This window comes from Dipodomys spectabilis, unplaced genomic scaffold (genome assembly GCF_019054845.1).
Source record: "Dipodomys spectabilis isolate Male_0828 unplaced genomic scaffold, ASM1905484v1 ptg000138l, whole genome shotgun sequence".
NCBI lineage: Eukaryota > Metazoa > Chordata > Mammalia > Rodentia > Heteromyidae > Dipodomys > Dipodomys spectabilis.
The window spans coordinates 7,440,451-7,542,698 of NW_024870815.1; the positions used below are offsets into that span (position 1 = coordinate 7,440,451).

Consider the following 102,248-nt stretch of genomic DNA (forward strand, 5'->3'; position numbering starts at 1 on the left):
TTTATTATGGCCTCTCCATATACGCATACAATATATTGTGATCATCTTCTGCCCTATCACCTTTGCTCCCCACCTCCCTCTGGTTTTCTTCACAAGTCTTCCACGTATGATCACATCCACTTTAAAGTCCAGTTGCCACATATAAGAGAGAATACTGCAGTATTAGTTTGAGTCTGGCTTATTTTGCTGCATACATTTTCCTTCAAATAAAATTTCGTTTTTGCTCATGGCTGCATAACTCACTTGTGTATATGACAATGTAGATATATTTGATTAAATTGTGAACAAGAGCACCACCAGTTTAGAAATTTTAAGTACATTTTATTAACAATGTATCCCTTTGATAAGATTATGTTTCAGGAGGCTTTTAATGCCCTTGACATAAACTGTACACATTATACAAAAACAAGAAAACCACAACAAAAAAATCAGGGTGAGCAAAAACATTTGGGGACAAATCTTATTTAAATTATACACAACTCAATGAAATATTCTTACGGAAAATATATAAATACTTTTTGTTTCTATGTTACAGTTATACAATATAAATCAGATTTCAATGTCTGTTCAGTGACCTACAAACACCAGAACCTCCAAATATGTAGCAGCGTATTACTAAATAAAAAGAGAAATCATGTGGTTACAGAACATTAAAGTCTGAGATTTTTTTCACAACCTCTTACTATTTTTCAAAACTAATTTACACCCATTTTTTTTACAATGCATTCTAAGGGTTTCTGACAGGTCAGTAAATGGAACATATTTCAACAATCATCCATCAACTTTTCTTCACTCCCCGCCTCTTGCCCCAAGATTTTGCATTTTGTGCTAAATCAACCTGGTTAAGTGGCAAAAAAGTAAGATTTTTTTTGGCATTAATTATAATTTTCAAATTAAGTATTTTATAAAGAACATCAAACAATATGTGCAATTTATGCATGCCGTGGAATAGTTATAAACTTAATTGTAAAAAATATTCCAATGGGGGAAAATTCCATATTCTATGAATTATCTAAACCTACTATGAATGAAACAGGGAACCTAGAACTAAAAGAAAAAAGAACTTTTCTGGAAAGATTCTGAAATCTTAGAGATTCCACTGTTCTTCGATAAGCACTGCTATTAATTTCACTGTTGTTTTCTGATAAAATTCTCATTGTAGTGACATTCTTGAAATTAAGATGGCAACAAGGTATTTTACAAATAAAAAGACATAAGGACCTTTACCAACTATATTTTAGAAAATCTGAAATGGTCATTCATTTCTAATACTTCTTCTTAAAGGTCTCTGTAGTAATTCTCCTCTTTGATTTCCCATTTAGTTGACTGCTAATCTGAGAGAAAAATGGAAGCACAGACAAAGTTTGGGGGAAAAACCAAAATAACACAAAACCCTTACTTCCAAAGAACATTTCCCAAATCAATTTACAAGTTCTTTTCACACAAAATTAGCACCTCACTCTTACCACGCAAAAATAATTGCAGTTTTAATGTGAATGACATACAGTTTTTTTTATTGCTTGTGATCTGTGCTTTCATATGGGGACAAAAGGCATCCTCTAAATGGAATGAAACAAAAATTTGTTTAAATAGCAGCAGACAAATCTAAATAAGCACTGACATCTCACTGTTGAAAACTCTGCCACTGAGCCATGCCTTGAAAAACTCACCTTTAATCATCTCAAGCTCTAGGCAGAAGAGCTGGAAACTATTAAAGCCACGATTTCTGAAGGAGTTTTCTATGCATTATTATACCAATAATGTATAGATTTCTAAATAACCTCTTTTAACATTATTGTCTTACAAAATGTCCTTATGCTACTAATCTTTATCAGAAAAATGTTAATTAGGGAGAACACACTTCCTACTTTCTACTCCCCAACTTACCTAAGCACAAATGGGATAAACATGTGAGAAATTTTAAGAGTATATTCAATTATGAATACTAAATTTCTAATTTCATTATCAGTATTTTCTTAGTATGTGAAATTGAAATCTATTTTTGAAAAAAGTTCAATTAGAAATGATAATTCACTTTACAATTAGAAATTCAGTTTACAACTAGTATAACTGTTCCAATTCCTCCAAATTATTCAGTAATTATCAAGTGATAGAAATTTATATGGACTAAGATTAATCCTAAAATCTTTAAAAAACATACAGTATTGACATTATTTTGGTGTTCTATAGTGTGGGAATATCTATTATTTATAGATAACTTTCTTGATTATTTCTATTATTACTGACACCATTCTTAAGACTTTTCTGCTATAATTTAATATTCTTAAACACCTAAGTTAATCACTTGGCACTGCGTGTAGTTTTCATCATAAACATCTACTTTTGTACAAGCAAATACTTAAAGAAAACATATTAGACCTGTCAGTAAAAATATAGATAAACCAAATAGCACTATAAATTTAAACACAGATTTCTGAGTATATTGACAAGGCTGAGTATCTTCCAATAGTAAGTGCTACAGGCAGGTATGATGACATACATGTCTTTCAAAGTAACAGTCAAACAACAACAGCAACAATAACAAAACCTGTTCAGGCTAATAGTAACAGCCTTCTTTAGGATGAATGACAGGTGGGGTACAAGGATGGAGGGCTGTCTGTGACAAGAAAAGAATTATTGACTTTTGAGAGATTAAACCACAGAATTTTATATTCTATATTAACTGAGGTAGTGTTTAAAGTGAATGTCTAAAATATGCTAATCCCATTATGAGTAATACTACTACATTACTTCCTTTGGAATTTTAACCACTATTTGGTTTAGTATCTCTGATGTTTGGTTCTCTGGAAAGGCAGTTTTATTTGTCCAAGACCAAAGACCAAGGTGACAGGCAACGTTCTTAGAAGTACTGTTGACATTTAAATAAACACTTGGGTTCAGTGGTAAAGTTATTTGTTTTACTTTCACTGAATTTTATGAGAGAGAAGACCACTTTTTAACGTAAGCAGCAGCTTAGAGCCCTTATCTGCCTTGTTTTAATGTAAATTGCTACACAGTGCACACGAGAACAACTGAAGTGCAGTCCACAAGGTGTTAGGAAGCGAGATGAAATGCTTCATCCCAACGGGAGCTTTCAGTGCTAGGAATTAAAAATGAAAACAAGCATCTCTGTGAGTTACGTTTTCTAGTTCACAGGGTCCTTTACAGAGATCTCAAAAGAACAAGACCATTACAAAAAGGATCTGCAACATAGGAAAATAGTAATCAATGTTCTATGACTGTGTCAAAGCTGATGTGTAATTATAAAAATGTTCTACAGAAATGAATTAAAAAAGGGTCCTAATCAGTCCAGCTGGATTTTTTCTATTTATATGCAGATTTCAAAAAAAGACAATCCTTTCACTTACAAGCAATATAAGGATGGTGGTCATGCTATCTTTATATACAAATTTGCATATATGTTTGACTCTTGTAAAGGTTTCCAAATATCTTTATACGTACACAAGTCAGACAAACAAAACCTTGCCCCCCATAACTTAAGAACTTCACAAATGTGATAAAGGCAGTAAGTGTATTCTTAAACTCACCTATCACTACCTTTATTTAGTTTGTGCAAAATATGAACACTGATAAAAATTAAATTACTGAAGCTTTAAAATTTAGTAATTAAGGCTTTTCACTACAATTTGATTAATGAGTTTCAATAATGATTTTAAGGATATATGGCTCTTCTTTTCCCATGGAATGTGTAAATTGCAGGCACACACAGCTCTTGCTCCAGATTCCAAGTATTCTTTAATGCGTTCCGTTGCTCTAGGCTAAACTAACAGTGCTTATTCAAGTCCCTACTTAAAATGATGATATGGGAAGTAGACGAAAATGGAAGTCTACCAGAAATGTATGTATTTTTTCAAGTGGGAAATATTTTCAATTAAACTACAAAATGTTTTGTAAATTTTAATAACAAACTGTAGTGAAAAACCTTACTTGGCTTAAACAGCCTATAATAATACATTGAAACATAACTGGAAAGATGGAAAACAACTTAGAATTTTTATGCAGTCTAATAACATAAAAAAATAACTTAAAGAGTCCTAGATTGCTGAGGCTCTTCTTTCACTTTGAGGTTATAAACCTCTGAAGTAGTGTTACAAACCTTAAGAAAAGGTGGAAGGGCCGAGGTTCACTCTCTAACACCAGCAGTTACAACATACCCCGTCCCGTGCCTCACAGATACTGACTCCTGGCTTCCACAAATCAGTTAACAAACAAGGCATCTTTATATTTACCCCAAAAAGAAAAAAAAAAGAATTCAGTAATAACTGTGTGATGGTGCTTTTATATTTCCTATTATTGATCCACTGTCATTAGGCCTTTAAAAATGAAAAAATAGAAAACCTACATAGGTATTCAGTGCTTTGCTCTTGTATATGATGGTACTGAAATTCTTAAACTTGGTAAGAATCAGGAACCCTTCAAAGGGCTCAATAGGGGAGAGAAAGAAGTTGATTTGGTTAGGAAGTCAGCAGTTCCAACTGTTCAGGTAGCAGTACTTGCTGGAACGGTGCGCAGAAGAGACTTTGGTCTTCGCTGCGCAGCCAGTCCTTTCTGAGGCTTTTAGGGTATCCACAAATATGAATATATATAGCATGTATCTATATTCATCATAAATAAGAGGTCAGGATTCAGCAGATGTATCAATTATAGGTTGCTTTGGTGGTATTGCCAACACAGCCTCTGCTTCTTCATGCATCTAGGAAAAACATGGTAAATTATTAAGACCTTTTACAGAAACAGCACAAGGTGTAGATATAATCTTTCTTTTAATTCAAACATGGAATGATTCTGGAAAGTCTTCAGACATACAAATCCTTACTTGTAAAAACTGTACATCTTGAAATAATTCTTGTATGAACCTCCGACACTGAAGTCTAAATGTGCAGTGTGACAGCAAGTGGGAAACTTCAGAATAAAGGCATATGTCATCAAACGTTTGGGGGTACTTCTCCTTAATTCTAAAATGAAAGAAAAGTCCATGGGATGATACAAATTGTAATCATGATTCATCCAGTTTCCTTCTAATGTATCACTTTTATTTTTTTAAGGTTACCAAAACCTTAATGCTTCTGATAAAGTTAAAAATATTCTCATTAGTATAAGAAATCACATTTACATAAGCTTAGGACAACTCAAGTATTGTCAAAATCAGATTTTACAACAAAATTGTCAGACTAAAGTTATAATGTCTTTAACTATCTGAACTTGTCTTTTAATATTTCAAACTGTGACTTTTGCTGGAGAGCAGCTTAAAATTATCCATTGTGGGAGATAAGAACTCTACCCAGAAATCTGCAGAGGGGTGCTGGCATCTGCATGACCTTTAAAAGCCCTACAGGAGACCTTACAGTGCATTTCTTTTGAGAACCACTACTTTAAATAGTGCAAATACAGATGTTGACAATAATGTCAAAATTTCCTTTTGTCATGTTGCTGTAAGTTAGGAAAAAAAGTATAACACTAAAGAGAAATTGGAAACAAAAATCAATAAAAAAATCACCTTTTTAAAAATTGAAGCCTGCATTTTTTTTAGACATTTGGTCTTTGGATTAAATCTCTTAAAAAGTCAAGAGTTATAGCCATCAATAATTATTGTGTCATAAACAAATTGAGAATGTAAAGGCTGTGCTTTTAAATAAGGTATTTTGAAATTGTCTTAAATTCTTCATTCACATGGCCACATAAATGTGTTTTAATAACAAAAACTAATTTTTTTCAACACGTAAAAACACTAACACAGTGGCATTGTTCTAGACAGCTTTTCTCTGTGTGTATGCTGGTCCTGGGGCTTGAACTCAGACACTGTCCCTAAGCTTTTCACTCAAGTCTAGTGCTTGCCATTTACGGCACAGCTCTATTTCCAGCTTTTTGGTGACTAGAAAGAAGAGTCTCACAAGCTTTCTTTCCAGAGTTGGCTTTGAGACTCAGCTCTCAGCCTCCTGAATAGGATTTATAGGTTTGAACTACCAGCCCGGTTCTGTTTAGGAGATAACTTATATTTTAATGTCTGGCTTAATGGATAAGAAACAGATTCTCATTCTTGCTTTTGTATTCCATCTGTTGAAGTACACACAAAGTGTAACAAAATTCAACCTCATACAGATGTGTTTGAGGTGCTGGTAAGCTAACTTCTGAAGTATTTCAAGAATCTTACAAATAACATTCACGCACAGTTTACTCACGTTAGAAGCCCAGTTTCATGACACTTGGTGGAAACTGAACTACTCAGATTGACAACTAATCTTAGAACTTCTTTGCGAAGGAGTATACGGCACATTGGTGTATCATCTGGAATTGTTTTAACACCTGAAAAGAAGATTTTGAGTGTAAAGTTACTTTAAAAACTGAAACCAACTGCATTTGGTCTGCCACTAACCAAACTTTCTAATAAAAGCAGATGGCTGCCATACAAGTGAATGCAGGTACAGATGCAATATTTAAGAACCTGCTACTGCTAAAGAGTAGACGAATAAAGAGAAGAGGGGAAAAAAAAAAATCAAACAAGAATCCAATGTGATATACATAAATAAAATTAAGAAAAGGGAAGGGGTGGGTAGGAGAGGGGTGGGTGAGAATGCCAAAAGGGATGAAACTGATCAAGATATATTGTATTTGTTAAATGGCAACTCCTTTGTAGCACAACTACGTAAAGATAATAATGATAAAGGTATAAAGACAAAAAAAAAGTCTGCTAAACTACTTCACTAAAACAAAACTTGCCAGTTTTTGTTTAAGCTTATTATAATTTCTTTGTACTGATCCTGGGACTTTTTCTGTTCACAGCTGGCATTCTACCACTTAACACCTTCTGTCTGGCCTTTTGCTGGGTAGTTGAAGGTAAGAGCCTCTAGGATTTGTCTACCCCAACTGGCTTCTAAGTACAATGATCAGATCTCAGTCTCCTGAGTAGCTGGTATTATAAACATGAACCCACTTGTGCCCTGGCTTGCTGAATTTTTGAAATGACTTTAATTTTCAGTATTTATGAAAAACAATGACAAAAAACCAAAAACCCAACCAGCTAAATACCAGCTAAAAACAAGCTAACGTTCATGATGAGAATTAAATCTAAAAGCTCACCTAGTAACAATTCTGTGCTCTTAGTGCTGCTTGCCGAGCCTTCTTGAGACACTCCATCACTGCATCCAGAAATCCCCGAAAACTTAGACGGAACTACTTCTAAGGGATTGTGGAGAGGTTGTTCACACCAATCAGAATATGGAATATCTTGAAGATCTGAAACAAATTTATTTAAAGAATTATAAACACTTTATTCTTGTTTACTCTAACTCTAATAAAAGAGTACTTATAACAATTCTCTCAAAATAATATTTACAAAATAATTGAGATTACTTAGATATTGAGTGCTAACACAGGGTAATCTTAAACTTTGAAGACATTCTTTATTTTCCTAAATAACAAAACTACTATAGCAATGTGATTAAAAATTCAAGTGAATATAGAGAGAGAGCTAAAAGTGAAAACATCTGTTCTCTTTCTTTTCATCCTTCCTTCCCCATTTAAATACCTCTCCATAGTAAAATGCTATTAAAACTTAAGTGTGTGTACATGTGCATAAATCAATACATGCCCCCCCCCCCATATGCATACTTCTTCAGGTCTTTGGCTTAATTTTCTTTCTTGATCTTGTGTTATATTAGCAGCATTGAAGTGTATTATTTCCTGAGTTTTCCCTTTTCCACTGAACAGAATCAATATAAGAACAATGCTTTTCCTACGTAAAGCTCAGTTCATTCCCTACAATTTTATTTACTATATCACCTACATATTGCTAAGAGGATTTTGAAGTACACTAACATTTAACTTCAAATGTTTGGGGGTTTAATTTTTTTTTCCTGGGAACCTACTTACATGGAGCAAATGGAAATCAGAAAATCACTGGTTTTCCTTTCTAGGAACTAACACTGGACAACCTATAAAAATCACACAACCCAAGGCTGGGAAGGCGGCTCAGTGATACAGTGCTTGCCTTGCATGCATAAGGACCTGGGTTCGATTCCTCAGCACCACATAAGCAGAAAAAGCCAGAAGTGGTGCTATGGCTCAAGTAGTAGAGTGCTAGCCTTGAGCTGAAGAGTGGAAGGATAGCATCCAGGCCGAGTTTAGGCCTCACAACAGACAAAAAAATAAAAATAAAAAAAATAAATAAATCACACAACCCTGATACTTTAAAAAATGTTGAAAATTGATTTTTACAATTTTGACAGAGCACACACACACAATCAGCTAGAGGAGAAAACCTTTTAAAGGCAGGTCCAGTTTTCTTTAGCCTACAATATGAGAAGTATTTATTACCTCCTCCTACTCTGGTTTCCACAAAATAAGACTTATCATTCATCTACCTGTACTTGCTAAGATTACTGTCTATATCACACTAAGTGGAAAATACTTTAGTTCCTTGGAAAATAAGATTTCTAAATTTAATGCAGTTTAATATTTTGGTTATTAAAGAATTGTGTTTGCCAAACATGTAAAAGTAACATATGTTAGTATGCACTGCTTTTTAAAATAAAACCACTGGGAAAGGTTCTTAAACTAAAGATATACTTTAACACTACTTTTCCTAAGTAACAATGAATAATCATGTTATTTTAGACTCAGCTTATGAACTACCAAGGGGAAATGGTAAAACATTCCTGGTTCGAGGAAGAGTACAATTACCTTTTCTCAGTTCTAGCTTTTCATTATAAAACAAACAAACCTCATTTCTCTAAGTAAGCAAGGTTCAATTATAATTTTCTCCTCTGATGATGCTCTTTGTATGAAGGGCATTAGTTATGAAACATATTAAATCACGCCAATAACATCTTTCTTTTTTCTTTTTGCTTATGTGGTGCTAAGGAATCGAACCCAGGGCCTCAGGCATGCAAGGCAAGCGCTCTACCACTGAGCCACCTTCCCAGTCCCCTCCAATAACATCTTAAATGAGATAAATATGTGTTACATGAAAACTCCAGAGATTTGATCAAAATAGGGGTATTATTTATACCAGCAGGATAAAGAGAACCAAAAAACTCCTGGGATGGGGAAAAGAACAGCTAACTGACCTACTGTTCTTACTGATAGAGGATATGCATCTTATTCAGCTGAAGGCAAATTGTACACACCAGATTCCGAAGATTGACCTTCAGGGACTTAAATTCCATTCTCAATTAAGAAGAATTCCATGTAATGAACTTTAAACACATTTTTACTGGAGATGCTTTATTTCAAAATTACTTTTAATTTGGATAAAACATTTAGTCCATAAACTAAGTGGATTTACTTAAAAAGGATGATGCTTAGTTTAAGCCTGTTTGCTTTGACTGCTTCCTCTCTTTTAAATTTATAGCACTCTAGAGCTTATTCTTATTTTATATCTAAAAATGAAGGTAAGCAATTTAGCATAGCTTATATCCTAAACAAAATACACTGGAGCTGCATGCTTTACTCCCTGTAGTGCAAGATAAGGCTGACTGCAGTTGAATGCCACTATGAGAGAAAGTACAAAAAGCTGTAAGCAAAACAAAATGCTGTAAGCAAAACATCCATTTGCCTTAACTCAGAAAAATAAATCATAAGGTTTTTATTTTTGGTTGTTGTTTAACCAGAAATCCATGTTATATACTTTGAGGAGACGCCAGGAAATAATCTAACAGGCAGAGTAATGAACTTTGGGAGCAAAGAGACTTAGTTTATGGGAAATGTTAAGTTATTTCTAGAAAAAATTACGCATTTCTATAGGGAAATCTATTGCTGATATTATAATTTCCAGCATTAAGGCCTGGATTAGTTATTTTGCTTATGCTGCTAATCTACCACTTGATTCACAGCTGTTTCTGGCCTTTTCCTAGTTAATTGAAGCAAGAACCTCATGGATTTTTCTGCCTAGGCTAGCTCTGAAGTACAATCCTCAGATCTCTGCCTCCTGAGCAGCTACAATCACAGGCCTAAGCCAACAAAGCCTGTCTATTTCTGAATTTATAAACCCAGTTATCAACTAACTGTAGAGTAGCAGAAGATGTAAAAGGAAGAGAACAAGGCTATTTTATTTAGGAATATGAAAGTGTAGTTATATAATTATTTACAATGTAAACTACTATTTACTGAGGGCTTAATACTAGGAAGGGGTCATTGTTTCCAGAGTTAAGCTGAAAATAAAACTATAGCTTGGTGAGATTAACTAGACGATACAAGATGAAATACCTTAGCAAGAGTGTGTTGGCTTTGAACCTAAGTTTCTTTGCTCCCAAAGTTCACTACTCTGCTATTAGATTATTTCTTGGGGCCTCCTCAAAGTATATAAATTGGGCAAGAAAGCCAGATGGACAGGGTTCCACTTCATCTTTCCCCAACACCATCATCTGTATAGGTTTTATATAAACTTGTTTTTCACATAGATTTTTAAGTGAAACATTTAATCCCATAGTCAACCAAATGTGAAATCCATCACTGTCTCTTTGGATCCTCCTCTCCCTATGTAGTTTTTATTTACCTCTCAGCTTATCATCTTAATAATCTTGACCTTCAAAATGATGCTCTTACTGTTCCTTTTCATTTGTCTGTTGTGGAGGCTATTACTTTTTATATTTGGCAATATTTTTTTGTAGTCACCTCTCACACTGGTTAGCCTAATATACTTGTAAGATTTCCTGCTGTAAGTTGGTTAAGTATATAATATAGCAAATGTGGCGGTATATATATTGGACCCAACAGAAACATATAATACTGAATTTTGAAAGGCTATCATTTTCCTTGTGCATGATTATTTAAAGGTTCAAATAGAATCCCTGCTACAAAATGCTTATCAATGGGCACATTATACTGTCCAAATTAAAAGATGTTCTGAATGTGCTGTTCCTCAATCTAACAGTTGGCATCACTAGAAAAAACTTTGGGGTGAAAGGTGGCTGTATCAAGACCAGGGCCTCTCAGACTGCAGCAAGTGTTTCACTAGTCCCCAACCTTGTAATACTTGGCTTGATCACTCCCTGCTGCAGATAACAAATAGGTTAAAACTAGCTGTGACTGCTCTATGGCTGGGTCAATTCAGGGCTAATCCCATATATATTTCATAACTAAGTAAAAGACAGTATAGCAAAGCTTACTAAAAAGTACTTCATATATACCTATTGAGCAAGTAAATGAAAAAGAACTTATAGGAGCTAGAGAATAAATAATGTAACCAAATGTTCAAAAGCGTATCTTTTCTACTATGTGAAATATATCTTAACACTTTCCCAAATTCACAGAAAAAAATTATAAATAAGTGAAAATAATTATATCATGTCAATATGTGAGAGGCCTACTTACAAAGGATCTACCAAACTCAGGCCTCACTGGGATACGGAATCAAAGAGAAGATTGCTATCCTACTGCTTAATTTTATGCTATTTGTAGCATGCTTACATGCCACAATCCAATGATTTGGGAAGCACTGAATTATGAAGAAGCAATCTGGAAGAGCCAGAGAAATCTAATCACTACGAGGTTTTCCTGAGGTATCTATATAATATTTATTAAGAAAAAGTATACACTCAATAACACTTGAAACACATTTATACTAATTTGAAACTGCTTATGTGTAACTTTTGTTGATTCATATTAAAAAGAAAGGCCAATCTTGGTGTATGTATGAATACCCATATATGCACACATGCTCTCAAATATAAACTGAGAGCCTACTACATAGGTAGTTATTAGAAATACACAATATAAAAAGTGCTTGACACTTAGGATGAGGAGGACTTCTCAGACAGACCATAGGCATCTGTGTGATGAACTTGCTTCTGTGTGGAGAGGGGAAGGGGTAAGAAAAGAACAGTGGGGAAAACATATTTCTCAAGAATAGTGGGGAAAGCACATTTTTCATGCCTAACAGTAATGCAGTCAGTCAGTAGTGGTATGGCAATTGTAAAAGAGAAAAAAAAGGGCTAGGAAGGTGGCTCAGTGGTAGAGCGCTTGCCTTGCATGCCTGAGGCCCTGGGTTCGATTCCTCAGCACCACATAAGCAAAAGGAAAAAAGCCGGAAGTGGCGCTGTGGCTCAAGTTTTAGAGCGCTAGCCTTGAGCTGAAGAGCTGAGGGATAGCCCCCAGGCCCAGAGTTCAGGTTCCCCCAGCCCAAAAAAGAGAAAAATGATGAAAAACATCACTAGGTAAACCACAAAGAGTCTTGTGTATCATACATGAATTATGATGGATGTTAGTCAAGAGTATTAAGGGTGGATTGGAGGAAATCACAATTAAAGGCTAAAACACGTATTCTACAGTAGAGACATACTGAGTAAGTATGAACTAGCAAGAATGGAGTAAGAAGGAATAATCAAGAGGGCTGACAGCTGACTTGTGACTGACTGGAACAGATTCAAATGCAGGTGGATTCATCTCAAAGGAGAAAAATCACTGACCTGAATGACTACATATTGCACTTAGTTGGTTACTGGGCTGGAAACCCAGAATTTCAATACAGACACAATAGAGACAGTTATCATCTGTATGTTCCTGTAGCCCAGTATCTTCTGTACTGTCTAAAAACAGAGAAGCATCTGAATGGATTGAATTCATTATTTCCGTAAGACTCATCTGCTGTCGTAGCAAGTGAAAAGAGTTTTTTACAAGACCTCCAGTTCCAGATGGGAGACCTATATGTAAGAAAATATAAAATAGTCAGATGAGATAGTACCAACCATACCTTCTATAAATTACTTAAACTGTATGGAAATTTAGAGAAGATCAGAATTTTTTTTATGATTTAACATCTAATTTTAACTGGGAAAAATAATTTGTTCTAAGTTATGAAATAATTATAATCAGCATTTATTTATATTACTTTAGTATGAGTTTTAAATATAAAATAGAAAAGACAGTGTATCAGTTCAATTTTCCCCAGAATTTGCCTAAAGACAAGAAATAATCTAAGTTTAAAGGCTTAAAAATCAAGATTATGAAGCTGTAAAATCTTTGGCTTGTATTCATATGTATAAAATATAAAATTTTATAAAAGATAGATTGTATACTTTACAGAAACATTTTTTTTTTTTTGCCAGTTGTGGGGCCTGAACTCTGGGCCTGGGCGCTGTCCCTCAGCTCTTCAGCTCAAGGCTAGCACTCTACCACTTGAGCTATAGCGCCATTTCCAGCTTTTTCTGCTTATGTGGTGCTGAGGAATCGAACCCAGGGCCTCATGCATGCAAGGCAAGCACTCTACCACTGAGCCACCTTCCCAGCCCTACAGAAACATTTTTTATCTTTCCTCATCCTAAACAGATGTTTCTTGAACCTATGAAGATTACTGTTAAGCATTTTCCATGAACTTAAAAAAAAAAAGTATCATTTAGAAGGCAGGCACTTGTTGGAATAACACTTTTAAGTCCTTATTAAAAAAAAAACAAAAACATGAGGGGCTGGGAAGGTGGTTCAGTAGCAGAGTGCTTGCCTTGCATACATGAGGCCCTGAGTTCAATTCCTCAGTACCACATAAGCAGAAAAAAAAAGCTGGAAGTGGCTCAAGTGGTAGAGCGCTAGCCTTGAGCTGAAGAGCTGAGGAACAGTACACAGGCCCAAAGCTCAGGCTCCACGACCGACCAAAACAGAAACAAAAACAAAAGCAAAACTAAACAAAAAAAAGAACATCCTCACCAAAAAAAAAAAAAAAGAAAGAAACAAAAAATTAAACTTGTGCCAGACTTGTTGGTAGAAGCCTAATCACTGGGAGGCTGAGGAGAGGATTATGAGTTACAGACAAGCATATAGTGCAGCCTGTACTTACAGACCTACAGATTGAGAACGTGTCTAATAAAGGCTTCATTTTAAGTGTCTCAGTTATTTTGTCTAATTTTTTTTTTTTGGTCAATATCAAAGTTGGAACTCAAGGCCTTGTGCTCTGCCACTAGAGCTACAACCCAGCCTTGGTATAATTTTTTTAACTGACCCAAAAGTGTATTTACCTGAATTTTTAGTGTCATTCTATAAAGAACTTTTCGTTTTTAACTTAATAAGTAGTCTCATGAAAACAAAGAATATGCATTCATTACCTCCTGAATCATGGGCAAACACTCTTGCACCTCGATCATCATGTGGAGGTATGTTTTTTGTTTGAAAATAAGGAATATCCTTTACCTAAAACAGATATGAATCATAAATCTTGGTACAAAAAGTCCACCTTATGAATATGAAGAAAATTAAGTGAAATATAATTAAAACAGACTTGCTATGTATTTACATTATGAATGTACAATGGAAAGTTTATTAGCAAAGGAGAGATTGCCCAAAAAGACAAAGGACCAACTCTAAAACCCTTTTAGCATATTTTCAATGAGCTAAATATATGTTAAAAACTGGTAATTTACGTTATTTAAGGTATTTAATTTGAGATGGTGGCACATGCCTGAAATCTCAGCTACTCAGGAGGTAGAGGAAGACTAGAGCTCACAGCCAGGCAAAGGCAGTAAGCGAGGTCCTCTCTCAAAATCAAAGTAAAAGGGTAGGGACATAGTTCAAGTGGTACAGTGCTTATCAATAAACCTGAGGTCCCAAGTTCAATCTCTAGTACTAGGGGGGGAAAATGTAGTCCTTTGAGCAAATGTGTATTCATCAGTACTATAATACCATGTAGACATCTGTGGGTATCTCCTAGAATTAGTACCAGTTTATATAACTGGGCATCAGATATGTTTACTCTAGGTGGAAAAAGAGGAACAAGTATGGAAAAACAAAGTCAGAAATACTAGTTTTTCACTGATAATACATAAATAAATCAAACATGGTGCTAATTTAGTATGAGAGAAAGGATGAAATTCTAGAGACTTTGCGGTACTAAATACAAGAGTCTACAAGAGTTGACTAAAGAGTATAATTGAAAAGGTGAATTTTCATCTTAAAATTTCCTTAGACAAAATTGCCTTAAAATTATCTTCCCCATAATTTACAATTTGCTCTAAGTTATAATTTCCAATAAACATTTAAGAGAAAACAAACAATCAGGTAATAAGAAAACAATAAGATTTGTAATATATACCTGAAATATATCATTGATATCTACTGGAAGGGCAAGACCGATGTAGTCATCTGAGCCACCATATGTAGCACTGGACACCATGGACCTAACCGAGGAGGATCGCTGGAGGGTACTTTGATTAATGGGACTTAATAAATCTTCTTTATCTAACGATGCATAACTTAAAGCTTTCATAAACCTACAATGCCACAAAAAATTACGTTAAGTATCTTGATGTGTATTATATTTAAAAGGTGATTTCTATTTCTAACTTTTTAAAAGTAGCTAACCAAATACTAAACAGTCTGTTTACTGGGATCACATACACACTTTAAAAAATTAGCTGCTTTCTTTCATGCGATTGTTTCTAACACATTTATAAGATTATTTCTCTGTTGCTTTGTATGTCCTTCCCCCACGGTATAACCCCTGCTTTCACTGTATTTGATGTCGGTATAATTTGTGGAGGGGAAGGGGAAAAAAAAATCGTTTAAATAGGGATACAGGTGGACCAATTCCAACAATGAGATGTACAAGTCGTTATGTCGAAAACGAACTTTACAACTTTGGTGGGGGGGAGGAGTTTTGGGTGGGGAGACAGGGGTAGGATAGGAAGGGGAACAAAGGAGGAGGCTACAATGCTTGATAAGAAATGTACTCATTATCTTGCTCATGTAATTGTAACCCCTCTGTACAGTATTTTCACAATTAAAAAAAAATTAGCTGCTATAGCAACATACAAAAAAATCAGAAGTAGCTGGGCACTGGTTGCTTACTCCTAAAACCCTAGCTACTCAGGAGGCTGAGATCTGAGAATTGTGGTTCAAAGCCATCCAGGGCAGTAGAGTCTGTGAGACTCTTATCTCCAATTAACCACCACTGGGAGTGGCACTGTGGCTCAAGTGGTAGAGAACTTGCCTTGAGCTAAAGAACACAGGGTCTGTGCCCAGGCTCAGAGTTCAAGCCCCACAGCCACTCCCCCTCCCGCCCCCCACAAAAAATCAGAAGTAGTGTTGAATGTCAACAAAGACTATTGTTAAGATATCCCAGGTAGAAATGTACCTTACTCATGTAACTGCATCTTTACAATTAGAAAAAAAAAAGATAGCCCATGTAAAGGAGAAAAGTCAAGGAATTAGAAAACTTCAACATCTATGAGTAGAAAAAGAACTAACCTAGAAATAGAGGTACAATTCAAGGACTATCTTTTCAGTCACTTAAGACTACTGGATTTGCTATCACACAGCTCAAGACACATCTATTAATACCATTCACTATTATACTTAAGAAAAATAAGAGCAATTACTTATTAACATTCTAATTTTCAACAGATTTTATGTAACGGAATAAAATGGTGTCATTTATAAATATTACAAGAGATAGCCTTTCGTGAGGCACTGGTCTTTACACAACCACTTGTCACTAACAATTCCACAACGAATACTACAAATTGGTATTTCCATAAAATACACAACTGCCATATAGATTCATGTAACAGATACGGCTAAACCATTCACTTGGCATCTGCTTTATGTGTACAACACTATTCAAATTTCTACATTGCTATGAATACTACTATTTTGAAAAGCAAGTGTGTTAAAATTGCCTCAATTAGCTTGATACTAAATCAATGAATTATTTCACACAACATATAACAAAGGCATCAGTAGTAGCTATTACAATTATGATAGCAAAGTCATTCCTAATCTCCATCTAAACCCTACTCAACAGAAATTTCTGAATTTCCTAAGAGGTCAGTGATTATTCTTACTATTACGTGTCCTTGACTTCATAAATCTCTTCAAGAGTTATGGAAGTAGGGGGGAAAACACTGGATTGTCTTCCTTTCCAATTTCTACTTCAATCAATATAGTTCTCATTTACATCTACTCTATGTACTATTTTTCTGTTGTAAAAAGGGATGCTTTTCTACTAAAAATGCACTATTATAAGCACTGATCTATCTAATTTCTGTTATATGAAGTATCTGTATGTATGTATTATATGAGGTATTTGCCCAAATGGCAAATTCATGAATTACACTGCATAGATGTCAGGATGTTGGCTTTGCTCTGGATTGGTGAAGGAGTTAAAGCCAGATTCTTCTAGGTAGGTCATGCATTACATCATAATTTATTAAACTCTACAACAGGAGATAAAATTCAGTATCTGATATTAGTACCTCCCCTCAATTAAATGTAACACTATTCAAATTAGACTTTCATGTAAGAGAAAGATGAGTTTCATAAAACTACCAATGATAACAAGGGTAATACTTCAGTGTGTGCATGCATGTGTGCCAGCAATGGGGCGCGAACTCAGGGCCTGGGCGTTGTACCTTAGCTTTTTCTGCTCAAAACTGGTGTTCCATCACTTGAGTCACAGCTCTACTTCTTACTTGGAGATAAGAATCTCAGACTTTCCTGCCTGAGCTGGCTTTGGAGTGCAATACACACATCTCAGCCTCCTGAGTAGCTAGAATTACAGGTGTGAGGCACCAATACCCAGCTATTATTAATTTTTATAGAGTACTCCCTATGTGTCAGACATTATTATAAATATCTAACATGTAATAATATATTCAAACAAATACAAGTAATTTAAAAACTAAGGGAAGTTTGTCCTAACAAACAACAAGAGATGTGTGTGTGTGTGTATCCTAGGGCTTGCACTCAGAGTTTGAGCTACACCTCCACATTTGGCATTTCAGTGGTTAATTGGAAGTTAAGAGTTTCACAGACTTTCCTGCCGGCTTCAAACCACTATCCTAATCTCAGCCTCCCAAATAGCTAGGATTACATGCGTGAGTCACTGATGCTGGGCCTTATAGTGTATCTCTTTTCAAGGTAAAACAAACTGTTCTCTCTGAACAGTTTGATAAAAATTAAAGTGTTCTTCAGAAGTCTCTGCTGAGTCCTGAGGACCAAACAGTTAATTCATTTAGTGTTTATAGGTCCCTAGTTAATAATCTGAGGTACTGAAAGCTAAAATAATTTAACTGAAAATTTCAGTTATTTAAAAAGAAAAAAAAGAGGTCAACTTTTGGAGCCTTAAATTGACCTACCTGAAAAGGTTGTTTGTTATTGTAGGTCTTAAGCTCCTGATTCCCCCGACATGCTTCTTTTTAAAATCGATCCTTGCAGAAGCGAGAAATAAATAAAAAAAAGCTCTGTGACTTTTTGTGTCCTTGAAAAGCAAGTGTTTATTTTTAAGGTCTAATGGAGTTTTATTTTCCCCCCTCGCAGCTGCAAGAATCCATTTCAAATCATATCGGGTAACAAGGAGCTAACAGCCTACCATAGTAACCAATCATAATAGGTCAGTTTTTATTTTATTGTTTTGGCAGTACTGGAGTGTGACCTTAGGACCTAACAGGTTTAATAGGCAGATGCTCTATTCCAAGCTATACCCCCCAGTTCTAGGTCAGTTCTTTTGCAGTGTTAAACCTGACTCATGTTTTACATTTAAGTCTGTTAAAATACAATGATTACTGTTCATTTTAAAGCGTTTTTGCTCACCTGTTTGGTGTTAATCTGGACTCAAAACTGTTGGCCTTCATGGTGATAGTATCAGTAAACAGCACATCTTTTGCTGGAGATGCCAAAGCTTCAGAGTGAGATAAAGATGGGTGCATTCTCTGCTGCTGTAATCTTTTCAACGTAGCATAGCCAAAGGCATCTCTAGAACTTGTATAACTAAAGTTACAATCAGCTAGACTTTTAATCGTTGCAATAGAGGGTGCTTTAAGGGACTGTGCTCTTCTAGGAAGTGTATGTGAAGAACCTGGAGGCACCAGGGACACTGAGTTTGATTTGGAGAGAGACAGATGGTTAGACTGTGGTGTCAAGTAGTGGCTTGTCTTAACAGTTTTAGTACTTACCACAGTACTCATACTTCCACAGTCTGTATCCATAGTTGTTCCATCTACACCTACTGTCTCTCGAGAAGGACTTGAACTCATTGAACTTATGCCACTTGTTGTAGTATCTGTATTAAAACTTTGGCTACGTATCTTCATGTGTGAGCTTGTTGAACTTTCTACAACTAACCTTTCTCGGCTTGTGTTTTCTCTGTGATTCTCTGCACCAAAACTCTTGGTGAATTTTAAGTCATTCTCTCCAATGCTTGGAGTACTACCAGTGTCTTCAGTGTGCTTATTTCCAACAAATGAAGTTTCTAATTGCAATGTTTTCTGTACTGTGGAGATAGGTGTGAAATCATCACTGTGATTGAAGTCAACACTGGGCTCTGTAAGTGTTCTAATCCGCCTGTTGCTTGTCTTATTTTCAGATGACAGTTTTCCTCCTTTTGGATCACTGCTACTACGATGTTTTTTATTAGGCAAAGTAAGTGAATTTAAGATCCGATTCTTCACAAGCTTACTAGAAGCGAAGAAAGGAAATGAATTTTTATCCTTTAGGGGTCCAGGTCTGTCAAAAAATGCTGGCTCTGCATCTTCATTGATGTCAAGGAAAAATGTACTAGTAGAGCTGCTGCCGAATCGGTCATCTTCCATTATGAACATACCTATGACAGATGGGTTTATTAGTTAAAGCATATAAAGAAATTCATGACAACTATTAATGACATCCATTTCAGTAAAAATGTTTTTAAAAAATGTGTTTCAAAGAGTCATCTGGGAGAAAAATTAAAAGCTAAAGGGTTAAATTATGGAACCACATAAAAGTGTTCCCTGGTAAGAGTGTGACACTAGAAAATCTCATCTTACTTCCAAAGTATAGTTTATATAAAATTACCTTTAATTTTCCAAATATTCAAGATGAATTTACAGGGAAAACGGAGACTCAAGTATATATGCTTACTTGGTTGATACAAACTCTTGGTAGTTTATATCACAAAAGCAGTAACAACTGAATTCCAGCTAGAAATTTGTACTAAGCTGAGATCTTGTCTACTCAGGAGGCAGAGACTGGGAAGATTAATAGCTGAGACCAACTCTGGACAAAAACAAGACTCTATCTAAAAAATTAACTTAAGCAAACAAGGACTAAGAGTGTGACTTAGGTGATACAGCATCTAGTTTTCAAGCATGAGGCCTTGAATTCAAATTCCAGTACTCAAAAAAAGTTAACAAATTTTAAAAAAGAGAACGATTTCTCAATCTTTTAACTTTTCCTTATTCCTTAAGCAATCAAGTATAACTCTAACTGCAAATATGATGTCACTTTAAAGAACATCTGTGGATGTTCGTATGGAGTTGAGTCTTGGGTTCCCCAGGGATTAGAGGAACAAGGAAAACTAATTCACAACATTAAAAAATTATTTTTCGACTACTTATGTCCATTCTCCATTCTGTCACAGATACTAAGTGCCCAACTTTAATAGGACATTCAGCATGTATAGGATTTTATGTACTTTTATCTTTTATGGTAAATACTTATACACTACTTCATGTATTTCAAACGAAAGCAAAGAAAAATTCTAAATGAATTTGCATATTGTAATGTGTTCATCAGTTCTGAAATGTACTTTGTTATGGTCACTCTGAATCTCTCTAAAGACTAAAGTCAAGGTATATTTTGTCAGAGGTATGCAGAATTTTAATAGGCAGCACTTTATAATTCAAAGCTTCTTAGATATGCTGAGATTTGTTGACATATTAGATATATTGGTACAATCTACTTTTTTTTGAAATGGTGTCTCATTATGTAGTCCAGGCTAACACTGAACTCCAGATTCTCATGCAAGTAGTATAGAAGTGTTCCACTCAGTTTGCATTATGTTCTTAACAGAAGAATCAGGTCTTAAATTTAGTACATCTGATAATAACTTAGCAAAGGCTTATGATCACAAACTATTTTACATATAATTTGTTTCAAAATTCCAGTATTTTACTTCTCTGATTTTAGAAATTGAGCCCATAGTCTTACACATGACAGGTAAGTGCTCTACCACCAACCTATACCTTTGACTCCTCCACTGTTCTAAAATCTATTGCTAGCAATGTGCCTGTGCCTCACACTCATAATACTGGATACTCAGGAGATCTGAGGACCACTATTCATAGCCAGCCTGGGCAGGAAAGTTTGTTTAAGACTCTTATCCCCAATTAACCACCAAAAGAAGTGGAGCTGTGGCTTAAGTGGTAGAGAGAGCAGTGTCTTGAGTAAAGAAAGTTCAGTGACAGAGCCTAGGCCCTCAGCCCAGGCCCTCAGTTCAAGCCCCATTGGGGGGGGAGGGGGAGGAACCTATTGCTATACTCAAAACTAAAGATATAAAAAAATCTCGTAGCAAATATATTTTTGTTAAACAATTTCCACATCTGAAAAATGAGTAAAAATATTATGTAAATTAAGAAAGTAGACAAGTAAGTACTTGTTAGATCTCTTTTAGAAAGCATGGGGTGAGAACACTAACTATATGCTGGTGGCTATACTTGGTATTGTGAAGATATGCTTCCTCCAAGAAGCTATTACTGCCAAATAAGTACTTTAGATTTATAACCAATAATGGAATATATCATGAATTACAAACATACATGAGTAAAACAGAACAAATAATTAGGTTCTGAAGTCAAAATAAACCTGCCTACAATGGCTAACTGTATGTGAACCTATCCCAATACTCACTTGATGGTGCCGATTCACTTTCACTATTATGTCTAGAGCTGGTTGACTCTGAGTTCAAACTCAGAGTGCTGGGGATGGATGAGAGTTCATTACAGAGTTGGTCCACATCATCTGGAACCACTGGCCACAGATGTTTGCGACTATGTCTCACAGCATCCCAGTTGTGACATTTTAAAATATCACAACCTTGTTTGGTTTTAGCTATGAGTCCAAGTACATATACACAGGTCCTGTATATAAACAATGTAAAATTACATGACATTTCTTAAAGCAACCATAAAATAACTAACTGCTATATGTACACTTGGTTATTTTTAAAGCCATTAAAAGTATTTACTTTGTAAAAAGCAATTCCATTTAGAAATAAATTAGGAACAATAAAAATCATGCCAATTGTTCTAATAAAATAATAATTACCACAAAATGAATACAATATGACCTCAGCAAATCTTAGCCTTTGGCTGGGCTCTGGTGGCTCATGCCTGTAATCCTAGACACTTAGGATGCTGAGATCTGAGGATCATAGTTCAAAGCAAGCCCAGGAAAATCCATGAGACTCTTATTTCCAGTTAATCACAGAAAAAGCGGGAAGTGGCGCTGTGGCTCAAGTGGAAGGGTGCTAGCCTTGAGCAAAAGAGCTCAGGAACAGCGCATAGGCCCAGAGTCCAAGACCCACAACTGGCCAAAAAAAAAAAAAAGATAGTAAAAAGCTACAATACATGGATTAAATTACTAAACTATTATCTAAAAATTACTGAACTAATCTAAAAGATTAATTTCTACATAATAACAGAATTATGGCTGGATGCTGTGGCTCACAGTTGCAATCCTAGCTACTTGAAAGGCTGAAAAATAGAATTATAGATTGAAGTCAGCCAAGGTGAAAAGCGTGAAACCCTCCTCAAGCCGTAGCTGGGTGCAGTGGCATGCATCTATTATGCCAAGCTTGGGAGGATTTTGGTTGCAGTCCAGCTTGGAGCAGAAAATGTCCACAAGACTCTACCTCCACAGAAGGCAAGCTGGACATGCTGGCAAGTGCCTGTGACCCTAGAGATGACAGGAAGCCTAAAAGTAGGTGGATGCCAACTCAGGCCCTGAGATACTATTCTAAAAATAACCAGTAAAAAACATGGCTTGGAGGCATAGGTATCACGCTAGACTACAAAGGTTCAGGTCCTGAGTTCAAGACCTAGTACCCCCATAAAACACAGGACAGAATAATGTAAAAATATTATACAAAGAGTTCATTAACATACTTAATACATTTTAAATTCTTATATACTTAGAATTTATACTTAATTAAGAGTTATGAATCACATAATACTTTTGCCTTAAAGCTACTTGTGAATAACATATGCATTAGAAGTACTTCTGGGGTAAATGACATACCCTCTGATGGAAAGAACTTCACATTGTTTTGCAAGTTTTAGTATATCTGGAATCACATTTTCTTCCTGTAGCAAATTGAGACCCCAATTTGATGAACCAATGTTTCCCTGAAAGAAGAACATATATAAAAATTACAAGAGGGGCTCTTAAGAGATCTGAAAAGCTACCAAGAATGAAATTTAAAAACATCTAGGAAAGAAAAAAAATATCTTAAGGCCAGGTAACTAGTGGGTCATGTAGATAACCCTAACTACTCAGGAGGCTGAGATCTTAGGGTTGAGGTTTAAAGCCAACCTGTGCATGTGAATGAAGACTGAGACTCTTAGCTCCAACTACTTACCAAAAATGGCAGAAGTGGAGCTGTGGCTCAACTGGTAAAGTACTAGTCTTGAACAAAAAAGTGCAGGTACAGGACCAGGCCCTTAGTTCAAGACCCAGGACCAGCACCAAAAAAAAAAAAAAAAAATCTCAAAAATGTTAGAAGTTAATGTTCTTACTTGTTTCAGCAAGAAAACAAAAGCCGTAAAACCAACAGTAATGCTGGGTGCCAGTGGCTCATGCCTGGAATCATAGCTACTCAGGAGGCTGAGATTTGAGGATCATGGCTCAAAGTCAGCCCGGGCAGGAATGCCTGTGAGACTCTTACATCCAATTCACCAGAAAATTGGAAGTGATGCTGTGGCTCAAGTGGTAGAGCGCTAGCCTTGAGCTGAAGAGCTGAGGGACAGCACCCAAGCCCAGAGTTCAAGCCCCATGACCAACCAAAAAAAAAAAAAGGGAAAAAAAACCCCTCAACAGTAACAATATTTCTTTAGCATAAAAACATTTGAGGGGGGCTGGGAAGGTGGCTCAGTGGTAGAGCTCTTGCCTTGCATGCATGAGCCCTGGGTTCGATTCCTCAGTAGCACATAAGAAAAAAGCGGGAAGTGGTGCTATGGCTCAAGTGGTAGAGCACTAGCCTTGGGCTAAAGAGCTGAGGGACATCGCCCAGGCCCAGAGTTCAGGCTCCATGCCCAGACCAAAAAAAAAAAAAAAACATTTGAGGGGCTGGGAAGGTGGCTCAGTGGTAGAGCGCTTGCCTTGCATGCATGAGGCCCTGGGTTCGATTCCTTAGCACCACATAAGCAAAAAGAAAAAACCCAGAAAGTGGCGCTGTGGCTCAAGTATAGAGCGCTAGCCATGAGCTGAAGAGCTGAGGGACAGCGTCCAGGCCCAGAGTTCAGGGCCCATGACTGGACCCCCCAAAAAAAAAAAATTGAGGTGGCAGGAACAATCTTGGGTCTTAGAATATTACTCTAACAACTTCCAAAAATATTAGTATTTAATATTTACAGATAAACATGAAAAAAATCTAAAAATTGTGAAGATATTACAGAAGTGTTTATTACAAACCAAGGCCCAAAGAGAAGCTTTCAGTTTTTTAATTTCTTCCCATTTATCCAAATCTGGTGTACGGACGTTGTAACAGAGTTCTGTAACAATATTCTGGCAAAAGAAAAAAAATTATGTAAGTAACAATATATTATGCTTTTAATGTATTGTCTTACTGTATCATTAAACCTGTTTAAGATTTACTTTTAGGCATTTTTACATATTTAAACTTCTACAGAAAATATGTAAAATTTCTTAGAAGCCCATATTGTTCGTGTATAGGTTCAAGCTCATGTTACAGATTTATCATTAATACTAAGTCTGGTCTTGAAAAAGCTATTTAACTTTCCCCAAAGGTAGCTAACCTAATTTCCCTAGTAGGGATAATAATAGCACCAGACTCATAAAGTTTGCATCATTTAATAATTAACCATAAAGTGCTAGACAAGGTACTTAGTGTTCAAAGTAAATAGAAAATAATACTTGGATTTAGCACTATGCTCTAACCAACTGAGCTAAATGGCCAGGATTTTGGACTTCAACACAGTACAACAGTATGACTGAATTGCTCAGTAGTGACACTGAGAAATTCATTTAAATTTGGATTCATTTTATGTCCTTGACAGTCTTCACAGACGTAACGAAAGAACACGTTACATGAAGCTACAAAGAATATTTATGCAAAACTCTGGGCTCCTGGGCTGAGAAGGTGGCTTAGTGGTAGAGTGCTTGCCTTGCATGCATAAAGCCCTAGGTTCAATTCCTCAGCACCACATAAGCAGAAGTGGCGTCGTGGCTCTAGTGGTAGATCTAAGGGACGGCACCCAGGCCCAGAGTTCTGGCCCTATAACCAACCCCCCCCCCCCCCAAAAAAAAAACCAAAATTCTGGGCTCCTGTGATTAATTGTGACGTAAATAGAGACAGGCCATGTCAGGGCAGTTAGGGGTAGGTAAGCTGTTACACAGAAAGACCTGTCAGTCTCAAACAAACAGAAACCAAAACAGGACTAAATTGCTAGATAAATATTATACACACACATCATTTCTATAATTATTTTTATGTTTTGCTTCTGGCAGTATTGAGGGGGCTAAACTCAGACCTTCAATTACTAAGTAGGTGCTTGGATACTTGACCCATACCCTAAATATTTATTTCTTGAATTAGACATAGGTTATATTTACTAAAACACCGACCTAAAAGAAAAACTGAGCTGGGCACTGATGGCTCACGCCTGTAATACTAGCTACTCAGGAGGCTAAGATCTGAGGATTATGGTTCAAAGCCAGCCTGGGCAGGAAAGTCCGTGAGACTCTTATCTCCAATAAAACACAAGAAAAGTGGCACTGAAGAGCTAAGTGACAGCTCCCAGGCCAAGTTCAAGCCCCACAACTGACCAAAAAAAAAATAAAGAAAGAAAACCTGAGTCAGAATTTAAATGTACCTATTTTATGTGCATATTTTATTCAATGAACAACTGCATGTCTATGTCCTTTACATTTCATAAAGTATATGAGAGCTAGGGGCATAGCTTAAGTGGTATAGCACTACTGCTTTGCAGGGGGAAGGAAGCGGGGGCAGAGGTAATCTATGAAATTCAGAATAGCATACAAGTTTCATTTTGTTGTTTCCTGGGGATGACAAAAGCTATACTAGGTTTAGTTTAATTATCCAATGAAAGAAGGAAACAAATTAAGTTTCTCAGTATGTATGGAGATTTTAATTTTTACAACAAACTGTAAAGGAAAGAACTCAGATTTTTACTGGGTTGCTTACTCTACAAAAAAATCTAATTATTCAAAAAGGTCTCACACAAGTCAGGAAAATACAATAAACAAGTAATAATGTCTGAAGATTACAAACAGAATACTTAAGTCAACTATATGATAGCTGAATTTAAAGTAATTATGGAAGGTGGAAGCCAGAAGGATCATGGATCAAGGCCAGTTATAGTAAAAAAGTTAATGAGACCCCATCTCAACAAAAAAGCTAAGCATGGTAGGACACATTATAATCTTAGCTGTGGGAAAGTATAAGTCAAAGGATCATAGTCAAAGGCCAACTTCAGGCAAAAATGAGAGGCCCTATTTGAAAACTAATGAAAAGCATCAAAATGGGCTAGGGGTGTGTCTTAAGTGGTAGATAAGCCTCACTGGCAAGTATAGGAATCTGAGCTCAAAATCATCAATGCTGTCAAACGAAAAAAAACAAACTATGCCACTGAGTTTATAGTGTATGATAAGTTTCTGCAAATATATATTTAACAACATTAACGTTGTGAATTACCATCAGGATTTAAAATAAGAGAACGATGATTACCTGTACTTCCAATAAATGGCAGCCAGTTTTGTGGTGTACCAGTTGTCCATAAAGATGTACAGGAAGGTAAACATGAGGACGCTGTAATCTGGTATAATAAAGTAACAAAGATCTAATTAAATAAACGTACTAATTTAAACAAATAGCTATTAATGTATTAAATAAATGAAATTATACATTTCCCAACATTAAAAAAAAATGGAGGTAAGAAGGCATGCAGACTTTTCTGGAAAGATGATAGTTTATCAAGTTTCAAAGTACTAGTAGAAAAGCTGAGGCTAGAATAGTAAGCCAAGGTGAGAAAACACAGATACACCTAAATTCTGTTTTAGTAAGTGTATTCAGCATGTATGTATGCCAATGAAATTTCTGAGCAATCAATGCTATGTAAAGATTTTTGCTGTGTTAGTAGATAAAAGAGAATATAGAAGATTATTAAATATTTCTTCCATTAACTGGACTATACCTTTGGTTACTGCGACGGACATAGTTATCACCATCAATAGGCTTCCGATAAGTAGTAAGTGCTTCATTAAGTTGTTCCTCAATTAAGTCAACATATTTGGAATTATATTCCTAGAAAATAATATTTCTTTGGTTATACAGTGTCATGCATTCATCAAATTTATGCCAAGACTTCCCAACCCTTAGAAGTATAAATATGGAAAAAATGAAGAGAACATGTTCAGAAATAAATTTTGGAAAATATAAAGAAATTTTATGAATGCAAATATTCCACTATATTCAGAAGCAATGATATGATAGTCTGGATATATCTCCCTTTTATTAACATTTTAGGCCCAATTAATTAAGTAAAAATTTTTATTTCATCTTCTTCAAAGTCTTTCACCCCCTTCCCTAGGAGTAAGAATGTTGAAAGGGGTGACACTGATTCAGGATACACTGTAGTTATACTGCTTTGTTATGTGGTACCTCCTCTGTACAACTACTTAAAGATAATAAAAAAATTAATTTCTTTATATGAGACTCTTATAAAAAGGAAATTAACTGAATCTTTTAGCATCATACTATGGGTCTTACAAATCCTCTACAAAGTAGGTCTATTATACATTATTTGCTTTGTCATCCATTTTTATTCTAGTCTTAGCTATACTGGAATATAGCTTTCTTCACAGGCCTAAAGTTTCAATGATCTACACAGATGTATGCCTTCAAGTGTTAACTTTCAGGTTTATGTAAAGTAGCATCCTTAGATAAAGCTTAACTGCAGGAATATATCTGTTTAAATAGAACTGCTTTGATCTTTGTTCTTGCATCAAAAGACCTGTGTGAAATTATAATCTTATAAAGGATCAGTAATTATGGTTAAGAGTGTCAACAAAACATATAATTAAAATATTAAAATCAATTGGGGTTAAAGTAAAATTTCAATAGAATTTACACAAAATCAAGTTCACTGTAAAATAAATACTGCAGCTTTAAAATGGACCAAGTATTAATATGTAGGGAATTACATAGAATTTAAGATTTTATTTCATATTGATAGATACATATTTAAATTCAGTAGTTTTAAAACATAGGTGACACACACACACAAAAAAAAAAACACTGTAACTATGTTTCCCCATGAAGACATTATAAATTAAAACTTATTCAATTAGAATTTACCTTGTGCCACTTTTCCAGTTGTTTTGCTACATAACCCCTTTCATTCAGGTAGGAAAACCCTTTTGGAATGGAGAGAAATCTGCAAATTAAAACACCTACAATTTAATATTAAGAATGACAAGAAATGTATGAAGAGATAAAATAACTCAAAATACATGGGTGACATATGTAAAAGTGAAGACTTTAGGAACAGTTTCCCTCCAAAACAAAACATTCAACTATCACTAAAATTTCAACTGAAGATACATTTTCACAAAAACATATGAACCTAACTAGTTGAAGTAAAGAATATAGCGTAAAACAAAGAAATGTTAATCAGACATACACACATGCACCTATTAAGGAAACCAGTGAACAGAAGATTATTAAATTTTGTACAATAGATTTGTACCTGAAGTTACATGGTAAAATTCTTTCAGAATGCTTCCAGTTTGCATTGTAATCTAGCTTTAATGTTATACTATCAGAAAAAATGTAACAGAAAATACAATCACAGGAGAATTTACTTAAAGTTTACCTCAAGAGGAGAAGTAAACCCTTATCTCCAAGGTGGGACAAAGCTGGCTTCATCTGAATAAGAGCATGAAGATTGGCCTAAAATAGGTGAATATTAAACAAATTAATAACTGCATCTAGTACCTTTTCCAAAACATTGATGTTATATAATTATACTTTCCTGTCAATTTAATATCTTAACAGAAATGTAGTGTAAGTATTTCACTATAAAAAAAAACTAAAAAACTTGAAACTTTACCTTGTCTTCACAAGCTTCATCAAGGATATCCAAAGCTTCAGAGGAAATTGTTTTGTTCTTATCATGTAGCTGAGTCACGAGTAACTCAATTCCCCAATTATTGAAGAACTCAACATTAGCTCTCAATAATACTCTTAAATGTTTTGTTGCATACAGCCTACAAGCCTATAAACGTAAATGAACATTAGAAAAAAGTAACTTCACTATGATTAGCCTATTTAATTTTTTTTTGGCAAGTCTTTGGAAAAAACAGAAAGGGTAAAAGTGATAGTTTAGTACTTAATATAAATATCCCTTTTTATGAAGCCGTTTCATTCTGTTCCTAAAAAAATTTGCGCACTGGATGGGCACAGTAGCTTTTTCCTATGATTTCAGCTACGTGGGAGGCAGAGATTAGGGTACTCTAGTTCATAGTCCAGACAAAAGATAGACAAACTCCATCTGAATAAACAAGCAGGGTACAGTGGCACATGCCTGAAATTCCAGCTATGTGGGAGGCGCTGTGAGAAAGGCTGTGGTCCAAGGCTGGCTCAGACAAAAAGCAGATAAAAAAGTCTTATCTGAGAAATAACTGAAGCTAAAAAGGATGAGGTTGTGGTTCAAATAGTAAAATAGGACCTGCTTGGCAAGTATAAGGCCATGAGTTTAAAACTCAGTAAGACCAATATATACATATATATGGGTACAATGAAGTCATAATTTCTCCTAACATTTTATAATATTCCCAATTTCTACCTTTACCAATGGAGGTTTTAGTTTTATTTAGGCCCAAATCTATACAGTATTAAGCTAAATAGTTATTTAAAATATAGTTTTATTGTCTGTGTTTTACTCACATCAGTAGCTGCTGTCAGGATTTTCGAAAGTATGACTCTAGCTAATCCATCTCTGCTATAGTCTAAACTTGAAACAGTCAGTTTTAGTAAATGGTCTTGGTTTTTCAAGGAGCAAAGATTAAGAAGACTAAAATGTAAAGATAAAAAGAAAGATTAAGCTTATTAAAACATTAATTCAACAAATATTTTTCCAGCTTTATTGAGATATACCACAAATTAAAGAATAAATATATCTAAGGTAAACAACCTGATTCACTCTCTTTCTCTCTCTCTCTCTCTCACACACACATACACACATATTAATATATATAAAGAGACAGAAAAGGATACAGACAGACATAGAGAAGGGGGGGGAATACAGATACATCTACATATGTATATAGAGAGGGAGAGAGCAATCTCAAAAAAATGATCACAATTAGCATATTCATCACTACACAGTTATCATTTTGTGTGTTGTTTGTGCCAACAACAGACTTTAAACACCTAATATAAAAACACATTTCTGAAATAAAGTAATGAAAAATACGTAATGTCAAAGCATCAAAGACAATAGTGATCTTCTGAAAAGTAAAACTTTCCAAACTCATGTATAACAAGTAAAAAAAAAAATACTAGTTATTTCACTGAATTAAAAATAAAAGAGGTCAGCCTGCCAAGACAAACAATAAAGTTTAGGGTCATACTGCACAGAAACTAGAGATGCTCACCACTGAAATACACTGCATTTTTCCAGCATTTTGACTCCATGAGGGTGGCAAGAAAGTGTTCCAATAAATAAAAAGTAGTGTTGACTGAGGGTGGTCAATAAACCATTATTTTGAAGACTCCTTTCAGGTTTCATTCCAGATGAGGCATTGAGCCACTGAACAATATCTTTCACTAGATCTTCTAAGTACCCTTGCCCGTCCTATAATTAGAAAAATCAACTTTATAATCAGATAGAAAATAATTAATGCTGATGAATTACTAATAATATATATTACTCTCCGAGTATCTGTTATTTACAATCCCATTTAACACAATACTATCTTACAGAAGAGCAGACCATAGCACATAGGTTCTTATAATTAGCTAAATTGATATCTAAGTCTCAACTCACTTCTTATGTTTCTAAATAAAGGTTATGCCTATTTAGATATAAAAGTAAAACAGAGGTAGTGAAAGACGAAAGGAGGTAGGTAGTAAATTCTATTAAAAAATTTTTGCTGTGAAATGAGGGCTTACCTCTTCAGACTCAAGAAGAAATTCTGTAAACTGGCAACCAACAACTGTGAGCTGCTTGGACTTGGCAAAATCGAGATCCAGATTGGCATATAATTTACTGCTAGGTTTGTAAAAATAAAGAAGCCTTCGTACAAACCTAAGACCAAATAAAATTGTCAACCAAGTGAGAAGCTAAACAATTATTAAAGAACTCTGACTACTGTGTTAGGACATAACAAGTTTTTGAAAAATATATTTTGGATCTCATCCATTGGGGGTAAATGGCAAGAGACATAATAAACACATTCATTTGTACCATTAAAGAAAACTTTAGGAACATTTCACGGAATAAGAATTTTTCAGTAAGATGTTTAAAAGAAATAGCAGAGAAGAAAATTACTGGTCGATAAAAAAAGATATCTAGACTATAGAGGTGAGCAAATGTGAAGAAAGCCCTTATAAATGAATTTATGAACGTAATTTATATTATTTCAGCAACTTTCAATGTTGTGTGCCAATCATCAATTTAACTTAGTTCAATTTAACTTCATGTACTACAATCTAATCTAATACAGGAGGAGTTAGGACATCATCTCTGTTCTTAAGGAACATAAAGAACTAGTACCTAAAAGCATCTTTATTTCAGTGTAATATTTTATGTTACATATATTCCTCAAAATTTAATACGTATGTTATGCTGAATATCATGAAAGATGAACAAAAATAATGCTAATGGGATCAACATAAAATAAGGCTGTCTTGCCTCTTCAACAAATGGTGCTGGAAAAATTGGTTATCCACATGCAGAAAACTGAAGTTAGATCCTCATGCATCACCCTGCACCAGAATCAATTCTAAATGAATCAAAGAACTCAATGTAAAAGGCCAGATAGTATGAAAATATTACAGCAAGGGTTAGCGAAAACACTAGGGCACAGGTAGAAATTTCCTAAGAAAGATTCAGAATCACAACAAATCAAAGAAAGAATGGATTAATGGAATTGCATCAAACTGAAGCACTTCTGCACGGCAAAAGACATGACTAACAGGTAAATAGACAAAACACAGAATGGTAAAAGATTTTTACCTGATATACATCAGACAAGGGCCTCATCTCTAAAATATACTTAGAGCTCAAAAAACTAACCCCCACCTTAAAATTAACCTTCAAAAACTCAACAACCCAATTAATAAATGGGCTACAAACTTATAGACTTCTAAGAAGAAATAAAGAAATGCCAATGGACACATGAGGAAATGTTCACAATCTCTGCCCATAAAGAAAATGCAAATCAAAACAGCACTGAGATTCCACCTTACCCAGTTAGAATGGCCATTATCAAGAAAACTAATAACAGATGTTGGCAGGGATGACGCTATACTGCTGGTGGAAATGTAAACTTGTTTAACCAATCTGGAAAGCAGTATGGAGATGCTTCAAATGACTAAATATAGAGCTTCTAAGTATGACCCAGCAACTTGGGCATTTATCCAATAGAACACAAACACTACCACACTAAAGCCATCAGCACAGCCATGTTCACTGTAGCACTGTTTACCATAGCCAAGATGTAGAATCAACCTAGATGCCCCTCGCCCCTCGGTGGATGAATGGATCAAGAAAATGTGCTATATATACACAATGAAATTCTACACTTCCATCAGAAAAAAAATGATATTGCCCCATTTGTAAAAAAATGGAAAGACATGGGCTGGGAAGGTGGCTCAATGGTAGAGCACTTGCCTTGCATGCTCGAGGCCCTGGGTTTGATTCCTCAGCACCACGTAAGAAAAAAAAAAAAGCTGGAAGTGGCACTCTGGCTCAAGTGATAGAGTGTTAGCCTTGAGCTGAAGAGCTGAGGGACAGTGCCCAGGCCCAGAGTTCAGGCCCCACAACTGGACCCAAAAAAAAAAGGGAAAGACTTGAAAAAAATTACATTAAGTGAAATAAGTCAGATCCAAAGAAACGTAGGTTGCATGGCTTCCCTCATTTGTGGTAACTAGAATGTGCTTATAGATCTACAAGTATACACATTGAATGATATAAAAAAAAACACACTGGTACATGATAAATTATAAGGGTCTCCAGACATTCACACAGTGAGACCAAAGGAGGAGCACAGGAGCGAATCACATAGGCTCAGTAGCTATGTGCCTATGACCAAATAAAGTACTATCTTATGAAATGAAATCCAAGAAAAGGAAACAAGGATTTTTTGGGTTGCTATTTTTGTTGTCTTTTCCATTTGTCTTGTTTTTGTTAGTTTGGGAGGGTAAGAGGGGCAGAGAAATGGTGGGACAAAGGGTAAACAAATACAACAGGGGTACTCACTAGACACTATATGAAAAATGAACTATACATCCTGTGGGTGTGGATGGGAGGGAAAAACTAGGAGAGAGCAAGGGAAGAACTGCATTCATTATCTGACTCAAGTAACTATAACCTCTCTAAATATCACCTCTACAATAACAATAAAGTCTTTAAAAAAAAGGTAAAGCTGCCTTAATCAACGATATGAGTACAGGTAATTGGCTAGTTGCCACTCAGGAGTAAAACATCCTGGGTGCACTCAAGAAGGAGCACAGTTGAAGTGTTCTATATGCTATGAACATTAATCATGTTTTATATAGTGGTCAAGGAGAGTATTAAGAGGAACTAAAAATGGTATCTTTTCAAATTCAGATGTGAATGATGTACAAAAGTTGCACATTTAAAATGTATATCCTGCTGGGCACCAGTGGCTCATGTCTATATCCTAGCTATAAAGGAGACTGAGATCTGGGGATTGCAGTTCAAAGCCAGCTTGGGCAGGAAAGTCTGTGAGACTCTTATCTCCAATTAACCACCTGAAAACCAGAAGTGGTGCTGTGGCTCAAGTGGTATAACACTTGCCTTGAGCTGAAGAACACAGGGACAGTGCACAAGCCCAGAGTTCAAGCCCCACCACAGGCAAAAAAAAAAAAAAAAAAAAAAAGTATATCCTTATGATTGTCATCCTCATACAGTAAGGATTAAGACATCTACAAAACTGATTCATACCCCAGTTTAAAAAATTTTATCTCAATGACTCTGACCCAAAACTAAAAGCAAAATGTTTATGATCAGAAAGTAATTAGCAAATGTTGACTATACTTACATATTTATATACCTACTGAATATTAATTGACTAAATGTGCACATGTTGCTTTAAAATGTCAATTATTATTTTCAGCAGGCATTAGACATGCTCTAAATCTAAATTCTTTAACTTAAAATGCACAATAGTTTTTACATACCTGTGTAATTGTTCATCTTTATAGTTTCTTAGATTTATATTTGGCCACTAGAAAAACATAATATATTATATATAAATATATTTATCAACTCCTAAGCACAGGACTGTAATAAATTATAAAAAAATGAAAACAAGCCATCATAATAAAGTCATTTGCAACACCTTAAGAATGGTCCCTATAAGATTCCAATTCCACTCAAGATTCTCTTTGTGCTGCAGGACTTGGCTATCCCGAAGGTTCATTAGAAGGGCTTCTTCTGTATCCTAAAATCACCAGACAGCAAATAAGACAAGGTAAACTATCCTCACATAGACGACTAAATCCAAATTTTAAAAATGAAAAGACATTTCCTTTATGGACAGATTATAAAAAGTCTTAATTTTAAAAGGTATTAAGGCATTTGCATGTACCTCTCTACCCACTACTGTCATTCTCCACCAGAAATACTCATTTGGTGCCTTTGCCCTGATGCTTCAAGGGCTCTGAGGTAGAGTTCTTTATCCTCCAGGTTGGACCAAGAGTGGCAGGGGCCCCTGCCATGCCACTGTGGACCATGGGAGCTGAACTAGCACAAGAAGCACAGGATACTAGCTCTCCAAAGCTCAAAAGCACTTGGTGCTATTTGAAGGTTTGAACCAACTTTCAGAAGGAAGAGCTTCCAGAATGTTCTGTGCATTGCCAAAAGCAACAGAAAATGAATGGATTTCTGAGACGTCCTGTTGTCCCCTGGGGTACCAGGTAACATGTATGTGCAATCAGTTCCAGATTCAGTATCCAATGCATCTATCCCTTGCTTCAAAGCTGGACAGAAACCATACTATACCAGATCAGACTTGAAAAAAAATGCTGCCTAGAGGTCTTCCACTGATCAGGAATTTGGTATGATGTATTAGGCGTTACTCATGCTTTTTAGTTTACACATATTTTACGTCCTTAGAATGAAAAGGCCATTCCCTCTATGCATACATACACTATAAATGTAACAACCAAACCCATGTGTTCTGTGCCACTATAACAAAACCTACCTGCAAAAAAAAAAAAAAAATAGTAACAATAAATGACATTGCCTTGGGAGAAAAAATAAAGTAATAAAAACCTGGCTCTAAACTACCTGTCCACTGTAAACACAAGAACACAAATGAAAAATCCACAGGCATGAACAAACTACAAAGCTCAGATGTATAGACTAAAATCCAGTGTTGAAGAATGAGGAAACTGTATATAGTAAAAATCATGAGTGTACCTTAAGAACAAATATATCTTTCTGGACTCGAAGATAGTGATCTCGTTTCTGGTGTGTTGCCATTGCTTTCTGAATAATGTGATCTAAATGAAGGCTATAAGGCTTGGGTCCTCGTTTTTTCATTTCATGGAAGCGTTTCAAACAGTTTAGTGCTGCACTGGCTCTTCTAATAAGGAAAAAAATATATACAATAGCAAAAGTAGCATAATTTAAAGTGATAACAGATAAATTATTAAAATAGCAATTCAAGGACAGAGAGTACTGTATAGAAAGAGGTAAACTCTTGAGCAATTAACTATCATACAAGTCAAAAAGCTGAATACCAGAAAGCTAAAACATGTCTTGAATGAGAGGAGTGGGAATTAAAAGGAAGGAAGTGGACAAATGAAGAGTTATAATACTTAGTGTACAAACAGAATTAGGAAACTTGAGAAGATGAGAATGGAATATATGGGGGCCAGGGAAAATGATGGAAGGTGACTCTGATCTAACATAAATTGACATGTTCAATTAAATCTCTTTATATAACTATTTGAAGAAAACAAAAAGATAAACTATGTGGTTAAATCTGGAAGCACAAAGAAAAAAGATCAGAAATAGTGCCTGTGACCCCAGCTATATGGGAAGGTAGTGGACCAAGTCTGATACCCAGCAAAACTAAGAAACCCTGCCTGAAAAACCAAAGGATTCAACTGGTAGAGTGCCTGCCTAGCAAGTAAAAGACCCCGAGTTCTAACTCCACTATCAACAAGAAAAGAGAAGGGGAAAAGTGAAGGGGAAGGGGGAAAGGGAGGAAGAGAGGGGGACAGGGAAAAGAAGAAAGGAACAGTTTATAGTTTCTCCAGTACGAGTTCTAAAAGTCCAACAATCTGAACCATACAAGGAAAGGAATGAGTTAGTAGTATGTGGATGTTGAAAATTTGAAATAATTTACAGACATTTTTTAAAAAGTCTACATTGTTGCTTTAAACAAAAAAAAATCCAAAAACTCTCAAACATTTTTAAACACATGATAAATCAAATGACTCTGTTCAGAAACACACTGGAAAAAAACTTCTTTAGTCACTCTACTAATATTTTGTATCTTAACATACAAATAAAACACTTTGAGGGCTAGGAAGGTGGCTCAGTGGTAGAGTGCTTGCCTCGCATGCATGAGGCCCTGGGTTCGATTCCTCAATACCACAAAAAAAGAAAAGGCCGGAAGTGGCGCTGTGGCTCAAGTGGCCTTGAGCTAAGAACTCAGGGACAGCACCCAGGCCCAGAGCTCAAGCCCCACCACCAACCAAAACAAAAAGGAAAAAAAAAACAACTTTGATTATTGTTTCTTCTTATCTATAAGACTTCTTGAAGAATTTCCAAGCAAAACCTACCTACCTTTCTTTCCTAAAAGAAAGAAGAGAAAGTAACCCCAGTGATATTAAAATGTAAGCATCCTAAGATGCTGCAGAGCTCTGTTACTTACAGTCTCTTTTCCTTAGGGATATCAAAGGATGCAGCCATATTCATTAGGGTTGGCAAGCAATGCAAATGATGGCTATGTGAATGAGGAAGAATTGTGTTTGCCTAAAATAAAACACAACATTTTGTGAGATCTTAGTAGATTAATACAAGTATGCTCAAGATTACATAAAATTAACATAATGAGTTATTTTCCTCACTATATACAATTTTCATATATTGTAAATAAAAATGAGATATAACAAATATAAGCATATAAATATACATTAATAAGGTCACAGATTTTCACAGATCCTATGTTAAATATTGAATGTTTCTACGTAGAACTCTAGCAAACTCAATTTTTGACAGACCTGAAAGGATTATGTATAAAAATATCACTTAAAATTCTAGATGCAGTTGGACACTGATGGCTCATGCCTATAACCCTAGCTACTCAGGAGGCTAAGATCTGAGGATCACAATTTAAAGCCAGCCTGGACAGGAATGTCCATGAGACTCTGATCTCCAATTAACCACCAGAAAATAGCAAGTGGTGCTGTGGCTCAAGTGGTAGAACACTCGCCTTAAGCTGAAGAACTAAGGGACAGCATCCTGGCTCAGAGTTCAAACCCCACAACTGACCAAAAAAAAAAAAATTCTAGATGCAATATTGAAACATATAAGCTGATACATGCAGTCTTGATAATCAGTCTCTCAAGTATATATCATATCCCAACTATCTCTAAAAAAAAACACAAAACTTATTAACTCTTGTTTTCCAACCAAAATCTTACCATGCAGTCAGCTTTCAAGCAATAAACATACTAATCACAAAAGAGTAGATATAGGAATAAGTAATTAACTAATGGCACTATGCTTAAAGTTGGTCAGATTTATATTTCCAGAGCACAGAGTTATGGGTTTATGCAAAAAGTGATTCCTTCATACTAAAAGCAAGACAAAACAACAACAACAAAAACCCCAAGATATTGATAATTGGTATCCTTATAGGAAATAGGTGTGTGTGTGTGCGTGCACGTGTGCACGCGCGCGCGCGCGCGCGCGTGTGTGTGTGTGTGTGGTGTCCACATGTCAGTACTGGAGCTTAAACTTAGGGCTGGAGACTGTCCCCTTAGCCTTTATTGGAGATAAGAGTCCTGAGTTCAAACTCTACACTGTCATGAGAGGAAAAAAATACACAAAATACATATAATCAAACCCAAGAACCTGTAAAATGACTTATTCTTTCATATATGGGTTGAAGAACAGAGCAAGTGGCTGTTCAATACATTAAAAAGAAGAAAACTGTTAACACCTTGCTCTATTCCATTATCTCACTCACATACATAACCCAAGTGCTGCTAGTGGTTGGAGAGTAACAGAGTGCAGCTCAGGAGGGGAAGATTATGAAACCCTATCCAAAAAAATAATTAAAGCAAAACAAGAAAAAGTAGAGAGCTTGTCTAGCAAGTGGCAAGACATTAAGTTCAAGCTCAACACCATAAAAAAGAGATTGACATTCAGTACTGAGTACCTTACTAATTTACAAAACTAGATGCATGTATATATACATCTCATAATAAAAGCACCAAAGGATTTTTGTAATGCAAAGATAAACACTATTAAAAATGCAAATTTAGTAAGCTTGGTTGCTTAAACCTATAATTCTAGCTACATGGGAGGTGAGGATCCGGGGAATCATGTTTCAAGACCAGCCTAGGCAAAAACATTTGGACTTGTCTCAAGAGAGATTCCATCTCCACTAAAGGCTGGGTGCTATGGCATGCACATGTCATCTCCAATGACATAGGGACATACCAGTAGGAGGATCATAGTCCAGGCTGGCCTAAGTATCAAATGAGACATACTTTAAGATAAATCAATGGGAAAAGGGGCTAGAGGCATAGCCCAAGTGGTAGAGCACCTGTCTAACGAAAGTCCAAGGCTTTGAGTTCAATCTCTACCACCAAAAAATACAAATTTATTTTATTTGGGGGGGGGGGTAAAATAAAGCAAGAATATTAAATTAGCCTGCTTTACTAACTAAAGCATTCAAGTATGAAACAGATGATCTGAAGTTGAAATACTTACCATATGTAGAAGCTCTCCTAAAAGTATGGTAGCTCTAACTGAGATTTGGTCATCACTGTTCGTTATCACTTCAACCAAACCCTATAAAAACAAAAATATGTGTGTATATATACATATATATATGTGTGTGTGTGTGTGCATAATGTATATGCATACACAAAATTATTTACGTGTATACATTTATGCATTACTTGTGCTTTTCCCTTTGAATTTTTTAGTCCACGTAGAAAGGACAAAATAAAATGAGGTTTATAATTGTTACCTCTAAAAGTCCATTGCGGATAAATGCAGAAAGTATCAGTGCCAAATAATTATCCATGAGGTCTGGTCTGGAAATAAACACAGCACAGAAATAACTTAAACAATGTTCCATATAGTACACAGTTTAATATAAAAGCAGTATTGACAAATTAAATGTTTGTATTTCAATGCTACCTGGATCTGGCACGATGAGGGAGAATAGTTTTTGCCTCAGCTGCTACAAAGCCATCTGAAAGCCTCCAACTGTCTTGGAATCTTCCTGGATCTATAATGAAAGACCAAGGGGTTACAAAGACAATTAGGTAACACTGAAAAAGATAAGTGTGGCTAATAAAGAACTTCAAAAGGTTCTTTGGCTTAAAGAACAATACACTTAAAAAAAGCTATTTAGAGCTGGGAATGTGGCTTAGTGGTAGAGTGCTTGCCTAGCATGCATGAAGCGCTGGATTCGATTCCCCAGCATCACATAAACAGAAAAAGCCAGAAGTGGCACTGTGGCTCAAATGGTAGAGTGCTAGCCTTGAGCAAAAGAGGCTCAGGGACAGTGTGAGGCCTTTAGTTCAAGGCAAAAAAAAGAAAAATAGCTATATAAATGCACACAGATCTAATTTCCTTCGTTTTGGGACTTAGAGCAGTCTTTTGACTAAATTAAGAGAACAATTAATTGGGTAACATAAGAATTACTAAACTGGGTTTGTCACAACCAATAAAAAAAACTAGGTATGGTGACATGTGCTTGCCTGCCATCCCCAGCTACATAGGAAGCATAAATAAAAGGACTGCCTTCCAGGCAAAACTTGGCTATTAACAGCAAGACCCTATTTGAAAAACATCTAAAGGAAAAGGTTTAGGGTATGTGGCCAAGTGGATTAGTACCTGGTTCAACCTCCAAAAAACAAAAGGGCTGGGGAAAGAAAAAAAAGGGAAAACAATCCAGGTTTCTTGCTGTCTCCTCTCTTACTTTCTTGATCCATTTTCCTATTAATTTCATAGCTTATTTCTAAACTAGGTTGATTTAAGAAAGAAACTTAAAACTCCTAGGAATATGACATTTTATTATCATGTTTTATTTCAAGCCATGCTGATGAAGTAAAAAATTACATTAAATATTGTTCTTTAGAGCTGTGTTTACACTAGATAAGTAACCTTAAAAATTATAATAATAGGTACAAAAATACTTCAAAACTTACCTACACTGAGCAATGCCTCTATGAACTCCTCTGTTACAACAGGTAGAGGAAGACGAAATATGTCATAAAGAACTTCAAGCAGACCTCGCTACAACAGCAAACAAATAGTTAACTTATTTCTATGAAATAAATCTTTATTTAAAGACTTAAAATATCTTATTTAAAGTGGTATAAACACAACTTTCAATGTTTTGAAAAATTATGTGGCATGCTTCTAATAAAAAAGGAAAATTACTGAATACTTACTACATGCATCATTTAACTTTTTAAAAAAGTCAACTGAATTGTCAAAGCCTTTAGTTCTCTATGCAAGAGATCTTTCCACTTGCAATCATATCTTTCCATTTTCATAATCCAAATGCCTTTTATTTCCCATTTAAGCAAGGCATACCGTGACTAATATTTCCTAGTATTTCCCAACTACAAGTTTAGTTCAATTAAAGAAAGGGCTAAAAGAAGGAACAAAATTAAAACAAACAAAGAATTTAAAGGGAATAACTTCAACCAACATCTTTAAAATAAAATATTCATAAAAAGATAGAAACATAATAAAAACTAGAAGCCACAGCTTTTCCTAAATGTATTTCTGTAAAACTTGAACCTCTTACAATGAGAATGTCCTTCTGCCTTGCTTGCATTAAATGGGCAAAGCATAGTTACGTTCAGATTTTCAGTTCAAATTTTGATTGTTATTATACACAGCAGTAAATTTATAAGAAACTCAAGGTTTAAGCAATGTCATGTTCCATGACAAAAATTAACTAATAACAAAAACTTCATTTGAAATGATTTTTCTAAATAATTCCTCTGTTAAAGATCCAGGAATTAAAGAATGACAATAACTTTTACCTACCCTTATTTCCATATTTGGTATACAAAGTACCCCAATTAGAGATTGGATCCCAGAGTTTCCAGGTTTGCATAAATTAATAATACCTAAAAAAAAATTGAAAGATAAGTATCATTAAGAACTTTTTAGAAAAATGTAAAATATGTAATGTTTTTCCAAGTTAAGTTATACTACCTGGTTACCGTAATTGATATTTATAAGTGAAATACATTTTAAGCATTCTCAGTAATCCTCTGATTAGAAATAATTTTATCACTTAAATTCCTTTGGTTTCTCTTTCATATCTACAAATTGATAAGCACCCAGTTGACTGATACATACTACTGTGGGAGTTAAGATCATGGAAGAGAATAAGACAATGGTCTATTCTCCTTTGTTTAATGCTCTTCAATCCAAAGTGAAAAACTGTATAGAATTTGTCTTTTAAATGTTTATTTCTAAGATGTATTGACTAAACAGAATGCAAGCAACAGACATCAAATAAGTTAATAAAGATCAAAAATTTTAAGTAACAGAACTAAGTCAATGAGTTCTGAAAATATAAAATCATGTCTGAAGAAAGCCATGCAAATAGCCAATAAACAAATCGAAAGTACTCAATACTCAAGAATGCAGAGCAACTGGTATTTATGTGTACCGATGACAGAAATATAAAACGTATCACAGAAATAACATTAATCCTAGCTACTCAGGTGGCTGAGCTATCTGAGGATCATGTTTCAAAACCAGCCTAGGCAGGAAAGTTTGTAAGATTCTTATTTCCAATTAACCACCGAAGAGTTGAAGTGGAGCTGTGGCTCAAGTGGTAGAGCATTAACTTTGAGCAAAAAGCTCAGGGACTATACTCAGGCCCTGAGTTCAAGCCTCAGGATACACACACACACACACACACCCCAAAAAGATTTAACACACACACACACAAGATTTAACTCATAAATAGTACCAAAAAATCTAAATATTATTTAGAACAAACAAGTTGTTAGAAAAATGCTTTCACCACTGTAGTGTCTAATATGCTGGTATTTCTATTACTTCAATACAAGAGTGGAAGACTCCAACATTTCTAATGATGGTTCGGTATGTAAAGGTTCAAGGAGAAAGTAATGTGGAAAAAAGATCTAAGAGCAATAAAGAAAGAGACTGGCTGGGATTAAAGACACAGTGAGTGCCAGGTGCTGGTGGCTCCCGGGCACCGGTGGCTCATGCCTGTAATCCTAGCTACTCAGGAGTGTCAGATCTGAGGATCCAGGAAAATCCACAAGATTCGTATCTCCAATTAACCACCAGAAAATCAGAAGTGGCACTGTGGCTCAAGTGGCAGAGCAATTGCCTTAAGCTGAAGAGCTGAGGGACAGCATCCAGGCTCAGAGTTCAAGCCCCACAACCAAAAAAAAAAAAGACACAGTGAGTGATGAGGAAAGAGACAGAGTGTGTATAGAAGTAGTAAGAATGAGATAGTGGCTAGGCTATACTGGTGATTAAAGCAAGACAGAAGCTTTTGGAAAAGACAAACCACGTTTATGGCAGGTAAGATGAACCATGGTAAAGTGATTACTTAGAAAACAAAGTTACACTGAGTTCTGAAGAGCAGGGAGGGCTAAAGTATGGAAGGATGTAATGTTCTCAGTAATTCAACCCTCAATTTCTATGTTGAGGAGCTTTAGACTTCAGAAGTCTTTGAAAGAGAGAGATCCAAGGTAGCATAGTTATTCTGTCTCACCATGCCATACTCAGACTTCTCCACCTCTACAACTGTGAACTAAATAAACCTCTAAAAATTACCCAGTCTTGAGTATTTTATTAAAGCAAGAGAATGGATTAAAAACAAACATTAAAAAAAATGATGTTGGGTGATCAGAGACCCCCTCTTTACTGTGAGGATAAAAAAAATAGGTACTTATGAAATATGGCAAGGTAGGGCTTTTGCCATAATGCCAATAGGAGAAAGCAAGTTCCTGGAAACATACTGGCTAAGGACCAAGTTTATGAGTGGAATAAACATTAGTGAGGAAAAGGTATTTGTACATTAGGGTTACCACAGTACGTAGAACAAGAAAATTGCCTTGTTCTACTTACAGCTACATTCCTTCCCATGTTCTCTTCAATTATTCTTGATGCCAATAAGGAAGAAAAAAATGCTAATAGAAAATAACAATTAGTAGAGGTGTTATTTTATATAAAAAATGTTAGCTTTTTACTCCATAATAAGATAAAACATATAATCCCATTCAAAAGGAGCTTAGTGGCTGCAAATGTACCTCAGTTGTACAGCACTTTCTGGACAAGACTCAGATTTGATCCTTATCATGGCAAAAAGAAAGAAGAAAAAGGTACAGTAGCTCTACTCAATTTATTTGGTATTTCTTATATTACCACACTATTTTTCATTAACAAATTTTTAGTTACATATATGACCATAAAACATTCAACACTAGATTTTTATTTTGTTTTTGGGAGGGATTTTTTTTGGAAGGAGGAGGGTTATAGATAATGCTTAATTTTTTCTTAAATTGCCCAGATAATCATTAACACAGTATTTACAAATAGCTAATAAATGTATGTATTTAATATTATATCTAAAAGAATACTAGTTATTTCTTATTCTTCACTATATTTTAATAACTGTATGATTTTCCTTGGTTCTAGTAATATAAAAACACTAGATTAATATTTAAATTAGGTAATAATAAATTTAATATTTGAAAAAGTTACTTTTTAGATGCTACAAAACATGGAGGCCAAGCACTGAAGCTCATGCCTGCAATTCTAACTATTCAATATGCTGAGATCTGAAGATCATGGTTCAAAGCCAGCCCAGGAAGCTTTTACCTCTAAAAAGCCAGAAGTGGAGCTGTGGTTCCAGTGGTAGAGTGCTAGCTTTGAGCAAAAAAAAAAAAAAAAAAAAAAGCTCAGGACAGCACCAAGTCCCTGAGTTTAAACCTCAGTACCAGGACATAAAATGACAACAACATCAGCAAACAAACAAACAAACAAAAATCATGGAACGGAATAACATACCTGCCCATGACCGGAATGTTGCTATGATACCCATTTTACTGGCTAGAAACCGTGCTTCCCTATCTTCTCTGTTAGGAGAAAATAAAGTATCAAAGATGTACAATGTTTAAAAAGAACAGAGGTTTTAATACTACTAGAAGAAAAATTGTTATTAATCGGTAAGCATTTATACACAAAATCAAAACCATTTGTAAAAAAATAAGACCAGTTATATTCCAATATCCTATCGCAAAATAACCTCAACTTAAAATTCACAACATGACTCACAATAAATCTTAAATTCCTTTTCTCTATGCAGCTGTATGTTCCTGGATATTTCTGAAAACTATTCTTATATAGGCTTTAATTAAGCATTAGAGAGAAGAGCAGTTTGTTTAATTAGCATATATTAGAAGGCTGCTACTCAACAATGAAAATCACATAAACCTGTTAACACCACCATACTCTCTATTTCAAATCCTTGCCTCAAACTTATTTTAGCCTTCCCCACAAGCAAATTCAATAATCTATTCACTAAAAAAGTATTAAATATTAAAGAACTACTAACATTACATGTTACTACATTCCTTCACAATTCTGTATACAACTTTGTTCTCTTCTATATAATAACTAATTAAGCAACAGAACTGTTTATAGGTTTTGATGAATGATTTATGGCCAGCTTCAATATTTTATAGAATCTTGTTAACTCTTAATTTATGTTCCTCCAACTACAATCTATACCTTGGATGATTTTTTTTAGTAACAAATGAATCTTTATAATAATTTCCCCAAGTTTTCTTTTAAAGTATTGTAAACAAGGGAAATGCACTATGATTCCACAAGCTAATATTTTACTTAAACTCATTCTCTGACTATACATGCAAGCAAGTAAAAAAAAAAAAAAACTTTACTATTACACACACATCACTTCTTCATTATCAGGAACCAGTGGTACTTACTTGAGCTGTCCTTCGGCCGTATCTGGACTATGTCTGTAGTGAAAATCGGTATAGGGTGCTAAAATTCGCTTTTTTAAAAAAAGAAACAGAAGCACAAGAGTCTTTAATAAAAAACATTCTTTTTGTAATAAGCCAAAGTAAATTCCATTTCTATCTATCTTTAATTGGATTTCCTATTTGTGAGACTTCTTTTCAAAGTAATCAAGAAATGTGGGGTACCTTTTTAAAAGAAAAACAAACTAAGCCAGATGCCGGTGACTCACACTTTTAATCCTAGCTACACAGGAGGCTGAGATCTGAGGATTGCGGTGCAAAGCCAGCCCGGGCAGGAAAAGTCTGTGACACTCATCTCCAATAAACCACTCAGAAAAAAACAAAAGTAGTGCTGTGGCTCAAGTGGTAAAGCATTAGCCTTAAGCTGAAGAGCTGAGCAACAGCACCCAAGCCCAGAGTTCAAGCCCCACGACTGACCAAAAAAAAACCACCCTAAATTTTTGGACTTTTTTATGTTTTGTTGTTGGTTTGTGTTGTTGTTGCTTGAACTCAAAGCCTGAGCACTGTCCCTGAGTTCCTTTGCTCAAAGCCTGCTCTCTACCACTTTGAGCCATATTGCCACTTCTGGCTTTCTGGTGATTAATTGGAGACGAGTTTCAGGAACTTTCCTCCTCAGGTTGGCTTTGAACCTAATCATCAGATCTCAGTCTCCTAAGTAGCTAGGATTACAGGTGTGAGCCATTGGCACCTGGCATGTTTCTGGTCTTTTAAAATGAGGTTTAACTTGTACCTAAACAGCACATAGTTGGCACTGTAGGGATGCCACTCAGCTACTACTAATTTCCAATATGTTGGGGAATTAGCTGTCAAATATGATCCTTGGAAATGATTGTTTTACCCTTAAGAATTAAAATTGGCATTAATTTCAACAGTTGTAATATTCCTGCATCTTCTTCTCTTTTAATTTTTTGATCTAGAATTTTTTAAGTTTTTATAAATATAAAACTTCATTTCAGAAACAAAATTTTGGTTATCATCTCCCTGGATGTTTGTTCTGGCCAATTTTCTCTTCTTTACAAATTTTACAATTATGCTTTCTGTTTCCTTCTTTTTCTCTGTGCTTTGCCCAGGTATTTTCCATTGACCTACTCTTCATTTACTAGGGAAAGCTCTTTGTGCAAACTAATTTAATTATCTGAAATCTGAATTCAGAATTCAGATTAACCACAATAGTTATAAAGAATTAACCACAGTTGTTATAAAATCTTTTTTCTGGGGCTGGGAAGGTGGTTCAGTGGTAGAGTGCTTGCATGCATTAGGCGCTGGGTTCGATTCCTCAGCACCACATAAGCAGAAAAGGCTGGGTGGCACTGTGGCTCAAGTGGTAGAGCGCGAGCCTTGAGCTAACCAGCTGAAGACAGTGCACTGGCCCAGAATTCAGGCCTCACGACCAACCAAAAAAAAAATCTTCTACCTGGATTACTTCTTGAGTGTATTTCTGTGAAATGTGGATTTCTTTTGGATTTCAAATCATTATCTCTTTTGTATGATAAGAAACTTTTGACAACACTGGCCACTGTTTTAATTTATAAAAGGTACTATGTTTTTTTTTTTTTTTAAATCAAAGATGGTTTATCTTTTCTTTACCAGACAAGTTAAGTCACCTATTCTAACTGTGGAGACTCCTATACCCCTGGCTTGCCTGTATGCTTATTATGTTCTTCCAGTTCTTTCAATAAAGCTTATCAAGTCTTCATGAAGAAGTGAGATATTGGAATTTTATAAGATACATTTCTTATTTCAAACAGATTTCAATTACACATTCATACATCTTTGAGAATTTACTGTCAACAACAGAAAACTAGCTACAAAATACTCAGTTTGCCCTTTTAGCTCCAGACAATTTCTAAAAGCTTTTCCAAATTTTCTGATGCCAGCAAGAAATCAATATGAAGTTTCAATCTGATAATCAAGTAGTTCCATGAGAAAAAGTTGATGTATAATAGCAACTGTATAAATTCACTAGAAATCAACATAGAATAAACTAAAAAAGCTATTAAATGGGGCTGGGAAGGTGGCTCAGTGGTAGAGCGCTTGCCTTGCATGCCTGAGGCCCTGGGTTCGATTCCTCAGTGCCACATAAGAAAAAAGAAAAAAAAGCCAGAAGTGGCACTGTGGCTCAAGTGGTAGAGCGCTAGCCTTGAGCTGAAGAGCTGAGGGACAGCGCCCAGGCCCAGAGTTCAGTCCCCACAACCCGACCACCCCCCCAAAAAAAAGCTATTAAAAATATTAATTACATCCATTCATTTTTAATGGGAAAATGATTTAAGTCTAACAGCACTGAGAATAGTTTAGAGAAGTAAAAGTATTAATTTAGAATAAAAGCAAAATTGACAAAAAATTAATTAAAATGAGGGCTACAGTCTCTTAATAGCAGATTCTATAATGACAATGAAAAGATGGAAAATAATGATAAATAATCACCAAGGCAACCAGCATTTATTCAGCATTTTCAATACGCAAGGCACAGACAAAACATTTTATGTACACTGAATAACAGGTAAAACACCTGGAACTACTTAAACACTTTACATTAACACTCCCTGCTACTTACTATCACTATTATTATGGCATTTAATCTTCATTATTTTCTTGAAACTATGACCTTCATTTCTCCTAGGAAAAGAAGGATGTCCAAGAGAAACTAACTAACCTGGTCCAAGGGCATAAAGCCAACAGGTCATAAGGCAAAAATTTAAACCTAACCTGTACAGCCTAATGGGCACTCTTTCAAACTGCCTTTTTTTAAGGGTAAAAAAGAATTATGTAATTAAAAAAATAAGATTAAGTGAAAAGACAGCTGGGTACTTAAAAATGTACTATAATCTTGAGGTTTGATTTCTTTTATAAAACCTTTGCTCATCTGCTTCAAGATATCTAGAAATAATAAAAAAGCTTCTATCTATCATCTTTTGTTACTGCAGTTCTTTCTCCAATTTTAGTACTATAAATTTTCTATTTGATTAAAAAAAAAAAAAGGTAGTCTGTAAGTAGCCCAAGCCTGTCATCACAGCTACTCAGGAAGCTAAGATCTGATGATTGTTGCAGTCTGGACAAACTGGAGACTTTTATCTGCAACTAACCAGCAGGAAGTTGGAAGTGGAGGTAAGGCTCCAGTGGTAGCATACCAGTCTTGAGCAAAAAGCTAAGAGCATGAGGCCCAAGAGTTCAAGACCTAGGACCAGCACCAACCAAAAAAAAAAAAAAAAAGGAGAAAAAAAAACAAAAACGCCCCTTAAAAGCTAAACATGGGAGGGAGGGGTGGAGAAGTGTAGTAGTGGAGGTGGGAGGGATGGGATGGTAGGGGAAAAACAAAAACAAAGGAGGAGGTAACAATGCTTGATAGGAAATGTACTCATTACCTTGCTCATGTAACTGTAACCCCTTTGTACAGTATTTTTACAATAAAAAATGCATAAAAATTAAAATTTAAACAATTTTTTAAAAAAGCTAAACATATTATGAAATATCAATAATACCAGAATAATACCAGTTTATTATCATAGAAATGCAATAAACAATATGTTTTAAATTACCTACAAAGGAGAGTACTGTGCTTATAGCACAGTTATAGTTAGTTACATAGACTGTCAAATTTACAATGTGAAATCTTCTAAAACATGTCTTACAGCTGAGCCTGCTCATGCTTATAGTTCTAGCTACCTAGGACGATGAGGCAGGAAGACAGATCAAGCACAGGAGCTCAATTTGCAAATAATAAGACTATCTCAGAAAACAAAACCAAATCCTAATAAAACCACAACTATCAACATTCAGTAATGCATATTTTATCTCTTGTATAATCATTCTAAAATGACAAATCTGAAGTTACTCTCAATATTTTCAGCAACAGCCAACAGTGTAATGCATTAATAAAAGTAAACTGTAAGAATATATTTGAGTCTTAACCTACACTATGCATCACTACTTTTGACAGATTGTATAAGTGTTTATGAATTACTAAAATAAAAAATTACAAATAGCGCATTAAAATATGTGTACATTTTTAAGCATGAATGGTAACAAAGTGCTTCCAAGTTAAAGAATTTTAGTAGAATTTAAAATAAATAGTATATATTTAGCAGGAGACACAGATAAACACACTAAAGGCTTTAAAAACAAAGGGGATTTTTTTTTTTTTTGGTGGTGGTCATGAGTCTTGAACTCTGGGCCTGGGCACTATTCCTTCAGCTCAAAGCTAGCACTCTACCACTTGAGCCACAGCACCACTTGCGGTTTTCTGGTTGTTTATTGGAGATAAGAGTATCCTGGACTTTCCTGCCCAGACTGGCTTTGAACCATGATCCTCAGATCTCAGCCTCCTGAATAGCTAGGATTATAGGCATAAGTCACAGGCAGCCAACCGGGATTCTTAAATAAGTAAATATTTTGATGTAACCTTACTGGTCCTCTAATTTGCTCAGCAAATTTTTACAGCTGAAACCAAATGCTTTGATCAAATATTCCTGATAATATTTCTGATTCATTCCAAATTAAATGAGCTATAAAATGAGTATGAGCCAGTGGTTCATATTTTTAATCCTAGCTACTCAGGAGGCTGACATCTGAGGATTGCAGTTTGAAGCCAGCCAAAGCAAGAAAATCCATGAGAATCTTATCTTAAATTAATCACACACACCAAAAAACAAGGAGCCATACACACACACACCAAAAAACAAGGAGCCAGAAGTAAAGCTGTGGCTCAAGTGGTAGAAGCTAGCTTGAGCACAAAATCTCAGGGACAGTGCCTTGGCCCAGATTTAAAACCCTAGAGCCAGTTAAAAAAAAGGGGGGGAGAGATTAAATAAAGCCTTAATTAATACAGGTTGATCATAAATGTGCTATAATCTATTAAAGAAAGAGCATACATTTAAAATTAGAAAATATTAAAGGTCCTACCTCTAGCTCTACATCAACACGAACATACTGTCGGGTTTTTGGATGATTAAGGAGGTGCAAAATTGTGGTAATGAGGGCTTCGTTTATTCGACTTAATTGGCAGTCAATCACATTTTTCAGGATGGTGTTTAGTCCACCTCGAAGGGCCACAACTTCTGGATTCTGAAGTGCTAAAATGAAAAGGAAAAACTTAACAAATCATACTGGCAATAATAAAGTAAGCTGAAATCTGTGATTTCATTTATTTATTTAGTTCTGATTTATTTTATTTTTCTGCTGGTACTGGGGCTTGAACTCAGGGCCTAGGTACTATTCCCTAGCTTTATTTTTGCACTCAAGACTACCACTCTACCACTTGAGCCACAGTTCTATTCCTGACTTTTTGGTGGTTAACACATAAGAGTTCTCATGGACTTTCCTCCCCTCTGATCTTAGCCTCCTGAGTAGCTAAGATTACAGGCATAAACCACTGGTACCTGACTGCACTTATACTTTAAAACTTAGTATTTTTGTTGTTGTTCTTGAAAGATCTCCAGCCGTATTTACTAGGACAAGTGGATAAAAGGTTCCTTTCTTTCCTTCCTTCCTACCTCATTCCCTCTGTTTTTATTGTTTTTTGGTGGTCCTGGGGTCTGAACATAGGGCCTTGAGCTTACTAGCAGGCCCTCCACCATTTGAGCCTCATCCAAGTCCTTGTCTTTCTAAATTCTTTGATTTTACCTCCTATCAACTCCCATCAAGGAGTTATTTTTTATGGTAGAAATAACAGTCTCTATATATGTATCTATTTCAAATCTTTTATAATTAACTTCATTGTAGATTTTGCTTTAGATGGCTTATTTCACTGTTTTAATTTTACAAAACATACAAAGATGAACACATACGCATATGAGTAAACAGAAACCCAATACTTGAGTAACTCCTCTTATTCTAAAGATCAAGAGGTTTCTTTGCATGTGAATGCGTAAGCATGGTGTTTTATATTTGGATTTTATTTTTTTGAGACAGTCTTGCTATGTAACCCACTCTTACTAGAACTCACTCACTATAGAGCCTCAAACTAAAATTCTCTTGCCTTAGCCTTCTGAGAGCTCGGATTATAGGTGTGCATCACCATAGTAAAGTTTCTATGGATCAGCTCTGTATCTCTTTCATTTATTTTTCTTGTTAACTCAGGGCCATTGACTGAATCACCTGAACCATACCCCAACTATTTTTGTTTAAGGGTTGCGAACCTTACACTGAAGTGCTGTTGCCTCCAGTGTAGCTGGGATGACAAGTAAGCACCATCACATACCTGGCTTGCTTGGTTTCAGTGGGGGTCTTGCTTACTTTCTCATTGGCTGGCCTTGAACCTCAATCACTCTAATCTCTACTTGGGGATTACAGGTGTGGACCACCCTGCCTGGCAATTTTTAAGTTCTTCCCTTTTAATAACTTATGTTACTAGTTTTTTTAAAGTATGAAAAGAAAATCTTTCCTGGCCGGGCATTGGTAGCTCACACCTGTAATCCTATCTAACATCTAAGGATCACAGTTCAACGTCAGCCCAGGCAGGAAAGTCTGTAAGACTCCTATCTTGAATAAACCACCAGAAAACCAGAAAGTGGTGTTCTGGCTCAAGTCGTAGAGCGCTAGCCTTGAGCTGAAGAGCTGAGGGACAGCGCCCAGGCCCAGAGTTCAAGACCCACGAACAACCAAAAACAAAACAAAACAAAACAAAAAAACCACCTTTCCTTTCTTCAACGTTCTTTTCCAAAATTTTTCATTTATTCTTGAATTTGAATTTTAGAATATTTATCTTCCTATGTTTTCTAACAGAAGCATAATTACATACAATCAAAATGCAGATCTCCATGATATAGATACCAATCCCTAACTCAAGGAATGAAATTTTTATCCTGCTGGAAAGTGCCACCTAAACTATTAAATTCCTATATATTGCTTACATTTATTTGTTTCAGTTTTCTTTTCTACTTTGGAATTATAGTATTTTCCTCTTCTACTATTGTTAAAACATAAAATATAGCTATTTAATCTGTATTTTCACATGACTCCACTGTAACTACTAGGGTTTTTTACTTGCCTCTCTCTCTCTCTCCACACACACACACACACACACACACATACACACACACACACACACACACACACACACACACACACAGTAGTACTACTATGTATAAAAACTTCAGTTATTATTTTATCTTACAAATAATGTGGCAAAAAGTTTTACAAGGGTGTAACATTTAGAAACCTACTATTAAGAATAGCAGATTTAGTAGTGTATTGGTGTTTTATGTCTGTAATCCTCACTATTCAAAAAGCCAAGCTGAGATCTTGGAGGATTGAGATTCAAAGCCAGCCTGGGCAGGTAAGGAGTTTTAGTCTCCACTGTCTAAATAGCATAAAACAGGATTGAAGACATGGTTCAAGCAGTGGAGTACCAGGTAAGCAAGGCTCAAGTGCAAGCTCTGAGTTCAGACCCCATTACCACCAAATCAAACCAACCAATCAAATAAGACTGGTGATTTGAGATAATATATTGAGATAAATATTCTGGACTATTAAGTAGTATTCTAATTATTTTAATATGAGTATATATGTATACCTGTGTATAAAAGTTACTTGTTCTTTTTAAAAATATTGATTCTTATCTTGAAGGCAATTATTTCCTTGTTGTTTACAACTACTATTGGTTTTGATCGATCACATTTCTATACTTCTAGTAACTAGAATTAATAATTATCTGGAGAATTATTCAGTATATTTTCAAATACGTAATTTCTTTTAAAAATCTTTAATAAGATTCTATTATATTCTCCTTTTATTACTTTTTACCTTTAAATTTTTCCCAGCAGTTAAAGATGTATTTCATGGTTTTCTTTTTCAAGAAAAACCATTTAGGTTGAATGATCTATCGTATTCTCTGACTGGGACTTTTCCCCCCAGTACAGGGTTTTTAATTCAGGGACTTACTTTTTCTAGGCAACTTGTTCTACCATGTAAGACACACTCCCAGCCTTCTTTCCTTTAGTTTGTAATCCTCCTACCTCTGACTTCTTCCAGGTAGCTGGAAATACAGGTGTGTGCCACTATACCTGCCTTTTTTTTGGGGGGGGGGGGGGGTCCAGTCGTGGGGCCTGAACTCTGGGCCTGGGCACTGTCCCTCAGCTCTTCAGCTCAAGGCTAGCGCTCTACCACTTGAGCCTCAGCGCCACTTCCGGCTTTTTTCTTTTTGCTTATGTGGTGCTGAGGAATCGAACCCAGGGCCACAGGCATGCAAGGCAAGCGCTCTACCACTGAGCCACCTTCCCAGCCCCACCTGCCTTGTTTTTGAAATAGGGTCTTGATAACTTTTGTTAGTGGTGGCCTCAAACCATGATCCTCCTGTTTCTGTTATCACTCTGCTTCCTCAGTAGCTGGAATTACAGTTGTGTACCATCACACTCAGCCACTAGTTAAGACTTTTAATATAGTTATTTGCTGTCTGCTTTACACAGACTTTACTTTTTTATTTTTCATATTCTTTTCTTCTTAAGTTGCAATGGTTCATTTACACTTACTTTTTGCTTAAATAAAAAATATTTTATGATGACATGTTAATACCTCAGTATACCTTTCCAGGTATCCCATAAATTACAAAATGGTAGTATGCTTATTTTCATAATTTCCTTAATAATACTTTAAAATTTGTCTATAAACAAATAGATATTGTGGGCATATTTTTAAATCCTCCATTGCAGAATCTGTTTCTTCTTTGTTTCTTTAAACTTCATAAATGAGTTGTGATCTCAAGAAGAAATATAACCTTATCACTCCTACTTTAGGTGATGGAGAAAAAAAAAGTCATGTTTCTTGTTATTTAAAATTGTTTAGCTGGGCGCTGGTGGTTCACACCTGTAATCCTAGCTATTCAGAAGGCTGAGATCTGAGGATAATAATTCAAAGCCAGCATGGTCAGGAAAGTGGGTGAGACTCTTATTGCTAATAAACTACTCAGAAAAAGCAGGAAGGGCCCTATGGCTCAAGTGGTAGAGTGCTAGCATTAAACAAAACATGCTCATAGACAGCACCAGATCCTGAGTTCAAGACCCAGGACCAGGAAGGATGGATGCATAGCTAGCTAGCTAGATAGATAGATAGAGTTTATCTTTCAAAGTGAGGCCAGTTACTTCTCTAAGAATTGTTATTCCCACTGATTTGTTTGCAATAAGTTATCTATTTTATTTGTTGCATTGATTTTTTTTACTTTTTTTTCTACCATAGCTTACTTTTTTGATTCCTTATAGTAAAATTTAAATCATTGAAGTTCCTATTTTTTATATACTCACAATACAGTCTTCTTCCAATAATCAGATATTTACCCATGTTGCTATCTTCAGTTTCTACTTCATTTAACAACTTGATGCTTTTGCATTTAGAATTCCCTTTTTATATATACTGGACTTTGGCACTCTACCATTTGAGCTACAACTCCACTTCTGGCTTCTTGTTAGTGTTTTAAGACAAAGAGACTTTCTGCTTGAACTGGCTTCAAACTTTAATCAACAAATTCTGCCTCCTATTAGATTACAGATACAAGCCATTTTATAGTGGCTCAGCTTACAGTGGATTATTTTGATCATGTACTATGACTAACGCCACAGTGTTAGACTTTATAGTTTCTATTATAATTATTAAATTTAGATATTTCATCTACTAAATTTCATGTAAGTAAAACTTTAAGATACAAAATTTTCATACCACTCTGAACTTATGTTAAATAAAACTCAAAATTATGTTTTCAGAAATTGTGTACTGATAACTACAGAAATAATACATATTCTTTATAAAATAGTATATTACTTGAAAATTCTGACCTAGTTCACAGATAATAGCAATACATGCTCGAACCATTCTGTCTCTTTCTTGAAGTCCATCATTTCCAACTGCAATTAATGAGTTGGCCACAGAACTGGGAAATAAGGAAGCATTCACAGTAATCATCTGTAACAGAGACATTAGGAACAGAAATTAGTTACTTTACAGTACATTTTAAAACTTAATTTATTCAGACTTAGATCTGAATTAAATCCAGGTACCAATTTTAACAGGCTACATAAAGGTTTTGAATGATCGACTAATAAATCAATGTTAGTAATCATAACTGTGAAAATCTTTTTAACGTTTCTCTAGTAATCTGGACTATAAATTACTATTTCTGAGACTCTAAGCTACGCTAGGACTGAAACTCATACACAGGTTTTTAGTTCCTACGTGATGTAAATCAATAATGACAACAGCACTCAACGTATTAGTATTCTATGATCACTATGATTCTTTACTTAGTTCATTAACATCATTATCTCCACCCCTCCTTCATCATCAAATTCACTGATTCGGTCCTCACTCTCTCTTTACTATAACAGACACCCAGAGATATCTTTAATCACTAGCCATAAATTCCATTATTAATGTTAGAAACCATTAATAGCCCATACATATTTCACATTTCAATATACCTGATAGCAATGGTATATATCTAGTCCTAAAGCTTGATGAAATAATGCACTGTATCCCTAGCTACTTGAAAAGTTGTGAATAGCAGGATCAAGATTTGCTCAAAACTCTTCTCAACCCATATAGCTCGGAGCAGTGATGTGTAGCTGTCATCTCATGCCATGTGATAGGCTGAGGCTGGCCAAATCAAGCAGAAAAGTGCATGAGATTATCTATGGAAAAAAAAACAAAAAACCTGGTACAGTGGTGTGTACCTGTTATCCCAAATGATGATGGGAAGCCAAAATAAAGTAGGCAATTATGGCTCAGATTCCTGACCAAGCAAGAATTGAAGACTCTATCCAAAAAATAATCAGTGAAAATCAACAATGGAGTTATCTTGTTAGTAAAGTAACTTTGAGGACCTGAGATCAAATACAGACATTCCCTTGAAAAAAAAGTACTTTTCATAAAAGATTTAATTGATAATAATATAATTTGAACATGCTGAATATAGGTTAAAAATATACAGATCTTTGATTTAGAAAACAAATTAAGCCACTAATGATCACTTCACTTTATTTCAAAATAACTTTATTTCAAAATAACAGATCCTTGGATTAAAAATACAAAGTAATGTTTTGTCTTATTTGTACAGGGAGAAAACTAATCTGTTCACAATGTTACTACATTCAGAAACCTGTTGAAAAAGAAAAACTTGTGCTATAAAACAACTGATACACTATCACTAAATGCAAAACACACAGTTAAGACCCAGAGATTAAAATAAGAGTCTATATTGGCTAGTTACTGTATAACTACAATTAAAATTTTACAATACACCCCTCAAACCAGGTTTATACCTAATCAATGAAGAATCCAAAAGAGCATTCACATATGTTTCAAAATCAGTATTTTCAATTCATCAAAAAAAAAAAAAGGAAAGAACAGAAAGCAGAAGGGGAGACCTGCAGAAAATAACTGGTCTCTGTGAGTAAAAATATTCTAACTGCTCATAGTAACTTATATTTCAATGCTTACAATATGTTATGTTTTATTATGTAATGTTTGTACAAAGCTTACAAGAAATTTCCTAAACAGAAAAATGAGGTGATATATTCTGAAAAGAACTGGCTAAAAATTAGCTTTTCAATTTGACTTTGATAACTTAATATAAAATTAATAAACTAAGCCATCTTTTCCAAATCAATCTTTGTGCCTCAGTTTACTAATTCAGAATGAAGATAGTTACAAGATGGTCTCAGCTACAATATAAAATTGTACTCAAATCTCATGTGTAGTAAGAATATTTAATTCAATAATTATGCTATGAAACAAATAAGAATTCAAATTTTGTATCTAAAAAATTCAAATTTTGCAAGGAGCTGGTAACTCATGCCTATAATCCTTGCTATTCAGGAGGCTGAGAACTGAGAATCATGCTTCTAAGCCAACTTGGGCAGGAAAGTTTGTGAGACTCAAATTAACCACCAGAAGACCAAAAGTGGCACTGTGGCTCAAAGTAGTAAAACCCTAGCCTTGAACAAAAAGCTCAGGGACATTGTCTAGGCCCTGAGTTCAAGCCCCACGACTGACTTTAAAAAAATGTTCAAATTTTTACATAAGAAGTCATTCTTTAGTTTTTTCCAGGGAAATTCAGTGAAAATTGAGAAACTGCTTCCCTTAAAAATCATTCAATACTCCATGTAGTCATAATTCTAATCATACTTTCTGGCATAGATATATGTAAAGATTAGACTATTAGGTACCAAATTTGTAGAACTGACACAAAAGAACTAAAGAAATACAGAGTTCACTAAGAGTCATATGTAAAACTTAAACAGAGAAAAATAGAATGTGCAAAGAGATGAAAAAAAGTAGGAAGAAAGCAATTATCTGTGGTTGGGCTGATTGGTTGTTTGCATACAGTTGACAAAATAATATAGATCAGATAGAAATGGTTGTATAGACCAAAAATAAGCTCAGAGTGCCAAGGAAGGAAGGAAGGAAAGTTGTATTTAATAATCATTAGCCAATTAGGAAATCTGTATACTGGGTTCTTGTTCTGGTTTTGCCATTAACCTGCAGTGTCTGTTTCGAGAGTATGTGATTCCACCAAATTAAATCCCGATGGCTATTAAACTGTATTATTACTAGTCCCTATTACATGAATAAAGAAATTACATAGGAAATAATGATGGCTTGAATTAATTGGTAAGTAGAATTTAAGTGATTAAAAACAAAAAAGTACCAACAGTTGACTAGTGAGAAAGTTATGAAGAAAATGAATGAGACTGAAAAAGACTGCCTGGATTGAAGTAGGGAAAGTAGAAGAAAAACATATTGGAGAGACACTCAAAGAAAAAAAAAACAATAAACAGAAAGTCTTTCAAATGAACTGGAGAGGTGAAAGTAAAAGTAACACAAGTATTTCTTAACTATTTATTGAATGAATTATCCTAAAACAAGTAAAACATTGTACTTTTCTTTCAAAGTACATTAATACAATTATGCAAAAACTTTAATTTTTTTAATACATACCAAAACATTTCAGTGACCTGGTAATAATAATTAAACATGATTTGTACTTCTTTAGTTGCTGGAAAAAATATGTACTTAGATGCTAAAAGTTCTAATAAAATCATTTGTCTCTAGCCCCTAAAGGCAATATGTACTTTAACTACTCTTTTTAGCTCAACCAACTACTGGAATAATAAATAATATCTTATGCTGCAGCTCCAAAGAGAACAGAATAAAATGATATTTTTGTTATGGTGCTATTAAGTTGTTTTTAAAGAGTCTTTACTTTTACTGAGCTGTATTATAAATTTTAGTTTGTACAAAGTATTGTACAAAATTGAAAAAAAAAAGGTATTTACTAAGTAATCCAATGAGGCTGAATTTAATTGTCTGGATTTATTTGAAGTTGTCTTTTTTTTTTTTTTTTTTGGTCGGGTCATGGGGCTTGAACTCTGGGTCTGGGCGCTATCCCTCAGCTCTTCAGCTCAAGGCAAGCACTCTACCACTTGAGCCACAGCACCACTTTGTCATTTCTTTTAAAAGCATCAAGGCCAACAAATTATATAAAAAAGTTCTGTTAAGTTTCATGATTGCCTTTCACCTTCTTCAGGTATTAAATTATGACAATTTGTATTACACAATGCCTACTTTTTTTGTTTTTATCACGACTGCTCATGGATTATATTCAAATTCACCTTTAAAACAATAATTTTATATTTATTTGTGACAACCATTTAATAGTATCAACTGTAAGAATAAAATTAAAAGAAAACCAACTTAGCAAATCAGTAATTATACTTACCTGTCCACTAATGGAAGACATACTCTTTAAAATGGACATTTTATAAGAATATAACACTTTATAAAAATAGTCCTAACTCTGCCCAATCACATATTGTACAAACTATGCTTATCTAAAAGCTTAACAGATCTACTTAATTTGTACTTTAATGAAATAAAATTTTAATGAAAACTTGGTTTCTAAATTTTAACACTATATTTTAACACTATAACACTGTAATATAAAAATAGAAATATTTAACAATGAAAACCATAAATTTGCCTTTATTCCCACATATTAGCATACCTTTCTGACTAATCGAAGTGCCTGTGTCCTCTCTACCTCGTTGCTTTGCTGTATGTCAATGCACCTAAACAATACACAAATATTAATCATTGATAAAATCCTAGTAAAGTGTTTTGTTTAATACTACTACTCACACTCATCTTCATGTCAATACAGTATATTAAATTTTCAGTATATACTTTTCATAGTACCAGCAAATATTTCTAGTATCAGCAAGTAAGTATTTCCAGTGATGTTATAAAATATACTCCAATTCTTACATTTAAACTTTCAAAAAAATACAGGAATCTATCTATAAAGACTCATGTAACAGAAGTATCAGATTCTTATCTCCAATTGACGAGCAAAAAGCCAGAAGTGAGGGTATGGCTCAAGTAGAAGAGCATCAGCATTGAGGAGAAAAAGCCCTAAGCTTGGGGCTCTGAGTTCAAGCCCGTGTGTGGGTGTGTGCATGCATACGCTCTCACACACACATGATCCAAGATGAAAACATAAGCAATGAAAAATGCCAGAACAGAAAAATAACATAGGCAAAGAGCTGCAATTTCCAACAATATTCATTCTTGTGAGGTCAGGATACATGTAAAAACAGAACCATGTAACTTAGTGTTATGAGTAGAGTTGGGAAAAATGGAAAGGGTGACTGAACAATATGCATTATATTTATAAACTGATTTGAACTGAAAATCCTTTGTACAATAACTGAGAATTAAGAAAATATATATGTACATATATATGGAAAGCACTTTGGATTTAATTAAGAAATTCTGTTCATCAAAGAGCCACTGAAAGGATGAAACTTCAAGGCACATTTGAAGATATTCTCAATATACATGTACATCTGAAAAGACTCATCTAGAAGACACCAAGAATTCCCACAAGAAAAAGGCATTCATGCCGGGCATCAGTGGCTCACGTGGTTCAAAGACAGCCTAGGCAAGGAAAAGTCCATAAGACTCTTATCTCCAATTAACCACCAGAAAACCAGAATTGGCACTGTGGCTCGAGTGGCAGAGTACTCGCCTTGAGCTAAAGAGCTGAGGGACAGCACCCAAGCTGAGAGTTCAAGACCAATGACTGACAAAAAAAAGAAAGGCAAAGTTCAAGACCAATGACGGACAAAAAAAGAAAAAGGCATTCACTTAGAAATGAGTAAGCAACAAAACTAGATGTGCAAATTAAAAATAAAATGAGAACCCAAAATGAGAACCCACAATGAAAACCAGAATGGCTAGCTGAAGACTGAAACAGCAAATGCTGATGTGGATAAAGTAGAAGGAAGACTAATACATTGTTGATAATAGTGTTAATCTGTTCAATCACTTGAAAATTATTTGACAATATCTACTAAAGCTAAACTAATATTCCGTATGTCCAGTTGTACATACATATAAGAGAACTGAGTGACTATGTCTACCTGCTTGCAGGTTTGTGCAAGAAATGTTCATGGCAACTTGTTAAAATAACACTAAAAGCAACCAGAAAATGAATAGAGTAATTTTGATCTAATCATAATATGAAATACTACACAGTAATAAAAAAGTAAAAACTAGTAGACCTCAATGAATCTCACAAATGAGGAAAGTAAAGAGTAGTGTTCCTTTTCACTTCCAACATGATACCCCAAAATAGGAAAAAAACAGTCTACAATGAAAAAGTCAGAACAATGTTTACTACCTGTTGAAAGTAAAATGAAACATTACTAGTAGTCTGCTAATGTTGTCTTCTAAATAGCCTGTATATGCTTTTATAAAAACTATCAAGCCATGAGGTGGGAAAGTGGCTCGGCGGTAGAGTACTTGCCTTGTATGCATGAGGCCCTGGGTTTGATTCCTCAGCACCACATAAGCAGAAAAAGCCATAAGTGGTGCTGTGGCTCAAGTGGTAGAGTGCTAGCCTTGAGAGGAAGAGCTGAGGGACAGCGCCCAGGCCAAGAGTTCAGGCCCCATGACCAACAAAAAAAAAAAATCAACAACAAAACTATCAACCTTTAACACTAAAAATCTGTACATTTTATGGTAGGTATATTAAAGCTTGACATAAACCTTTTTAAAAAATGAAGTATAAAAAACTCCCAGAAAATTACCTAGCTATTAAATAGTCCACTTTCAATTTTAGCACCTTCTGCAGAATACTGGAGTCTTGGATGAGATACCGAAGTGCTCGTAACCCTGCTGCTCTCACTTCTTTTGCTTCATTTAATAAGGCTAACCGCAAACTGGAAGAAAAACGAAACCAAATGCTTAGCTTTAGGAGTCTAAAGCGCACCGGACAGGTTAAACATTCCTCATCTGAAATGGCTGGGATGAGAAAGATTTCAGATTTCCAGGTTTTTGGAGATAAGGTTATTTCTATAGACTGCATCAAGTAAGCAGCCCACATTTGAAAATGTAAAACTAAACCGCCAAGATAACTCTTAAATTTCAGTTTCTGGAACATTTAAGATTTTCATAGTAAGGATGCTCAACCTGTATCAAATTCTTCCTCTGCTAAGTTATGCAAAACTTCTAATAGTGATGAATTAATGTTATCCAATTACATTTCCCACGGATAAGAAATATCCACTCCAAACTATGGGATTTTATAGTGGTAATGCTGGTTTTATTTGGTGTCTCTTTGGTATTGTCTCTCAAATCAAGCTGATGTTATTTTATTCATCTTCTGTAGTTTATTTTACATCAGATAAATTAAGTATACCCTTACATGACCCTATAATCTATTCTCCTTCATTTGTTTACAGTCCTCCCAAAGACTGATTGGGTTAAAGCAATACTATTTGGCAATGACAGCAGAAACAGACCACTACATCAATTTTAATTCCTTAAGGCACCAAAAAAATAGTTATGAAAGTGCAACATTATGCCTTTATTAGTATGCTTGGGTATACTTTCTCTTAGGTAACACTTAGAAATCTTAAACCAGAAGAGTAAGAAAATTTCAGTCTATAAAGTTCAGAATTCATTTCAAAGTTTAAATTATAGAAATCCAGGTATTTTTTAACATAAGCTCTGGTTCTTCCTATTTGTTAATCACAACTCATTAGGTAACAAAGTAATCTAAGAACCTAAATGTTTCTAATGTCCAATCAATTGCCTATAAAATCACATATGTAGTGCTGTGTTCTCACAACTTTAATTTAAAATTATCAAATTGAAATAATTAAAATCTGGAAGAGATAAGGGAGGGGATTGAACTGAACTTACCAAATAATGATATCTTCATAGTTAAAACCCAGTTTTTCTTCACTATGGCCAATATCACAAAGAAGCTGTTAGAAAAAATAGGTTCATATTAATTGTGAACTTACATAAATTTTATTCATATGCTACACAATAAGCTGTTTTCCATTAATGAAATTTTGAAAAATGTAAGAGTTTACATTTTATGTAGTTTTTCTTTTTTTTTGGTCAGTCATGGGGCCTGAACTCTGGGACTGGGCACTGTCCCTCAGCTCTTCAGCTCAAGGCTAGCACTCTACCACCTGAGCCACAGTGCCACTTCAGCTTTTTCTGCTTACATGGTGCTGAGGAATTGAACCCGGGGCCTCATGCATGCAAGGCAAGTATTCTACCACTGAGCCACCTTCCCAGCCCCCATTTTATGTAGTTTTATTCCTATCTCCCTAACTGTTTTTGTGATTTGTTGGTGGGAGGGTTTAATCCTGGGCTGGTGCTATACTCGTGACATAGGCACCATACCACTTGAACTATGCCCCCAACCTTTTTGCTTTCATTATTTTGGGGATAGGTTCTCACATTTTTGCCCAGCCCAGACTCAACCATGAGACTCCTACTTATACTTCCTGCACAGCTGAGATGGCAGATGCACACTATAAGCTACTGGGTAAGATGAGTTCTTGCTAACTTTTCTGTCCAGACTAGTGTCTTAATTTTTGCCCAGGCTGGTAGTTAAAATCCATCTACATTTTTTCAGGAAATTATTTTTCGTTTTTGAAGGATTTTGTTGGTGTATATATAGAATTTAAGTTAGGCCTACTGTTGACTGTTTTGCAAGTAATACCCTTTATCACAGATTACTACTTTATGAGCAGTTTCAACAGAATATGGTTCAGTTGTAGTTTCCTCTATATCCATCTCACTTAGGGTAAACAACATTTCTGTTTTCTTGAAAATAACAATAAATAAAAGTATTTATAATCTAGTCTGGCGCCAGTGGCTCACACCTGTAATCCTAGCTATAAAGGAGGTTGAGATCTGAGGATAGAGGTTCAAAGCCAACCCCAGGAAGGAAAATCTGTGAGACTCTTATCTCCAATTAACTACCAGAAAACCAGATTAGTGCTGTGGCTCAAATGGTAGACCTAGTCTTGAGCTGAAAAGCTGAAAGACAGCACCCAGTCCCAAAGTTCAAGCCCCATGACCAACCAAAAAAAAAAGTATTCATAATCTAATAGATCTGACCAATGCAGATGATCTCTTGTTTTCTGAGAAAACAGCTAATTATTAGAACAGTGGAGTTTATTTAGAAGACAACTGAAATACACACACACACACACACACACACACACACACACAAGATGAGCTATAAAGTAGCAGCATTCTATGTTATATTAGGATATGGGGAAAAAACAAGTTTTAAGTGTGTATATATATACATATATATGTTTATACATACAAACATGTATCTATATATGCATATATACACAAATATACACATTAACATATATCATGTTCTGACCTTTTTTTAAATCATTTGTATAGTGAGCACTATAATACATGTGTGTCATCTCTGAATACAGGAAATTGAGGCAGGAGGACTGAGATTTGATACCAGACTAGGCTACTTGCTAAGAATTAGTATTAAAATAAACAACAACAAATCCTCATACATGAATAATAATGTTAACTACAACTTAGCACTCTGCAGTTCATTTCATTTTATTCTCACATTATTTCTATTTGTAATTGTACCAAAAAAGGATAAGTACCTTTTTAATCACTGGTTACCTGTGGAAAATTGTACTTTGGAAGGGAGGGAGGAAGTAGGCAGGAAGGGTATGTGAGGAAGGACTTTCACCTTTTACTATAAAATCTTCTATACTATCTAAATTTTTTTATAACTTACAATGAAATGAAAATTTTTAGGACCTATAAGGAAAAGGGAACGTTGAAAACTCAAAAGATCTGATATATTTTCATCCTTAAGCAGTAGGCCTTTGGATCATAAACATGTTGTCAGTTTTAAAAATAGAAGACCAACATCATACTTATCAGCAGTCCGCTATACACATTACTTTAGTGAAATGATTTTAGAAGGCAAGCATGTTGTGTGACATTCACATGATTAAAGGATCACATCACGTTGCTCTTTCATTTCCTACCTTAAAAGGAGGTTTGAGAGAGGTTCACCCAATACAACATTTTAGTATCTTTGGTCTACTAAGGTAACTTAATATTAACAACTGGGGTTATACTTAATAGTAAAACAAATGCTATTGAAAATGAAAGTTCATATTTAAAATGCTAAATCTTCTGGATGTAACACAATAAAACTAAACATCTTACTGTGTAGCAGGGTTTGGAGAAAGGAGGAATTTTAGAGTAGAAAAATATATCTCAAACTGAAAACTTCAGATTAAAGGAATAGTATCTCATAACAAATGAGGAAATTCTGTAAACATAGTTAATCTAACGGAAACATAGGTCTCCAACCAACTACACTGGTCTTCAATGTCATACTTTTTATAGTCAAATAATACTACTTACAGATTCTTGAGAATTTCAAATTTTTACTCAATAAGGAAATAAATCTTTCTGTCAACTCAGTAAGCTCTTTAAACCTAACAAAATGGAATTCAGAAACTCAGTGTAGTAAAATTAAATTCAATATTTACTTGCGTTTTGTTAGGTAATTTTATAATAAATTTTATAATAAAATCTATAGCAATTCACTTAAAGCAGGAATTCTTAATCAGGAGAAATTCTGTCCCACAGGGAACATTTGGCAATAACTCAAGATACTTTTATCACTGGTGTGCGGGGAGGTATTCCTTCCCACTCTATAGTGGGTACAGACCAGGAACACTGTTTAGTACCCTACAACACAAGAACAGCATTCCCAAACAAATAATTTTCTGGCCCAATATATCAACAGTGGATAAATAAAAGAACCCTGTGGAACAGTAACACTTTACCTATCTACAATTCAAACTATTAAGCATACTTCCCTTCTTAGTGTAGCTTAAAAAAAAAAAAAAGACTGGCAAAATAGAAAAAAGCACAAAGCAAAGCAAAAAACAAGCCAGTGGATGAGATGAGTTCTTTTACCAGGCATTATGCTGAGACCTTGCCTTTACAAGCAGTAATAGTATCTGAGTAAAGAAATCTTCCTAAGACTGTTTTGCTTTAACTGTCAGAGCTGGCACCGTCTCCTTGCTTTTGCCCATTAAAGGTAACTAAAATAAGTTTTACAAAATCTAAAGTTAATAGACTTTACTTATGGGACAGCATATTCCTTCTTACTGTAGACATTACAGCAATCCCTGCATGCTCTACTGTAGTACAATGCAGTGAAAGGAGAGAGAAAAACAGAATGGAAGGAGGAACCAAGGATTAAAGTAGGAGAAAAGACAGGTCAAAGGTGAGACAGACAGGAAATAAAGGGGGAAAACAGGTAAGAGAGCAAGGAAGAAAAAAGACAAACACAAAAAAGCAAATACTAGGGACAAAGAATAACTAGGAGAGAAATTTGGGCAAACAGAAGGAAATAGAGGAGGGAAAAGGGAAGAGTAAAACCAACTGATCCTAATCCTACAAAGTTTGGAAAATAAACGATAAAAAAAGAAAATACAGGTGTTCAACCAATTTCTATCAATGAAGGTTTAAACCAGTCCTATTCCTAAAACTTGTATTTCTATACTGTCTAATATGACTGATAGCTCCTGCCACATGTGGCAGCAAACACTGGAAATATGGAAACTTGAGACATGCTGTGAGTATAGTGTTTGAGAACCTCAGTGGTGTCATCACTACCATCTTTACAACCATCCCCAGCTCCTAAAATCTTAGTTAGCAAGATAAGTATTCAATCCTGGTTATGTCAGTAATCACGAGTAAAACTGAATTAAACAATGAAAACTAAGCAAGTGGTGAGGGTTGTCTGATTGACTGAAGATGGCGAAATAAAACATTTAAAACAAGGGAGAAAAACCAGAAAGTATGTTTTTGTAACCCTGAAACATTCTGACTATGCACTTGCATCCCTAACTGAATGTAAAAACTATATAACACTATGTTGAAAATAACAATGGTACAAAGTGACTATATTTCTAACCCCTTCTATTTCCAAAACAAACTGAATAGAAGTCACAAACTTACTAGTTAGCAAAGAATTAAATATGTAAAAAGAGTAAGCCAGGAACTAGGGGCTCATGCCTATAATCCTAGCTACTTAGGAGGCTGAAATCTTAGAATAGCAGTTCAAAGCTATCGCACACTTTGAAGTCCTTGACTTTTATCCCCACTTAACCAGCAATAAGCTGCAAGTGGAGGTATGGCAAGTGGTACAGCACCACCATGAGCAAAAAAGATAAAGGACAGTGCCTATGCCCTGAATTCAAGCCTCAGTACCAGCACCTTACAAACAAGTATTTGGAAAGACTGAAATAGGTCTACTCAAACTTTAATATACACACAAAAGCACCTGAAGATCTTTATAAAATGGTCAGCTGTAATTCAAAGAAACTCCAAGGTGATATCAGAACTGAACTGTGTTACACTGAACACCAGAAGCCTATGATATGTAACTGCTAACACATTAACAATGTATATGAAATATAATAAAAAGAAGAAAGCTTTATCCCGAAGGATCCATTTTGTTTTCCATCTTAGGGCATTACCTAGAACCATCTATACATTTTTATCCTAACCTGAGTTTGCTGAGTGGTACTATAAAGCTTGCATTGAAGATCAAACTTTGGGGATGCTATTAAAAGATCACATTAATATTTATTTGAGCCAAGAGCCCCAATTTACAAGGGCACTTCAGATCGTGGGAATGCAGATTCAGGAAGAATTCCTGAATTCCTTTGGGAATTATGATTATATCTATGAAATGTAGCACATCAAGTAATGAATTTTTAAGGTGTGTTTGTGAATGAGCATCCATCTGTATTAGGGACTTCTCAGCAGTTTCCTTTAATTTTTGCTGAGCCTACCATATTTTCTGTAATATGCTACATATCTATTAACTAATTAATTGTATTAATTAAAAGCAATTAAAAATTTAAAAATACTTGACAAGGGCTGGGAAGGTGGCTCAGTGTTGCCTTGCATGCATGAGGCCCTGGGTTCGATTCCTCAGCACCACATACGCAAAAAGAAAAAAGCCGGAAGTGGCGCTGTGGCTCAAGTGGTAGAGTGCTAGCCTTGAGCTGAAGAGCTGAGGGACAGCGCCCAGGCCCTGAGTTCAGGCCCCATGACCGGACCCCAAAAAAAAAAAAAAACTTGACAAATGGTAATGGTGATTTGTACCTACAATCTGTTATTTTGGAGGCTGAAGGAGAAGGATTACTTGAACCCAGAAGAACAAGACTAGCTTGGGCAACATAACAAAAGCACTCTCAAAAAAACAAAATACAACAAAACAAAAAAAATAAATGCACATGACAAAATCCTTTTTCTCTGAAGAATTAGAGAAAAGTACTATACTGAGTAAATCCAAAGGAATTCCTTTTAATGGTGATTAAGAAATATCTAAGTATGATAAAGAACAAGGAACATTAAGTGCCATAAAGGTTTCAAGTTACTTACCTTAGTAAAGTTATTCAGATGACCTAACTTTCTCATATTTGAAACTCCTTGTAATTTGGCCACATTTTGGAGAATCTCCCTTAAGTTATCAGAAGGTTCTAGAAGAAAATACAAGGCAAGTTAACCTTATTTTAAGAGTATTTTCCTAACCAAACAGGTAAAATATGCTGTACTAAAATTTACAATGTTGACTCTTGGTTTAAAGTTCTGCCCTGTACCTTAAAAGTCATTCATAGTGGATGTCAAAGTCTATGTACATGGCATTCAATTCCCTTCACATTTCTACTCCACCTATACCTATGGTCCAACTCTTGTTTACAACCAGTTATTACTCAACCAAAAAATTATCTCAGCTTTCCATTCTTGCTATTAATATTTGAAAACAGATGCGAAATACACTGTCCTGCTTGTTTCAACCAAAACCTGGATAAAGAATACTGAACCTAATACTAAACTAAGAATGGATATGCTGCAGCAAAGATCAATGATTCTTGAAAAATGAAACAGACATTAAGTGTGCCCTACAGTTGTACAGGCTAACCAAGAAAGTTTCTAGACCCTGGTGATGAAGAAGAAAAGCCGAGGCAATTTCTAACTTGAAGAGATAAAGCTAAGAGCCCACAGATACCATGAATTACTGAAAAACACTGTCTAGAAAGAATACCTTGGAGTTATAGCAAAGGAGCCTCTTAGGTATTTGGTAGAGAAAACATCCCTGGACTACAGGAGTGTGAGACATTATACAAGGCCACAAGGCCAGGGAAAGACTCATTTAAAGTGATTAGAATATCCTTCCTGCGGGCCATTGGTAGCTCACACCTGTAATCCTAGCTACTCAGGAGGCTGAGATCTGAGGATCGTGGTTCAAAGCCAGCCTGGGCAGGAAAGTCTGGGAGACTCTTATCTCCAATAAACCACCAGAAAACTAGAAGTGGCATTGTGGTTCAAGTGGTAGAACACTAGCCTTGAGCTGGGCTCAGGCCCAGAGTTCAAGCCCCATGACAGAACCCCCACCCCCCCCCCAAAAAAAAACAAAGATATCCTTCCTTACAGATTACCAAACTTCATTGGGCACTGAGTATTCACAAACCTTGACCAAGGAGGAGGAAACAATTAGATATAAACTAGACATTTCTGTGATCCATCTTACAATCTTTTTTTTTTTTTATGATGTTGGGGTTTGAACTCAGGGCCTCCCACTTGCTAGGCAAGTACGCTACTGCTTGAGCTTTGCCTCCAGCCCCCAACTAACGAATCTTAAAAGGCAAGACTTGAAAGAATCAAATTGTTTCCATATAACTAAGCAATTATTTCAGATCGAAGCTCAAGAGAATGTTTAAGAATAGAAAAAAATATATGAAGTGCTTACCAAGGCAAGTTTCACAATTAAACTCTAGTCAAAAATCACCAACCAAGGAAAAGCATGGTTGTTGAGATTACTAGAGAAGAACAATGTAAGTTTGCTAACTGTGGTTCATATGTTCAAATACTCTGATAAGGAGTATTCAAACTGAATTTCTGCACATGATTATAAATGCCCCAAATAAAAAGTATTTTGCGGGCTAGGAAGGTGGCTCAGTGGTAGAGCGCTTGCCTTGCATGCCTGAGGCCCTGGTTCGATTCCTCAGCACCACATAAGCAAAAAGAAAAAAGCTTGGAAGTGGCGCTGTGGCTCAAGTGGTAGAGCACTAGCCTTGAGCTGAAGAGCTGAGGGACAGCGCCCAGGCCCAGAGTTCAGGCCCCACGACGGGACCCCCCCCCCAAAAAAAGTATTTTTGCGTAGTAATAACATTATAATAGTCTTACAAAATGTAAAAATAGTGAATTTGTGAAAAAGGCAATTAAAACTGTTCAAAATACAACACAAATAAAAAATAAGAGCATCAGTACACTGTAGAATTTCAGACAGTTTCACATAAGTTTAAGTGGAATGCCCAAAGCAAAGGCAGCAGGGTGAAGAGAAATGAAATGGTTTAAGAGACCTTTAAGAGATAATATATAAAAACCTTGCAAAATTGATTAAAAAATAGCCAACAAATCCAAGAAGTTCAATCTATTCCAAGCACAAAGTACATGAAAACTATGCCAAGACACATCAAAATTAAACTGCTCAAAACCACTCAGAGAAAAATTTAAAGGCAGCCAAAGAATTTTTAATGACAAGTTTCTAGAGGAAAGCTTTTTTCTTTTTTTTATTTGAAAAAAAAAAAAAAGATGGTAGGTTTATCATCAAACACAAGATAAAAGACAATGGAGTAATCTTTTCAAAATATTGAGAGAAGAAAAAAACTTTAAAACTGTTGAAAACAAACAAACAAACAAAAAACGCTGGTGGCCAACATCTATAATTATAGCTATTCAGGAGGTTTAGATCTAAGATCACAGTTCAAAGCCAGCCTAGGCAGGAAAAGTCCAAGAGTCTCTTAACTCCAGCTAACCACAAGAAGCTGTAAATGGAGCGGTGGCTTCAAGTGGTAAAGTGTGAGAGCTTTAAGCAAAAAGATCTCAGGGACAGCATTCAGGCACTGAAATTCAAAAAGAAAGAAAGAGGGGAGGAGGGAGGGAGGGAGGGAAGGAAAGAAAGGGAAAGAAAAAAGAAAGAAAGAAAGAAAGGAAGGAAGGAAGGAAGGAAGGAAGGAAAGAAAGAAAGAGAAGAAAACAAAACTTAAAATCATTCTTTATTTGCTTTACAAAATCAGACTACTGCTAGTTAGGGGCTCTGCCAGGCAATAGCTTGCAGACCCCTAAAATATAGCATCATTTTCTTCTGGATGCTCCAAGCTCTTTTATTAATATATTCAGCATCTTACTTAAATTTGTTTTAAATAAAAACAGACGCACTAGCCTAAACATTATATATATTACCATGTTGCTGATATTTTAGTTTAAGAGAAATTATTATTCCCTCCAAGATTCTTTTTTTTTTTGGGGGGGGGGGGGTCCAGTCGTGGGGCCTGAACTCTGGGCCTGGGTACTGTCCCTCAGCTCTTCAGCTCAAGGCTAGTGCTCTAACACTTGAGCCACAGCACCACTTCCAGCTTTTTTCTTTTTGCTTATGTGGTGCTGAGGAATCGAACCCAGGGCCTCAGGCATGCAAGGCAAGCGCTCTACCACTGAGCCACCTTCCCAGCCCCTCCCTCCAAGATTCTTATAAACCCAAGGAACCAGTTGCTTTGAATTAGTATTTCCTGACCAAATGAAATTGCACTGTTCTATTTTACACTTAGATTTCAATCTGGTTACTCAATTCTGTTATACTTGGTGTCAGTCATGAGAAACAATCTGGCAGCAAACCCCACCAAGCACACTACTTATCCCAGCTATTTCCAATCACTGTGAAGTTGACAGCTGCTTGAGATTATTCCACTGACTTTCAGAGCATCTCCATGTATTTAGATAATACATATTTTAATGCAAATAAAATTCAACTCTATTTTAACTGAGTTAGAATGTTTATGACTTATAATGTTATCTTAAAAGTAAATGAAAGCCTGTAATTGAATGAAATCAGATTCCATTAAAAAAATTATAAACTAGGCACCTGTGGCTCAAACCTGTACTGTAATCTAACTTACTCAAAAGGCTGAGATCTGAAGTTCATGGTTCAAAGCCAGGCAGGAAAATCAGTTGAGACTCTAATTTCCGATTAATCACCAAAATTCTGGAAGTTGAGCTGTGGCTCAAGTGGTAGAGTACTAACAAGCAAAAAAGCTCAAGGAGAATGTCCAAGACTGGTTTAAAAAAAAAAAAAAAAAAAAGGATTCCAAAGGATCCTGAGTAGGACACTGTATTTGTAATCATTTTTAAAATTTTTAAAGTTTTATTGTAAAGGTGATATATAGAGAGGTTACGTGACATGTCAGGCAATGAGTACACTTCTATTTGAACAGCGTTACCGTTATCTCATTTTCTCCCACTTTTCTTGTTATTACACATTGTATTTAAAGAAATTGATGAAGAAAAATTACAAGTAAGCCAATGGTGCTAAGTGATTAACCATATTTGAACTTTAAAAAAGTGTATTTTTTTGTCAACTCAAATGTAGTTAGTTCTAAAGTAACTTAGGAACTATGGCAGTTTTTAAAGTCAAAGGTAAGGATCACTAACACCATTTACAATTCACCTAGATGAAATGTATAACCCAAACATTTCACATTGATTTACCCTTAGAATGCCAGGCACCACATAAAGAACTTTACTAAAATGACAATATGGTTACTTCTATCTAATTGGCAGAATACATATACACATCTTTATCTGTAGATCTAAATATATATATATATGTTCTAGGAGCGTTTTATGAAAAGCACACAAATATTACAAAGACAAAATTTTGTGAGTTCTTTCATTCTAAAAGTAGTCAATGAGCAAGATACTTCCCTCTTAAAATGTACTTCATATACAAGTAGAAAGCAGACAATCAATTACAAAAGAATTCACGTGCTAATTTAAAAACTGAAAAGTTTTTAAATGGAAATGAACCAGACTTTCTACTTCCTTCCCTCCACACCTCCCTCCCCATCATATAATTAATTTGTCTTTTTTTTTTTTTTGGTCGGTCGGTCGGTCGTAGGGCTTGAATTTCACCTGGGTGCTGTCCTTCAGCTCTTCAGCTCAAGGTGAGTGCTCTACCACTTGAGCCACAGCGCCACGCCGGTTTTCTGAGTGGTTTATTGGAGGTAAGAGTCTCCTGGACGTTCCTGACCAGGCTGGCTCTGAACCACAATCCTCAGACCTCAGCCTCCTGAGTAGCTAGCATTACAGGCGTGAGCCATCAGCACCTGGCATATAATTAATTTCTAAGACCTAAAATTATGCAAGGACTTCAAAGTTTCTTTATAACACAGTTGATGGAAGACACTATCTTAATTGCAAGTTCAATTTAAAACTGCATTATGGACATTTTAGACTCCAAAACACTAACATTCATGTGCTGCTACAATGTTGCAATTGGACAACTTTAACTTGAAATACTAGGTTAAAGTTGCCCTGAATAATGAAATGAGAAATTCTTGGTTTCTTCTTTACTTAAATCAGGACTCCTCAAACTTTCTCTGTAAGGAGTTTAGAGAAGTACCAAAGAATTTTAGACTCTGTAGGCCAGAAGGGCTCTATTGTAACCATTACTGTTTTATCAAGAAATATGCATAAATCAATGAATATAGTCCTGTGTATTAGTTTGGACCCTCCTGCCCCTGCTATTTTTAAGTACCACAGAGCAGGGGTCTTATAAATAGAAATTGTTTTGCTTTTTGGTTTTTAGTTTTTGAGACCAGGCCTCACTATATAGTACAGGCTGACCTTGAATTTCTGATCCTCCTGCCTTTGCCACCTTAGTGCTGGGATTATATATCTAACATTACTCAACATAAACAAATTTATTTTTATATTTTTGGATATTCAAGTCTAAGAAGTCTATGATCTGTTCAACTAGTCCACTTCTCATAATGGAAAGAAGGACTCAGAGAACTTTTGGTACACCCATTCAGCCCATTTCATGGGGGTTCTATCTTCAAGATCTAATTACCTACCCTCTAAGATTGACTGAAATCAAATAAACTGATAATGAAATGTAGAAGAAACTATGAAACAAATGGGACTCATACACTGTTGGAAGAGTGTTAATTTTTGCAATCACTTTAAAGAGCTGTTAGCAACATACAATTATCTAAATAATTTCACTGTAAATTAGAAAAGTATCAGCCTGCAAGTATACAAATATTTTAGCAGGTATCAGTAGCTCATGCCCATATTCCTAATCAGAAGGCTGAGATCCAGAAGACAGCTATTCAAAATCAGTCCAGACAGAAAAGTCTGTGAGACTCCATCTCCAAAATAATTAGCAAAAAACAAGACTGGAGGCATAGCTGAAGTAGTATTGTACCAACCAAGAAAATAACCAAGGTGAGCAACAGTGTGCCCACTACTGGCAAAGAAAGAAAAGAAAGAAAGAAAGAAAGAAAGAAAGAAAGAAAGAAAGAAAGAAAGAAAGAAAGAAAGAAAGAAAGAAAGAAAGAAAGAAAGAAAGAAAGAAAGAAAGAAAGAAAGAAAGAAAGAAAGAAAGAAAGGAAGAAAGGAAGGAAGAAAGGAAGAAGAAAGAAAGAAGGAAAGAAAGAAAGAAGAGAGGGAGGGAGGGAGGGAGGGAGGGAAAGGGAGGGAGGGAGGGAGGGAGGGAGGGGAGGGGAAGGGAAGGGAAGGGAAGGGAAGGGAGGAAGGAAGGAAGGAAGGAAGGAAGGAAGGAAGGAAGGAAGGAAGGAAGGAAGGAGAGGAGAGGAAGGAGAGGGAAGGAGGGAGGGAGGGACGGAGGGAGGGAGGGAGGGACGGAGGGAAGGAGGGAGGGAAAGGAAAAAGAAAGACAAAAAAATTAAGGTAGGCACCAGTGGCTCATACCTGTAATCCTAGCTACTTGGAAAACTGGTATCAGGAGGACTATGGCTCCAGGCCAGTACCGTCAGAAAACTTTATGAGATTCCATCTCAACAGAAGACATGAGGCATGAAGGATGGTGCATGTCTGCCATGCCAGCTATATGGGAATGTGTAAAACAAGAATCTAGGAACACGCCTGGGTAGGAAACAAGACTGGAGACATGGCTCAGAAGTAGAGAGCCTGACTAGAAAGAGTGAGGTTCTGAGTTCAAACCTAGTTCAACCAATAAAAAAAGTGTTTATAGCAGCAGCTTTATGCTGAATAGTTACAAATTGTAAACAACCCAAATGCCCATGAACAGAAATATGGATAAACATATTATAGTATCTAAGTAAAATAGTAGTCAACAAGGAAAAACTGGGAAAACAACATAAAAAAGTCAATGAAACTAGACAAAATGCATATACAGTATTATTCCATGTGCCTATAATTTGAAAACAGGCACAAGTATGTGTTTGTGTGTGTGTTTTTTAATTTTTTTTTTTTTTTTTTTTTTTTTTTTTGCTGGTCCTGGGGTTTGAATTCTGGGTCTGGGCATTGTCCCTAAGTTTCTTTTGCTCAATACTAATGCTCTACCACTTGAGCCACAACACCATTTCCAGATTTTTCTGTGATTAATTGGAGAAAGAGTCTCATGGACTTTCCTGCCCAGGCTAGCTTTGAACCACAATCCTCAGGCGTGAGCCTCCAGCACCTGCATCCATTTATATTCTATATCCATAACTGTTCAGAAGCAATTACTATTATATAGTTCATTACTAACAGAACTTCTTGACACTGGTGTTCAAGTGACAAAGGTGTAAATAAAGGCAATTGTAAACTCTTAGTATTAGTAGTATCCCCTTTAAGACTTTTTCCACCTTAAGGGGAAACTCCTTAAAAGTTACCTTTGAAATCTTTCTCTTCCTTATTTCTCATCTTAAGTAGTCAGACTTTAGCTATTTAATCTTTCCCAAACTTGATGACATATTTTCCTTCCTTTTACTCCATGAAACAATGCCACACAGGCCATTTTTCTACCTTAACAACTGTGACAAAAGTAGGGTTTCGGAATTCAGTTATTTTATTTCCAATTGTAACATATAGATTAAACTTTCAGAAACTGAATAGGAACAGCACTGCCAATTCACAAATTCATTCACAGGTAAAACCACCAAACACACCAAAGAATACAAATTAAAGTCAGTCTTTGCTTGCAAATTAGGTCAGATCAGGATTTACTGGGTCAAGTTATTTACAGAAAAAGCAATTCATTTTCAGGGTTTTGGGGCTTCCAAAGTTGTAAAGAAATTGTGGATTTATACAATTCCTATTACCAACTGCAGATCTTGCACTTTTTCATAACAAAATCATATAACTGTTGCTTTCTCAAAACATTCTTTCAAAAGCAAAAAATGTGGTATAATACTGAAGTATAAATTTAGATCTTTTAAGTTGGAGAAACTTGAACAACAAATAAACTGTATCACTCCCCAAATAACTACTGCTTGCCAACACAAAGAACTGTAACAAAGTTCTGGCTGTGATTAAAAAAAAAAAAAAAAAAAAAAAAAAACTAATGGAAATAAAGATTACTACCACTCAGAAGTACATCCAAGACCATTGGAGAATCCTTGGGTAATCAACATGGACACTACCTGGGGTCATGTTGGAAATATAGGTTTGTGTATCCTTCCAGACCTTCACTATATAACAAGATTCTGGGTTCGGGAACCTAGCAGGTCTGCTTATTTTTAGCAAGTCCTGCTAACAAGGTTTGCCCTTTGCTAGCTTATGGGTCTTAAACTTGGGAACACTCTTTAATTAGAGTAAGAGTGGCATATGGGCCTAAATTTTTTTTTATATATACTACTGATTTGTACGGAACACTCCTATCCTTCTGTGAGTTTGACATTTTGTTACTTGCAATGGAGTGCCTATTTAGCAAGTCCTCAATAAAAATAATGGTACTGAATTTCTCAAGAGTCCCTGATAAACAATTTACCCATTCTCACAATTCACTGATGGAAGTGTGAAGTATGTTCGGTGTGACTTTACTAGAGCATATGCCTTGTCCTTTGCCCCATGAATCTCCTCTTCCCTGATGTTGCTTTGTATTTTTTTGCTGTAGTGAATCCTCTTAGAGTAATCAGCAAACTTCAGAGTACCCTCGGGGATATCCAACACAATATGGAAGCTTCTGAAGTTTGGCTTTGGAGACCTCACATAGAAATCCTACTTTTGCAGTAGAATAAGACTGTTGACTAACGCTTAGGTCAGTATAATGTAAAGAATTCGTTCTATATACAATCAAGAAACATATCCAGCCCAGTGCTGGTGGCTCACACCTGTAATCATAGCTACTTAGGAGGATAAGATCTGAGGACAGAGGTTCAAAGCCAGCTAGGGCAGAAAATCCCATGAGACTCTTATTTCCAATTAAACACTAAAAAACCAGGAGTGTTATTGTGGCTCAAAGTGGTAGAGTGCTGGCCTTCAGCAAAAAGAGGCTCAGAGAGAACACCCAGGCCTGAGTTCAAATCCCATGACCAAAAAACAACACACGTATCCTAAGAAAAAGGATGAATTACAATACTCATCCAGCAGAGGCAGACAGTGAAGAGAAAACTGTAACGAAAATGAAACAAATAAAAAGTCTTCCCTAAGACTCAAAGCCAATGCATGTGGGTTAGGAATACAGATGAACTCTTTCATACAATCCAAATATTTAACCACCAACTAGCCCCTAACAACCTGACTACTGAGATTACCAAATTATAGTGCATAACCCAAACCACACACAAATAAATAGTAAAATAAGCTATTATAAATAGGAACAATAAACTAAAAATATCTTTAAAATTAAATATTAAGATTAACATATACAAACTGAAATTTGTTATGTATCGAAAGCAGGGAAGTTGATATATATTCTATAAAAGATCACATGGTAAACACTTTAAGCTTTGGAAGCCATTCAATGTCTATTTTAACTATCTAACTCCACAAATACAGCAAGCTCTAAAACAGTTAGGATGCCCCTCCCCCCAAAATTAAATGAGTATAGCCATAACTCGGTAAAACATTATCTACAAATGCACTAACAAACCAGATTCATAAGCCATAACTTTCAAAACTCTAGTTTACAAGAAAGAAAACAAAAAAATTTACAAGAGCATTTAAAATAAAGAAAAATGTTTTTAAAAAGACTTAAAAGACCTAAAGAGAATGTGTAGTAAAAATACCACAATTAAAATAACTTAATGAAAGGTAAACAGAACACAGTTCAGGGAAAAAATTAATGAATTGAAGATCATATTTGAATTATTTTACAGAATCCAGCCCCCTCATAGGGTCTGAACGACATGGAGTTTAAAAAGCAATACAAATGAAATATCTAACATACAATTAGCAATTCCCACAGGTATTAGCGGATACAATACTCAAGAAGACAAATATGAAGAATTTTCTAAGATTATTTGATTAGACTTGACTTCACAAAACAGGCTTCACATGGAACAAAAGACATTTACTTGACGCCAACTATCAGAAAAGCTGCATGTGGAACTGTTGTGGCTCAGTGGTAGGTACAGCATTAGTCTTGACAAAAACAGCTCAAGGACAGCACCCTAGCTTCAAGTTCAAGCCCCAGGACTAGCCCCCAGGACGAGTGTGTGCGTGGATGACACTCACTCACACACACACACACACACTCACTCTCACACACACACACACAACCAAACAGGTTTAACTATAGTGCTGCCAGAATACTAGACTCTAAAGAAAGGGTGATCGTGCAATACTTGCTGCTACTACTATAGCACTAATGTATCTGCCAAAATTACATGTGATTTTTACTTTACGAAAGGCATAGCTATGCTTATGTTATGTATTCTTTTAAAAATACTTGAGATCAAGTACACTCCCTGGAACATAGAAAGACAGACAGACAGACAGACAGATACCAAAGGTAATAAGCTCCAGTTGTGAAATGAAAGACATTAAGTTTCCCTCAAATCTGCCTATAAGCTTTTCTGCTCATAGACTTTTCTGCTTAAGACTCTCTCCAAAGCAATCACAGTACAAATGGCTTGAACAATGAGAAGTTACAACTAAATGAGAAGGAATGTTATCAAAAGAGAAGGGGAAATTTTTAATCTAGTTTTAATCCAGATTTTTTTTTTTTCAGTTGGAGAAATGAAGGCACAGGATGCCAGTGGCTTTGAGGATCACAGTTTGAACCCAGTCAGGTAAGTCCCAACTGACTAGCAAAAAGCTAAAATTAAGTTGTGGCTCAAGTGGCAGAGCACCAGACCAGAGGTGGAAGGGGTAGATTAGTGAGAGCTTGAAGCCCTGAGTTCAACAGGGATGGAGGGAGGAACACTAACTTTACCCATTCTTTTGTTTTCCCTAGGTCATGAAATTCCCAAGAATAATTTCAACATATAAATGAAAGAACAGCTAGAAATGAACAAAACATTTTTTATAGATTGTATGATGTTAACTCCTTTTTGGGCTTTCTGATTTGTCAGTCTAGATTAATGATTCATTTATATTCTTTGAATAATATGCAACTAAGTGGAGCTTTTTTTTTTTCCCCCCCCCAGTCCTGGGGCTTGAACTCAGGGCCTGAATTTCTTTTGCTGAAGGCTAGTACTACCACTTGAGCCACAGCGCCACTTCTGGCCTTTTCTGTTTATGTGGTGTTGAGGAATCAAACCCAGGGCCTCATGCATGGGAGACAAGCACTCTACCACTGAGCCACCTTCCCAGCACATGGAGCTTCCTTACGAGCAAAGTCTGATTTATCTTGTAATGTCAACCTTGACAATTGTAGAGTACTAGACAGAACACTTTCCCTAACGTATGCATACACTAACTCTCTCAATGAATGCAGTATTTCCACCCATAGGAAAAAAAAATTTCATTAAAATTAATGATAGTTTAGGCATTATTTGGTAACACAAATGTTAGAAAACTTATACATACATAGCTGATAAGAACATTAGGGCTGATAGTATGGCTCAAGTGATAGTAAACCTCATTCAACCCTGATTTCAAACACTAGTACCACCAAAGTGTTATGTGTGTGTGAGAGAGTGCATGCATGGCTATATTAGTAGAGAGGTAGTAATAGGTACATATACATAGAGGTGTAATTTATCTAAAGCAACAATATGACTATCAGTTCTACCAATCCTGATTTCTTCTACTAAAAGATAATGCTTCAGTCTAAAATTATTGAAACTGGCTAATTTTGTTTGTCTTAGGACCAAAATGAAAGGACTAATTTCATTCACTCATTCACGTAATTAACTCTGATTTATTGACATGTGTTATCAGTTCTGCTCCACAAGGCAATCGTCTAAAGTCAGAAAACATAACTTCCCTCAACTAAACCATCTTCTCCAAATTATTATTTGTCTACTTCACTCTTCTCATATCCCTCTATTCTTTGTCTCATTTTTTAATGTACGAGCTACACTATTTCCCATCTCTAGGCATGGAGTACTAATTGTTCCCTCTACTTGGATGACTTTCCCTGTGCTTCATTAGTCTAGTAAGTATCAACAAAACACCACAGCCTCTGGGAAGTTTTCTCTGACAATCCCCATCAGTCAATTTTACAACAATAAGAATATTTACTGATGTCTAAAATTCTATGATCACATATTTGCAGCCCTTGTTCTCCCTACTAGAATACAAACTCCTGAAGGAGTCTCAAGGGAAAGGACTCAATCTTTTTGTTAACCACTGATTTGCCTGCTCAGCAGTACAGTTAAGGTTGATAAATATTTGCCAGTTGTGACTAATAACTGAGGATATGTGAACAACTTAAGAGCATATTATAAGGGAACATATATTAGGGATCCACAAGAAAGAAGAGCTTAATCCTGTTGGGGAGAGTACAAGTGACTTTTGATGGTTTAATAAGAGAGCCTGATTGATAAAGGATAGAACTTAAATTGTTATATAACCCATGCAATCATTCAGCTAAGACAATGAAGTCCTGAATACAGGTATGGTAACAAAGGTGAAGAGCAAATTTTATACTCATTTCAGAGATAAAAAAATCATATCCTCTCCTAGTAGATTTGATGTGTGCAATAAGGACAAGGAATGAGGTTAAGATGTCTCCTGGGTGCTTGATCTGGCCCAATTAAAAGTAATGCCTCTAATCCGTGTAGGTAATAAAGAAGTATTTTTAGAATAGTATATTAATAAGATTAATTTGTAACTTTAAGTTTGATATAGTTGCCTAAGTAGTTAAAACATTGACTAAGAGGATTGTTGGCCCTGCCCAAATGGCAGTGGTGTAATCTGTGAGCTACCCAACATTCAAATCCTAGTACTAAAAACATAAAACATGAATAAGCAATGAAATCCTCAAATTAAAATGTAAATGTAATGGTCATTTTCTCAGTCAACAAATATATAACATATATAGGATGCTAGAGTATTCTAACCCCTAAGGATCAAAGATGAACAAAATAAAATAGTTGTACTCACAAATTCACACTGTCTGGAGACAAACTATATACACATGTACTATATACCATGATATATTGTGTATCATGTCCACCATGTATTATAATAATGGCTATGAAACAGCAGCAAAAACAAGTCTGTCTTACTGCCCAACAGGTAAGGAAAAGGAAAAAGATCAACACTTTATGAAAGAATGGAGAGTAGTCTGGCACTGTGATTCATGCATACAAGCCTGCCACTCGGCAAGCTGAGATAGATCAGAGGATGGCTAATCTAGGCTAGCCCAGGCAAAACGTCTTTGGGACTCTATCTCAACCAATAAATAAATTAATGAATTCATGAGTTCCCTGATTTGAGCCCAATTTGTATTTCAATCATTCCCCAAACTTCACTTCACCTTCAAAAAGCCCATTTTGCACAATCTTTAGTAATCTTCAAAAACATAAGTTTTTAATTTTTAAAAAGCTGGGTACCAGTGGTTCGGATCCACAATCCTAACTACTTACAAGGCCAAGATCTGAGGATAGTTGTTTGAAGCCAGCCTAGGCAGGAAAGCCTGAGACTTTTGATGTGCTAATTAACCACCAAAAAGCTGAAGTAGAGCTGTTGCTCAACTGATAGAACAATAGCCTGGAAGTTCAGGGACAGCACCAAGGCCCCAAGTTCCAGGACCTGGTGCACATGCATGCGCACAAACAAACACAGAAAAGAAAAAGATCATAGTTTTGTTGATCTTTTCTAGTCTCATCTCAGTTAGCTCCACTTTGATCTTTATGTCTTCCTTCTGTTTACACTGCTTTCATTATTGCTGTTATAGTTGTGTGTTTTTGAAATAGTGTCTTGCTATGTAGCCCAAGCTGGCCTCAAATTTGTGGTCCTCCTGCCTAAACCACTTAAGTGATAGAATTACAGATATGTACCACTCCTAGCTCCATACAAACATACCACTGAACTGAGGACCAAATAATGCGTATCACTTTTCCTTTTCCTTTGCATAAGTACTTATTAGGGTAATTATTCTACCAATCTCGTTAGGATATTACAAAACTTACTGGATTGGAATCTAATTTCTTCAACTTTTGAGGTAATCTAACTTCATCTTTTTCTTTAGTCATTCAAAAAACATAAAACTTAACTATCAAATGTGTTAATGGCTAAACATTTATCAAATCAGAAGTTTAGGCTGAAGACACAAAAGATAAACACAAAAAATAGTGAAAATGTTTAAATCAGCTGGCACTGGTGGCTCATGTCTGTAATCCTAGCTACTCAAGAGGCTGAGATCTGAGGATCACAGTTCAAAGACAGGACAGGAATATCTGAGACTCTTTTATCTCCAATGAACCACCAAAAAGACATAAAAGGAGCTGTGGTTCCAGTGGTAGAATGCCAGCCTTGAGAAAAAAAGGTAAGGGATAGTAACTAGACCATGAGTTCAAACCACAGTACCATCACACACAGTACATGTACACTGACAAACACACACACAGAAATTTAAATTAAATTGGAATTACTGACATTATATCCAACTCTATTTACCTAACATAAATCCACTACTTAAAGGACAAAGTCTAGATCCAGCCACATCATGATAGACTGGGACTAACTTTAGTTCTATATACAGCAAAACATTGGGGCATGTGAAGCCAGACACAAGTAAACACACCTTTTGGGTACATTATAGACAGTCTAAAAACAAGCTAAACTAATCTACAGTGTTAGAAGTCAGGACAATGGTTTTCACAGTGGGGAAAATGGAGCCTAGAAGAAACACAAAGCAGCATTTTGTAGGGTACTGAAATATTAAGTTTCTTCATCTGAATTCTAGCCATTCATTCAATCTGCCAAAGTTCACGAAACTGTCAATCATGACAAACAGTGTTTGGACCATCGTTATCTTTTTTTTTTTGCCAGTTCTGAAGCTTGAACTCAGGGCTTGGGCACTATCCCTGAGCCTCTTTGTGCTCAAGGCTAGTGCTGTGTGTCACTTGAGCCACAATACTACTTTCAGCTTTTTCTGAGTAGTTTATTGGAGATAGGAGCCTCACAGTCTTTATTGCTGGGCTGGCTTTGAACCGTGAGCCTCAGCTCTCAGCCTCCTGCTCTCAGCCTCCCGAGTAGCTAGGATTGCAGGTGTGAGCCACAGGCACCCAGCTTCTAGGTTAATTATAAATAGAATATACTCTTCTTGCTACCTACTTTTCAAATCCCTATGAACTTACTCCTACCCAATAAATCTAATATAAATACTAAACTTACAGGTCCTTATTGTTCTTTTTTTAGTAACTATTTCATGCCTTTATTCGTATCCTTATTTCCTTTTCATTTAACCATATTTTTACCATCCAAAATGGAAACAATACCCATTTTTCTACGATTACATTTCCAGCTCACTAAAAAAAAAAAAAACTTACTTTTATATGTGTTGTTTTTATTATCTATATACCTGGTATCTAATTACTATTGCATATGTGCCAAAACTCCAAGAAATATTTTACAAACATTGTTTGCTACTCAAATGAATCTTAATTTCCAGCAGATATAAAGAAACATGCTCAATGTCATAAACTTGTAAGGGGAAAAGTCAATATTCAATCTGTAGGGCTCTAAAGCTAGGCTGTCTCACTTGACTAGAAATTATTTTGTCCCTGAGTTACATTTTGTACCTTACTACTCATATTTATGATACTTCTTACTAGCCATATATATATGTATGTATGTAGGTTTTGTTTTTTTTTTTTGGTCGGTCGTGGGGCTTGAACTCTGGGCCTGGGCGCTGTCCCTCAGCTCTTCAGCTCAAGGTGAGCACTCCACTGCTTGAGCCACAGCGCCACTTCCGGTTTTCTAGTGGGTTTTATTGGGGTTAAGAGTCTCAGGGACTTTCCTGCCCGGGCTGACTTTGAACCATGATTAGGATTACAGGCTTGAGCCACCGATGCCCGGCTTTATTAGCCATATTAACACACACATAACACTTCAAAAACATAGCATTCGAATACAACAAAAAATGTTTCTTCCTGCTTCAGGTTAACAGTATCTGGTAGCACAAACACTGGGAAAGACTTTCCTTGAAGCTTCCCTATGTACCTTAAAAGCCTGATCCTCCAGAACATATATAATTGTTGTATATTCTCCTTCCAGTAGGACATGGGGTCAAAACTATAAAAATGGCAGGAAGACTGAAGCTGACATCACCACATCTAGATATCCCAGGCTAATTTCTGTTCTTCAGGACCATTCATCTCCCCTAAAAGTCATTTACTCTTCCTCTACAACTGCTCCCATTTACTTCTCCTCTACAGGGTACATAAGCTTCTAAATCTCACTAGTTACTCAACTCCTCTGTGATATCTGTGGACCTATATATGTGCATAATTTGTCTATTAATCTATTTTCAGTTTATTTCAGTATACTAGACTACTGAATCTCCAGAGGGGAACAAAAGGTTCCTTTGCTCTTATAAACTTAAAGTAGGAATCATTAAAAGGTTTATACACTTCAGGTCATATGTACTATGACAACAGGGAATGCTTAATTCTTCAAAATCACAATTGATTTGTCCTTATTTTACATCTAGTATTAATTTACCAAGTCCCATTATATAGCTTCCCAACTGTATGCCACAATTGAAAGTAATACTGCTAAATGTATGAACAAGAATTGCAATGTAAAGTGACAATTAAAAGCAATGAAGCAGCACACAGAATCAAAAGAGTTCTTGTATATTGCAGAGTAATAAACGTTCCAAAATCCAACCATAAAAACTGATACTCATCAGCTGGTGGTTCAGGTATAATCCTAGCTACTCTCAGATATGTCTTTTTTTATTGACAGCTATTTTATTACATTATAACAAAACCCAGAAATTTGTGGAAATTGAGGAAGGACACAAGGTTCCTCAAATAATGTGATTTAACACAGTAAGACCATGATTTATGGTTCTGAAATACAGTAAAAACTAGGTGGCTGTAAATAAAATTCTTTTAATTATTCTTTTAATGTTTTATTTTACATTCTTCTTCAAATTTCCTTTTTAAAAAATCCTAGCTACTCAGAAGGCTGGTATCTGAGGATCAAGACTGGTAGCCAGCCTGGACACGAAAGCCCATGGGATTCTTATCTTTAATTAACCACCAAAAAGCCAAAGGAGAGCTGTGACTCAGAATAATGCTCAGTCTTGAGCAAAAAAACTAACGGGCACTACTCAGGCTTTGAGTTCAAGCTCCAGTACCAACATAAAAAGTAAAAAATTGATATTCATAAGGATGAAAGTGTTAAAGAAAAAAGATTACAGAGAATTGATTTTAGTTTATATGTTTAAGAAGGTAAATTGATAACTGTTCCAAAAATAATTTGATCTGAATAGTTAACATATACATTTCTAAGTTAATAACTTAGATCTTATGAGTTCCAAGTCACTGTTCTACCAGAGGTAAAATTTACTGCTATTGTTCTTGATGTTTTTGGAAAAGCTATAAAGTTTAAATGTATGGGTTTTACCATCAAAAGAAAAGTTGTAAGAATTTTATCTCTCTCTCTCTCCCTATATGACCTTTGGAGTAGTTAAGCATGCACTCATTTTCTTCATAGTTACATAAGTAAACTAATGCAGAAAGACTGCATTTAATTGAGTGATACTCATAAAACTCTACAACATAACATAGTTGTTGCTATTTCTATAATCAAAGGCTATGTCTTACACATTTAGCAACTAAACAATGCTGGACACATAACTGGTATTAACAAATAGTTCAATAATACTCCATAAATAGTGACTGGCTGACGAAAAGAAAAAGAATCTATATCTGTATAACTCTTCTATTCTAGTGATTACTCCTAATACGTTTTACTAGTGAATAACAAAATAAGGAGTTGTTTTAAAAGAATAAATTAAGATCAGCTGGGTGCCGGTGGCTCATGCCTGTAATCATACTACTTAGGAGATCTGAGAACTGAGATCTGAGGACCTCAGTTCAAAGCCAGCCAATTAACCACCAGAAAACCAGAAGTAGTACTGTGACTCAAGTGGTAGAGCCATAGCCTTGAGCTGTAGGGCTCACAGACAGGACAGCACCCATGCCCAGAGTTCAAGCCCACACAAAAAAAAAAAAAGAAGGAGAAGGAGAAGGGGGAGGAGGGAAAGGAGAAGGGAGAAGGAGGAAGAGAAGGAGGTGGAGGAGGAGGAGGGAAGAGGAGGAGGGGGGAAGGAGGAGAAGGAAGGAGGCAGAGGAGCAGGAGGAGGAGGAGGAAGAGGAGGAGAAATTAAGACCACACAATAAAAAAAAAAAGACCGATTGCTACAAGCTACTTTTACTCAATTTTGAGCTAACCTGATAAAAAAGTTTTACTAACAGACATAAAACAACGACAAAGGAACAAACCCTGTAAATAACCTACCTATAAATAAAAGATTTGAATAATAATTGTCTTGTAGTTTTTGAAAGACTCTTCCTCCTGGAGCAAGAAGGCTAGTAAAATTATTTATAAAATACTTCCAAATATGGCAAAACAAACATGAAACATTTTAAACCCACCTTCTCCAAATCCATACATATCCTAGCACCCCATGAGAACATAGTGTAGTTATATAGTCTTCTTGTAATTTCAAGTAGGAAACTACTGAAAAATTACAATGTACACACATCTAGAACAGTTAAATACATTTTATATGGCAAGCTGTTCCTACTTAGCAACTAAATTACTTGTTAATCTTTGTTTACCAATCTGTGTCTCTTCACTCTTTATTCATTGTGAGAAATACGTGAAATTACACTAGATTCAGAAAGAGATTACTAAAATCCCTGCAAGTGACAGTCAAGTCTAATTTTGCTGCCAGAATATAGTAATAGTGTTCCCAGACATTATTGTGTACTCAAATTATTAGAGGGCAAGGTATGGCTACAGTGTCTGGATTTAAGCAACAAAACACAAACTTTAATTTTAAATAGTTGTTCTAACTGTTAGGTATGTGTTAAACTCTGAGGTCAGAAAATAATTTTATTGAGGAAAATAACAAAAAGCAGTAAACATCCCACTTATAATCTCTACTTTGATTGCATATATTTCAAAGTAAGTATGATAATTTTACCAAGCCTCTTGAACACGAATACTTCTCTCCATTAATAATACTGAATTAATGAGAAAAGATGTGTACTACAAAACAAAATCATTTACGGTTAGCTCTAGAATGTAAGCCATCATATATATTCATAGTCACAAGTACAAAATTACTTCACAATGTGGCTTAAGTCTCTCAATACAGTCTAGTCTCAATCTGCTTTCAAAGGTCAGAAAAGCCCAAATCTGAAATATAATCAGTCATAGAGACTTATACAAAGGAAAAAAATCAATTTTTCAACATTATCTTGAAATATGAACAGTATGCCAGGAATATGTTATTTCTCAAAATTAAGTGGTGATTTTAAAAACCCTGGTCTACAGCTCTGTCTATTTAAGTGCAATGTAATCCTTTTATTCAAAGGTCTTTTTTTAAGTATTTTTTTATTGTAAAGATACCGTAAGAGGGGTTACAGTTACATGAGTAAGGTAATAAGTATATTTCCTATCGAGCATTTTTTACCCCCTCCTTTGTTTTTTTTCTTGTAGGTGGTCAACACTTCATTTCTAGGAGGTTTTTTTCTCTAGGTCACTCTACCTACATTCCTTTTTTTCCTGAATTCTTCTAACTTCTGACTTCTTTATAGAGGTAATTGGCAAATACTACTGTGATTCAGCTACATCTCAACTACAATATAACTTCCCTGAATGAAGTCTTATGCCTCTTACTGACAACACCAACCAACATATTATACTCATCAATAATATACTGATTGACTCAGGCTGGGTGGGAACTAGCAGCAGGGATTATGCTGGCAGGGAGCATACAGAAGGTTAAATATTGTCTAAATAGACTCTATGAAATTAAGAAAACAAAAACAAGGAAACCTGTGAGGAAACGCTAACTGGTAGAACAGAGAGCATGAGAGAAGGGATGAAAATTGATTGGAACACAGTGCAGACATGTGAGGAGGTATAACAATGAAATCTCCCCTCCCCGAATAACTAGTAAGAGCCAATTATATATATGACATATACATAACATTAAGAAAACTGCTACAAATCCTAATTCTTCAACAAATGAGTTAAAAATGAAAAGTAACTTAAGAAGGCAAATTCTAGGTTTATCCATGTTTAAAAAAAAACCCACTATTTTAATATTTGTACCTAATTTGACTAAATCCTTAAACAGGAGAAGTATAAGGCATTGGTATTTTCTCTATTTCATTATATTCTATAGAAATTCCATCGTTACCAGGTACACTACTCAATGCATGCAATGTCTAGATGGAAGAGGAATATGAAAAATGTACCTAGGTTTCCATTCTCATTCAATCCTATTACTTAGGACATATAAATTAGCTAGTTTACATAAATTTTTTTTACTTACTTGGCAACTACATAATTTTATGATTACACTCATATAGAAATAAATTGCTTTAATCTTCCCACACTAACAAAAAAAGCACAATAGTACACAACAATGGACAACCCAAAATGTTTAACAGTCAACTCTCAATTATTTGTATGTGGATTATCTAAAAAGTATTTTAACTTGTAGAAATAAAAAAAAAAGTAAATAATTCAAATAAAAGGAAAGTTGTATCAATCTGCTGGAGGGGATGGGGGAAAAGGAACACATAATCTTCTCGAACTACATATAAATAAGTATTAAGATTCCACAATTAGAACTCATTTACTTGTATGACCCTTTTTTGGGTACAGGTAACTGAGAGTGGACTGTAATTAAATGGGTGATAAAGGTACAGATACACGGGCATGCAAACCATTCACTCACCCCACAGTGCTTTTCACAGCCCTATTTTCAGTAGCCTGAGACCTGGGAGGGGGAGGAGACAGCAAGTCACAGCAGATGGATCACTTAAAAGGAAATTGAGAGTTGACTGTAATTTACATTTAAAGTGCTATGAAATATCACCACTCCTACATGTATTCATTATTGTTTATGGGAATATTTCTCACAGTGATTTAACAAGGCTATAAATGCTTTCTTCTTAACCTTTCAATATCACCACAGGACAGATGGAAATATAAAAGTACTACCCATTTGAGAGGTGAGGCAACTGAAGCCCAGAAAGAATAAATAGCATGCCAAAATCATCCTCACATTAAAACTGAGTTCTCCAAACCCCATCTTCAATGCTACCGCTTCTTAGTCCTTTGACTAAAAAAATTCTTCTCTCCTGTCTTCAGAGATTACAACCTTCATAATTTTATTGTTATCCTCTTCGTTCTTACTTATTCTTATCCGTAAGATATACTCTCATCATCTTCTGAGTAAAAGAGGTCCTCTGCCCTCACAAAGCTTAAGGTTTTAATGAAGGGGGAAGACAGTGGACAAAAATTCTAAAATGAGATAGTGCTAACTGCAATTTAAAAGGGAATAAAATTGTAGAGGAGGACATAATAAACTTCCCACAGGAATAAGGAAGAATTGATTTCTAGCGTGGCATGTGACTTTAACCTAAAGAATCTGCACTTCTGCCAGGCACTGGTGGCTCACGCCTGTAATCCTAGCTACTCAGGAGGCTGAGATCTGAGGATAGCGATTCAAAGCCAGCTGGGGCAGGAAAGTCCATGAAACTCTTAGCTCCAATAAACCACCAGAAAAAACCGAAGTGGCACCATAGCTCAAGTGGTAGAGCGCCTTGAGCTGAAGAGCTGAGGAACAGTGCTCAGACCCAGAGTTCAAGCCCGCCCCCCCCCCCCCCTGCCCAACAACAACAAGAAAAAGAATTTGCATTTCTAAAAAGAATACTGGAAATCCAGTTCTACGAAATGCAGAGGTAACACATTTAAAACAACATGTCACAGTTTAAGAAACAGTCAGGCTGGGAAGGTGGCTCAATGGTAGAGTGCTTGCCTCCCTGGGTTCAATGCCTCAGCACCACATAAACAGAAAAGGCCAGGAGTGGCGCTGTGGCTCAAGTGCTACAATGCTAGCCTTGAGCTGAAGAGCTCAGGGACAGCGCCCAGGCCTAGAGTTCAAGCCCCCTACTAAAGAAAGAAAGGGGGGAGGGGAGAGGGAAGGGGGAGGAGGGAAGGAAGAAGCAGTCTTCTTTGACTAAAGTAATTATGGAAAGAACATGACTGAAAGATAGTTCTTTAGACTAGCAATCATCCTCAATGCCCTTTATGAAGATGCACAGTGTGCACATGCAGAGTAGAAATACTGTGAATAACCAAGGTATACAGAAGATAGCAATATAGCAATAAATCATAAAAGGCCAAGCTAAAGAATGTAAGCAAAAATGAGCCTGTAACAGGTATATGTGAGTGGGAAGTTGTTTGGGGACTTTTTGTTTTAGGGTAGTTAATTTTCAACTTAAGGAAATGACAAGTTCAGATCTGAATTGCAGGGAAATGATCCTGGCCATCGTGCACCAGGAGTGAAAAAGATGAGAATAGAAGCAAGATCTTTACTAGTTCATCCAAATGAGATAATGAGGATATGAAGAGTGACAATGAGAAGAGAGTGAATTAAACAGACATTTCAAAAGCAAATTGTAGGAAGCTAGTGACAGGACTCTAGGATGAGCTTGACCTCTACACTGAACAACAGAGGGCGTTAGTAGTGCTTACAAAGTGCTTACAAAGTACAATTTGGGTACACAGTTTTATACATCAAGAATTTAAGGTGATTATTAGATACATACCAGTCACTCACTTGCCCTGTGACCCTAACAGGATTATGCCTAAATTTCCATAATCTAAAATGTCAAAGCTTATATTCTCAACTGTAAAATATAAGGATGAGTATCTCAGAGTTGTTGGAAGTTTATGACAATGTATTTTAGTGCTTGGCACAAAGCTACTAATATAGTAGTAGTATTAATAGCATATGTGGAACTTAAATGGCAATGAGTTTTTATAAGAGATTATTAGCATCCCTCGAAGAATATTTTCACTGTGAGCTGTGCTTTACAAAATTATAGTTATTAAGAAATAAAGTTGTGGAGTGAAGATAAATTATTCTGCCTACAGAAATGTAATTGTTATGCAATCTCTGACCTAATCTTTCATATTTCCCACTCTTAGCCTATGCCTATCATAGTAGCTTGTCTGCATAAAGGATACAACAAACGCTTGCTGAATGTGAAAAACTTAGCCAACAGGAGGGATGAAAGAAAAAAATCTTAGTTCTACACAGACTCTTAAAAGGAAATTGTATCAGGAGCATAAAATTACTCTCAGAAAGGTACAAAGATGCTTTATTGTCTGACTCTGAGAATGAGAAGGTAAGTATGAGAGAAAATTAGGTGCTTCACATTAGACAACCTCTACCTTCTCAATATAGAAATTAAAAGTATCTGCATATTGTGTTTCCTGGTTGTTGAACTTTGACTTTGTCTAAGGAATTTATACTATTTGAGTTCTCCCTTGAATCTACCATAACAAGTACTTGAAAGGGGTAGGTGAGGTTAAGGGGAGAGGGGGAGAGGAATGAAGAGAAGAGAGGGAAGATACAGTCAAGAATTCAATGTATATCCTACAAAATTTAAACAAGTGAGGGACAAGTTAGGAGGGATGAGTGAGAATGTTGAAATAGGAGACACTGATCAAGATACATTGTATTCATAAACTGATTTGTTAAATGGAAACTCCTTTGTACAACTACTTAAAGATAATAAAGTAAAACTTTTGCACTGAATGGTAGTTTACAAAGTCAGTTTTGAATTTGAAAAAAACAAGTCAACTGATTCTACATTCTAAGATATATTTATTTGCCTTCATTTCTATATCCAAAACTGTGATCCAGTCCTTGGATATATTAGTAATCTTCTAGATCACTCCTTTGTCAACTGACTTTCCCTTTCTAAAAATGTGGTATACTTCCTAGAAAGCCCATATTTCTTTCCACTTTATACACAAATATTCTTTTGAGAAGTCAACCCCTCTTTGAGTCTTCTCTAGTCATCAAGCCTTCAGAGAATTAATCATTTCTTCCCTGGCTACTACTGGACTACTTCTGGGTTTTGTGTTTTTTAATAGTTGGATTACTTAATTTATTGATTCAGACTGCAATCACTTCTCCTTTTATTTATTTATTTATTTTTCTGCCAGTCCTGGGGCTCAAACTCATGGCCTGGGCACTGTCCCTGAGCTTCTTTGTGCTCAAGGCTAGCACCTTCAGCTGCAGTGGCACTTCTGGCTTTTTCTGAATAGTACAGAGTCTGCTGGATTTTCCAGCGGGGGCTAGCTTTGAACAGCAATCCTCAGATCCCAGCCTCCTGAGTATCTTGGATTACAGGTGTGAGCCACCAGGCAACCAATTTACAATTACTTCTTTACCTCAGTTTTAATATCAGTACCAAGGAACTGAAGGTAACACCTTCACTTTTATTCCTCTAGCACAAAATTTAGCCTCCTGTATAGCATTCAATCTATGCTTGTTTCATCAAAATGACATGAGCAATTAAACAGATGAGAAACCTCCCTAATCTGGGAAAATCTGAAAACAGAAGTTAACTTACAAACCCCCATCATTTCAACCTTCCCACTCTTCTAGGTATTAAATTAAACAACCACCAAAAGTCAACCTTTTAGTTCTTACGAACAGTATAGGGGTTATAGAATAAAAAATTAATGCTCAATAGTACTTTAAGTAAATTACATTCTAGTAAGTATGTTTGCACACAATTTGCCTGTGTTTTCACAATTTATTTTGGACACCATACTAGGATGGGTTTCAAGTTGCTAAGGTCTCTACCGGGAAGAAATGCACTACTACAGTGATTTAAGAAAATAAATAGGGCTGGGAATGTGGTTTAGTGGTAGAGTGCTTGCTTAGCATGCATGAAACCCTGGGTTTGGTTCCTCAATACCACATAATCAGAAAAAACCAGAAGTAGCACTGTGTCTAGGGATAGTGCAAAGACCATGAGTTCAAGCCCCAGTACTGTCAGAAAGAAAGAAGAGAAAAGAAAAGAAAGTAAACAAGTATTATCAATAGCACATTAGAGACTTACACAAATTTAATTAAGTAGGTTTCTGAAAAAAACTGAAAAGCAACAATTACCAGTATGTTGACAGGAAAATCAACTACAATGAGTGCCTACAGTAGTCCACAACAACAATGCCTGTACCAAACCAGAAAAACTCACATTTTTCCTGGGGTTCAAGAATTCTGCAAGGACAGTCAAATCATTACTACTAGCAAACTTTATGGCATCAGGGAGGAAAATTCTATGCTACATGCACACAATATTTTTTGCTTCAATTACACTTACTTTGTTGGTAATTTTTTCTTTCTTTCTCTCTTTTTTTTAACATAGGGTCTCAGTCACTGTAAGCTGGCCTTGAACTTATAAGCCTCTATTTTAACCTCCTGAGTGGTGGGATTCAAGTCCTTTAAAATAGTTTTTTACCAGTTGTTAGTCTCAAGAATTCTATTTCAGATATATTAATAGATTCTTCTCAAAAGAATCTTAAATTCTATTATCCCTGTTAAAAATGTTACAATATTCAAAATAATTATTCAATTTTTTATTTTACTTTTATTAATTTTATTTACTTTTGCCAGTTCTGGGGCTTGAACTCAGGGCCAGGGCACTATCCCTGAGCGTCTCTAGGTGCAAGGCTAGATAGAGCTCTACCACGTAAACCACAACTCCAATTCCAGCTTTTTGAAGGGTAGTTTATTGGAGATAATAGTCTCACATATTTTCTCGCCCAGGCCGCTTCAAATCACAATCCTCAGATATCAGCCTCTTGAGTAGCTAGGATTACAGGCATGAGCCACTGGCCCCAGATTCAAAATATTTTTAATGTTTAAGGAATCCTAATTTTACAAGGCAACTCAGGTTAAATATCACTCATAAAATACAGGGTCTTATGCTAAGTACATTCATTAAGAATTGCCTAATATACTTCTCATTCTTCCTAACACTGGGGTTATTATCTTCTATTTATATGGGGGAAAAAAAAGCCTACAGGGGTTAAGCAAGGTCAAAATACTTGCCCCAAATGACCAACTACTAAGTATTACACCTGAGATTACAGTAATTATTTGACTCAGAGTCAACTCTCTTTACTACACATTAATGGCTCCTTTAGGCACTATCTAAGCATAATTTATATGTATAATGAACTTTGCTGTATAGCTACACAATGAATTTCTCAAAAATTACAGAAAAACAATTATGTGAAGAAACACTGCATCAGCATTGAACAACAAGAAAAAAAAACTTGGTTACTCAAGCTTTATCTTTTTACATTTTGTAATCCAATCCACAAACAGCTGCCCTTCAGCTGCAACCCAGACTACTTCACAGTTCTCAAAGTAAGTTTAATTCCTCATGAAATTTCCCCATGTTAGAACCACAAACCTTTTTCAACAATAAATGTTTGTCAGAGTAACAGTTTCTCTAAACAGTAGCGCTATATGATGACACTATTTAATTCAGGTTACTGTTTTATTCTAAACTACCTTACAGCTTAGGAACAGAGTTCTCATATAACTCTCACTTTCAGTTGCATATTGCTTTTTGCAAGCAGTTCCAATAGGTTGTGTACACTTTATTCTAACTGAAGTATACACTTTTGACAGGACAAGTAACAACAGCATTTTCTGCACATTCTTAAATAATTCTGGAACTAGGTGTTGACTATATTCACAGGGAATGCAGCATTTTAAAGAGCACACAGAGATTCTGAGTAAAACTGGAGTAACCAAAGGTTTCTAATCAAAATTGTATAAGCTCTTCACAACCCAACAACCTTGGCACCAGAGAAACTTTGTATAGGAGCTTAACAAACTCAATTTAAAGTGCACCTATACTTCATTTCTAGACCATATCTAAGCAGGCTTTCAATGTGGAACTAGGCTCAAATATATCTAAGTCTGCTTTTCATTTCCATTTATATCATGTATACTTAAATCAACAATTAACTATCTGTCAGAGAAGTGAAAAGCTAAAGTTAAGTCTATCTGATTTAGCCTATTCTGTTAACGAGTATACCACAAAATTTACTTTATACAGCTTTTCCACATATGTACTACATAGATTAAGGTCACGCATTCACAAGATGTTGCATACTGGTGTACTGGTGATCTAATTAGTTGCCATTTATATGTACACTCTATTACATCGTGTTTTAGCACTCTCTGCCTTTGTAACTGTTCTTTTTTTTATGTCTTTCCTTTTGGTACTGGGGATCGAGCCTAGAACGTTGATACTTGGTAGGCAAACACTTTGCCGCTGAGCTTCAACCCAGCCCAACTCTTCTGCCTATGGTTCATTATAAACTAAGTCCCTGCCCTAGAGAATAAATGTTAAGTTACAACAACGTGCTCTTGTATCTAAATGAAAACTGACCTTTCAGCTTACATCCCAATAATCTTACAATACACCAAATAGAACAAATTTGAGACTGTAGTATCAGTAGATAGGAGCCTCAACAATGAATCTGGAGATAACCGTGGACAAGACATTATTACACTGAGAACATAAGGGCAAGAAAAAAAAATTGATCTCGTGTACCATGTTGTCAACGACTTACTTGGTGAAGTGTTTCACGGATCTCAATAAAGAAACTGCTTCTAACACAGCTGAATAAGGTTACACTCCCAGCTACCGCTCCCGTGAAATATGACCCTCAGAACTGGTAAACCAAATACTGTATCGCGGAAAAGCATCTCGTACCCATCGCCTGATTCTTCAGAGAGAGATTGTGGATAAACTCCAATACCGTCACGGATATTGGGGGGGGGGGGGGGGGGCGGGGTTAAGCCAGTTTCAGTTCTGGAAAATATAACCGGCTTATGCCCAGCCTGCGCCGAAGGTGTAAACAAACCCGTCTCCACTGCAGAAGGTAAACAATGAACCTGCCGCGGAGCGAGGGGGCGGGCGCTGGCCAACTCCGCACTCCGCGGTCCGGGCCCCGGCAGCCGGAGGAAAACAACAGCGTACAACCAGACCCGGCCGAGTTATCAAGGCTGCGGGTCCCCCCCCCCCCGCCCCCCGCCACGAGACGCTGGGCAGAGAGAACCGCAGTCAACGCCGACAGCGAGAACCGGGCAGCGCAGGTCCGGGCATCGGCTCCGCGGAGGGCAGGATGTGGTCGCTCTGCCCGCAAACATCCTCCAGCAACCTAAACAACCACCTCCACCTCCCGCGCCCTGGCCGCCCCCAGGGCTCGCGCGCACGGGCTCCGGGTGGGGAGCCGGGAAGGGCTCCTCCCGGGAAGCCAGACGAGCCCGGGGATGGCAGGCGCGGCCGCGCTCCGCCCCGCGCTCCCCCGCCGCCGCCGCCGCAGCCCGGAGGCCCGGAGAGGGGTCGGGCTCGGGCTCGGCGGGGGAAGCGGGCTCGGGAAGGGGGATGGGCCCCCGCGGGCCGGCAGGCAGGGCTGCGCGCGCCGCGCCCCGCGCCCCGGCGGCCCCGCGCCCGCGTTACCTCGGGTCAGGTCCAGCGGGACGTTCTCCTCGCCGCTGTCATTCCTCCCTGCGCGAGACAAGACACACGACCCCGGTTAGGCTTCGCTCCCGGGCCGGCGGCGGCTGCCCCCGGCTCCAGCCCCGGCCCCGGCCCGCTCCCCCAACCCAGGGAGAAAGGCGGGCGGGCGCCGTGGAGACGGGCGCCCGGCGGTGGGGAACGAGGGCCGCCACGGGCTTACCTCGTATTCGGAGGTTCTTCAGAGAGCGGCCGCGGCCGATCGCCGCCATATTGACGGGTTTCAGTCACAACACCGGAAACCTCGCCCGATCGCGCGAGAACCCCCCCTCCCCTCCCCTCCCTCCCCTCCCCGCGCGGCGCCGCGCCCGCCCCCCGCGGCCCCTCCCCGCCCCTGGGCGGCGGGCGGCGCGCGGGGCGGCCGGGTCCGGAGAGCGGCGGGCGCGGGACGGCCGCTCCGAGTGCGGGTGTGGGTGCGGCTCCGGGCGGCGCGGGGCGCGACTGTTCCCCCGCGGCCGCGAGGGGCGTCTCCCACGGGGGAACCCTGTCCGTGGATGCGGGCGGCTGGAGCCGGGACGGAGGGGCCGGGCTGCCGCCGCGGGCCACCTGCTGAAGCCTCCCGGGCGCGGCCCCCGCGTCCCGCAGCCTCCGGGGCCAGCACGGTAGTCGGTTCGCCTTAAGGAAAACAGGGACGCAGCCCGCGCACGCGGCACCGTTTCCAGCGCTGTGCGGGATCCCCTCCCGGGCTCTCCGCGCCGACCACGTCCACGCGTAACCCAAGCGTGCGTAGCGCGCCCGCAGCCTCGCCCGGGACCCCCGGAGGGCGCCCGCGGCCCGGGGCTCCTCCGCGGGCAAGGGTCCGGGTGGAGGACTCGCGGTGGGCCGCCGGGCACGCGGGGCGGAGCGGGGCGCGCAGGGCGGTCGCGGTCCCCGGCCCGCGCGGGGCTGCTCCGCGGCCGGCGCCGGGGGGCCCGGGGCCGCGGCGACGTCTCGCTGTGGTCGGATGTGGATGCTGAGGGACGTGTGTTACACGCCACCCTCACACTCAGAGGACTGGGATTTCAGTTGTTACCCCCGTGTCAGACACCTCCATCTCTGGCTCAGCAACTCCGCTTCAGCTCCATTTACTTGGAGGAGAGAGAGCACGTTTTTGTCGCCTGTTCTTCCTCTTTCAGGACCTTGTTTTCCCAGCTCCCCTTCCGTGCCATGTCCAGAACAAATAAATGGTCAATAAATCTCTGTTGGATCAGGATAAGCCCTGAATTCCTTCTCGCTGGTAATGTTCTTCGTGCTCAAAAAATAAAAATGTTTTTAGCTGATTGCAGTTATGAGTAACCGTTAATAATTGGAAACATTTAAAAGATCAAAGGAATTACGCAAAGTATGGCAGCAGCCATTTAAAATCACAATATAAATTTGGTAAATGAATAGCTCAAATGAACCAAGAAATTACAGTTTCCCTGTTTTTATAAACGCTTGAATTAAGCGTGTATTAAACACGTATGTGCATGTAAGTAGAAGAAAGGCCAAGCTGATCTACACATCAAAATGTGAACTGGTTTTCTCTCCAGTCATGGAATTACACATGGTCTTTCATCTGTACCTTTTAAATTTCCTGCAGCTAGTATGTATCATTGATAAAAATAACTGCAAGATTTTAAAATAAAGGAACATCAAGAAAACAAAATAGGAACTCTCCCTAAAAGGCCACCTGTTCATCCTGTAGTACTGATCCTGTTCTTAACAGTTATCTCCTACTGATACTGCACTTAGGTTCAAGGATATAACTACACGACTTTAAAGAAGTTTTCTAAAATTTATCAGTAATAACTTTAATAACTTGCTTCCATATGCAGATAGGTGTGTGTGTGTGTGAAAGAGACTGAGTTCTTACAATGGTTCTAATATTTGACCAATCTATCCTATTTTCTTATTGAGTTCTACCTATTCCAAAGAACCTACTTTCTAACCCAGTTTAACTTCATTTTCTCATTCAGTCTGCCGTTAAAACTAAGTACAACTGATCCACATTTATATTATTTCAGGTATGGGTCTGAAGATAGCCTTTGATCGTTGTTTCTGTGCGTGCTTAAAGACATTAGTCAAGTACTCCATGTTTTCCAGGAGGAAAAATAAAGTCACCTTTCTTCAGTCTTAGAATGGAACTAGTTTTCCTTCTATTACTATTTCAGTCTGTTGAAGAGTTTGCTTATTCAGTTGGCTGTCAGAGTGAACAGTATTTCTGATGAAAAAAAAGAGAAGTTCTTAATGTTTGCGAATGACAGTCAATTGGAGAGCAAGAGTTTAGGTAAGATATAGTAAGGTGTCCATTTCACAATATCTTGCATGTTTTTAAACCAATGCCACTATTGGTGGACTCAGGTTGGTACTTTGTTACTTGTTAAGATCCCAGATCATGTTTTCTGTGATACTTGTTAATGGCTTACCATTCCTCCTCTCAAAAAACAAAACAAAACAAAAACAAAAAATCCAACTTGTTTTTCTCCCCTTACTTACTTTAACCCATCTAAATGACTTACTCATTTTGTTTACTTCTTACTACTTCTCCAATTTTATTTTGATTCTAATCTGGTCATTGAGAATGTGACTTCCTCTTCTTGGTTTTCACTTCCCAGCTTAGTTTCATTTGCTGTGTCAATGAATGTTGTTTTCTTTTCCTGATAGTATTAGTCATTGATTTAAAAAAAAAAAAAGTTATGAAATGGAGGCCAAGACCACACCTCTAAATCATAACTGATTTTGCAGGTACTAATGACTTCATTGACTGTCTGGGTTCAATTCTCTATCCTGGTACATGCAGTTAATAAACCATGTTTTATCAGGTTTGGACAGTGTTGTAATGTTGAACAGAGACAGAAGCCTCCTTGCCAAAATCTTAGTTCCCTTTAATCTATCAGCTTTGGTGCATAGGCCTTATGGAGGTGAAAACAAACTGAAAACCACAAAATTTGGTCAGTCTATTTCTTGGTCACTTCCCTTTTAATTAAACCACACAATGAATATCTCAATAAAGCCCATTAGAAATAGCAAGTGATGGACTAAATGAAATAAATTTTATAATTGTAACAAAATCCCATCAGAATGTATCTCAGAATTAAGGATAAGCATTGCTGTGTATTTTAGTGTATCCCAAATTTAAATTTCATTTCTAAACAATTCTGCTAGGTATAAAGACCTCCTACAAAAACAGTTTTAAATGAAAAACAAACCTGTGTTTGTAAAAGAGTAAAGTACACATATTTATAAAATAAAATACCCTAACATTTCAACAGTGATTATACCTGCATTGTAGAAATTTGAGTGATTTTGGTCTGTTGTATTTTTCCTATTTTACTTGTGCTAAAACAAATTTCTACTTGTCTACCTTTTCCTAAGGAAAATTAGACAAAGTTGTAAAAGCTTTTATTAGCATGAAATTAGTTGTACAAAGGGGATTTCATTGTGAGACTTTCACACATACATACTAAGTATCCTAGCAACCTAACCCCTTATTTTAGAGAAATTTTGCTGTTTGTTTAACTCAAATTATAAACATTACAATAACAAGTAATCATTGAAAGTTACATTTCTGGTGACACAATATAATGCAATGGAATTGAATATACTTGAACTTTAAAAAATAGCTTTTGTTGAATTCTGTGATATAGCAATTCTAGAGTTCTCAAAGAATCTAGTTCTAAAAAGTTTATTTAAATATTGGAATTTAATAGCCAAATTGTCACAAAATTGTCTAAGAATGTCTAATTATGGAGATCTGGTCCATGGCTACAGTTTCTAGGCTATCACTCATTTTTCAACCTCATCTATCAGATTTCTATGTAATTTCACTAATGAATTTCCATCTTTCCTAATGTCAACCTGTTTGCCTTAGCGCTAGAAGACATAAAGGAAATTTCAGTAAATGGCTACCAAATGAGTTCAAAGCCACTCAACTGAAAGATTAGAAACTTTATTCCTATGATTTTTTAAAGAATACAAGTGTGAAAAATTGTCACATTTACATTTTATTTTCAGAAAACAAAACAACATTAAAGCATTTCTATTTTAGATACATTGCTTTTAAAAATAAAAATGTTCTAAATTGTTATTATAATTACCTCTTTAAAATAATTTGAGCTAATTAAATATAGCATATATAATTATACATACTACGTAAATATCATAGGTAACATTGTATTAGAATCCTCTAGTCATTGGAAGAAAAGTTTACTACTGAGTAAATAGCAAATATCTGCATGACACAAAAGATTTTGTTGCTCTTCAGTCCTTTCTTAATTCAAAGCACATGAAAATTAAACTCTGAAAAATATTGTTCATACAAAATGATCACATATAGAACTATCTCTGCACTTCCTTTTCTGCTTGGTTCTTTGGGTTGCTGTTATTGTTGTTTATTCCATTGTCCAATTGAAACTTTTTAATATATACACAGGATTCTAGAGAATAGTAAAGCAATAGAAGTCTTGAACACGTATAAATCTCATAACTCACAGGGGAAACATCTTTATATTTCCTTTATGATGTATTTTTTTAAATTCTGTTGGACATATCTCTACATTTCTCTTCAAAACCCCTTTAAAATTTTGTTAGTAGGAACTGCTCCCATCAGTTTCACAAAGCACTGCTTTTATTAAAGAAGTTCTTTGCTGATAAGAATTCATGGTTTTGGGGTCTACTTCTTTTAAATCTTTAGTGGCATAGAAAAAAACTTATTTGTGTATTTCAGTAAGGAACAGAACAGCTAAGTCAGATTTAATAACATCTCTACTTCTACCTAACTGCATAGCAGTGTCCATAAGTGGTCTTTGCTAGAGTATTTCTTTATACATATCTTCAACTTGTTTTCCCCTTTTTTGCCTCATTTTACTAATGAAACTGCATTTTGTCAACAAATAATTTGTTTATTCCAGGCATTTTTTTTAATTTTTTAATTGTTTCCAGGCATTTTTTATTCCATACCAGGAAATACTACTATAATCCCATTGAGATGTACTTTCTTGTCTAAGACTTAAAAGAAGTCTTTGAACAAAATAATAAATTCAATATTGCACTAGATCTGGCACCACTGTAATATATTAAAAATTATCTTTGTATTATGACAGCTCATATAAAACATTTTTCTAATCTGATATATGTCATCTATATCTTATGGAACCACATATACTTAGATTTACTTGATGTAAATTATTATTTTTCACAGCCTAATGATTCCATTTTTTAAATATTTGACATTTAGTAAAGCATCTATAATTACATTCATTAGTATTATTTTTCTGTTCATGAAGCTAATAAAGTGTTAAAACTCAGGAGTAAAAGTGTCAGATCTGTCATATTATTAAATTATCTTGTTTGTGTTTTCATTATGTTACATACACAGTTTCTTTGCAAGATTCTTTCTGTTGCTGTCTTTTGCTTGTTTATGAGAAGGTCTTGCTATGTAGCCTGGACTGGTATGGAAACCTTCCCCAGCCTCCTGAGTGCTGGGATTAAATGTGTGCATTACATGTGTTTCTGTAACATCTTTTTTTGTTCATTTTTCACATAATGTACATTTAATATAATGACTACATTTGTTCACTCTTCCTCCCTCCTGTAACATCATTTTTAAACCAGAGGTGAGAATCTTTTTT

The 102,248-nt window shown here is 36.1% G+C and overlaps 1 protein-coding gene across 2 annotated transcripts; it reads right to left on the reverse strand.

Moving 5' to 3' along the window:
• Positions 1 to 300: 300 nt before the first annotated feature.
• Rictor (RPTOR independent companion of MTOR complex 2) lies at positions 301 to 96,891 on the reverse strand. Of its 2 annotated transcripts, XM_042690639.1 has the most exons (39): positions 96,821 to 96,891; positions 96,601 to 96,648; positions 68,231 to 68,328; positions 62,663 to 62,727; positions 61,546 to 61,677; positions 59,460 to 59,523; positions 55,234 to 55,360; positions 50,372 to 50,541; positions 45,419 to 45,486; positions 44,478 to 44,545; positions 41,463 to 41,545; positions 40,610 to 40,697; positions 39,594 to 39,684; positions 39,421 to 39,487; positions 39,159 to 39,239; positions 37,090 to 37,190; positions 35,625 to 35,790; positions 34,543 to 34,644; positions 34,382 to 34,428; positions 31,127 to 31,262; positions 30,610 to 30,809; positions 29,900 to 30,026; positions 29,064 to 29,228; positions 28,827 to 28,903; positions 28,310 to 28,388; positions 27,147 to 27,256; positions 26,681 to 26,768; positions 24,385 to 24,477; positions 22,993 to 23,099; positions 21,604 to 21,833; positions 18,532 to 19,540; positions 18,078 to 18,149; positions 15,035 to 15,212; positions 14,052 to 14,136; positions 12,426 to 12,659; positions 7,099 to 7,254; positions 6,201 to 6,324; positions 4,838 to 4,976; positions 301 to 4,714 (listed from the first exon to the last, which is right to left on the reverse strand). In XM_042690639.1, the coding sequence occupies exons 1-39, from the start codon at positions 96,867 to 96,869 to the stop codon at positions 4,640 to 4,642; spliced, it is 5,199 nt and encodes a 1,732-aa protein (XP_042546573.1). In that variant the 5' UTR covers positions 96,870 to 96,891; the 3' UTR covers positions 301 to 4,639. The 2 variants fall into 2 exon arrangements, with proteins under 2 accessions (XP_042546573.1, XP_042546574.1); XM_042690640.1 differs by lacking the exon at positions 18,078 to 18,149.
• Positions 96,892 to 102,248: the final 5,357 nt, after the last annotated feature.

What these genes read in the sequence shown, in the direction of transcription:
- Rictor (XM_042690639.1), bottom strand. Translation starts at nt 96,869, where the DNA reads ATGGCGGCGATCGGCCGCGGCCGCTCTCTGAAGAACCTCCGAATACGA. An exon ending in AACTGGAAAAGTGGCACAAG is followed by an intron (nt 27,257 to 28,309) that starts GTAAATTCTAAT and finishes ATTATTTTCTAG; the next exon opens with GAATATAATTCCAAATATGT. An exon ending in TGCAATATGTAGTCATTCAG is followed by an intron (nt 7,255 to 12,425) that starts GTCAGTGATTTT and finishes AATTTGTTTCAG; the next exon opens with ATCTTCAAGATATTCCATAT.